General features: G+C 40.5%; 3 long non-coding RNA genes across 4 annotated transcripts; 1 reads left to right on the top strand and 2 right to left on the bottom strand.

Moving 5' to 3' along the window:
• Positions 1–53,591: 53,591 nt before the first annotated feature.
• Positions 53,592–55,340, bottom strand: LOC123001881 (uncharacterized). Its single transcript, XR_006411174.2, has 3 exons — positions 55,063–55,340; positions 54,871–54,966; positions 53,592–53,845 (listed from the first exon to the last, which is right to left on the bottom strand). It is a non-coding gene; the product is annotated as an uncharacterized LOC123001881 (long non-coding RNA).
• Positions 55,341–64,039: 8,699 nt separating this feature from the next.
• On the bottom strand, positions 64,040–104,048 carry LOC125283269 (uncharacterized). The gene is made up of 3 exons (XR_008959960.1): positions 103,967–104,048; positions 83,722–83,783; positions 64,040–69,041 (listed from the first exon to the last, which is right to left on the bottom strand). It is a non-coding gene; the product is annotated as an uncharacterized LOC125283269 (long non-coding RNA).
• On the top strand, positions 102,233–124,330 carry LOC123001880 (uncharacterized). Of its 2 annotated transcripts, XR_006411173.3 has the most exons (3): positions 102,233–102,422; positions 113,941–114,014; positions 122,874–124,330. It is a non-coding gene; the product is annotated as an uncharacterized LOC123001880 (long non-coding RNA). The 2 variants fall into 2 exon arrangements; XR_008959959.1 differs by lacking the exon at positions 122,874–124,330 and having other exon boundaries at positions 113,941–114,942.
• The last annotated feature ends 19,849 nt before the right edge of the window (positions 124,331–144,179 follow it).

The raw sequence follows: 144,179 nt of genomic DNA, 5'->3' as shown, positions 1-144,179 counted from the left end.
AAATGGATGTTGAATTTTGTTAAATGTTTTTTCCACATCTATTGAGATCATCATATTTTTATCCCTCATTTTGTTAATGTAGTATGTCACATTGGCTGATTTGTGGGTGCTGAATCATCTTTGCATCCTTGGAATAAATCTCACTTGATCCCTAGTTTGTTTTAATGCCAGTTCAGCACATGAGGGATAAAGTCACAGGTAAGCCTTGGGCCTCCCTAGGATGGACTGACTTCCAACTGTGCTTCATGAGACAGCACCATTTTATTACCTGTATGCCTGGCACTGAGCTGAAGGTTCATGTTCCTAATTCCCCAAAAGACTCTGAAAAAAAGACAGGCATAGTCATCTGCATTTTACAGAAGAAACTGAGTCTCAGAAAATGTCTTTAACTTTGGGGCTTTGGAAGAGTGGGATTCACATCAGCTCTAATACCCATGCTCATAGTATTAAAATCATTCATTTCTTCAATCTTGAGCACCAACTATGTGTTTTGTACTGTACTTAAATACCTTGATGCCTCAAAAGGAAATGGTGGATCCTCCCCAGTCAAAAAGCTTTCACAATATTCTTTAGTGTAGCAGTCTTCTAGGTGCTCATTCTTATTGGTACTTTACCATCATATTAAGAAAACTAACCATACAGTTGACTACAATACTATGTGATTGACCATTATGCAAGAAAGGATTGACTTAGCAGACTTGGGTTGCTCAAACTGTTCACATTCTAAGAAAGGCCTGCCTTTAAGACTGGCTCTTGGCCAACTCCTAGGAGATGAGCTCTGAGCTTTTGGAATTCTACCTGATAAGAGTGTTCATGTGTACCCAGAGCCTTGAGCCATTTGACCAGATCACGCTAACAAATGTAATTTACAGTGAATGTCTGTTTTTGCTCTAAGGACATAAAGTCAGAGTAGCTGAGGCCAATTACACAGACACTGCATGCCCACATAACTGACCCTCAAAAAAAACCCTGGACACCAAGCTCGGGTGAGTGTCGCTGGGTGGCAATCCTTCACATGTGTTGCCACACACCATTGCTGAGAGAATTAGGGGTATGCATGGAACTCCTCAGGGAGCAGACAACTGGAAGCTTGCGTTTGGTTTCTCTTGGACTTCGCCCTACTCACTTTTTCCCTTTGCTGATTTTAGTCAGTGTCCTTTAGATATAATAAACAATAACAGTGAGTGTAACGACTGAGTGAGTGAGTGTAACAACTTCTGAGTCCTGTGAGTTTTTCTAGTGAGTCAAGGAGCCTCAGAGTGGTCTTGGGCAACTCTGAAAAAATGATCCACTTCTCTACCCATCATCTTCTTTATTCCTTACTACAATTCAGAGGGCACCTGCATTGGCATATCCATTGCATTGATGAGGGAGCAGAAGGCTAGCTGAAGACAAAGCGTAAGTCTACACCCTGCAACCTCCCCCATCCCCCTACTCCTGGGTGGGATAGGTGATGTTCCTCCAGGAAGTTCCCAACTATCTTCATGTTAACACCCAGGAAGTTCCCAACTATCTTCATGTTAACGCCTTGCTAGAGGGAAAAACAACCTTAACTTGACAATGGCCAGGCCTCTTATCCTGTGAGTCTTCTTTAACATATGAAAATCCTTTTGAAACCTCCCTTTTTTCCTTACCTCCCCCAACCATATAGTATATAATCAGCCACCCCTCACAACCCCAGGGCAGCAGCTCTTTCTGCCCATGGGTCCGGTCCCTGTGCTTTAATAAACCACCATTTTGCACCAGAGACACCTCAAGAATTCCTTCTTGGTCATCGGCTCCAGACTCCACCCCACTGGACCTCACCAACGTTCCCAAACCCCATCAGCATAAATGAGGAATCCTAGGCTCCATGAGGACAAGTGCCTTTCTTGACACATGTTTTAGGGGGCCCAATGTCACTTGCATTCTAAACCAGTAGAGATTGAGAGGGGTTAAGCAGTCGAAAAAACTAAATATCACCATCACATGGATAAAGCAGACATTCAGGTGAACACCACAGTTGACTCCCTAATACCACACCCCAAAATTACAAATATACCCACCCAAACACAGAGAGCATCGGAAAACCAGAGGTTTCTCTCCTTGAAAACAAATCTTCCATCCCAAGCGTACGGTCTGTTGGGGAGAAGCCCAGTGAACTATTTTACAAGTAGGCAGATTTCAGAGAAGAAAGGTCATTTGCTCTTCCAAACACAACTGTTGGAACACACTCTACTTCCATGTGAAGAGTAAATAAGGAGGTGAAGCACCGCCTGGATATGCTTCTAATTAACGGGTGCCCTTTTGCCTGGAATCAGTGAGCCAGGAGAAAGAAAGTTTTTTGCATGTTGCAAGAAGTCGGTGATGCTCTCAGGACTAGAATTCCCAGTGGTCACAGAGCCCAGGACGCATCCCCAGACATCATTCTACATCGAGTTCAAGGCAAACATGGTGCTTTTTATTGTTGATTTACAACTCTCAAGGTCTCAATGGTGTAAGGTACTGCAGATATTTAAAATGCAAAAAGCCTTAAGTAACCTTCATTGAACTTAATTAACATCACCTATTTAAGGAAAACAATTCCCCTCCCTTTGGACCCAGGACTGTTTCCCAAAGCTGGTCCCTGATACCTGAGCTAAGCATAAACCTTTGTGCACAAATTGCTTCACATCATATCAGAATGCAGCCAGTTACTCAGACCTGGCTATGTCTCCACTTCTTAGGCCTATTTCATCTCTCCCTCCTTTTATGGACTTATGAAGTGGTTCTGAGACACAGGGGTTCTGTGTCTCACTTTCATTCTTTCAGTTGTTCATGTAATGAACATGTGTTAAGCATTAGCTATCTATTCAATGTTGCTCTATTTTCTGGGGATACAACAACAACTACATTTTTGCCTCAAAGGGTTTACTCCCAGTTTTAGGAAGTGGAGTGTGCTTACAAACAGTGCAGACATGCATCTCGAGAACAACGACAGGAGTATTTGCAGGATAAACTAGGGCACAGATGAGGGAGTGGTCCATCTCCCCGTCACTCCCCGTTACGTGCACTGCAAAAACACTGTTCTTCTGCCTTCCCATCACCTCCTCTTCCTCTCTCTCTGGCCTTTGTTTGCCCCTTTTGCTCCATTCCCCAACTACTCCCAACAATCACTTGTGATCTGGCTCCGGTCCGTAGTATCCAGATCCCTCACCAACAATATTTTGGATCAGATGCTCCCCGGACCGCTGGCCTGCTGCTCAGTCTGTCCCCAGTTCTAGTGCCGTTCAGATTTGCACTAGGCCTGCCTTGCAGCCTGCCTTAGCATCTTCTGCTGCAAGGCTCTTGCTGACAGAGCCCAAATTGTACCTCCAGAGACCTAGAGCCTGTGGGGCACTTTCTATGGCAAGCCTGTGCCCAAGAATTGCTTATCCATGCTGAAACACAATCCACTCACCTTCTGGTTGTGAGGCAAGATTTAAAGCCTTGATGGTGTCTCATTGATTTCTTAAGGTCTGCTCAGAGCTGGTGCTTGGCTTTTGCATATTTTAATTGTTACCGTTTTGTTCTTGCATCCCGAGGTGGTTTTACCAGGAGGAACACATGCTTAAAGAAGCTGAGTTAAATGCAGGCAAATCTCATTAATTCAGACTCCACTAATTCAGGCCAGACGAAAATATAACTCTGTGCTATCTAGAAGTAAAAAGATTTTCCAAATAAATTAGCAGTGGAAATAAGACTGCAGGGGAGAAGGTTCACCTGTTTAAAAGGCAGTGTTCCCAAACCCCTTCAAGGCATCCGGAAAGGCCATCAACATATAAACAATTTCCTTTGTGTTTGTTTCTTCATTAAAGCTAAAGACTGGTTCTTCAAAGAGTAACCTCCTATTTGGTGAACTTTTTTCTTTAATTTGTTAATCTGTAAATTTAAGGCTTATTTTTCTAAAATATCCACCAAATCCTCCCCCCTCCATAATGCTAAATGTATTACAGACATATTGTACCAACACATAAACATTTGTGTGTATGCATTAAAAATACAATGAAAGCATCTTAAAATGAAATAGCATATTTATGGTTAGTAGGATTAAAGGTGATTTTTATTTTCAACTTCATATTTGTAAGTATTTTCTGTAATGAACTCTTATTTTTATCATCAACATAAAAAAATGTAAATCAACATTTTCTAATATTTAACAGATCTCTTCCCCCAGGTAGCTTATATGGAATAGAATTGAATCATATCCAGCATTTTTTAATAAAAAGACTTGGTGGGGAGAGTGAGAAGCTGGCTTACGGTGAAGGCCAAAATTTATCTTCATGTCACCCTTGTTGGAAGTGACTTGGTCCTGAAATCAGTTTAGAATATGAAGTGAGCCTGATGTAGAAAAGATGTTAGGGTTCAAAGCTGATGGCCAAGAAAGAATTCTTGAGACATCTTTGGTGCAAAAAGGTGGTGTTATTAAAGCATGGGGACGGGACCCAAAGGCAGAAAGAGCTGCGCTGGGGTCATGAGGAGTGGTCCATTATATACTTTCAAGTTGGGAGGGGGTTAGGGGTAGCATAAGTCTCTAAGGGATTTTGGAAGCAAGGTTTCCTGGACCTTGAGGGGGCTGGCTATTGTTGGGAAAAGGTCACTTATTACTGTCTAATAAAACCTTAGTCATGAGACCCTTCAGATGTACATCGGTGGGTCATATGCTTGGGGGATGATTGCCAACATGTATCTTTGCGGGGGGAGGGGGGGTGGTTAGAGATAAAGGAAGTTTCCAAAGGAATTTTTATACATTGAAATAGATTTATAGGATCCTGGGGTTGGGCTAAGATTGCCTTTTGCCCTTAGCAAAGTAGTAACATGGAGGCAGCTGAGTTCCTAGAGGATGTCACTCTGCCTGTTTCAAGGACTTGTCAATGGGTTGTTAAGTAGTATGGAGATTTTTCTTGTGCCTTTGTTTCCCACATCACAAGACTGCTTCTTATTCTACATCAGAAATCATCTATTACTTAAAGAAAAAGAAAGAAGTCATCTATTATTCTGTGGGCAGAATTGTGGTGGGTGGAGAAGGTACGTGGTCAATGCTGCTTTTGTGTGCATTCTCCAGGAGCTCATAGGTGTCATGGTCAGAGTCAGTTCACACATAGCACAGTAGACCACGTGACTGCCCAGTGTCATACAAGCCATAAACTAACTACCTCCAGTAGCATTCCACCAACCGCTCCTGGCTACCAGTACAGTTACTGCAAGTACGCTGAGTATCTCATTTGCACCAGATAATTCTTCATGCATTTTCCAGGCAGAATTTACTTTTTTTGCTACAAATAATCACAGACAGATGCTTAGGGATATCCAAAATTGCACGGGTTCCCCCAGCTGATACACGATAGAGGGAATGCTCAAACCCAGCTAGACAATGTAAAGCCCCTGATATATATTTTTAGGCTCAGAGAAAGTGCACCGTACAGAAAGAGACATTGGATTAGTGGTTAGACATTTTGAATTTTGAGCCCGGCTTTTGCTACTAATGAAATGGATGACCTTGAGCTTTGTGCTTAACCTCTGTAAACCTCAGTTTTCTGTAAAATGATCAACATATACAGCTGAGGAGGAAAATAAATGAGAAAAAGTGTTTTATAATGCCTTAGAACCTCTTCTTTTTATTAATATAATTTCTAATTAATAGGATCTTCCTCTCACGATCCTCCCTGCTCTAAGCATGCAGGGTAGATGGTGCAGGTGAACTTTTATTTAATAGAGGCTTCAGTAGGCCTTTCAAGAAGTAGAGGTACCATCTTGAACAAGTCGTCCTACCTGAGTCCAGGCCCCAGAGAGGCAGGTGGTAGTCATCTTTTTCTCTTGCTCTTCCCCTAACTTTCTAAAGCCAAAATCTGAGCTCAGATATTTTAATATTGATGGAATATTGCTTTGATGAACAACCACTTAGGATGGCTGCACTAACTGTAATGGTCCCAAAGTTTCAGTGTCATAACATAAACACAATTTTATTTACCTCTCATATGATACTCCAGTGCGGATGGGATGGTTCTTCTTGGAGGCTCCCCTCTAGGTAGTAACTTGGAAATCCAGACTCCTTTCTTCCTGTAATTATCTAGCCTACCGATATGGCCTCTGGGGGTCGCTGTGGAAGAAGAAGAAAGGGAGGATCTGGCTGAAGATTTTAGAAGCCAGTCCTGGCTATGCTATGTATCCCTTTTGCCCATCCTGTTACTGCCCAGAACGAGCCACATGGCTTCAGCCCACTGCAAGTCGTACTATCTGCTCAGGGAGAGGAAATGGCGTCTGAGAATTACTGAGGCTTCTTTTCTGGAAGCAGAGCTGAGATGGAGCCTCTGTGCATCAGCACGCCCAGAGTCTGTTCTTACTGCAGGGCAATATCAGGATTGTTGGCCCATATACCCCCGGGAACCAACTTTATCAACTAGAGTACAGCGTTTACGTGCAGTTTCTTTGCCTTTTGTCTTACAGACACCATGCATTTCAAAGTTACTTTGATGCGCATTTCCCTCTCCACCAGGACCTACATCCAGGCTGCTTCACACATTTGTAACATAGTCAGATCCTCCTGTCACCGTGTCCATTCCAGCCTGGGATCCCCCAGGACAGTTTGCTCTTCGTGCTATCAAGTTCCATAGGTATGACTGATGCATAATGTCATGTATCCACCATTACAACATAATACAGAATAGACTCACCCTCCTAAAAATCCTCTGTGCTTTACCTATTCAGCCCTCCCTCTTTCATTCTCCCCCTAGAAACCGCTAGTATTTTGAAGACTCTCTAGTTTTGCCTTTTCCAGAATGGCATACAATTGAAATCATACAGTATGTAGCCTTTTGAGACTGGATTTTTCATTTAGCAGGGTGTGTTTAAGGGTAACCTATGTCTTTGATGGCTTCACAGCTTATTTCTTTTTAAAAAATATTTAATTCCAGTATAGTAGATGGTGTTCTATTAGTTTCAGGTGCACAATACAGTGACTCAGCAATTCTATACATTACTCAGTGCTCATCATATTAAGTATACTCTTGATCCCCCCCACCTATTTCACCCATCCTCCCACCCACCTCCCCATAGAACTTATTTCTTTTAAATGCTCCATTTTATTGACGTACCACAAGTTGTTTATGCATTCACCTATTGATTTGTTGCATTCGCCTACTGAAGGACATCTGAAAGGTTTTTGGTGATTAAATAATACTGATGCTGTACACATTCACATGCAGATTTTGTATGGACACATGTTTTCAAACCCGTTGAGAAAAATACCTAGCTGCGCACATGTTCAATCTCGTGGTAAGACTGTATTTGGTTTGTCGGAAACCACCGAACTGTCTTCTAAATGGCTTGTACCATTGGCATTCTTGGCAGCAACAAAAAAGAGTTCCAGCTGCTGCGTAGTCTTACCAGCATTTGGTATTGCCAGCTTTTTGTAGCAGCTGTTCTGAAAGGTGTGTAGTGGTTAGGGATCGTTTCATAGTTTCAACTCTTCTGGTGTCATAGTGAGAATAGCTAGCAGTGGTTCAGTAGATACTCATGGAACACACATCATTTGCTCTAGGCAGGGGTGTCGTGGATAGCTAGTAAGGTGATGATGTCAGGGAAGAGATCATTTTCCCCAAGATGACTGCATGAGCAATTACAATTAGGCCACAGAAAATCTTCATGCACTAGAAGTCTGGACGATCAGCTGGTGGAAAACTCCTCCCTGACTCCATTCTTAAGGCACCGCAACCAGGCCTTTTGCAGTGGTCTTACCTGAATTCACTTCCTGCATACTTGTTGGAATCATAGGTTTGCTGCTGGATAAGCTCCGTGATCTTTCACATGGCACAATTAGCTGCATAGAGATAAACAGATCTAAATCTTCACCTAGAAAACCATAATCATATAGGGATCCCAGGGAAACACACGCGACTTATTCTTGCAGGAACAGAGACATTGATCTCTAAGGAGAGGTTATAACAAATAATTAGAAAGGAATAAACAAACAATTACAATTTCATTATAGAAATCAAATCATCATGAGAAGTTAAGAAAAAAAAGAGAGAGAGAGACAGAGAAAAAAGAGAGTTATGACTTTGCTGAACACCAAACTGTTATGGAGACAGGTATAGAAAAATAATATAAAATAACATGAAAAAGAATAAAGACTAAAAATGATCAGAAAGAAAAATGTAGCTACATATTCTAGAAGAGAGCAAACATATGGATGATTAATGTTCCTGAAAAAGAGAACAAATTAGACCAAAAACACACCAATATTCTTATAATGTGACAGAAAAAAGAATGAATTAAAGAAACACCTGCATGTACAAAGTGAAAGGGTACAACTCATCTTGCGAAAGTTGATTAACCAACAAAGCCAGACGAGCAAAATCATATCAAATGTGAGACAGAGCCACGTCGGTTCTTAATTTTCAAAGATAAAGAATGACTCCTGAAGGCACTTAACACACACAGGATCCCCTACAGAGGGGGGAATGAGGAACACACTGGCTTCAGCTTCTGTCTAGGCAGCATTCAGTGCTAGCGGACAGTGAAGCAACGTGTACAAACAATGTCTACTCTGGTCTAAGGGAAGGGAAGTGTGACCCAAGACTTTTACACCCTGCCAAATTGGTGTTCAAGCATAAACGCACCCGAAAGCCATTTTTATACATGGTAGAATTCAGAGGAAATGTCACCCATGAGCCTTTCTTGAAAAAAGACATGGTCATAAAATCCAGTCAACCAAGAAATGAAGCAAAATAAAATGCATAGAAAGGAGGAACTATGGAAGCAAAGTTCTTACACACTAACTTTATTTTAATGTAGAACTAAGTTTAAAGAATTGTGAGAATTTTGGTTGCAGTACAAAATGTAACTGCTATAAACCATGAAAATACACACGAAAATGAAACTAACAAAAACTGAAGTAGAAACATGGGAGGTGTAAAGAAGTGTGTGGCTGTGTGTGCATACGTGTGAGCTAATTTTTCTTGTTTTTCACTGGGGTGGGTGGGTTCTAAAAATATTATTATACTTGTTAAATTGAGAAAAACATAGTTAGGCATATTATTACTGACTATAAATGTAACCAACTAGGGTGTTTTAAAAAAACATTTTCAAAGACTCTTCCAACCTTTCAGCGGAAATGAGAAACAGAAAATGAATCAAAGAAGCACGTCCAAAGCAAAACAGAAAATCTAATGGGCACAAAAGTAAGAAATTAACAAAATAAAATGATAGACCTGAAATAAAACCCACCCATGTTATTGAGTTGCAATGGGATAAACCCACAAATTATTAAAAAAGACCATCCTATTGATTCTTAAAAACAACATGGAGTTAGAAGTAGTTAGAACAAGTACCTTTGAAAGATTATAGTATCAAATAAAGACATATTATTCAAGTAAAAACATAAGTTGCAAGCATAAAATAAAGGGAAAACCAGGGGGGAAAAGGACTAAATTAGACAAAGAAAGGGGGTTTTCTAATGACACAACAATGGGGATCTCAAAATCAGGGCTTTTTATGTTCCTAACACCACAGCATCGATATTAAGGAGAAAAATGTAGAAAATGTTAAAATTACATAAAACAATATTGGTAGGGCTTTTTACCTGAACTCTCAGTTTCAGAAAGATGCTTCAAGTAGAAGAAGAAAAGAGATGAGATAAATACAATAACCAGAGAGGTAGATATTATTAATTCTATACCAGAGGAGAGCAAACACCCATTCTTTACAAGTGCCCATTGAACATTTGCATATCTCAGTCTTGTATTTGTTTGCTATTAAAATGTCAATAATTGATCAAACGTAGAAAAATCATCATAGCATTAAAAACTCAGAGAAATGACTTAAATTATTAAAAGTAAGATAATCTATAAGATAATTGGTCAGAAGTGTTAGTAAAATTCAGTAACATGAGTAATTAAATTGTTAATGTAAATCTAATGTAAGAAAATATCTATTTTGAAAGTAATAATGAAGATTAATTTCCTAGAAATCAACTTAACAAGATGTGTACAAGGCCTATATGAAAAAACAAAACTGTAAAACTTTACTCATAACCATAAAAGAATATAGTAAATAAAAAGACATCTCTTTTTTTTTTTTTTTTAAGATTTTATTTACTTACTTTAGAGAGAGACAGTGGGGGGAGGGACAGAGAGGGAGAATCTTCAAGCAGATTTCCCAACCTAGGGCTCAATCTCACCATCCATGAGATCATTACCTGAGCTGAAACCAAGAGTCCAACCCTTAACTGACTGAGCCACCCAGGTGCCCCTAGACATCCCTTATTCTTATATAAGAAGGTGTAAATGGTTTAAAAAGATCATGTTTTCTGATCACAATAAAATCATAATGGGTTTGTAAGGACAGGGACAAAATCAAAATCCTCATGATCCCACCCTCTTCTTTGAATGAACCCCCAGAACAAAGAGAAAAACATAGGTAAAAGTGCATTGAATATCTGGCAAATAGCAATAATGAAAGTGCATAGATAGGGCCTTACGTCATAAAGTTATAATTACACTCAGGGAACAATTCATAGCTGTATATACATTACCATATTTAAAAAGGATGAAAATAAATGATTAATTATTCAACTAAAATGTTACAAAATGAAAAATAAAAGGATGGCAAAAGGTGGGAATTAATAGGTAAAAATCAAAATTAATGATTCTGAAAACAGAAACACAGTAGAATTAATAAGTAAAAATAAAAGGTGGTTGTTTGGGGGAAAAAAAATAGACCATCCATTAACTATCTACTTTAAAAACAATGTATGTGTGTTTGTGTATGTTGAGTAAGCACGGGAGTGGCTGGAAAAAGACAATATTGATTCCCAAACCAAGTAATTAGGACAAAACAGAGAAACATATCCCAGCTCTGAATATTGATTTAAAAACCCTAAATTCTTAACAAATAGAGTCTGCCTTCACATGAATTAACACATTATAACCCAGTAGATTTTTTTTTCAACTAGGAAGGAAAGAACTATTCAACATTAAGTATGAATCAGTATTATTCAATATTTTACTAAATCAAGGGGAAAATCTCAGCATGTGATTATCTCAATAAACACTAAAACAGAAACATGATAAAATTTGTCTATACCTGACTTTTTTGGGTGCTTAATAAAATATGAAATATATGGATACTTCCTTAACCCTATGTCAAACAAAAGGTTGATATTTTGAAATAATAGAAGCTTTTCCATTATGACAAAGAATAAGGAAGAAACATACTGTGTTGACTATTATTTAATATTAATAGTTATTAGCCGTTGCATTGAGAGAAGAAAATGAGATACATAAAAAAGGAAATACAGAAAATTATTATCAACACATAAAATGACTATATATCATTAACAATCCAAGGCAATGATTTAAATTATCAGAAGTTAAGAAATTTACAAGGTAATTGGTTAGAATTGTTAATAAAATTTCAATAACACTTAGATATTATATTAATATAAATTTAATGTAAGAATATAGCTCATAAAAGTAATAAGGATTAATTACCCAGAACTAAATTTAAGATATATACAAGGCATATATGAAAAAAACAAGACAAAACTGTAAACCTCCACTGACAACCATAAAAGAAGACCATAGTAAATAAAGAGACATACTTTATTCTTGTATAAGAAGGTGTAAATGGTTTAAAAAATCAATTATATTAATCTAAGTATTGACGGCAACCCCAACAAATATATTAATATGATATTTCACCTTGGAACTTGAAATATATAACTCCAAAATCCATCTCAAAAATAAGCATGAGGAAATTATGAGACTCACTATGGACAGCAAGAGGACATGAGAGGGGCCTAGTGCCATCAGATATTAAAATGCATTACAAGGATATAGTAGTAAAAACTATGTTCTGTAGCAGGAAAAGGCTAACAAATTAATGGAACATAGTAAAAATTCTCTAAATAGGCCCAAATGTACATTGAACAAGAGGGTTATTATAGAGTTTCAAAAGTGAGGGAAAGATAGTTTACTGAATAGATTTTCTTGGACAACAGGCTAACCATTTGGAGTGAGCAGAGCAGTGAAAGCTAAATCCCCATGTTATTTTTCACACCAAAATAAATTCTAGATGAAACAAAGATTCAAGATGAAGTGGGAAACCTCAAACATAAAGAGAAAAATACCATTAAAAAAAGTCTTGAGTTGCGAAGGTCTTAACATATTTTACCTAAAACCACAAACTACCAAAATACAGACTACTTTTTTTTTTAAGATTTTATTTTTAAGTCATCTCTACAGCAAACATGGGGCTCAAACTTGCAACCCCAGGATCAAGATTCACATACTCTACTGAGTGAAACAGCCGGGCCCCCCTAAACTATTAGCTATACATACATAAATACTCTGTGTAACATTTAGAATCGTAATCAAAATAAAAATGTAGACATGAGAATCTGATAGGCAACATAGGGAAAGTAGCTAATTCCCTTAATATTTAAGTAACTGTCACCAGTCAGTAAGAAAAAAAAAAAAATGACTACTGCCCAAAGTGAAAGGGCATAAAAAAAGCAGTTCATAGTAAATTTCACTCATGCACAGACACACGCAAATACCAGTGAACATGTAGAGAAGATTGCTAAAATTTCTCATTATTAAAGCAAAGAAAATTAAAATAATAAGTAGACACCAGTTTTATTTATCATTTTTCCAAAGATCAAAAAGTGTTAGCCAGTGTAAAGGGAAACAGGCATTCTCATGTACTGCTGATGGAAATACACATGTATAGAGTCAATCTGTCCACCTCAGTCAAAATTAACTATGTACGGATTCTTTTATCTAGCAATTTAATCTCTACACTGTTGGTCACATACATGTAAGAATTTTTCTGAATGTCCATAAAGACCAATCAAATTAATTAAGGCACACCCATGCAATTCTTGATACCATTCAAAGGACTGAGATTTTCTTTTTTTACTGAAGTATAGTTGATACACAATGTTACATTAGTTTCAGATGTAGAGCATAACGACTGGACTAATCTATAGGTTATGCTATGTTCACCGTGAGTGTAGCTGCCACCTGTCACCACATAATGCTATTACAATACCATTGATGATATTCCCTACAGTGCACCTTTTATCCCCATAACTTATTCATTCCATAACTGGAAACCTGTATCTCCTACTCCCTTTTACCCATTTTGTCCATCCCTCCACTCCCCACTCCCTGGGCCACCATCAGTTTGTTCTCTGTACTTATGGGTATGTTTCTGCCTTTTGTTTTGTTTTTTAGAGTCTACAAAAAGATTGAGAATTTTCTTATGTGCAATTCTAGAAGGATCTTTAATCCACATTTAGAGAAAAACAACAAATTCAATGTACAAAACAGTGTACAGTACAATTTTATTATTTACATGATTTAAATTTGTACTGTATGCATGAATTTCTTTTATAATAAAAGTTTAAAAAGAGACAAAATGGCCATTTTTTCCCCTGTGAACAAGTGAGAGCTAGATAATATTATTTGTAACAAATGTTTTACAGCCTATGTGAATCAGTTTTCAAATACGTACAATGTATTTTACAGTTGACTACTGAACAATGTGGGGTTTGGGCACAACAGAAAATCCACATATAACTTTTGACTCCCCCAAAAGTTTACTAATAGACTACTGTTGACCAGAAGATTTACCAATAACATAAACAGTCAATTAACACTCATGTTATCTGTATTATATACTGCATTCTTACAATAGAATAAGCTTGAGGAAAGAAAATGTTAAGAAAATCACAAGGAAGAAAAAATACATTTACAGTACTGTACTGTATTTATTTTTAAAAATCCACATACAAGTGGACCCATGTGGTTTAAACCTATGTTGTTCAAGCAGTATTTTGACTCAAATAAACTGAGATGAATTATAAAATATTACCTAGTGGTTAAAAGATTAATCCATGGAGGCATGCAGGCATGAGTTGGGGTTCTCCCCCTACCACTAAAATACACACGATCTGTATTCATCCATTCAACTGTGTATTCAGAGCATAGTCACTCTAGGCAAGTTGCTTGCTTTCCATAAAACATGATTTCACAGTAAGATGAGGATAATAATAATAATGATGGTAATTGTGATAGTTATATTAATATCCACCTCATGAAACTATTATAATTATTAAATAAGCAAATGGCCATAAAGGTCTTAGCATAGTTCCTGATACAGGAATTACTTAAAATGTATTAGCTATAACCAATAGAGCAGGAAAAAAAGGCCACTCATCCTCTCACTTCAGGATTATCTATGAAGACATTACAGACACAGACAGAAACACACACATACACATACACACAGAGGGAGAGAAAGAGACCCATATAAAGATACAGACATAGCTATTTGTCTTCTGAACACATAGTGGGATTCATATTGTTTAGAATTTTGTTTTTACTCATTGGCAACATGTTGCTTTTATATCGACAAATACACTTAGATCCCCACTGCCCTGCCTTCCTTCAAGCTACCCTATTTTCCTGCCTGAATTTTTGCAACAATCCCCAGTCTATCTCCCTGCCTCCATTCTTTCCCACCTTCCTGTTGCTTAACTTCACAAACTCCTTAAGCATTCCACATGACTGCAGGGTCTGACTCCACCGCGTGGCACATGGGATCTAATCCTTGTCTGTGTGGAAGGCTTCATCTCCTACCACATTCCTCCACGAACTGCATGCTCTTGTCACACCTTCTCTAGCAAAGCAAAGCGCTCTAGCACATGCCTTTCCAGAGCACAGTGTGGTAGAACACACATGTGGAAAGCACATCAACTTTGGATCCAGACCAACCTACATTCTTTCTTCTTTTTTTTTTATTTGTCATTTTATTTTGTCTTATTTTTTCATCATGACAAGTGTACTCTTTACTCTCCATCCCTTATTCTCACTAATCCCCCACCCCCATCTCCCCTTTGGTAACCATCAGTTTTGTTCTCTATAGTTAAGGGTTTGTTTCTTGGTTTGTCTTTCTCTGTCCCCCCCGCCCCTTGCTCATTAGAGCACATCTTCTGTATCCATCCATGTACCAGTGGACCCTTGGGCAGCTTCCACAGTTTGGCTATTGTAAATAATGCTGCAGTAAACATCAGGGTGCATGTATCCCTTTGAATTACTGTTTTTGTATTTTGGGGGTAAATATTCAGTAGTGTGATTCCTGGACTGCAGGAATTTTTTCCTGCAATTTTTAACCAATCTACATTCTAATCTTGGTTCCAACATCTACTGTAGTGTGGCCATAGGAAATTCACCTGACCCTATTTGCTAACAAAATTTGCTTTGGATGAGACAAACTTTTCTTGTCTAAACATCAAAATAATTATTGGGTTTACAAGCCAGAACACAGCAATAATTAACAAAAAGTACAGTGTTCCCCACATAGTAATAATTGACTAAATGTTCATTCCCTTAGAACAGCTGCAATCTTTCTCACATCTGGACTTTTCTTTATATTTCCACTATAAGCACCTCTGTTCCCTCGTTAACTCTTACCTGGATTATGACAACAGCCTCTAACTGATCTCCAAATTTTCCTTTGGCCCCGCCCCTATCCTTTCTTTCAGATTCATCTGTCTAAGCACGTCTCTGACCATGTTGCTCTGCTGTTCAAAACTCTTCGGTGATCTCCATCACCTCCAGACTAAGCCCCTACCTCCTACCGATGCTCTTCCAGCCCTGCGGCATCGCATTTCCCTACCTTGGCCTGGGCTCCAGCATTCTCCGGGAAATAGGAGTTCCTTTTTTTATGGCATAGCAATGATATGCCAGCTACTGTGTCTGGCCCCTTCCCTCCATTTCTCCTCATCATTATGCTCATTTTAGGACACAGGATTCCAATAAGTTAAATAGTTTTCTCAAGGCCATTCATCAAGTGAAGAAACAAACAAATAATAAAACTCATACATATCTGTGTGGCTCTAAGAGACAGTCCATGACATTTTTTGGGACTAAACAACTGCATTGAAATACATGGCATAAATTGTTTTATTCTGCCAAATGAGATATGATATGTTCATTAATTTGTTAGGCTGGTTCCTGAGGTCCGCATGGGAGCAAGTTTAGAGACAAAGTATGCATGAACCAGATTGCCAGGGGCTTGGCATACACACCGTACAGTTTGGATTCACTCCTGTAGCACGGGTGAGATTAGCACTAAATAATCACAGCAGGGGAGCAAACACGCTGGAGAGATACCCACTGGGAAGCTGTTTCAGTACTGCCACCCAAAGGAGGTGGTGGCTAAGGCAGAGATGATGGAGAGGAGATGACGGTGTGAAAAGATACTTAGAAGGTTGTCTATTTAACAAGTTTAGCAATTGCCTCTTGAGCAAACTCCATGCAGCTGTGTGTAGTCATTATAGCCTCCAATGTAACTGTTACAACGAAAGTGAAATTTGTGGTTACTATTGCCCATAGGCCTCCAGTTTATTCTGTCACCATTAGTGGGGCTACGAGGCCTTCCAACAAGGAAAATGATCATTCTGCTTCGCCACATTATCACACCAGTTTAAAAGGTACCAAGGTACAGCACTCACGTGAGTACAAGAGAGTCAGGCTTCCCATTGTAAAGGGATCAATAGCTGGTCTACCAGCAGTGGCTACAAAGCACCTTTTAAAACTAATAATTGTGGAAGGGCTGAGTCTTCATAATAAAATCTTTAGAACCTGTATAAAATTCCTCTGTAAAGCCATTTTCCTGGGGAGACCTATAATTATCGAAAGGCAAGATGAGAGCACTGGCCCATTTCACATAAACATGGATGGTACAAGCCTTAGCCAGGAATGCTGAGAGTAGAGAAATAAAACCCAGATGAGAAAATGAACCTGGGTCAATTTTTCTTCCCCATGTATTTTATTGTATACAAATGATAAAGCATAAACAACCTCTGATTTCCCACGAGACTCTGATGATTTTTTTTTTTCTAAAAAGACTGCCTAACATTGAATCTCAAATCCTATCATTCATTCAAATATTCACCTCGGCAAATTCTGCTGCAGTTAACCCTATTTTCGTGTGACTGCTTCTTATTTTTCTTGAATTTTAAATTCAGGCATTTAGTTAGCATTCAGAATCTTCTTTTTTCTTTGATCTCCTAAAAACCAGCATGGCAGGGGTAATTATACCCCTCCAATCTCTCTGCTCAATATACTAGAGTATACTTTGTTGTTCAAAAAAGCAGAAAAAGAGAAAGAGAAGCTGGTTAGGAGAAAAAGGGAAGAGACTCTGGTTAAGTTCAAGTTCACCCCAGCACCCTTCTAAGTCCTGCTTTTAGCAACCCTTTTTCAAGTCTTCACTTCCACAGGATTTGGGCAAGCTTCATTAATTCATACCCCAGGGGCAGGAGAAGAAACAAGAGTCCAGAAAGCCAAAATGCTGTGTGGCCTGAGCAATGCATTTCATCATCTGGTTCTCAGCTTCCTTTTCCCTGTAAATGAAGGAGTTGGACCAGAACTAGGAGACCAAATAATTGTAATCTCTTGTTACAACCCTGTTCACTCAGTAGTGACTCCTTCCTGTGCTCCTGGATCCTGAGGTGGATTCCAGACTCAGGAGGAAAGAGAATCAAGGTTGATTAGTGATGTCTGCCAAGGGAAAAGGATGTGGTAATGACAACATGAGTGCCATTTTTTTTAACATCCTTGAGATATGATGCTTTTAGTTCTTGTGTGATTCCTATTCCCTATTAGAGAAGAGGAGACAGATTGTCTTGTGGGAAGGTAAACTTAATATTCCAGAACGAGATGACTGAGGGGGTTTAAAAATAGAAGATAATCAAGAGGCAAATCATTGAATATGAGACAGAGAACCAGAGAGATGAAAGTGGAGATAAACATTATGTGCAAGCAAGTGAATGGGCTGAACACTGAGATGAGATCTGTTGTCGACAGTCAGTTTCTCCCTGCTGTGATGCTTGAGGGACAGCTGAGTATAAAGGATCAGGGGGGCAAAGCCTCCTGATGTCATTAAAGAAAGAATTCTATAATTCTAGTACTCTAACAAATAGATATTTCATGGCATTCAGAAAATACTCAATAAAGGAATAGGACATCAAACCAGGGGCAATCCCCTCCACCACAACCCCTGGACAAATGGAAATATTTGAAGACTTTTTTAATTGACATGACTGGGGTGGGAGGCAGTGCTACTGGGATGTAAAGAGAGAGGCCAGGATGCAGGGAAACATCCTCCAGGGCACAGAATAACCCTGGATAACAAAGGCTTGTCAAGGTTGAGAAATCCTGTCTTAAAGGAATGAATGAAAAGAAATGATCGAAAGCCCTATCCCATGTGTGCTCTATTTTGCTAGAGACTCCAGTGTTCACCAACATATTTGATTTCCTCTTCTTTAATCTGCATCTACGCTGTGTTTCCTACCCTTCCTTTAAAGTCCGGTGTGGCCATATGACTAAGTTTGGTTCAGTAGGATGTGATGGAAGTTACATATGACACTTCTGGAACCGGCGCATTACTAAACCTCCCAATCTCTTATTCCTCTTGCATCAGCAGGATGGAGAGTTCTCCTATGACTTAACAGAGGGAAAAGACACAAAATGAAGGGAGTCCAGGACCTCGAATGACCATGCAGAGCAGAGCAGGCCCTCAACTTCTGACTCTCCACATTGGATCATACTGTGCAGGAAAAATAACTCTAACCCTTCATTTCATCAAGTCATTGAGAGGTGAAGACTTACATTATAGGAATTAGCCTACTTTGAGTAATACATCTAAAATTGGATCAATTGGACTGTGTGCTATTCCCAAGCATGAACAGCCAATCAGCATTTGTCAACCTGTGTCTCTGTCTCTCAACTGTCTTATATATGGATACACGTTTTATTAACTTCTCTTTCATGGCCTTTATTCAAGTCTAAGCTTCCCTATTCTAGGAACTCTGTTTTTCATCCCCTCTGTCCAGAGCTGTTGACAACCTACAATAGTAGCTACAATATCACAAAAGCAGAAGCAAAGGGATAAGTGTCTCCCTTTTGTATATCAGAATTTCTGAGATCCACGAAGCATCATGACCCCGTAACAGATTATAGGGTTCTTGAATTACTTTAAGTTCATAAGAAAGAAAACTCATGAAGCACTACGCTAGGCTCTGTAGGTCATAAAAATGTGTTACATATGATTGTCTTCAAAGAATTTATGTTCTGATAAAATAAGTGAAAAAATACATAGGAAGCTATGATAAATAATACATTGTAAGGATAAATAAATTCCTCTAAAAGTTCAAGAGAGAATATCACATGTGGTTTGAGACTTCAGAATATAATGGGGGCACCTGGGTGGCTCAATCAGTTAAGCATCTGCCTTCAGCTCAGGTGATGATCTCAGGGTCCTGGGATCGAGTCCTGCATTGGGCTCCCTGCTCAGCGGGGAGCCTGCTTCTCTCTCTCCCTCTGCTTCTCCCCCTGCTTGTGCTCTCTCTCTCTCTCTCAAATAAAGAGAATATGGGGTACCTGGGTGGCTCAGTCATTAAGCGTCTGCCTTCGGCTCAGGGCATTATCCCAAGGTCCTGGGATCAAGCCCCGCATTGGGCTCCTGAGCCTACTTCTTCCTCTCCCACTCCCCCTGCTTGTGTTCCCTCTCTCGCTGGCTGTCTCTCTCTGTCAAATAAATAAATAAAATCTTAAAATAAAAATAAATAAATAAATAAATAAATAAAATCTTAAAAAAAATAATGAAGCAATGTCATTTCAGGTGGGTTTCAGGAACAGATAGGTTTTGACGAATGAGCATGGGGTGAGGCATGAGGCCACTGAAATGCCAGTTATTCCAGGGGGCAACAAGAAGTCCAGTTGGCCAGAGTCTAGAGCACCACCATCCAATAGAAATCTAGAGCCACAAATGAGAGCCAGTAGCAACTTTTTTTCAAGTAGCCACATTAGAAAAATAAAAAAGAAAAAGGATAAATTAATTTAAACAATATATTTTAATTCAATATATCCAATACGCTATCTTTTCAATATGTAATAGATGAGAATATTAAGAAAATATTTCACATTTTTTTCTTTGGACATCTTCGAATTCTGGAGTGTCTCCTACATTTATAGCACATCTCAATTTGGATTACTCACATTTCAAAGTGCTCCCTAGCCTCACGTGTCTAGTGGTTATTGTACTGGGCAATGCAGGACTAGAAACCATGTCAGTAAAAGGCCTGGACTTTGTTCTTGAAATCACCCACCCTGCCTAGTGTACAATCATTTGCACAACAGTACTCAATGCAGTCGGTTGGGAAGAATTGTTTCAGTAAATGCTTCCATGGAAGACAGAGGTTTATGAAGTTTCAAAGACAGACTTTTCTGCTATGATGTAAAAGACTATGATATACTATGGAGGAAAGTCTTAATTCGTTACCCCTCCTAACCTTCCCTGAATGCCAGTCTCTGATATTCAACTTTGACATTTTGATGCCCATTTTTCTGTCTTCTTAGCTACAAGAAATACATTGCAGCGAAATCCCAGTACCCTGGGATAAGAGGTCTTAACATTCTCAGACTTGGGCAATGTCACCAACTCTAGGCCCTGAGTGATATGTGGGTCTTCTGGAGTAAATTCACTTGCCCGAAGGATTGTTTTGGGTAATTTCAGAACTTTTGGAAATTCTGGATTGATTTTTATTAAAACCAATGTCTGAATTTTACTTTTATAATTTTTGGTTTTGATTCTGCCACCATTTTTTTCTCTCCTTTTTGAACCCAGTGCTTGTCCAATCACCCTCATCTTATTGAATTTTCTGCAACTCCTTCTTTAGGGGCTCACTGCTTGCTTGATTTCAAAAACCTTCAGAAATATTCTCTGACTTAAGTTTCGGCTCCCTTCACCCATCCTCTCCAGTGTTGCTTGAGTGATATTTCCAAAAATACATTGGGGTGTGCTCTTTCTAAAAATATCATCAATACTTCTACAGAGGTCTCAAAGTAGTTGCCACGGGGCTGCTTTTGACTCTTAATGAGGTTTTGTTTTATTTAGCCATGAACTGTGTTTAATAATACTGATAAAAAAAAATACCTAACACTTTGAGGTGCCCTGTTGAGTTCACCTCAAAACCACAGCTCCCCAGAATCTCCTCCCTGTGCACTCAGCCCTCTTTATGTGAGTCTGAAACAGAGTCCAGGCTTCTCACATTCACTACTACTTGCAACAAACTGATCTCAGATTACTTTTCACAGACTTGTATTACGCCAGATTTCTTTGGTGTTATGCCTCCTATACTTAACTGTTCCTAAATTGGAAGGAGTAACAGCTGAAAAAGTTTCAGTGATTACTGTGTACCAGGTATTGGGCTTCAAATGCGAGATTTACTTAATTCTTAATAGGACCCAGTGGGGAATTAGGGCTGAGATCTTGATCATAGGGTCATAGAACTGGTACGTATCAGGATGGGATCCCAACTCTAAGCACTATCGAATTCTACAGCTGAAGCAGTTAAGCACTCAACTGATGGCCTTCCCAACACCCCAGTCTCCAGGTAGCAATACCTTTCTCATCCCAGCAGGCCCAGACTGAATGCCTGCTGCTTTATCTATGAAGCCTTCTCTGACATGTCCTGATAAATCATGCCTATTCTTTCAAGCCTACAGAGGGATTTAGCAAATACTTCACTAACACTGTCTTTTATATTGGTTGCTGTTTATAAATATTTTGCCTACTGGCTCTTGGTGAATCACTCTTTACTTGCATCTTGATTTCCTTTTTTTAAAAATGAAGATTCTAATAAAACTTACAGTGTTGTAGAAAGTAATGCTGATGGGATAATGCATGTGGAGTCCTTAGAATAGGGCCTAGAACGTGGGAAATGATCAATACTGGTTAGCAGGTGAGCTATTATTAACCTCACCATTATTGTCACTGAGTATAAAGGAATTTGCATTAGATATTTTTATACTATACTGCTATTTTTTTCTATTCCTCTTGGCCTTTGGTTCTGTAGGGCTTCTTACAACTATCAGCATTCTGCTTCTTTGACCTCGCATGGCTCTTTATGTTTTAGGATTCTTTTAGAATATCTCTGTATGCTTATTTTGAATATGCTAGTTTGTATTCTTTCTTTTCTCCTTTCTTTCTTTCTTTCTTTCTTTCTTTCTTTCTTTCTTTCTTTCTTTCTTTCTCCCTCTCTCTTTCTCCCTTCCTTCCTCCCTCCCTCCCTTCCTCTCTCTCTCTCTCTCTTTCTTTCTTTCTTTCTTTCTTTCTTTCTTTCTTTCTTTCTTCACTCCCTTTACTCTGCTTCTGTTCTAACAACTGAAATGAAATAAGGAATAAGAAAGGTTAGTTTCTCTTTATATGTAGTCTTACTTTCTAGTGGGTGAAAAAACAAAACACAAGGGTACAAGTAAATGCACTGAAGAAAATTAAACAGTGCATGGTAATAGAGAATACAAATTAATTGGGGGAGACGGTTCTTTTAATAAGGTAGAAGGCTTCTCCAAAGAGACCTACATGATAGGCCCTTGCCCTAGAGTCTATGAGGTAAATATCACATATTTTATCATGTTTAACAATAATTAATTCAGCAAGCATCTCTAACAGACCATGACTATTTCTTCTTTTTCTTCTCCCCCTCTCCCTCCCCCTCCACCCCACCTTCTCCCCCGTCTCCCCCTTTTCCTCCTTCTCCTCCTCCTTCTTCTCCTTCTATCCTCTCATTGTTATTTTGTTATTATATTACTATTAGCACACATAACAGAATTACAAGGTTCTTAATGTTATTTAATGTCTAATCTGTGTTCAATATGTCCCTGTTGTATCAAAAAATGTGTTTTATAAGTTTTTTCCCAAAATCAGAATCCAAACGAGATTTGCATATTGAATTAGGCTGACATGTCTCTTAAGTCTACTTTAACCTATAACAGTCTTCTCTCCCTCTTTATATAAATTAATTAAAATGTTTTTGTTTGAGGTATAATTTACACAAATCTGAAGCATACACTCAATAAATTTTGCGTAGCCATATAAGAAGCTCACAGATTATGAGCCAGATAATTTTGAACTGCATGACCCGTTCTAGTCAGTATTCCTTGCAAGGAACCACCACTCTATCTTTTGTAGTACAGAGTGGTTTTGGCTGCTTTTGAATTACTTATAAAAGGAAACTCTTCCATCTCTTATTAAAAAATTAACATTATTTTTTTTAAACTAGGGTTTTTGTCACACAGACCTTCCCATGTTCTGTAGTTGCCTGATTGTATATTCATGGTGTCATCATACATGTTCTTCTATCCTCTCTATTTCCTAAGATGCGAAAGCTATATCTAGAGAATTGGTTACACTCAGGTGCACAGATGGTGACTGGGAATTCCTGTTGCATCCCAGGGGACACATGGCCTAGTGGTCACTCTTTAGTGACATTAAGATTGATCGGTGCATTAGGGTGCCATTTTTTTGACTCATTCTCTATGAAATTCCCCCATTAACGTCTTACCTAATAGCTTTAACAGCCACAGATGTGTGGTGCCTTGATCTGCATTGTTTCATTGGAGTACAGGATAGTTTGGGGAGTGGTTAGACTTGATGTTAAATGGCACCAGAGAGTAAGAGTAAAGATTTCTAAGCTGAGTGAGTAGGTGAATGTTGGCCCCATTAATTGATTAGGGGATGACAGGGCTTTGAGGGGGGGAAAGATCAAGATTTTGATTTTGGAGTGTTACATTTAAAATATCTACTAGATATTCAAGTTTATTTTCTGAGTTTAATAGATGAGTCTCCAACTAGAAAGAATTTGTAACTGAGTATCTACATTTGGGAGTCTTTGGTGATCTTTCAAGCCTTCGGATAAAATACAATCTCCAAGGAAAGGATAGAAAATAGTGAAGAGACTCCAAATGGAGACCTGTAGGCAAATGCTCTATCATCTATGAAAGTTTTTAATATTCAAGATAAAACACACCTTAAAACACTACACTAATTCTGGGATCTTACAGCTGGAAAAACTGGTCTAAGATGGGAGAGAAAGAAAGAAAGAAAGAAAGAAAGAAAGAAAGAAAGAAAGAAAGAAAGAAAGAAAGAAAGAAGAAAGAAAGAAAGAAGGAAGGAAGGAAGGAAGGAAGGAAGGAAGGAAGGAAGGAAGGAAGAGGGAGGGAGGGAGGGAGGGAGGGAGGAAGGAAGGAAGGAAGAGGGAGAGAGGGAGGAAGGAAGGAAGGAAGGAAGGAAGGAAGGAAGGAAGGAAGGAAGGAAGAGGGAGGGAGGGAGGGAGGAAGGAAGGAAGGAAGGAAGAGGGAGAGAGGGAGGAAGGAAGGAAGGAAGGAAGGAAGGAAGGAAGGAAGGAAGGAGAAAAAAATGCAACATTTGGATGAGGTGGAGAGAGTTTGGAGTCAGAGCAATCCAGCTTGGCCAGTTAGTGCCTGCAGGACCCTGGGCAGCATGCAGTTGCTCTAGGCTCCAGTTTCCTAGTAGAATAACACTGCTCAAGCCTAGTAAAACAGCAAATGCTCATTCATTTGGCCAATTCCTAACTGTATTTTAGGATCCAGAGAGTTCCCCTATCTTGGGAGAAGCTTTCTATAACTCTCTTGAACCTCCTTGCTGCTGAATTGTGCTCCCTTGGTATCGTGGTGCACTCTTCATCATAATTTTGTATTGTGAACTATTTCTCCTCTAGACTGAAAGCACCTTCAGGGCTTGGCCAATGCCTAAGACATCCTTGAAAAAACAAGAACCTAGTGATTTGTCTGGCATGAGGGAGACACTCAGTAAATAATGAGGGAAGGAAGAAAGGAAGGAATGGCAAGTGGAAAAAGGATTGGAAAGAAGAAGGAAAGAGGAAGAAAAGGAAGGAAGGAACGAAGGGAAGGATGTGGGAATCTCTTACTAGATGAAGTTTCTTAAGGTGAGGGGAATTTTTGTATTCCTTTCTGTATCTCCAGCTCTTACCACAGAGTAATAATAATGAAAATAACTGTATAACTAAAACACCCTAAATTATCTTAGGGCCATTATTATGCCAATATTGTCTTTTATTATATACACTATTTACAGAAACTTTAAAAACTGGGTACTTTTTCTAAACAAATTTTTTCAGATGAGTAAAATGAGACCCAAAGAGGTGAAGTCGCATGCTCCTGGTCATTAATGAAAGGTGCCAGAACTAGAATTTCTTTCCTGTAAGTGTTGGGTCAAAACTGTAAAATGTTTGTCCAGCGAGTGAAAGAAGTTATAACTCAAGTGACTGGAACATGGTAACTGCTCCATAAATGTTAGCTAATGTCATCCTTAATTTTCTTTCTTTCTTTCTTTTTCTTCTTTCTTTCTTTCTTTCTTTCTTTCTTTCTTTCTTTCTTTCTTTCTTTCTTTTTAAGATTTTATTTATTTATTGGACAGACAGAGACACAGCAAGAGAGGGAACACCACCAGGGGGAGTGGGAGAGGGAGAAGCAGGCTTCCTGCTGAGCAGGGAGCCCGATGTGGGGCTCGATCCCAGGACCATGGGATCATGACCTGAGCCAAAGGCAGATGCTTACCGACTGAGCCACCCAGGCGCCCCTGATGTCATCCTTACTTTTTTATTCACTCCCTAGTAAGACCTCCCATATTACCAGCTTACATGGGTCTTGCAGTTGTCCATAGTTTTGTATTTGTCATATCTTACTCACTGAAGAATTCATTCATTTCTCTCTTGCTTTTAGACTCAATGGTAGGCACCTTGTGCACTGGGGCAGTTCCTAAAAACACTGTTATTTCTGTTACTGTCTCAACTCTAATGCAAGTAAACAGTAGGAGCTCCCTAAATGTCTCTGAACAGTTGGGTAGTGGTTAATCGAGAGGCAGCTTTGTGCAGAAGAGGGAACATGAGATTGACTCGTGGAGGTTCTAGTCTTGGTTCAATCACCAGCTGCACACTGGAAGGGGGCCACTTAAACTCTTCATGCTTTCACTTCCGATCTATAAAATCGGGATGATAGTCTCTGTCCCCATAACTCTCAGAGGTATAGTGAGGTTCAAATAGGATAATGCAAACCATAAATTGCAGCGCAGATACAAGGTTTTATTATGCCAGTTATATTATATCCCTCTCTGTCTACTTGCCGCACATTACCACCTTCTCATTTAGGTGAGCACTCAATATTCACCAAATGATTTTCCCTAAATCAATAATATAAACAAAGGAAACAAGATGATCTAGTAAAAGAGGCTCGGGAAATTGACTCTCAGGGTGTGTATACAGTATTGTCTTGGAAAGGTAGGCTGATATAATATGCCACTAACTCTCTAAGTCAGAGAAGAATTTACCAGAAAGCTTGCAAGTAAATGCATTTTCTACAATTCACTCTAGCGCAGCAATTCTCGGGAGATAACACCATTAATACTCCATTTCAAATTAAAAAACATATGCTTTTTCCTCTCTTAAAAAAAAAAAACAAGGGAACATGGCCCATTTTCCTTCCTTTACAAAAACAAAAGCTTTTAAAATGATAAAAATTGCCTCTGCTTGATAAAACAGCCATCTGCATCTGATTTAGTTAAGTGTTATTCTTGTATCTTTTTATATTATTATTATTGCTGGTTGGAGAAAAATGCATAAATACAAAGCGAGGTCTCTGCAAAGGTCACACAATTTCTACTTCAATTATCCTTAAAACTTTGCCTCACCTTCAAGTTGACCCTAAAATTGAATCTTAACCCTTAGTGGAAGAATTTGAAATAAAGCTTAAGGAAACATTTCTAATTATTTATGTATAATATCTTGTCTTCTCCCTCCCCCACTTTTATGATGTCGGTCGAGAAAAGATATTAAGAAACTTTAGAATGAAGAATAGCTATTGCATTTGGCATTTATATGACCCTCTATTATTGTAATCATTTTTATTAGTTATTTCTCATGTTGGTTCTGAGAGAAAGATTGGATAAGCTTAGTATTCAGAGTGGGTGAGTTCCCCATATGCTGTTAACTCCAGTATGATGGTCATAAACACCAAATGGCATGCCATATGAAACAGACACAGGGCGGGTTTCCCAAATATGCAATTAAGATAACTGGAGATGGCATCGTCTATACACATGCTACCGCCATTTCAGAATGAATCTCATGGAGATGGCTCCTTTGAGCTTAGGACAAAGGAAGCAGGAGAGAAGGCTTGTTGATAATGCTCTTAAATGGGCTGTGCTGATATTACCAGCTGAAGTCTGAAGATAATGCAGCTGGGAGAAAGGGGTCAGGTGCAGTTTTGGCTATACATATTTATGCTTGGATGGAATGGTGGAAATAGTGAATATTATGACACCAAAGAATTTGATCAGAAGACATGGATTTCAGTCCCCTGTCTACAACCAACAAACTTCATGTCTTCTTGGGTCTTGTCTTTTACATCTGTGATCCTCATTTTGGTCACCCAAAAAATGGGTACAAAAAATCTCTGGCCTCTCCGAATAATACTGGAGGAGAAAGTAGGGTTGCCAAAACGGGGCAAACCGGATGCAGAGTTAACAGAGAGCATTCTTTTTTTTTTTTTTAATAAAAATTTTTTATTATGTTATGTTAGTCACCATACAGTACATCCCAAGTTTTTGATGTAAAGTTCCATGATTCACTACTTGCGTATAACACCCAGGGCTCCATGCAATACGTGCCCTCCTTAATACCCATCACCGGCCTATCCCATTCCCCCACCCCCCACCCCTCTGAAGCCCTCAGTTTGTTGCCCAGAGTCCACAGTCTCTCATGGTTCAGAGAGCATTCTAAGCAGAAGGAGTAGTATGGGCAAAGACAGCGGGGCACAGTCCCAATGTGGAAGACGCAGAGGCTCAGTGCGGTAGAATCCGACAGGCCTGACAGACAGCAGTGAGATCTCAGTCAGACCAGATCACAGAGGGATGGGGGCACTGTACCAGGGGCTTTTCAACAAAGAGCTGAAAAGCCATGACTCGATTTCTTTTTATTATCGTTCTTTATTGGTTTGTTTGTTCATTTTGGGCAGCACAGAAGTGAAATGTTCAGCGGTTTAGGAAAAAAAAATTAATCCAATTAAGAAAAATGGATTGGAGAGGGGAAGAGAAAAAGCAGGGAGACCAGTTGGGAGACTTTTGAAAAATGTGATTCAAACCAGTGCAACTGGAAAAGGAAGGGAAGGCAGCAGAGAACTACAGGGGATGGGGTAGAATTTTGCATGCAGCTCTTGTCTGCATGACGGATATATACAGGCGGTGTGTGTTATCTGTTATAATTTCCTCTGCTGTGCTGTCCTTTGCAATTTGGAGATGACCCCTCTGATGGTGATTACTGTGTTGTGTGCAGCTGTGGCTGAAGAAAGTGACTTGAGAGAGCAGGATTTATCACATGAGTCAGAAGGCAGCCTTGTGGGGACGAGTCTGTAAGGCATATTCAGACTTTCATTTAATAAGCTCTCTTTCGTTTCAGAGCCCCCCACCCTCCTGTTGCTTCCTGTGTCCAGTATCCCTTTCCCCATGAATGACGGAATCCCAGAAGGTTAGAGCTCCAGTGGATGGGCTCCTAAATGGGGAATGACAGAGTTATTGGCAGACGTGGGACTAAAACAAAATGAGTTTTCAGTGGCAGAGGGCTGGGTTCAAATTGTGTTTCTATGTTATACTCACTGCATGAATGCAAGAGTTTCTGACCTTAGGCAAGAACAAAATATCTCTTGGCTTCAGTTTCCTCATTTGTAAAATTGATATACAAATGCATAAATTACATGTATTATTGTGAATTAAATAAGATAATGCAGATTAAGCATTCGGCAAAATGCCTGTTCACAGAATGGAAGCCAAGCTAACGGTAACTATTTCACGGGTATGGAGAACTCCGCTTGCTACCACACTTTGCATTTTTTTTTTCCCTCTCACTGCTCTGCCCCTCTCTCTGTGTCTCTGTCTCTATCTCTGTCTTTGTCTCAGTCTCTCTCACTTATAGTGACATCAGCTACCTTGGAACAGGTTGCCCACCTCGGAGAGCACCTCTCCAATTTGGACATTGAGGGGGCACCATACTACACAGTGGCATAGTTAGTATGAGCTAAAAATAGGGAGACAGGTGATGTGTAGCCACTGCAGACTCCACTTTCTGACTTTCAGAAGCAAAAACCATAGACTAGTTAGATTGTGCATGGGCATACCATGACAAAGACCTTGTGAGTGAAGCATTTATTTTAAAATAAAACATACAACTTCAAAGGTTTATTCCTCAAAGGAGAAAATCTGTGAAGAGAGGGATAGTTAATTATGGTTGACACTGTGGTTGATGCTCGAATATTCTAGTCGATTGGTCTGTCAGTAGTCCCCAACCTGGAAGCGACTTTCTCTCCGAGGGGACCTATAGCAATGTGTGGAGATATTTTTGTTAGTCACAACTGGGGAGGGATGCTACTGACATCCGGTGACCCAGGATGCTGCTTCTTCCATACAGAGCAGAGTGTTTTTAGGACAAGGAATTATCTGGTCTTAAAATGTCAATAGTGCCATAATTGAGACACTTCTGTCTTAGCCAATCAGGAGAATTTTCCCTATCTGCACTGATGGTTTTAGGAATCTAGCCACAAGCCAGTGAGTGTATCACACCCTGTTGGTGCCTATTATTCATCTTGGGGTCAACACAAATTGGCTAAAGGGAAGAACATATTTCAAGGTTAGGACTCTTGTTTCCCCACTCGATGTGAATAAGGCTGCTGCTGGCTACAAGCTCCGGAACTTCAGAAGAATGAGTCTGAGGATGAAGTGTACATTCCAAAGACGGCAGAGAAGAGAGATGGAAAAAAACTCAGCTTCTTGAAGACACTGAATCTATTCACCCTCAAATCTACCTCAGTTGTTGAATTTCATGCTGTTAAATAATAAATACCATTGTTGTATATGTCAGTTGACATCAGTTTTTCCTTTTTTTACCTGCCAATGTGACTATATATAAGCTAAAACTCTGAAAAAGTGATCTCACGCTTTTCCAGGAGTTTTACCTTCTTTTAGGGATTCTCTTGCTTGGAATTCAATAGTTTCCAGACAATCTATTTCTCCAATTTCCTACCATGGTCTACCCGTGATCACACAGTTCTCTTTCCTTCAGTTTTCATTAACAGAGCTTAGACCAGTTAGGATTAAACAACAACAACAACAAAAATTTGTATGCCAAACAAGAACGAAAAGAAAATAAACACAGGAGGAAAACAAGAGTAATATTTTCAAATGAAAGTTGTTATAAAGTCTCTGATCCCAAAGGCGCTCACAATTCAACTCAATTAAAAAGTATTCAGCATCTATTAAGAAACACTGACAACTCTGCTAGGGGCTAAGTTTCATGGAGCAGAAAAGGCAGAATTATTTTTTCATAAGGAGCTCAAGTCTCGTATCAGGGGACAGATGAGTAAGGAGTTAACGAGAGTATGGAGGGATGGGTCCAGTCATAGCAGAGGGAGTAAGCAAGAGAGGCAGCCCGGACGAAGCAGTGATCTAGCAGGTCACTTCCCGGGCCTCTCCCTCTATCTTCTGACCTAGTTTTAAGTGCACAATTCCATCATACATTCACCTCATAGAATTCTCTCCCAGCCACCTTGACCTTTCCATGATCAAGGACACAAGAGATAAATTTTCATCATGCCTCCCATCTGCAGCTCATTGTTTTGGCTGCTTTCTGGTTTGAGAAACATCGTAGACAGGGATGTCCCGAATGACTGTACATCTCAGGGAAGACGCCCAATGCCACACCCCCCTGGGTGAGGAAGGGTGAGCAGGGCGACCATGCTCTGCATTCATTACAATTCAGTGCAAAATGACAGATGATGCGCGGTGGAAGAAAATGTGATCGAGATAACGAAGAAGTTATCTTCTTCTTAAGAAAAAGTTAATGACACGAGAAATGAAAAAGAGGGTGGAGAAAAATGGAATCCAGCATTCGCATCTCAGATAACTCGGAGAGACTAACTGTGTCCTAGGAATGGGTGGGGAGCGAGGTGAGGAGGACCCGGTTCGAGAGAATAATGACAAATTTGTTCTGATCACATTGCCTTCAAAAATCTACTAGGATTGCAGCCTATTTTGGAAGTATTGTCACATTCCAGGACTAATTAAAGGAAGAACACAGGAGACCAGACGTAAGGAGGGAAACTTAAGAAAAAACAAGACTTTTCCAAACTCTATCAACCAGTGGTCAAAGATATGGTGAGTTAATATGTTTCTCCTGTTTCCCACCCCTACCATTTCTGTCAAGCATAAAAAATAGACCAATTTGTCACTGCGTCTGCATAATGTCAGGATAAGAGTGTACTGTTCCCTTCCCTTAGCAGAGGTCACTCGAAAGAGTGTCTCCAAGATTGTCGGAAGGAAAACAAATGAGCAAGCCCAGAAATTGGAGGCGAGGTGCTCTGCTGTGGCGGGGGAAATGCCGAGATGATGACTTTTGGAAAATTGCATCGAGTTTATCCAACACAGGACTGTTTTAATCACTGCACCGGGGGACCCGCTTCAAGGACGGATGGATAATGCATGTTTCAGAGAGGCTGATGGGGAGATAGTGCGGATCCTCAAACGTCTTGAACAGGCCATTAAGTGAGCAAACGTCCTTGCACATCTGCTTGGGGGTATGGGACTCAGTTTCAAAGGAAACTTCAAGGTTTCCCAATGGGCTCAAAGGAGCACTTGGGGAGGCAGACTCTAGCGGGACTCTGGAGAGAAAAAGGAGGCATGTTCTGCAAAGTCAAGTCCGGTCAGGCGTAGCATCCCCTCATCCCCCACTCCTATCCACTGGGAGTAACTGTTAGATGTGGATGACTGATACGCAGATGAACAGACACTCGGACACATGCTGACCTTGCTACATTCTCTTCTCCAAACTTCCTGAATCTTTCTTAAGAAACTGACTGAGGTGCCAAGAGTTTAAGGAGGCACAAGGGGATGGGGTGAATTTAATGGAATGGGGAGAGGCTTTGACATTAAATTATCCAGGTTCATATACCAGCTTCGCTAGGAATTACTTGTGCAACCTTGGGCACGTCACTTCATTGCTCCAAGTCTGGGTCTTCTCTTCCAAAGTAGGAATAAGTGCTCCTATCTGATGACACTTGCAAATCTATAATGTTACACAAATATCAGTTTCTGTGATTGTTATAGTGAAAGGGTCGCTCTTGTGACCAGAGAAATGTCATATCACCTCCCCGGGGTCTAAGTTTTCTTCTTTGTTAAATGAGGTAGCACTCTGATTAATTATATGCACAAGAGGAACGATATTTAAGGAGCTTTGACTATATGCCAAACTGTTGTGAACACTGTACGTCTATTAAGTCAGAAATCAGCTTACACTCTAGGTACCTGTGTCTCCATTTTGAAGTTGAGCAGAGAGAGAGGGAGCTTCTCATCCCAGGGCATAGCGCTGGCAGAGCTGAGATGGGATTTCAGACACTGTCACCCCAGGGCTTCTTCTCTCACTTGACTAGCACTCTGCCTGATGATCCGCGGCACCAGAATAACGCGGAGCCTGGAATCAGGTTCTTTGAGGGTCTATTTCTCGGTGCCAGGGATATTAGCTTACTCTCCAGAAAAGCCTTATAATTAGCTGTGGAGGGAAGCCCCCAATGTCACTGGCAGCTTCCCTTGGGATTTTTACCTGCAAAGCTAGAGGGGAAATTCCTTCAATTTGAGGTAAAGAAAACAGCATTTTTAGAGAAACTTCTGAGGAGGGAGCCATAGAGCCATAGATGGTATCAAAGGTAGAAGAGAGAAGGGAGCCCATCCAGATCTTTTCTCTCAATTTCAAGATAGTGAAACTGAGATGCAGAGAGGAGGAGAGGCTAACCCCAGCTCACACAGTGAGAAAGGAACAGAATGGGGACTGGAACCCTGCTGACTCTTACACAATATGCTGGGCACTGGACACAGAACTCTACATGGCATTGAGCCCCTGCTGTGATTTTTTATGTGTGTGGAATTAGAACACAATCATCAAAATATTAATATATTTTCATTTACAGACTGGAAAAGCTGACTTCCAGTAAGGTGGGACACCTCTATTGAAGCAAACACCTGGTTAATTGCCGAGTACAAGGTTGGGTACACAGCAGGTATTTAATCAATACTTCCTGAGTTAGACTGAACGCCTCGGACAGCAGACATATGACTCTTTCCTTCATTTCCTAAGTGTTTCCTCCACCTCAAATCCTTAGCCAAGTCCATGCTGTAGGGACACAGTTTGATGTCCCCATTACCTGTGAGTCAGCAGATGGATCATGTGCCATTTGATGAGCAACCTGGAATCAAAAAGACTGTATTGAGCTCCTCCTACACGGTCATTGAAAGGAAGCCTTAGCACAATTCCTGGCTCATAGCAACTCCCCATAAACATGAGATATTAGCATTGCTGCTCAGAGAGCTCCTAATGGTCTCTGGGGATAAATGATGATGAATGAAGAATGCCTCTTTTTCTCCAGGAAGCCCCCAAATAATAGGAAGATTGTCACATTAACAAATAATTATAACATATTACAATTATTAATGGTGAAAGCAGACAGACTTGTAAAAGACACGTGGATTCTAAAAGAGGGTAGTTAGTTAATTATTCAGTGCTGTTGAAGCAAGCTCAAAGCAGAGCTCAAAGCAGAGCTCCCAGAGAGGAAATGCTGAAGAGGGTTTTGGTAGGTGAGTAGAAGCAAGGAAAGTACTCCAGTAAGAGCAAACCTGAAAGAGAAAGCATGAGGCTTACACTATTTACAACTTCATGGAAACATCAGTTACTGAGCAGAAGTATGCAAATGTGTCTGTGAAGGAGAGGTGTTGAGCAGAGATGAGGCTCCACCCTAGGAAGGGGCTGATTCCCAGAGATTATTCATGCTGAATTTTGAAACTTAGGTTGTAGATTGAATGCAGCAGGGAGCCTTCATTTGGCATCATATGAGATCGTAACATGGTCAAATCTGCATTTTAGAAAGATGATGCTGCCAGCAGCATAGATATTAAAAAGGAAGGAAGAAGTTGCAGAGGAGAAGGAAGTATCGGGGGGCTCTCAAGAAAACACAGACATGACCCAGCAATCCCACTTGTGGGTATACATCCAAAGGAAATGAAAACAAAATATCAAAGAGATATCTAACTACCATGTCCATTGCATTATTCACAATAGACACAATATGGAAAAAACCTCCACAGACAAACAGATAAAGATGTGAGATATTTATATTTATACAATGGAATATTATTCAGTTATGAGAAAGAAGGAAATCCTGCCATTTGCAACAACATGGATGGACTTGGAAGGCATTATGCCAAGTGAAATAAGCCAGACAGAGAAAGAAAAATACTGTATGGTATCACTTACATATAGAATCTAGAAGGGGAAAAAGTCAAATTCACAGAAACAGTAGAAAGTAGCAGCAAGTTATTGCCAGGGGCTGGAAGTGGAGAAATAGACAGAGGTTGGTAAAAGGGCACAGATATAAGATGAATGAGGTCTGAATATCTAATGTATAACATGATGACTGTAGTTGATAACGTTGTATCGCATACTGAAATTTGCTGAGTAGAACTTAAATTTCCTTACACATAAGTAAATATGTGAGGTGATGGATCTGTTAATCAATAGATGGGGGGATCTTTTCACAATGCATATGTGTATCAAATCATCACAATGTACATTTAAGTATCTTACAATTTTGTCAATTACACCTTAATAAAGCTGAAAAAGAAGTATTGTCCTTAGAACAGATTCAGAAAAATATAAAATTTAGGTTTAGCAGTTTATCTTGTTCTTACTTAAATCTGGTGGATATTATCTTGAACATTTAAGCACTGAAATTAAACGATAATAAACAATAGGGAGAATCAAATTGTTTAAAAAAAAGAAAAGAAATATAGGCAAGAGATAACAGAGGCCCAAATAAATTGATAGAAGAGGGGAGAGAGAGACAAACTTAAGGAACACACTTGATAGGACCTGGTGAGAGACTGGAGAAGCTGAGGGGGCATGAGTGGGACACCCCCCACCCGCCCAGTGCGATGAAATGTGAATCCAGCAGCCTCTTCCCCTCTCTGTTGGGGTCACATTCCTTCCATCAGTGGTATTCCACTGCCCCTCCTTCTGGGGGGCTAACTCCCGTAAGAGCAGACTGCTCTCTTGCCAGAGCCAGCTATGAAAGGGGAACCTGGCAAAAATCTTTCTCCTCCACCTCTCAAACCCGTGGTGTTTATCACTTGAGCTATTTGTCTTTGCCGAGCGAACATGACCATCTGTTGCTATAACCCAACTATGAGAAAGAGATGCTTTTATTTTCCCCCATGTCACTTTGTACTGCTTGGGTGACACCTCAAGGAAGAAAAAAAGGCAGAACGCAACAACAAACGGCATCAGTGATGAAAAGGGAGAGTCTAAGCTTCCATTCCTCTCACATTTTTGCAACTAGCCACATAAAAGGACCCACAAAATGTGTGGTAATATCAGTGCAGATAGTCACCCAGCTGTCTGTACACGTTGTGTCCCTCACAAGTGAAATTTTTTAAAAAAATTCCTTTCCTTTTTTTTTTAATCTCCTCACCTGGCAACAGATGTAAAAGGAGGCTCCAAGGTCAATAACTTTTCCGACTCTCTCTTTAACACACGGTGCCTTAGCCCAGATTATTTAACCTGTCAACTAAACCTCTCTATAATACAGACTCAACCTACTTTTCCCTCAAAAATTTCCACTTTTCCTCCTCAGGTATTGAAACCGGACCAAATGCAATTACCTGTAATTCTCAGGACAAGGTATGCTCTTTTCTCTATCTATTTTCTTAGCGCAGAATATCCTTTTCCTGGGTCCCCTCTTGACTTTCAGCTCCAGCCTCGCTGACCTCGTTTCCATTCCATAAGGGGACCATGCTCCCTCTCTCTTTGGGACCTTTCCTCTACCTCACCTCCCCCCCAGCCCTTAACCCAGTTAATGCAGATGTCAGCACACATTTCACTTCATCGAGGAAGTGAGCCTTCCCCAAACATCCTTCACCATCCTCACCGGATTATGTCAACTCACACTGTACTTTTCTTATGACATAACAGGTACAGTGATTTGTAACCACACACACACACACACACACACACACACAGACGATTATTGGATTAACAGCTATCTCTTCCATAGGAGAGATAAGCTCCATAAGCTCCATAATGCTCACCGGTGCATCCAACAGTATAGTGCCTGGTACACAGTAGGATCTCAATGAGCACGTACTGAATAAACAAAGCATTAGAGGAATAAACGGATTAATAAATGAATGTGGAAATCTTCTTCCCTCCTCCAGGACCATCTCTAATAACATCTCCCCTATACAGCTTCATCTTGTGCTTCTTGTCACCCACAATCTTAAAACAAAAGTGCTGAAAGTGATTTCTCAGTCATTCGAATATTTAAAACATATTTGTTGTATCTCCCTTGTGAAATGTTTGGAGGATGGCTTCTGTTGCAATAGGGACACTATTTTTTGATTCTCTGATTAACGGCAGAATCTAAACGAAAAGCTTCCCTAAAAAAAACTGGGCTTCCCTTTAATTTTGGGGGGTTAGGCACAGATAAGTCTTCTGAAAGCTTTTCTGGCCTTACCCATTTAGTAGAGCCTTCTAAAGCAACTCTGAGATACGTTCAGACATTGCACACCTTTTTAAGTGCTTCATTTAAAGATAAGGAATCTGTGATCCCTAGAACTCATCGGCAACTTAATGGCAGAGTCTGGTCCAGAACCCAGGTCTCCTGATTTTTAGTCTTATCCTTTCTTTAATATCTGTTTATTGTCATATAAAAACAAATAGAAATGGCTGAGAGAAAAAAAAAGACAGCTTATGTATTTCCCTCAATTGGAACACATTCCTAAAATGGGACAGACATAGACATTATTTATCCTGGGCAGTGGATTCCAAGTTTAATAAAGCAAACCCTCTTGCCAAAAACTGGCAGCATGATTCTCTATAAAGTTGCAAAGAATCGCTAAATTGGCCACATCCATCACACATTGACATGTTCCTGGGATGACACAACACTAAGAACAAGAGGCCCTTAATTTAGATGTCATTAATAACCCAAACAGATCTTACGATGCAGAATATTAATGCAAAGCTTCTCACAATTTTGGAGCTCAAACTTGCTTTGGAATCAGTACATTACTTTACTATATGTGTGTGGAAGAGATGGTAATTGAAGCTGTCTTAGATTGAATCCGTTTTAGCAAGACAGCATGGTTTGTTGGGGAGACGTCTGCTCTGCCACAAATTTGCTGTGTAAACTTGGACAAGTCAACCCTCTTCTCTGTTTCACCATTCATAAAACAAACTCTTGGATTTCAGCTTAATGGATAGTTTCTCCATAAATAACCCAAGGTCTGTGCAGTTCACTTGAGCATACAGTTGGGTCCTATAATGTGAAAGGCACTGTACTCGGTGTTTTAGACACAGGTGAACAAAGCGTAATTCCTGACTTCAAAGCGTTCAGAGCTTAAAGAACAGGGCTGATATATAAATAGCCAACTTAAATGAGTGTAACAGAAAACAAGAGAAGCTTGAGTAAGTCATGGTAGGAAATAGAAAGAACTTAAAACTATGGATAGAGAGAAGTCATTTAAATGGCTGAAAGAATATGATGTGGAAATCTTTGCTAATAAACTCTAAAATATCTAGAAAATTATTTTCTAAATAAACATAAATTATCAATATCGATGGAGGCATATGTTGAAAGACTGAAATGCATAGTCATCATAGATGAAATGTGAAAATCATCCAAGTAATACAGAGACAGGGTGGAGGCAAGAGTGTTTAATGGAAAGATTTTTAAATCTTTAAGAAACACAGTTTCTATGTAACTTCTATACTTCCTAAGTACACAAAAAAGAAGGGATGCTTTTTCATTTATTTTACTAATTTGTAATAAAAAGCTATACTTATTCCAAAATATGAGAAATGTAGTATATAATTTTATCTACACTTAGCAACGGGAACTTGCATGAAGAAAATGCTATTAAATAAATCAGGAACAGGACTTCCAGTCATGGCCACATGATGAGGACAGGTGGTTTCTTAGAAGATAATAATGATAAAAACTGGGCAAAATTAATAAAAACAACCATTTAGAGACACTACAAATTAGTACAAAGCAGATCAGAACTGGAGAAGAGGTTATATTTAAAACTGTCACTGAACCAAAAAAGAATTGTGATGCCAGTTCTTATTTTCTTATCTAAAGGTGCTGCCCAACCCACAAAGAGCTCTAGTGGCAGAAAAGGGAAAGCCCTCTTGGCTTGAACACAACAGATTTCACAACCCCTATAACCAAATTTTCAACCAAAAATTACCAAACATGCAAAAAGTATGAGCAATATGTAAGAAAACAAACAAATCCATAGAACCCAGTCAATAGAAACTGACTCTGAGTGTGTCCAGCTGTTGGATTACAGCAGGCCAAAACATCCGAGAAACTAATAGAAATACATACAAAGATTTAAAAGAAAGTAAGTTTGAAGAATTAAAAGGAAATATGGTATTAATGGGTGAATAGAGAAATAGAAACTATGAAAAGGAATTTTTTAAAAAATCTTTATCTGAAAATTATAACAAATAAGATGAAAAAGTAAAGCACTGGATGGGCTTGGCAATAGATTTGAGAAGGCAGAAGAAAGAGTCAGTAAACTTGAAGAAAGATCAATAGACAGTTTCCAATCAAAATAATAGAGAAGAGAAACATGGAAGAAAAATATAAAAAGCGTCAGAGACCGATGGCCGATACTGAGCAGGTCAACAACTCGACTCCCAGAATGAGAAGACACAATGGGGCAGAAAAATATTTGAAGATATAATGGTCAAATTTTCCCCATATTGTTGAAGAAAGCACATTAATTTACAGATCCAAGAAGTTCAACAACCCCAAGAAGGATACAGATGGAAAAAACAAAACAAATTAAAGCATGTAAGGACATCACAGTAAAATTGTGGAAAACCAAAAAAAAAAAAAAAAAAAAAGAACTGAAGGCAGCAAAATACACATAACACGTTACAAGCAAAGACACAATGATGATTAACAGCTGAATTATCATCAGAAACAATGAAAGCCAGAAGATACTGGATTTAAATACTTAAAGTGTTGAAAGAAAAAAAAAAGAAAAGTGTTATAAAAATACTTTGATAAACAAAAACTGACAGAATGCATTGCTATCAGACACAATTTAAAGAAATGTTAAAGAAAATCTTTCAGGCTGAAAAGAAATTATATCAGATAGAGACGTGTTCATACAGGAAGGGATGAAGAACACTGGCAATGGTAAAATATGTATTTTTTTCTTGTTATGGCAGTTTAAGTCACCCAAGAATTAGACACCTAGATGGGTTTGGATGTGATAGATTATTTTAAGGAAATGTTTATGAAGAATTAATAAGGGGAGAACCTGAGTAGGCAGAGAGCCTTAAGACTACAGTGCAGGTCCAACATCTGTGAACAAAGAGAACAAAAGATGGATGGAAGTGTAATGTAATAATTATATTAACAAAAGATGGATTGAAAAAGCTCAGCCCACAGTACAGTTCTGAGAAAATCTCAGCCAGGCTGCCTGTCAGAGTAATTCCACCTTGAGCAGGAGTGCAGCAGCACTAATATTTCCTGCTTGCTCAGTCACTGGTTATGAGCAGCCTGGGGAGGCACGACCTCAGGGTTCATGGGAACAGCACCTGGAAGTGCCCGTTAACTATGATCCCCTCAGCATGTAGTCTTAAAGGAGATGAAATCAATGCATCTCCACAGTCATCATACTTGATTTCTTTAAAGATATATGGCTATTTGAAGCAAAAATCATATCACAAGCATTGTGGAATATAACATAACTGTGTAATATATAGATATCGATGTAGATATAGGTATAGAGAGCTACAGATAGGTATTATAGGTAATATAGGTATCTATCTATTTATAAGGCAACATATATGGTGAAATAGTACAAAGGATGGAAGGGGGTAATTAGAAATTTACTGTACCCAGAATTATCCATTTTTATTTTAGCCAGAAGAAATTCAGTATTAAATTTAAGTAGATTGGGATGATTTAAATAGGCATATTGTAATTCCTAGATCAAGGAAGAGTAATAATGAAAGGAAATGTAGTCAAAAATTCAGTTGTGGAATTCAAATGGTATACTAGAAAATATTTGCTTAATGAAAAAGGATGAACAATAAAACAACAAAAAAGAGATATTGGAAAACAAACTATAAAAATGTTAGACCTAAATCAAAATATTTTAATAATTATATTAAGTGTAAATGAATTAAATATTCCAATCACAAGCTAGATTGTCAAATTCAATACAAATGTGACATTCAACTATATGCAGCCAACAAGAGATACTCTTTGAGAAAAACACAAATAAGTGGAAATTAAATTTACAGAAATAGCATTATGCACACACTAAGTACAAGAAATCTATAATAGTTATATTAATATCAGACAAAGTAGACATTAAAACAAATATATGTCTAGAGAAAAGGAGAGATGTTTTATACTAATAAAGGGTGACTACAATAGGAAAATATAAAAATATATTATTTATACATGTTTAACACCAAGACGACAAAATGTACGAAGCAAAAACTGACAGAGTTGAAAGAAGAAATAGACAAAAATTATATTTGAGATTGCAATACTTATCTCTCATTAACCGATAGAACAAATGGAAAGAAATTCACCAAGAATACAGAGGAACATTACTATTAAACTAATTGAACATTACTAATCAATTGAACTTACTTGACGTTTCTAGAATATTAGACCCTCAAACAAGAGATTACACTCTCTTTCAAGCATACATGGAACATTCACCAACACAGATAATTGCTTAGTCCATAAGAAGTCTCAATAAATTTAAAATAAATATATTGAAAGCATGTTCTTTGATCATAATTATACTTGAGGTCAAAAACAGGAAAAAAAATCTGGAAGTTAAACATTTGGAAATTTAAATAACACAGTTCTACACAACCAATGGATGAAGGGGCAAATTACACAAAAAAATTGAAAATATTTGGAATTCAAATACGTATGAGAACACAACATATCAAAAGACATATAGCTATTTAAAGCAAAAGTTATACCACGGCATTTTTGAGTATAACATAGCTGTGCAACATCAAGAGACAGATGTAGATACAGGAATAGAGAGATACAGGAAGGTATTACAGGTGATATACTCCCTGTAGTAATAACATATTGAAAATAGGTGCTTATAGGGAAATTTATACCTTTAGGTGGTTTATTAAATCAGAGGAAAAGTCTAAAAAACATTATCTAATCTTCTTCTTTAGGAGGTTAAGAAAAGAAAAGTAAGCTTAAGGTAAGTAGAAATAAATAACACAGGGGTAATGAAGTGTTTAAAAAGTGAACACGTAATAAAGGAAGTCACTGCAACCAAAAGCTGTTTTGTTTTGTTTGTTTGTTTGTTTGTTTGTTTGGAAAGACTACAAAATTGACAACCTTCTAGCTTGACCAAGAAAAAAAGGAGAGAATGACCTAATTACCACTACCAGGAGCAAAAGAAGGGCATCAGTTTGACACTAAAAACATTGAAAAACGTAAGTAAAGAACATGAACGAGTTCAAACCAATAAATTTGATGATATAAATAAAATGGTCAAATGTCTTGAAAGGCAAATCACATACAAAAAGAATTCCTCTGGGGCTGCGAGGCAGCAGCTTGTAAGTCCAGTCACCCTCAAAGAACAAAATAGAAAAAGAAAAAATAAAAAGAAGAAAATTTAAGATAATTTTTAAAAAGACACAAGAGAACTACTGAGGGAAATGAGACTGAGATTCTTTAAAAAAAAAAAAGATTTTATTTATTTGAGAGAGAGAGAGCATGAGCAGAGGGGAGGGGTAGAGGGAGAGGGAGAAGCAGACTTTCCGCTGAGCAGGGAAGCAGGACCCTGGGATTATGACCTGAGCCAAAGGCAGACACTTAACCTGGCGGAGCCACCCAGGCGCCCTGGAGACTGAGATTCTAAGAGTCAGAGTGAAGAGAATCACAGAGAGGGTAGCTTACAGAGGGCACCCACCGCATTACACCCCAGGGCATTTGCCAATTATTGGAACATGGAGCTAGGTGGCCATTGCTGAGTGGTAAAGAATCCAGCAGAACTGTTGGCGAACTCATAAATCTGAGGAGAAAAAAAAATGCTTTTGTGACTGCCAAGGCAGCCAAGACCTAGGGAGCCAGAATTCTAATAGAAAGGACAGAATGAGTATAATTGTTGGTTTCTCCTTGAGACATTTGCTAAATTCTTAAACTGTAGCGGTGAGGCGAAGAGCAAGCGAGGCAGAAACCTTTTAAGTGTAGAAGAGTTTTCCAAGTCTCTCAGAGCTGAGCAGACAAAAATTGGAGATGAGAAACTACAAAAGGTTGTGGGGCACCAGTGGGGAGGGTTGGGGGGGTGGTGGGCACCTAATACACATCTAGAGATCTCAGGTGGGAACCCACGGGGGAGTTTGAGGTAACCAGAGGTAGTGGAAACTTTGTAAGGGCTGCAATTCTGCTTCACATCAGCCCCATTCTGGTCAGATTACGGTGATCTACCACCAGTCTATTTTCCACCCAAGGATGGTGTAAATAACATGGTGGCATTCAATTAAAAGTTGTCTGGCATGTTAAAAAGGTGGCAAAAAGAAAGCGTAAAACAGAAAGATACCCACTAGTGACTCAGTGTTCAGAGGTACCAGAAATACAATTAAAAAGAGCTACTTTTTGAGGAAGTCCCTTGGGTATATACTGGCGTGAAATTATAGTAAACTGGGTGTGTAAGACTTGTGTAGTGCTGAGAGAACTTACAGAAAACCTAAGTAAAGAGAGACATATACCAGTTTCATGGACAATAGGACTCAATATTCTTCCCCTAATCATCTATAACTTCACTGCAATCCCAAACAGACTCCCAGAAATCATTTTTAATAGAAATTGACAAGCTATCTCTAAAATGTATGTGGAAGTACAAAGGACCTAGAATAATTAAAGCGATTTTTGAAAGCAGTGAGAAAAGGTAAAAACTTTTACCCTATCTGATTTCAGGTAGTGTATGTAAAAGATTTACTGTAGAGCTCTTCAAACAATCCAGGCAGCGTGGTATTAGCAAAAGAATAGACTTACAGGTCAAGGAACAGGAGAACAGGTTTAGAAATAGAGCCCTGTTTTTATATACCTAATTGATTTTAGAGAAAGTTTTCAAGGTAATTCAATGGAGACAGAATTTTCAATAAATGATTCTTGAACAATTGTATATCTCTATAGAGAAGACTAAACCTTGACATAACTCAGAGCAGTCACAACCTTATGTGATCAAATGGATCATAAAAGCTAAAAATATCAAAGTTTTAGAAGAAACAAGAAAATTCTTTACGATCACAGCATGTACCATAATGGGAAAAAAGTGGATTAGTTAGACATCACCAGAATTAAAACCCTTCTTTTATTTTTCAGAAAAAAGGGTTGAAAAATAGCAAACACAGAGAAAATATTACGTATATGTAAATATATATCAAATATGACAAAGGATTAGTATAAGAATAAATTAAGGACCCCTCAACTCAATAAATAAGACAGATAACAAAGTTTAAAAATTAAAAAAAGGATTTGAACAGACATTTTATAATAGAGGATGTACAAAGAGCCAAAAGGGATGTGAAAAGACACTTGATAACATGAGTGTAAATGTAGGTATGTCTTTAAAATCCCAGATCAAGTGGTCTGTGGTCTGTAAGTCAGGATAGTGCTTATCTGTGGGGAGTAGCAACAGGTGGAAGAGAGCACGATGGGGCCCTGGACGTGCTGACACGTTTCTTGGTCTGGGTGTGGGTGAGCCATGTTGGCTCACTTACAGTGCATGTACATATGTATGTTATACCACAATACAAAGCCTACTGAAAAGGTTCAAAGGCTGGCTTTATACAGTTATTTTGAAGTTTATCTCCAAGAGTAAGTCATCTGAAATAGGCACAAAATACTTTGAAGATGAATAAAGAGAAAGTATTTCTATGAATTTGAGTTTGTAGGTTTGGCGCCAGAACAACTTAAATTTTTATCTCTATTCTACTAGATAATAAATTATATATATATATATAAATATATATGTTTCATATATATATAAATATATATGTTTCATATATATATATATATATGTTTCAGTTTCCTTAGCTGAAACATGTATATAATAATTATACTTATATCACAGAGTCATTTGAAAGAATAAACCAGATATATTTTGTAAAAGTACTAAGCATCGCATGCTGAAATATTAAATCTGAATCAGGATCAGTAAATAGTAGCTATCAATATAATAGTGTTAATAATCATAACAACAATAAAAATAACATTGATATGAACCAAAATAACTTAAAAATAGAACAGAGGTAGAGGAACAGGTTGATGGTTATTTTTAAATGTTCATAAACTGACCTGAGTGTGTGTGTGTATATATCTCAATATATCAATATATAACACCAGTAGCATTTCAAATCAATGGGGATTGGATGAATTGTATCATAAATCATTTTCAAATTCAACGGCAGACAGCAAAAAGAGATAAAATTTTTGTGAGACATACATGACAAGGATGATATATAAAACCAATGAAAAAATGAGACAAACATTACAGTTGAAAGTGAATCAGAAGACCCAATTAAGAAAATCACAAAAGAAACATATATACATGAGTTTAGTATGCAAAGAAAATATATTATACTTCACAGAGGGATTATATTAAAATAAGTCATACTTTTTGCTTATTCAATTGTTATTAAATATCATATATTTATATTACCTTTGTGAGGAAATGGACATATATTGCTTTTGGGAGTGCAAGTTAATAGGATGTTTTTGGAAGACAATTTGGAAACGTGTTTCAAAAGGTTTAAACTTGTACATCCTCACTGATCCAGAAATTAGTCCTGTTGAATTTATCAAACAGAAATAATCATGATCACACTCAAAGATTTGGCTAGGAAGAGAGAAATTGCCTTCTTTGTAATAAAAACTTTTAGACATGATTGTAGTTCAAACAATAGAAAATTATTTCATTCATCCAAGGAAATACTTTTCAACATTGACAATGGTATTAGGAAATAATTTTAAAGGCAGAAGATATTTTTACAATATACTCTTTTATTTCAAAAAGCCGATTATAAAACAATATGGATAGTATAATTATATTTTTGCAAAATAAACACTTATGTACATTTGGAGAAAAGACTAGAGGTAGAGTCCACCAAAATGTTAACAATAATTGCATCAGAGTGACAAAATTATGAATGATTTTAATTTTTTCATTCTGCTTATCTATATTTTCTTAAGATTTTTACAAGGTGCATCTATTACTTTCCAACAGAAAGGAAAGTAATAATAACAATATCAATGCAATCCACATAAAGGTAACAGTACCCATAAGGTACTCTAGTAGTAAAAAGGGGGTGACAGATCCGCTCTTTGCAGGACTGAAGAAGGTTATCTTTGAATTTTGCAGTTAAAAAAAAAAGACAATAGGTATACAAAAATTGTGGAGACTCTTCAAGCAGGCAAGAGAGACAGTATGGAGAAAGGACAAGGAGGTTTAAGCCTTTTTGCAGACAGTGCAAAGATTTAAAAGTCGAGAATTACTGTATCTCTACTTTTTAGTTGGTCTGGGTTAGAGGCAGAGTTGGAGACATAAGCAGAAGTCAGATCATGCTAGGTTGGTCCATCATGTCACGGTAAGGAGACTGAATCCTCTAACAGGTGGGAAGCCACTGAATTGGCAGAGCGCGTGATCAGATCTGGCTTTTAGAAACGTCCCTCTGGCAACATTGCTGGGAGGAATGGCATTGCTGGAGAGCAAATGGAGATCAGATCCTTAGGAAGTTGTTGCAATGGTCCATGCATTGCTGAGAGTCCGCAATAAGGCAATGACTGAGGCCGGCCAGAGAGAGGGGCTTTTACGAGAAATTCAGGGTGTAGCCGTAACGAGACTTGGTGACTATCAAGACGCAGCAATGAAAGTGACAAAAACATCAAGGAAGCCCTAATGTGTTGTTTTGAACATATGATATACAGATGAAGTCTTGTTTGCCTTGTTTTGCCTATGGGCTTTCTACTTACTAGACTAGACGTATCTGGAGCGCACGCCCCCCACACAGAGACAATTAATTAAAAACATCGATACATCTTTAAACTTCACCAAACCCAACCAAAACAAATGACGAAGAAGCTTAAAGTAAATAAAAGAGTGAGAAATGAGAACTGAGAAACACAAAATTAACAAGGAAAATAGAAAAGAGGTCAATCTTGCTTAGGTACCAAGTAAGATCTTTTGGCCAAGAGAAAAATATTAGGGACTCTAAGATTCAGACCATTGAGAAAGAGCAGTGTTTTCTTTTGTGCTGTAGATTCTGGTGAAGACTGGTGGTGTAGAACCACACTGTTCTCCTAAAAAAACAAACAAAAAAAAAAAATAAAAAGTACTACTTTTTCATCTTGGAGAATGCAACTTGATTTCTTCCATTCTTTGTTTCATTTGTATTTAAAGTTCTTTTCGTGATTGTTGCTGCTTGCTCAGAGCATAACTATGGCATTATATAAGCTTTCACAGTAATCGTGACTTCTTTTTGTGCTGGTGTGGAAGAAATAAGTGTGGGCAGGAAGGCACCTTGGGTGGAGCAGAATGTACCATTTTGCCAGTCATGAAAGCTTTTCTCGGTGCTAACAGCACCCACTCTTATCACAGCTCCTGATACCACAGACAGAAAGTAGTTCCTTTCATCTCTTTCTCCCTCATTTGATGAGGCAGGGGCTTTGTTAGGTAGGTAGAGGGAGAAATGGAGAGATGGAGGGAGGGAAGGAGGAAGGGAGAGATGAGTAGATAGGTGTATGAATTCATTTGTTCAATAAACGTTTGGCGAGTGCCCACCTTGTGCTGTAGAGAAACATGGTCCAGTCCCCAGTATGATGAAACACACACGTCCCAGTCTCCCACACCAGTCTTCCACACCAGTGCCTAACCCAGGCCACGATGATTCGCAGAAGCTCAAAAATAAGAAATCATCTAGACGTGATCTGGATTTGGGCCTTGATCCTTTGCCTCCTCTGGGACCCTGCACAAAGTGCTTTACCTCTGAGTCTTAAGTTGTACGTGCTGAGGGTGGACGAAGGGAGTGGGCCAGCTGCAGTGCAGATTTCTGCACAGAGTAAATGACTGTGGGAGGCAGCTTGTCCTGTGTCTCCGGTGTGACTGTCAGCATGGCCTGCAGAGCTGTCAAGTATGTGGATCAGATGACAGTGGGGAAGGGCTTGGAGGTGGAAGTGTTCCTTATTCCTGGGGGGAGCCAAATGCCTGGTGATTAAGAGCAAGACTGTGGAGTCATCGAACTCAAAATTCTGATGCTAAAAGTTCTTGCCCCACTCATCGTTCACCTACAGTCAAATGACTTCGTCTCTTTCTCCACCTATAAAGGGGAGATCACAAAAACTAGCATTTATTGAGTCTGTCCCTTATTCCAGGCACTCTGAGGTAAACACATTCCATCTTCAAACTGTCTCTGCAGAAGAGATAGTGCCCTGATCTCCACGTTCTACACAAGAACACTGAGACACAGGGCAGTCAGCAGGCAGGTGCGGGGACTGCGCTCCCACACGCCACATTGCACTGTTTCTCTCTGTAAGTCATAGGGTGCGGTAATAGAATGCTCAGGTATAAATATGAAAAAGTGCTATGGGAATTGTTTAGGCTAAGAAGCAGTAGAAGTGCGTTGCTGGCACAAGAAAAACATCATTATTATAATGATAACTACCATTCCCGAGTATATATAATAGAGTAGGCAGTAACTTGGGTGCTTTATATACTTCATTCCATTAAATCTTCACACAGCCCGCGCCAGGTAGTTATTACTATTCTTATTTTATGCGTGAAGAAAGTGAGAGGCTAAATAACTCGTCAAATGTCCCACTAGTTAGTAAGAGGCAGACCCAGCATTCAGACCTGCCTGCCGGAGAGCCCGGCACCTTCTACAGCACAGCTTCTGTCCACAGGTGGGGACCAGAGGCAGGAAATGAAAGGCATGTGAGGGACTGGCTCCTCGTCCATGGTTAACACAGTGCGGAAATGGTGGATAATAAAGCGGAAGCATAAGCTAGTTCGATGCAATCTGCAGACTAAGACTTGACCTTGCAGACAATGGTGAGCCATTGACAGGGAAGCAAGAGTATGACTAGAAATCGTCCCAGAGGTCTTGCAAACCTGTCTCTGTTGTTGCTGGCATTCTAACCATACCAACCCTCAGATGCGTTCCTTAAACCCTGGTAAAAAGAGTTCTCTGAATACATAGTCTGTAGTACTTCTATCTTCCTCTGAATTTTTACAGGATTTACCAACAATGCTTCCCAGGGACTTTCAAGCAGTATTTATGTTTTACCGCCTATTACATGTCTTTTCATCTAGGTTGTGATTTCCTAGAAAACTGGCATTGTGTCTAAGGTTTCTGTGAGCTAAGTGCCTGTCCTCATGATTGCACATAGTTGGGACTTTAGAAATGCTAACTATTGGTGATGTAATGGATGTGGCATCATTTGAAAAAGACTGCATCTCCAAAGAAGCAAGCTACAAGAGGCAGTTTGTTCTTAGTCAAGAGTCAAAGGATCTGAACACATCCCCAAGTGATCAACAGTGACCAACTGAGAGAAATTCCTCCCTACCTTGAGCCCCAATTTCCTCCTCCATCGAAAGGAGCCAACACGTCCTCTAAGGCCTATATGTAAAAAGGGAGGGCAAATACCAGGCACTCTGCTGAGCACGTTCTAGGGGTTGACTAATGGCTTGAAGGTGAAAGTATGATGTGGTTTTGGAATCAGAACATCTTATATTTAACTCCATGCTCTGTCTGGGTGCAGGTTACTTATTATAGGCCGAACTGTGTTCCCTCAAAATTCATATGTTGAACTTCTAACCCCCAGCACCTCAGGCTGTGACCGTATTTGGAGATACAGCCTTTAAAGAGGTAATAAATGTAAAAACGATTTCCCATGGGTAGGCCTTAATTCAATATGACTGGTGTCCTTATGGAGAGATTAGGACACAGATACACACGGAGAGAAGACAACGTGAAGACAGGGAGAAGACCAGTGTGCGCAAGCCAAGGACAGAGCTTCGGAAGAAACCAACCCTGCTAACACCTGCCTTCAACTTCCAGCTTCCAGAAACTCGAGAAAATAAATGTCGACTGTTTAAACCGCCCAGTCTGTGGAACTCTGCTATCACAGCCTTAGCTGATGGATATACTACTTAACTTCTTTGAGACTCAGTTTGCTGTTGTACAGAAAGGGATAACCACACCTATCTTCGGGGCACCGTTGTGAGGCTGAGACATGATTTATGCAAAGCAGGTATGGGTACTCTGTGAATGACGTCTGGAATTTGTAGTGGTGACAGGACAAATATTGTTGACTCTAGCCCACAGGGCTCTTGAGGGGATCAACTGGGATGATCATTTCGATGTGAAATATAAGCAACCTCTGGAATCAAAGTGGCTGAATGTGAACCTTGGCTTCCCCGCTGACCATGTACGTGATCTGGACTATTCTCAATCTCCCCAGGCCTTGCTTCCCAACCCGTCAAACAGAACACATAGCCTCCATCACTGAGTTGTTAAGAAGAATATGTAACATCACGGGATACTTTTTAGTATGTGCCAGGAACTGTCCTAAGCCCTGTATTAACTTACGTAATAGGCACAAATGTTTGGGGATTTGGAATTCTGTTATTTCCATTTTTATAAAGTAAGGAATCTGTGGCATAGAGTGAGAAAGTCTTCAAGTCACAGAGTTAGCAAAATGTGTAGCCAGGATTCAAACTTGGACAGAATAGCAGAAATGAAGAGAAAAGTAGGATGTTAGCTCATTAAATCTTATCTATCTGATTTTAGTGTTCCTTTCCATGCTTTGTTACTGGTTTCCTCTTCAACCCTGAGGAAGCATGTCTCACATTCTTACCAGGCCTAGAATCTTAATCAGACAGTGTTTGGAGACCTGTCCACTTCTGAGACAATATTCTGAGGGACTCTCCTTCCATTCCCAGGTCCCCTGGAGTAGGCATCAGTGCTCTCTCACTCCTGAGCACATGGCTCTCGCCCCTTTGGGAAGGGTGGGGCCGTGTGACTAGGTCATCCAATGCAGTATGGGCAAAAATTATATGTGTCACTCTATTAGGTTCAGAGCATTTAACTGCTAGTGTGAGACCCTTCTGAACTCATTTGCCTGTTGAAATGGTGACCAGCAGTGGTTGTGAGGCTGCCTTCTCTGCCACCCAGATTCTTGATTAACGGCAATGGCCACAACATCCTTCTGACTCACAATAGACATGCACCCTAAATGGGAAATAAATTCTTGTTATTTAAGCCACTGAGATTTCAGAGTTGTTTGTTACTACAACATAACGGTCCACCCTGACTGATGCATCCATCCCATTAGTTCATTTCAAGGTCCTGTCTTTTCCTCTTGGGAATCTTCCCTGCCTGATCATACTCTCAACCCCCCAGGTCTTCTTTCTCCTCCTCTGTTACTTCTTCTCTCTTTCTACCTTCAATTCTGTCTTTCTGTCCTATACGATTCCTTTCTGCAGTCTTCCTTATGTGGGGTTGTCTCCCTGGGGAAAGAGAAGTTTAACTGAATACAGGGACAGAATCACTGTCTGCCCTCCTTCTGTTTCAAATTAGGCTCAGAATGTGGAACCCATCCTAGGTTCTGCTCATGCAATGCAGCTACTAAAGCCTGATTTCTTGAAGATATAGGCGCAGTCTGGGTAACGGCAGCCAAACCAAGCACTTCAGATCTTATCTCCCCAGTGATAAGGTTGTGTCCAGCCATGACTGCATGGAGTATGTCCACTTAACAAGGACAAGAGAAGCTGATTTGTCCCTAAAGGGCCTTGAAATTCACTCCACTAACATGAAATGGGTCAATAAAAACAAGAAATGAAATTGAGGTCACGGACTTTCTCAGGAGAGATAGTAACACCCCTGTCCCCATGGCGCTGCTGCAGATTCATTGGCAAGGTGCTGATTAATAGCCAGAGGAAATGTCACTGCTGCCTGGCGCCCTGGGAACCATGGTCCCCTTTTCCCAGGAGGAAATAGGGAGCCGTGAGGAAATCTTGCCAGCCAGACTGCAGCCATAACAGGCAAGATTGTTTGCTTCAATTGCTAGTTCTATATTTGTAGCTGAAATCCCAGGGCTATGCTCACTCATTATGACTGGGGATTTGGCTAGGGTGTAAGTAATTTAGGGGCAGGGATTAGATCTTTTATATTTCAGTACATTGCATGGTTTATGCCATATAATAAATGCTTGTGATTTTTGATGAATTATTTAGTGGGTATATGGATGTCTTAGTCTATTTGGGCTGTTATAACAAAAACACTGGATGGCTTATAAATCACAAACATTTATTTCTTACAGTTCTGGAAGCTGGAAGATCCAAGATCAAGGCTATGACAGATTTGGTGTCTGGTGAGTACCTATTCCCAAGATGGGTGTCTTTTTGCTGTAACTTCACATGGCAGGAGGGGCAAGGGAGCTCTGTTGGGACTATTTCATAAGAGCACCAATCTTACTTGTGAGGGCTCTGTCCTCATGTCTTAGTCACCTCCCCAAAGCCCCCACCTCCTAATACTATCACCTTGGGAGTTCTGTTTTTAACATATGAATTTGGGCAGGGCACAAATGGATAAACATCATAAGTTGTTTATTGGCCACATCTTCTATTAAATATCTTTTCTATCACGTTTACAATGGTATCCCCTGCATCTGCCACAGTGTCCTGCTCAGAGTACCCCAATAAGTGTTTGTGCAATAAATGATTAGCCATCTTTTACACCAGGAGAGGAGAACATTGCTGGGATTGAGAAAAAGCCACTCATACGATTAATTAAACACTCGCCAAGTGTCAACTGTGTGACTGTCCTTGCTAGCAACAGGGTTGACGACACCACCGAGGCAAGACTCTGCTCTTCCCACTTTAGTGAAGAAGACTGGGCTTCCCACAAAGGATCTTATGGGCAGTAAGTAAAGAAAGTGTGGGGGCAAATTAAAAAGAGAAAAAATCTTCCCCAGGGACAGAAGGAGAGGAAGACATGGCCTCTGAGAGTGATGACCCTTGATGTGAGAGCTGGTTAATAAGATGACAAGAGTTCACCATGTGGACCCATCAGAGGAACAATGTTCCAGACAGAGTTTATATCCATTTTAACATCTGATCTTTCTGGTAACCCTAGACATATATACAGCACACGGACTGTGGGCCGTCCTGAAAATCTTCCGAAGCTACGTGAAAACGTAGGCTTCCTGAATCTTAACAAGATACACTCTTCAATATGATTTGTTCCATCTTTCAAAGCTCCATCCAGCCTCATCCCCTCTGGGAAGGCTTCAGATTAATCTAGCAAAGATTTCTACCCTGTGGGCTCAGAGTCTATCAGCTATCTCAAGCAAGCTGTGTGATCTCAGGGAAGTCACCTTCATTTTTTTCATCTGCTAAATCGGGGTTTCAAGAATACCCTTCCCCCGAAATTGTAGTATAATTAATGACATAGCACCTGGTAGTTCATCAAACTCTCAGTTCCTTGTTTTTTTGTTTTTCTCATCTATGAAATGTTATGATAATAAATGAGTCAACAACGGTCAAACACCTAGAACAGTGAGTGGCACACAGCAGGCATAGATGAGTATTAACTATTATAATTCCTACTACATATTATGTCCATTCCTTAATAGATGCTGCTTTGTATTAATTATAGTAAAAGTACATGACAGCCCCTTGTATTACTCTGAACCTTCTTCCCATACTGATCTTGATCAGTAAAGAACTGGTGGCCTGAGATCGGAGATCTTAATCTGAAATTTCTAACTCCTGGTCCTTGGTGTTTCAGTCATGGGCCCCAGCCAGCATGCTCCTTGGTTAAGAATCAGAGGCTGGTGAACCATCCAAGCTGCAGGCACTCTGCTCCTCTGAGCCTCCTGCCCTCCTCCTGGCTAGAGGACACCGTGGGTGTTATCTGCCTTTTTCCTAGCAATGCTGGCAACATAGGTTCTTATGCTGCTAAAAATATGCAGCTCAAGATTCAAGGTGAACCAGACAGATTGATTTTCAACTTGGACAAAGTTGAGAGGGAAGGAAAAATCGTATTTAGTGGCTTCTGCTTGGGGATGAGAGGGATGGGAGACTTAAGGTTTTATTTTAAATAATAAAACATATAATTTTTTAATCCATTGGGGTTTTAACTGGTTTGGTCAACAGTTATTAATGTAGATTCACTAGCAGTGCCTTCTTGATGCAAAAGGGTAGGAAACTTCTCAATTTGAGAGACAGTCCCTCTGGCATTAAGGGCTTACACATCTTTCAACTTGACCTTTATCTCTGGGTTCTTCCCTGGTGATGCCTGGTCCTTGATGGTTATAGCAATTTAAGATTCAAAAACATTTACAGCCCTCTCTTCTAGGGAATTCAGTGAATCATGACTTCTGAACTAATACTATATATAATATTTCTACAACAATAATGACAGGAAGGTAAGGTGTTTTGCTCTAATCTGTATGTTCTACAGCAGACATATAGCATATTTTTATAATTAGGAATGCAGACAGTTAAGAAATGAAAATATTGCAAGAAAACACTGCAATGCTTGGTATATTTAGTGAATACAAAAATAAATAAGTATGAAGCCATGTACCATAGAATAACCTTGATAACTTTCCAATGTTGAGAATCAGCATCTCTTGGATATTTTAGCCAGACAACAGCATAGATACTTTCCAATACCACACTCCACATAATCTTCACCAACAATCTGGTGACAAAGGAAGCAATAGCCTCATCTGACAGATGAAGATACTGAGGCTCAAAGGGACCCATCAGCTTGCCTGAGATCACGCAACTAGGAAACAAAGAAGAAAAGATCAGACCACGTCTCCAACACTAATGCCCTGTATCCTACAGCAAACTCTTTCAGTCCAGGGGAAACCAGAGTTTAAATTCAGAGCATGGTATACTGGGGTTTGTCCAGGTGGAGCCCCCAGTCTGCAGTATCAGTGTCATATGGGAAAATCCTCTGGCCCACCCACACATACTGAATCAATACCCTTGGGGGTAGAATCAAGCGACCTGGATTTTTTAAGCAAGTCCTCTGCATGATTCTAATGGCTACTGTGGTTTCAGTAACACTGGCGAAGAAATAGAGCTTCCGAAGGGCAAAGTAAATTGCCCACCATCCTAGAACAGAACTAGGCTTCGAAACAAGGTTTGTCTTCCTTTAAACGTATTATACTTAATGAGGTGGGTTTGTTTGTTTGTTTTATTTATTTTTTATTTTTTTTATTTTTTTTTTAAAGATTTTTTAAATTTATTTATTCGACAGAGATAGAGACAGCCAGTGAGAGAGGGAACACAAGCAGGGGGAGTGGGAGAGGAAGAGGCAGGCTCACAGCAGAGGAGCCTGACGTGGGGCGATCCCATAACGCCGGGATCACGCCCTGAGCGGAAGGCAGACGCTTAACCGCTGTGCCACCCAGGCGCCCCTGTTTGTTTTAAAGATTTTTTTTTTTAAATTTGAGAGAGTGAGAGAGCACACAAGAGAGAGAGCAAGCCAGGAAGAGCGGGGGGGGGGGGGGGAGGGCAGGGAGGAAAGGCAGAGGGAGAGGGAGAAGCAGACTCCCCACTGAACAGGGAGCCAGACACAGGGCTTGAGCCCGAGACCCTGAGATCGTGACCTGAGCCAAAGGCAGGCACTTAACTGACTGAGCCACCCAGGCGCCCCGTATGAAGTGTTTTCTAATGCAGAATAAATTGTTTAGTATCTGAGCTTTAGTTCTCTTAGCTGCCAATTAAAAACAGTGGTCAAAGAAGAAGATCCTAGAAATAGCGTCTCCTGTATTCACTAGCCACGTGGCACAGGCAACTTACACATTCCTTTGTGCTACAGTTCCTCATCTGATAAATGCCTACTCCGGCTGCAATGGAACCAGTGAGAAACCGCAGGGAACTGCCTCTGCACCGCGCCTGGCACAGAAAAGAGGCTCAGTAATTAGTGAGTCTGTTCATGCACATTAATAGCTTGTCTTCTTTCTCTCTCAATAAAATGGAGAATATCCTTACCCAGTGCCTGGAGCATAGTAGGTGCACAGAAAACGCTCAGTCTTTTGGGTTCCTTCTAATAGATGCTTCTCTTCTTCTCCTTGACAGGCTAAGTACCTCCCCAACTAGTGTTTCACTTTCTGGATTTTCTCCCTGCAGCCAACTCCCTTAATGTCAAGCAGTGAAAGTGGATCCGGAGGAAATAAATTCCAAAGCTATTGTAATGGAAAGAGTTAGCTTCAGTCAACTTTAGCATTTAACTCTTAATAAGAGAGTCTGCCCTATAAAGGAGTCGCCTTGCAGCCCTTTCTTCTAAGAACTCAGGTTATTAACTCTAACCCCCTGGAGATGTACCGCCCCCATACACACACACACACACACACACACACACACACACACACACCCCCTTTCAGGGCAGCCCCTGCATTTCCCTCCCGAAGCCCTACAGAGTCGTTGCATTCTACTCGGTAAAATAGATTTAATAAGATGCTTAATTAATTTTGAACCAACAACAACATTTTGCTGAATACTGTAATTGCATTTTCCATTTTGCTAGCAAATTGAATGCTGAGAAGCGTGTGAACTTGTCCTATCAGTGCACAGCCTGGACAAACGACAGACCCAACACCAGACGCTGTGGCTCCTTTTGCAATCATCTGTAATTCCCCAACTCTGAGCAACAGGTTTTGAGGACTCCCTGAGCCCAGCTGGAGAGGAAACATTTGGCATATATGTACAACTTCACTGGCAGTGTAGAAGGGGACGGACAGTAAGTAAGGCTAGGCAGGCAACATTTGGCATATATATACAACTTCACAGAAGGGGACGGACAGTAAGTAAGGCTAGGCAGGCAGGGATGGTATACAGAGATTCTACAGTTACTACTGCGTAATCTTGCAAGGAAATTGCACCACCACCTCTGGCTAGTCTTGATTTACTTATGTCTGAAATGAGGATAATGATAATGCCTATACTCTTGGTGGTAGAGAGGTTTAAAAGGTACCACTGTAGACAGCAGCTGACACCTAGTAGGTATTCAACATAACAGAGCCTTCCCGTTGGTCCAAGGAGACAGCCTAGACAAATGGACTTTGACATTTAAAAACAAACAGGAAAACAAAGAAAAGTGGGAGAACAATGCCCCCCAGACTTTGCTTAGGGAAAGACTCTAAATAATCAACGTGAAGTCATTCTGGTGCTTCGCCCATATCGCTCAGCTCACTGGCACACTTCCGCACTGTCTATACTCTTGTCCCCTACATGCAGGAGATGGCACCGATGACAGATTGCTGCTTTCATGAATCACGGGGCTGTTAATCCCCACCGTGTCTCCTTAAACCAAATCCCTGCATTTCGCACGATGCTGTGCTTTCTTTACAAATCTTTTAGTTGCCTAGTTACTGGGCTAATATTGATAATACCTGCTCCACTGGGTACCCAGCTCGACTGTGCAGCACGGAGGGTCCCCCCAGTGCCCTATGGGCATGCTTCTGCCCCAGACTGCTGGCTGGCTGTGGTTTGTCTTCCTCAAGTGTCTTCTGCCTAGGCTTCTGCTTCTCCAGTCCCCTTAACAATTCCGTGCGGCGGGGGGGGGGGGGGGGGGGGGTTGGGTTCAAAAGATAGGCTCCAGCTTTCTCCGCTTTTAATACTTCATACATGTCAAGACAGGGCCTATGATAAGCACCCAAACAGTACGGATGCCACAGATGTGTCCCAAATCGGGGATCAGGAAGTTTATAATCTTGGGGTCTCACGGATTCTTTAACTTTTAAAAGATTTTACTTTTTCATACTAAAAACAAACCTGCTTATTACTTAAAAATTAAAAAAACATTAAACCTAAGAAGAGAATAAAACATTATATATCTACATATATATGCAGGTAGACATCTTTCTATCTAGAGAGCTATAAATACACAGATATAGATATATAGATACAGATATAAAACATCACTGATGAATGTCATGACATGTTTTCTTCCAATGTTTTTTCTATTCGTAGTCACAGTTTTTTTTTTAATTTTGGTTTTTATAATACCTACTTGTCATTTTATAGTCTGATTTTCTTAAATTATCCTCTCCATAAACATGCTTTCCTGATAGGTTTTCTCCATAAACAGCATTTAAATGGCTGCATACTATTTCCCTGAATAGGAATATCAGCTTTCTTAACTATTCCTCTAATGTTGTCTTTGTAGTGTTTTTGATTTTAAATTTCTTCTTATCATAAGTAATTCTTTGATGGGCTACATTATATGGCCCATAAAGCTGCTATTCTGGCAGAAGGCAACACACCATAAATAAGAAACATAATAAGTAAATGAAATGGTACATTAGGGATAAAGGGGACAGAGAGCAACAGAGGGACAGTTGCTGCTTTAAATACAGCAGGCAGGGCAGGCCACACCAAGATGGAACCCTAGCAGGAGATAAGGCAGACACGCAGGTATCTGGGAGAAGATCCTTCCAGGAATAAAAATGGAGGGTGTGAAGGCTTTGAGGTGGAAGGAGGAGAAAGTGGAGACAAGGATAATTTAGTATAGCTGTGCAGGGTTGTTCAGACGGCCTGTGGCATTACAGACCCAGGTTGCTAGGATTCCATCTAGAGTGCCGCGTGTTTTCTAACCCGGAAGCATCCCATGATAGCGTGACCGGGACAGTCTTAACATGGGCCTCAGTCTGACTGAACCGTAGATGGGTTTCTTCCTGAACACGATGTCCCTTTTCCTAGAGCATTTACTTCAGAAAACTTCCAGTCTTAAATTTTCTCTGTCCCTTTGAGATGTAAATCTTCTCCTGGACTGTTACAAGTTTTACAACCCAGGAATGTCTTTCTCGAGGGCCTGGGAACCATCCCTTCAAAATATGCTCATCTAAGGAGATAGTGCCCCTATTTCTTAGTCTCTGGGAGGGTAGTTGCCTGATTTCAATGGGTGCCAATTAGCAAGCACAGATGGCTTACACTGACCTGTGCCCCCCCTCCCCAAATCATCCTCCAGCACTTTTCCACAAGCTCCCCCCATTGCTTAACCTCCACCCTTTGGTTTCATCAGTGTTTAGTGATTTGCCTAAATGTATCCTTTGGAACTCTGGTCCTCAGAATTTGTCTGCAGCGTTCACCTTGATAGTCATAGCATGCGCTAACTTCTTGAAGGCTACTTCTCCAGTTCCACAGCTGCATAGACCCAAATCCTAGGAGGCACTTCTCACTCGTCTCTTTCCCCACACTGCACCTTCCATCCATCAGCAAATCCTGCTGGCTCTACTTCCATAAGATCTTCCAAATCTAGTCGCCTCTCTCCGCTTTCATCTCCATTACTGAGAATGCCAACATTATCATCTCTCACTTGGAATATCGCAATGACTTCTTAACTAGTCCCCTACTGTTTACTTCTTACTGTTTGTTCTCTACAGAGCAGGCAGAGAGATCTTTCGAAAGTCAAATTGCACCCTACCTCTACTCATGAGCCTCCGGTGGTTTTCCATTACGCTTTCAATAAATTCCAAAGTCTTTCAGGGCTCCCAAGGCCCTGCCTACTTCTCCGACACAACACTATGCATTTAGGCTCTCCTTCACTCCATTCCAGCCATTTTGGCCAATAATGCACCCACTCTGAGGGCCTCAGGCCCTGCTGGTGGGACCGCGCAGACTCTCTGGATGGCTTGCACTCTCACTGTGCAGCTACCTGCTGACATATGCTCTTCTCAACCCGTCCGAGTGCTCCCTCTGAAAATGTAAACCTTGTCATTCTGTGTTGCTGCAGCTCGCTTTCCCAACACATACCAGGACTGGACATTATGCATTTCTTTTATTATTGCCTAATCCCTTCTCCCCACTTGAAAGTAAGGTCCATTTTGTTCACCGCTACGTTTTTGTAGCCTCACAAGTAAACAATAAGTGCTGAGAGAACGAAGGAATAAGTAAAAGGCTCTGAGGTGTTCCGTAGTTTAAAAATATTGCTCCACTTTCTGACCCACTATTCCTCAAATGTACTTATCCGGCAAATCCTTTTCCACGCACCACTTTTTAATATGGAACAAAATCAAAAGCACAGATCGCGGCAGATTAAAGACGGCTGAAAGATCTCTGATCTTGCTCTCATCAAGAGGTAAGATCTATGTTGCCTCTACTTGAATTTGGGGAGTCCCTGTGATTGCTTTGTACAACACAATGTGGCAGAGATGGTGCTGTACCAGTTTCTGGAAGCAGTCTGTAAGAAGCTGGCAGCATCTACCTCCTGCCCCTTGGTGCCCCTCCACACGTCTCAAAGCCCTGAGCTGCCATATTCAAAGTCTGATTATCCTGACAATGCCGTGCTGGAGAGCCGTGCACACACAGATGCTCCAGTCAACAGTCTCAGCAGAGAGCAGCCTTCCAGCCACACCCCCAAGGCACCAGACAAGTAAGAGAAGTGTCTTGCACTCCCCGGACCAGCCTATCTGCCAGGTAAATACTACCGAGGGACACCCACTGAGACAGAAAAGATCTGCTATGGAGCCCATCCTCATTTCCTCACCCACAAAATCATGAGACGTAATCAAATGATTAAAGTTAAAAAACAACAAACCATCTACATTTGGGTATTTTGTTATGTAGCAATGGGTTGCTGGCATACTGATGTAATCCCCCCCCCCCTGCCCCGCCTTTTCATCTTTTCAGATGAGAAAACCAGGGCCTAGGGAGGAGAACGTCACTTTGCCAGGGTCTCTTAGCTGGTTCATAGCAGAACTGGGACCAGAACCCGTATCTCTGATTCTGGTCCAGTGTTCCTGCCATAAGCAAAGAAGGGGTTTTCAGAATTATTCTGGATCCCTTTCTCCTTCTCTCACACGGGCTGTCCCCTTCAGTTTAAATCAACATCTCCTAAACACGCTCTAGGTGTCAAACCAGACCTAAGAACACGTACATACTCACTTCACTCAGTCCCTCCAGCCAGGGGAGTTCTTTAGGGACCAGACAGTGCGGACCGGCAAAGAGGGATGTCACCAAAGCTGTAAAATGAAAGGCAAGTCCAGCCAGAGTGTAAATTGACCAGAATATATTTCATTCTCCTGGCTGTGAGGCCTCACACTTTTGAATGAATATGTGCTTAACTATTTATAATTGACCTTTGCACAAAAGAACATGAAATTTTTATAGCCCAAAGCTTCATTTATTAACTTTACTGGAGTGTAAAATATTTCTGTTTGCCATAAATTTATACCAGGACAATATATATGCTAATTAGTAGTCATGTCGTCGTCTGCACGCTGTTGTGTTGGCTGGTCATTTCCAACAGGCAAAATAGCAGAATTCAATCGACAGATGACAATTGAATGGCTTGATACTTGCTGTTCAAACAGTGAAGTCTAGAGTGGTGAATTAATAGTGTTCATTATAATGAGTCCATTTCCTTTTCATTTCCTTTATAAATTAGTCCAGGTAACACGCTGAGTCCCTTCAAGAATGGCTCCCGGGAACCCGCTGAGATACACCTGCAAAACCCACAACTCAGCAGAATCCCTCCGGCTCTCATCCTGTGGTTTTCATGTTCCTTCTGGAGTTTCAAAAACCCACTGATGGAAGGAGCCTCAGAGATCATCTCTACTTGTTTCACAGAGAAAGAGACGGAGGCTGAGAGTGGTCAAGCATGTTGCCCAGGGTCCCACAGAAAGGCAGTGTTGGAGTCAGAAGTCAGGAGTGGGTCTCAGTGAAAAATAAGGCTGGGAAAGACCTGAGCAATCATCATTGTGCCCTACCCACTTGAGAAATGTGAAAATCGAGGATCGAGGAGGACAAGTTCAAATACTATATCCCTCGTGAAGCCTAAGTGAACCTGTGGCTTCATTCTATCCATCCATGTGTCTATCAATTTAATAGACATTTACTGAGTACCTACTATGTGCTAGGTGCTGGAGGTAAAATGGTTATACAAGTACACACAGCCCCCTCCCTCACAGAGTCTAAAGTATAGAGCAAGAAATATATATATGAATCAAATTGTTACACAAGCATATACTAGCAAAATGTGATGGGCACCACAAAAGCTATGAGGGTGGGATATGGTCTAGTCTAAGGGGCTAGATATCATGAGAGGTGAGATTTGAATAATGAACAGGGATTGATAGGTGAAGTGTGTTGAGGAGATGGGTAAAACATAATACTAGACAGAGGGAATAGCATGTGCAAAGGGTCTGAGGTAGGAAGAAGCTTGACCCATTACATTAATTAAAGGCCGCGATAAATGAGTGCACAGAATGAGGAAAGTGGTCCCAGTTTTGATCATATTGAACTTTATGGGTTTTAGTTCTTTATCCTGAGACATACAGAGAGCAAATCAATACTTAAAGGGACATGGAAATTACATGCAAAAATAGAACTTTGTTTCCACTGTATCACATATGATATTGAATTTCAAGGTTGCTCTCATGGTTGTGTCCTTAACTGTAACCATTACTTGAACCACGTCTATTTCTAGCTTATGTTTACAGCACCTAGTTCAGTTCTTGGTATGTAAGAGAAGCTTGGAATACTGCCTGCTGGATGAAAACACAATTTTCCCATCATCACCTACAAAATATTGGCAAAGAAGGGCCTACTGTTTTGTCTTTATACCACATGGATTATCCCTTCCCTTCTCCATCATGATATAAGTGTGAAGAAGCAAAATATCCCAAAGCCATTCCCTCTTCCTTTTTGCTGAAGACAAGCCATTTTATTTCTGAGAGCAAATTTCCAGCTAAACACTTTCCCAATTATACATAAGCCAAAGCCTGATGAAATTTTCTAGGACAGCTTTTGTCCCTCAATAAAAGGGAAAAGTGAAACTGGTATGTCTCCCCAGCTTTCTTCTTGCCTTGATTTCAAATGCAATGTCCTGAATTGCAGCAACCACCTTGCAATCACGAGGTAACAAAAGTAAGGAAATGGCAAAGACAACTATTAATATACAGACACCAGTCTCGATATTGTCAAGCTGTCAAAACAAGCCCTCACTCTGGATTCTTATTTGACCGGAAAAAATAAACTTCTATTAGTTTTAGCCACTCTGGGTGGGTTTTCTGTTATTTGCAGCCAATCACAGCTCTAGCTGTTACAAAGCTCTAAAATACTACCTATCGCAAATAGAAACTCAGTAACTATTCACACTCTTCCTAATTCAGTCCACTCCCTTTCCACCAAGATATTTTTCTTATGCGTTTCTTCACTGTTTGCTCTCTTCACGTTATTTATCATGTGTATTCAAATACTGGAGATAGAGATGAGATAGAGCTGGAGTCTGTGATATAAAGAGAGGGATAAACGGGGGGGCGGTGGAGAGGGAAGGGAATGGGTGGCTTAGTCGGTGGAGCTTCCAACTCTTGATCTCAGGGTCGTGAGTTCAAGCCCCACGCTGAGCAGAGCCTACTTAAAAAGAGAGAGAGAACTAGGAGGATGACGTTTACCCTAGGAAGCTTAAGATCCTGTTGGAAGGTAAGAGACTCATACAGGTAAAATAATAATGCCACACACCAAGTTGCTGAGAAGCAGGCACAAGGTCTATGCCCCAAAGCCCAACCCTGTCATTAACAATAGTGGAACTGGGAAAGTCACATCACCATCTGGGATCTCTATTTACATTTGCAAATGAAGAGGTTTAGATAATCTCGAGTTGAGTCCTTCTCAAAAGATAGCCCACTAACTACCAACACCTAAGTCACCGAGGAGGCTCGTAAATGGTAGATCCCTGGGCTCAGACTTCAGAGTCTCAAACTGAGGATGAAAGATTGGCATCTTAAGCATGCTCCCGTAGTTGTTCTAGCACTAAAGTTTGAGACCCATTGTCAAGTTCTATTCTTAATCTAGCCTTCTCTGATTTACTTGGGATGAAGTACAAACTCTCTGTTTTAGGTAGTACACTTAAGACAGAAAACTGATGTTTTAAACCATTGTTTTAATTCACTTAAGATGATTAAGAGGTAGGGCCCCAGTGCAGCTGTAGATCCCAGCTCCTCCTGAACCAGAACCAAAGTTTACTGACAATTGCTGAATTAAATTACAGGAACCTCCACGGTGTTTGCTGCTGGAGCTGTTCACGGTGTTGTCAAAACACCCTCTGTGCATATGTATCTGTGTGGTTGTATGTTTGAACACATGCATGCCTGTGTATAAATATACGCATGGCCACATATGGACGTGCACATGGGCGTGCACATGTGCTCAAGCATACACTAATGCTTGTGCCTAGGGATCAAGTATGTACCACTATATACAGCTACATGTGCCTTGGATACACATATTTTTACACATTTGTGCTTACACACTCAGCTTACACAGATGTATATAAATGTACCGATTTTTGCACCATTTGTTATTGATTCCAAATTGAGCTGTGAATAGAAATTAGTAAAACTCTTGACTCAACAGTCCCCGAGGTATAGGAAAATAGAAGAGACAATTGGACAATTCGCCAGGTTAGACTCAGGATATTAATTTCATTTAGTTTCTTGAAATATCGTCTTGTAAAGACTTTTCTGGGTTGTGTTTGCTTGTGTGTTTGTTTTTAATGATACAGAGGAGCTTCTGGTTCCAACACTGTGGATAACACACTGGATGGTCTTGGGCAAGTCATGTGATCTCCATGGGTCTCAGTTTCCCTTTCGTTTTTCTGCAGTTTTAGAGCTCCTTGTTCCAACCTGAATGACAACATTTATGGTTTGTGTGTGTTTTCTTAGAATATTAATGTCCCTTTGATAATAGGAGCTACATCTTATTCGGCTCTGTATTCCCAATGTCTATGAGAGATCCTAGCTTATTATGATGGTGATGGTGATGAAGGTGGTGATGATGACGGTGATGGTGACGCTGCTGCTGACAAACGGAGCTATTTATTGAACAGCACTTTTAAGCACTTCGCATGGACCACTTCATTTAATTTTTACCACAAACCTTGAAGCAAGTACAATCGACCCTTAAACAACATGAATTTGAATTGCACACATCCACGTATACATAATTTTAAAAACATTTAATTCCAGTATAATTAACATACAATGTTGTATTAGTTTCAGGTGTATAACACAGTGATTCAACAGTCCTATATGTTACGTAGCGCTCATCACAGTAAGTGTCCTCTTCGTCCCCCCACCTACCTCCCCTCTGGTGATCATCAGTTTGCTCTCTATTGTGAAGAGTCTGTTTTTGTTTGTTTGTTTGTCTGTCTCTTTTTTTCTTTGTTCATTTGTTTTGTTTCTTAAATTCCACATATGATGAAATCATAGGTATTTGTCTTTCCCTGACTGGCTTATTTCACTTAGTATTATGTCCTCTAGATCCATCCGCGGTGTTACAAATGGCAAGATTTCATGCTTTTTTAGGGCTGAGTAACATTCCATTGTGTACATACATCACATCATCTTTGACCATTTATTTTTTTTTTTTTTTTTTTTCAAGATTTTATTTATGTGACAGAGAGACAGCCAGCGAGAGAGGGAACACAGCAGGGGGAGTGGGAGAGGAAGAAGCAGGCTCCCAGCGGAGGAGCCCGATGTGGGACTCGATCCCGGAAGGCCGGGATCACGCCCTGAGCCGAAGGCAGACGCCCAACGACTGCGCTACCCAGGCGCCCCATCTTTGACCATTTATTGACAGACACTGGAGCTGCTTCCATAATTAGGCTATTGTAAATAATGTTGCAATAAATATGGAAGTTCAAATTTCTTTTCAAAGTACTGTTTTGTATCCTTTGGGTAAATACCCAGTAGTGGAATTACTGGATCATATGGTAGCTCTGTTTTTAATTTTTTGAGGATCTTCCATACTGTTTTCCGTAGTGGCTGCACCAGTCTGCATTGCCACCAACAGTGCAAGAGGGTTCCTTTTTCTCCACATCCTCATCAACACTTGTTTCTTGTGTTGTTGATTTTAGCTGTGCTGACAGGTGTGAGGTGATATCTCATTGTGGTTTGCATTTCCCTAATTTGCATTTGCATTTCCCTAATGACGGGTGATGCTGAGCATCTTCTCATGTGTCCGTTGGCCATCTGTATGTCTTCTTTGGAGAAATGGCTATTCATGTCTTCTGCCTGCTTTTCAATCAGATGATGATGACGATTATTATTATTATTATTGGTGTTGAGTTGTGTAAGTTCTTTATATTGTTTAGATACTAACCCTTTATTGGATATGTCATTTGCAAATATCTTCTCCCATTCAGTGGGTTGTCAATTTCTTGATTGTATGAATTTTTTCTTATAAATACTTTACAGTAATTTAAATGTATTTTCTCATCCTTATGATTTTCTTAGTAACTGTTTTCCTCTATTTTATTATAAGATTACAGTACTAACATACAAAATATGTGTTAATTGACTGTTTATGTTACTAGTAAGGCCTCTGATCACAATAAGCTATTAGTAGTTGAATTTGGGGGGAGTCAAAAGTTATACATGGATTTTCAACCACATGGAACACTGGCATCCCTAACCCCTGCATTGTTCAAGGGTCAGCTATACTACCATTCTCCCCATTTTAGGAAGACATGGCTCAGAGAAATCAACTAGCCTTCTCAGGAGTCAAAGGCTAGGAACTATTGTAACCTGAATTCAAATCCAAGTCTGCCTGACTCTGAGTGGTCATACGGACCACAGTGTAATACTGCTCAGTCAAGAGTTATCTGATGCATTATAAGAATGATATGTAGTGGAATGAAATGTTTCTTGGATTCCCAAAGAGCCTCATCTACACAGAATGGAACCTGGTTTATAATCACATATGAGAGGCACATTTTAAAGTAGGAAGGGATCACAAAGGTCGCCAGACCCAAATGGCCTTCTTATATATTAAGGAAGTTAGCCACAGGGAATTAAAGTGGCTTGTTCCAGGTGGTAAGATTATAGTTACAGTAGCAACGATTTCTGTGTTGCTCATTCCCAGTCCAAGTGCGTTTTCTACTATCCCAAAGGGCTTTGTATCCTTTCCTCTTCTTATACGAAAAGACAAGAAGACTTCAAGGTTACCTTATGGTATCTATAACAATGAAGAAAATCAATGGAAATTTCCTCCACACAAACACGAGTTGCAATTACCATTGTTATTATTATAATTATGCTGTTTGTGCCTCTTCTCCCTGCTAATTTCCAGAATCAGTGGACAGACACCAGGACAGGATAATTAAATACGCTGGAGTACCTGTCACGACACCACATGAATCCAGGAGACAGAGCTTCCATGGGCCAATCACCTCGTTCCCCCAAAGTGCTCCATCTCATAATTAAAAATTAAACCGTTTTCCAATGAAATAATTTTGTTCATTCTTCTTGCTCCTGCTCCAGTGCCTGTGGCACCAGCTAAATTTCGAATTAAATAATTCAGCTGCAATACATTTAAAATAGATCACGTTTAGTGCTACACTTCCAATTGGCTGCAAAACCAGGCCAATTGAACAAGATTCTCATGGATGTCACCTGCCAAGGGTGTGCAAGGCCTGGGATTCCATTAATGAGAGCTGACTACTTTTTCCTATTATCTTATTCTCAGGCTCCCACACAATGAAACTCCCCCCCCTCCCTTAACCATTCTGTCTCATTTTTCTCCCTTTGTTCTCATTTTTCTCTCCTTTGATCAAAAGCTTCCTTTAAAAAACAGATTCCTCCATTTTGCTTTCGTTTCTGGTCGTCTACTCTCTGCTTGCTTTCAACATCTGCTTACTTGCTAAGGCAATAGAGACAGATTACGCCTCTCTCCGTGCCCTGTGAGGGGAAGTAGAAGGCAGGATAGATTAAGGGACTGTGCTGAGTCAAATGCTGTCTCCTCCTGGGGCTGCCAGTTTTCATCTGGCTCAGGCTGCCAGAATCTCAGAACCATTATTTCATTTGACAGATAATACTGTAACAATAGCCTGCTCTGCTAATCGTCCTCACCTGGGGAGCCAGCATGGCAGCAAGAGGTGCTGTGGCAAAAAAGCCCCGATGGGGAGGAGGCATGGGTTTGATGTGGGTGATCTTGAAGGAGCCCCTTAATCACTCTGGACCTCAGTTTCCTCAACTGGACTCTTCTCTGTCTAGACATCATGGTTTTTATCTATTCTCAGGCTCACGAGTAAAAGGGAAATGTGAACCACAAGTGACTTTCAGAGAAGGTCACCCAGGATTACGAGTTAATGAGGACAGCCGAACAAGAGATATCACTTGCTAGGGAGGGGTAGGGGTGAGGCTCTCCTCTATAACTCAAATATCCATGGAGGGAAGGAAATCCTATTCCACCACAAAAAAAGGGCAAAGAGACTTACTGTTTCTCTCTGGCTTCACTTTCCCTCTTCCCCAGAGGATGAGTGTTCACTTACATGATTGCTGTTTGAGAGGGAAAAAAATAAACAACCCCCAAAACTGGCCTGGCTCATCTCAGCCCCTTCAGAGCTACCTCTCTCAGAGCCAGCCCTGTCCACAGGACCTACACACCTGCATTTTCCCAAGGGTTCGTTTATAGAGGCCGTCTCTGCCCAGATTGGGGTCAGGACATGGGGTGCGCTCAGTGACCCAGTGTTGTCCATGCTGGATGGATACATTTAACTCGGAGGTGAGGTAAAATAGAGCCCTTCACGATGCTGACCCGATTCACCTTCCACATAAGCTTTTGTCGGTGGCAAATCCGGATGTTTTATTTTCACTGGTGTGTTTCTTGAATCTCATTTCTTAATAAGCTCTGATTGTTGTAAAGGATAAGTGGTGTTGTCTATTAATGTTCTAAAACTCAAATTTTTTTCCTTCCCACAGGGGGCCCAGGAAAGATATAAAATGCCATTAGGTAGAAAAAGGGACAGCTTAGCTCCTTAAAGCTCTACAGAGCCACTTAGGACCAACAGAAGCTGTTACAGAGAATCATTTCCACCCTGAAATCGTAGCGGGAAACTCTGCTGAGGTAGTGAGCTCTTCATCACAAGGGGTATCTAAGCCGCGGTGCTCCCAACCACTAACCAGTAGTTTTAGCACACGGTGGACTGCTTTGATGTAGAAATGGAAGATAAGATTGTGAGGGTGTTTGGGAATATCCCCGGGTCCTGCTTCCCCTGTGCAAGTCTGTCATTTCCTTCTAAAGGGCTTCCGCAGTGGTGGATGCCAGGATAGCTTGGATAATTAATGACTGCATTTGTCATTTGCACAAATGTGTTTAGATAGAGAGAACACAAGTTTACAATATAGAGCTAAGGAACTAGTAAGTGCCTTTGCCTCCTGTCGATGCACTCAGTGGGGGTCCATGCACACACCTGCACACACACATGCACACTCCCATATATACACAAGGCACGCATGCACACACACAGATACAAACACAAGAATAAAAAGAAATAGAAATCTATAAAAAAGAAAAGTGTAATCTTGGTCCAGAGAGACTGCCAAGTTATGATGCTGACAACACTCAGGCCCCCCAGGCAGAGGCGTCGGAGAACATGGGAGATAAAAAATTGGGAACTCCATCGTGTGGTGCGTCTGCCAGAAATGTGGAGGCCATCATGGTTGGAGACTTGGGGAGGAGACCGTCCAACATCACACGTTATCACAAAGTAGCTAGTGTTTGTCAACCTGCTTTTAGAAACTCATGCTTGGTCCTGGGTGCTCCTCATTGGTAAGCTCCCAAATGGCTCTCCTTCTTGATCAGATTGGACTCTCATGGGACTGGATTTGGAAGGAGAGGGAGGCTGCCAGCCTCACAGAGATGGAAAGGTCTGGGGCTTGGGTTGGCCACTGAGAAGGGCCCCTTCATTCCTGATTTTACTGCATTCTTGGGAGTCATGATGGTCACCAGCATGTGAGCACTGAAGTCATCATCCACTTTCCGTGTTCTGGTGTGTGTGTGTGTGTGTGTGTGTGTGTGTGTGTGTGTGTGTGGTTTTTCTTTTTAAGTTAAATACTAATTAGCACTCGAGAAAGCATGGGACCCATACTCAGTGGTGAAGGGTCCTGATGGCAAATCAATTTACTCACAGATTTCACATCCGAGGTGTAGAAACTGGCATGTTTTTGTTCGCAGGCTTCTAGCTGGTTCTGGGAGGAAAAAAAGTGCAAAGTACTTTGGAGACAAGTACAAAAAAAAGTACCAAGAAAAGTAGAAAACAGAAATTATTTCCTGAATAAGACTCCTTAATTTCCTATTCACCCAACCCAAAGAATAATGGAGAAAAGTCCTAGATTTTGTGGCTGAAGACCTGAGTTTGAGAAAGGGCTTTATCACTTACTAGCTCTGTGCTTCTGGGTAACTGACTAACTGACTTAACCCCTGTACCTTAGTTTCCCTTAACCATTAACTGGGGTAAGTCATAGTAATAGCCCTTCCCTCACATGAGAGTGGTCACAGAACTAATATTCAAATACCGTAACATTTAATATGCTAGAGTTCTTGTTGTTTCACCATCTAGAGTTTTGTGAGATTTCTGTGGTTAAATGAATTGTATGGCATGAGTATATTAAAGGCCTGATAAGCCCTGCTGTAAGTAAACAAAAAGCACATACGAAGAAACAAAAACCTAGTTTCCAAATCTAACTTTACCCTCGAACTCGGTCTCCTGGAAGCATCATTTAATGTCCTATTTCACATGTTTTGAGGGATGGGAGGTTATGCAAAGAACTTCTGTTTCGCCAGACAATTGAGCATAGGATAGAAGTGGGATCGGCCTCCAAGTCAAGGAATGCACTGATGATCATAAAGTGCCACCCACCCTTCACTCCCAAATATTTAGCTTCACAGTTTTGCCAAAGCCCAGTCACAGTCTGTCTCAGTGAGCCATTAAAACATGATGGCAACAAACCCAGAAGTTAGAGTTCAATGGAGATTCGGACAAGCTCTTGTCCTTACGGGGGACCTCAATTTCCTCATCTATCCTATCGGGCAAATATCTCAAATCACTGTGAATTACACAGACCATCAGCATCAGAATTACTCGGGCTTAAAAGCATAGATTCCTGAGCCCCAGACCTAGACACAAGCAGAACATCTGCATTGTCAGCTGTTTCTACCGTGGGGAATTTTGTTCCTCACTACAGCTCAAAAACACTGGTCGAGAAAAGCCTCGGAGTCATACCAACCAAAGCCATCCTTGGCTTTCTTGATGTCCACATACTTGAAGTACCCAAAGAAAAAACAGAGATCAGGAGCCCTGAACGAAAAGCAGCCTCTCCCCACTGGGAAAACTATGTAAGACAAGGCTCCTCACCTGGGCAGTTCTCCAAAGCAAAGCAGAACCAGCCTGCTATCAAAGCTTTCCATGGCAATTCTAGAGAAGCTTCATGCATGCGTACACAGATCCCTCTCTGAATTGGCCCATCTGAAGCCAGGACAGTTGGAGTGAAACATAAAATATCACAGCATTGATTTAATGGCCTTTAAAAGTCCCTCCTGAGCGGCTGGGGAGCTCCTTGTCCGTATCCCTATGCACCACTGTGCTCGTAAACCTGTCACCATTAATCGCTGCCCAACATCCTGATAGCATTTGGGTCACACATCAAGGGGAGGGATGCAGTTTCTGAAGGGGTCTGGAGTGTGGCTGTGGCAGCCTTACTCCTCATCTACTTCTTCCCAAATCCTCAGTGTGGGTGTGGCACCTCGCTTCTACTAAACACCTCGCTGGATGTATGGGTGTCACCTCTTTTAATTTGGAATGACCACTCTCTGAGCTGTCTGGAGCCAGAATCTAAATTTATTCCAAGTGTTTCCTTCTTCTCCTGGGCCCTGGTATTAATTAACCTATTCACGTCTCTGTATTTCTTGCAATTTGTTTTTCACGGCTATCATTGTAGACCAGTGCTGTCCAATGGAGACATAATGTGAGCCACAAAGGTGATCATCCGCATATGAAATTTTACATTTTCTACTAGCCACACTCCAAAGGGTGGGAAAAAAGCAAAATTAACTTTAAAAATATTTAATAATATATTTTATTTAATCTACTATATTCAAAATATTATCATTTCAACATAGAATCAACATAAAAATTATTAATGCAATATTTTACAAATTTTTTTGGACCAGGTCATTGGAATTCAATGTGTATTTTCTACTTAACAGCATGTTTCGCCCTGAATTAGCCACATTTCAAGTACTTAACAACCATGTGTGGCTATCATACTGGACAGTGAAGTTCCAGACCAATCGAAGTGAGACTGTTTGGCTAATGATTCGCTTATCCACGCACTCACATGTTCTGAGCACTGACTACAGCAGATGTGGATCTGGGCACGAGGCTACAGAAGTAAGTCATATGACACCTCTGCTCTCCTGGGATTTATAATTAATTGGAGGTAATAGACAATAAGCAAGTAGAAGAATAAATGAACAAAATAACTTCAGACTGCCAAAAGGGGTATGAAGAAGAAGAGGGGGGAAAAACAAGGAGGCTGGCAGGAGAGAGAGTAACTCAGAGAGCGGAGAGGACTGGGTTAGATCAAGTTATAAAAGAAGAATCTTGGAACAAAAGTCTTAATGACAAGAATTCGTTTACTTACTTTTTATGATAACAACCAAACACTCACTGTCTTAGGACCCCAGGTGGTACAAAGTGCTATATGGAATATTTAACTGAGTTTCTGGTGTGTGCATAAGGATTAAACTGGACTGAATATTAGACTACAGACCTATACAAGAAGAAGCATATCCCCAGGGACTCGAAAAGTATCTTATACATGGTACCTGTTCAATCCTGTTCAATATATATTTAATGGCTGGACATGTGAATAAAGAACAGCAGCCCTCCATGAAGCTTGGTTTTGAGACTGAAAGGTGTAATGGAAGGCTAGAGATGTTAATTCTGTTTCTTGTTAGTGCATTTGCTTTTTGGGTGAGGTACAATTTGGTCTCTATACAAGAATGCACTCATCCCCATTCCTGCAGATGATGACAGTTGATCTACCCAGTGATTTGAAGAAAGCTCTTTTTGTGTTCATCTCTCCTAAGGCATGGCGACAGAGGATTAGGTTCAGAAAAATGTGCTCCTAAGCACTAAGATAATTTGTGGAAATGCCAGTCCTTTCTTACACAAGCAATTTGCCAAGAAATGCGGAAATGAAATAAAATTAAAAATGTAAGTTCGACCATTGTATTTCAAATCAGTAAGAGTTTTGGTGTGAGTTTTGCTGCTGTTGTTTTTAAGAATTATAGTATTTTATAAACTCTGAGGAGAACCTGCTTCAAGAGATCAATATTTTCACAACAATAAAAAGTGATTCAGGAGAAGAAGGGTCACCCAACAGAGTTTATTTTTATTGCAGTCAAATCTGGTTCATTAAAGAAAAAGATACTTTTAGGACTTTTATTTACTGTGTTTATTCATTTTTAGCACTTTTCTTTACCTTCCTCTTTCCTCTGTGACTCTGACCTAACCCAGTAGTGTTCTGTCAATAATAATAGCTAACACATATTAGCACTAACCAAATTCCAAGCATTTTGCTATCTACTTTAAATGAATAATCTCATTTGATACTCAGAAAGCTCTATTATTTTGGGAAAATTGTTACCTTTACTTTACAGATGTAGAAACCGGGGCTAGTAAATTTTAAACATTTGCCCAGGATCACAGGAGACTGGTCCTCAAATTTTTGGCCTCAGGATTCATGTATATATTCTTAATAATTACTGAGGACCCTGTATTAAGTTTCAGTTTCTGGCATAACACATTACCACAAACTTAGTGGCTTAAAATAACAACTTTGCCCAAAATCAGGGCACATTTGTGTAGTTCGTTCTCTGGGTCCTCTATTCTGTTCCGCTGATCTATGTATCTATCCTTGTGCTAATACCACAGTATCTTAATTGACGTAGCTTATTACAGTCAGTCTGAAGATCAGGTAGACTGATTCCTACCATTTTATTTTTTTTTTTCAAAATTTTATAATAATCTTGTCTGTATCTACAAAATTAACTTTGGGGGGATTTTTATAGAAATTGAGTTAAAACTATACACCAATTTATGAGAAATGGCATCTTTTTTATGTTGAGTCTTCCAATTCATGAGTGTGATTTTGTCTCTCCACTTTTTTAGATCTTCTCTGAGTCTTCTTTCTATATTGTGTAGCATTCAGCGAACAAGTCCTATACATGTTTTGTTATGCTTACGTCTCTTTTCTCAGTAATGGGAAATGGTATTATATTATTAATTTTGGAGTCTACATGTTCATTTTTAGTATAAATAAATACAATTTAGTTTTTTACGTTTATCTTATATTCTGTGACGACTTGTTGAACTCACTCATTAGCTCTAGGGTCTTCTTCCTCCTCCTCCTCTTCTTCTTTTCACATTCCTTAGGATTTTCGGTGTAGATAATCATGTCATCTTCAATAGAGAAATTTTTATTTATTCTTTTCTGAGTTGTATGCCTTTTTATTTTATTTTCTTGCTTTATTGCACTGGCTAGAATTTCCAGTACTGTGTTGAATAAGAGTGGTGACAGTACATATCTTTTCCACGTTACCAATCTTCAGGCAAAAAGATTCAGTCTTTTACTATTAGGTATAATGTTAGCTCTGGTTCGTTTCATTTTTTTAAATGAATACTACTTAACACGCTGAGGAAGTTCTCTGTTCCCATTTTATAAGAGTTTTTATCATGAATGTTGAATTTTGTGAATTTTTAAAATGTACTGATTGATATGGGGCCATGTAATTTTTTTCTTTAGCTTGTAAATAGTGGATTACAATTCTGAGACCAGCTCTTCTGTTTCAACCCTAACTGTTCCAACACTAACTGGTGTGCTACAATTTAATTCTGGCACTAACCCTCCAGATTAGCACAGACCCTCCCCCCCCCCCCCAAGAATCCACAAGACTGTCTTCACTTCCGGTACTAGCCACAAGTTCATGGCATCCCCAGGCTACTCACTTCTCTGGCTGACCAGCTACAAATTCCAGGGTTCCCACAGCAAGTTCAATAATTTGCTAGAATGATGCACAGAACTTAAGATAAATGCTATACTTATAATTACAGTGTCCTTATAATGGATACAACTCAGGAACAGGCAAATGAAGACACATAGGGTGAGGTCTGGAAGAGTCTGCAACACAGGGCTTCCATGCCCTCTCTCTCAGAGCACATCACCATTCCAGAACATTGATGTGTGCACCAACCAGGAAGCTCCCCTGAGCTCTGAGTCCAGAATTTTTATCACCCTAATATGGGATACTATTGTCAAAGCTAAGACACTATGCACAACCATTGCCAATTAACAACCATTAACTTTAACAACTCTTAATTATTAACAATAAGCATTGATTATATGTGTGTATGAATATATACATACACTCATACCATACGACATGTAATTGCCATTCATTAAATATTATTCAATTAGTGTTCACTTGCTTCTCACTTTCTTACCAGAATAAAAGAGTTGTGTCTTACTCATTTTATCACTATGATGGTAATGATAATAGCCACCATTTATTGATTCCCTCCCATGTGCCAGATTGATTACATATATTTAATCTTCATAAAACCCCCATGAAATAAATATTATAATCTTTAACTACCAAGGAGGGAAACAAGTCTCAGAGAGGTGAAGTTACATAGTCCAAAATCACACAGCCAGTAATTAAAACAATTTTCTCTGCTTTTAATGTCCTTGTTTTACCACCTCTTTTAAAATGCGTTCTACATGGCTCCTGCATCCACAGGTCTAGGATAAGTAGCTTGATTGCTCTCTGTTAAGCCGGATAAGCTAGCAGAACAGAGGTTGGTTTAGATTTTGAAAAGACCTTTGTAGATAGAGAATCCTCTTTTCTCCCTTAACCTGTTAAACCAGGGAAAGTGGGACATCTTTAGATGCCGAAGTGATCACTTATCTCGCCTGTTAATCAGCCTTCCATTTTTTATCTTGCCCCTCTGAGGGCCATCTTGTCCTCCTGAGCCTCATAAGCATTGATCCTTTCAGCTTAAGCCCTGAGAGATAGCTGCCATATCGATAAAATCCCTACTGTAATTTTTTTCCCCCTGAGTTATCAAAGAGTAGGCTATCAAGATGAGAGATACAATGAAGGCCAGAATCCACATGACTGGGTGCCTGATTAGAGGGTAAGGAAGATACTGAGGAAAATGGAAGCGCCTATGGTGACTGTGAGGTTTTGTCTATAAGAGACAGGAGCCCAAACCTGCAATTAATACTAACAATGATAATGATATAGATAAGTAGATAGATAGATAGATAGATAGATAGATAGATAACATTTATTAAGAGCTTACTATATGTCTGGACTTATTTTGGGAGCTTTAAAGTATTACCGAATTAAATTCTTACACTAACCTTTTCAGAAAATTATTACTGTCCTTATTTTACAGATATGTAAACTGTAAACTGAAGCTACTGGCATGGGTAGAGAATTAGAAGGCGAAACTGAGCAAGAGGCTGGTTCTGTGTTTGAATTCCAGGGAGTGGTGGTAGGATAGCCGGTTGGGAGTTTCCTAAGCCACTTGTGCCTGCTCAGTTTCATGCCCTGATGGAGGTGTTGAAGGGGAGGAAAACTTTTCCCTTCTTCCCTTCTAGGTTCTTTAGCTGGTCTAATAATTAAATTGACATAAATCAGATTAACAGGAGAAAAACAAATTTAATTTCATACATGCGGGAGCCCATAAAAATATGAGACTCAAAGAAATGACCAAAGCAGTCAGCTTTCATACCTTTTAGACAAGGAAGCCATGAATTTGTGAAGAATTGGCAAGACAAAGGAGTTTGGGCTTGGGGAAGTGAATTAGTGAAGAAGTAATAAGGTTTGTTTACTCAGCCTTCTAGGCCCTAAACTTCCTGAGTCTGCTGGGGAGGATGCCTTCTCCCTGCCTGGTACAGGAGGGCACCTTTCACAGGGGAGAGTTATTTCCTGCTTTCAGGGGGACAATGGAGATCAGAGTGTCCTTGCACAGGCTCTTTCGTATGGAACTTTCATTCAAAATAATGAATATACCAAAGTGGCATGCTCTGGAATGGTATATTTTGCTTCTCCTCAGTGTGAAGTGGTAAACCTGTGTCAGTTCTAACATTGGACTGAACATCAACCTCCTGATCTGAGAGGGTCCTTAACTGCAAAACAGGATTAATGATTAACCCATGGCTCTCCGAAGTGTCCCCACCAACTGAGGTAAAGCATGGGAAACACCTGGCCCATACTAGATTCCTGCCCACTGGCAGGAGTCCCTCCTGCCTTCTCTCTTCTCCCCCTCACCTCTCCTTCTGCATCAGTAGCTGTGAGAAGCAAATTAATAGTGATTATGAAAGTGTTGTACAAATGTGAGGTTACTTATTGACAAACATTTTTAAATTACAAAAATAAAAAAAGATATTTATTCAATTCTCAGAAAAAAGCAAAAAGGAACATTTAAATCACGTTCAATACTGTTATTCAAATATAACAGATCTTACCGAGGCCAGACCATAAGCTCCCTAAAGGCAAGGTCCAGGTCTGTATTTATTAAGCAATGCATTGCTAGGGTCTAGCATAAAACCTGGCATGCAACAGGTGCTCAATACAGATTTGTGGACTAAACTAATATAATTGTAGGTGTTTTATTACCCTTTCAAAATATTTCTTCAGTAGTTATCACGTTCCTAACCTGACATTTCTTGCTGTTTACCGTTTTAATCTTCCCCCCCTTCGCTTATGCATATCGGTGTTTCTGTCGGAGAGATAGGATGCATTATAATGAATAAAACCCATTCCCTACAATTCTGTCAACACAAAATTGACAATTTGTTTTCTCCAAAAAGCTTTCCCTCCTTCCCTTCTAGGTTCTCTACCTGGTCTAATAATTACATTGATATAGAACAGATCAACTGAAGACAAACAAAAGTTTGGTCCAGTCACGTGTATACCTCCTGTATATATGGAAGGGACCCAGGAAAATGGAGTCTCTGATGTGGCTGAAGCCACCACCTTACATACCATCTTCAGCTGAGGAAAAAAGAAGATGTTGGGGTTGGGAAGTCAGGGCCGGGAGGCCACCAGGAAAAGCACAGTAAACAAGGGTAAGGTGGTGATACAGATTTAAGTCCCTGCCTTCTCTACTGATAAGAGTTTCCACGGATTGTCATCTCCCATCTTCTGGTATAACGAGGGAGACACCCTTACAAGCAGAGATTTCCCTCAGTAATGTAAAAGTCTCCTACGGAAGGGGAACTCCGATTCCATTTTTACAACTTCAATTGAGTCTGCTGTTTCTTAAAATTAACCAGCTTAAAATCATTTCCATGCCAAAAAGGCATATCTTGGGATAGCAAAATTTGCCCCCCTTCATTTCATTCCTTGTCTTTTTTTTTAGATTGTAGATCTGGGGTGCCTGGGTCTCCATGGGTTAAGCCTCTAACTCTTGATTTCAGCTCAGGTCATAATCTCAGGGTCCTGAGTCTTCCTGTCCCTCTCCTTCCCCCTCTCCTTCTCCCTCTGCCCCTCCCCTGCTCATAGGCACCTGCTCTCACATTCTGTCTCTAAAATAAATAAAATCTTTAAAAAGAAATAAGTAAATAAGTAAGTACATAAAATTGTAAATACGATGTCACTACTGTCCTGCTAGTAATCTTTGTATACCTTTGCAGTTCTTCTTTCAGGAGAAATTCTCAGAAGTGAATTGCTGAATTAAAGGGCCTGTGCTTTCTTGTTCTGGTGAGACCAGGCAATTTATGGAAGTGTCGAATCACTGTATTGCACACCTGAAATTAATATAATACTCTATGGATAAGTATACTGGTTAAAATTTTAAAAATCAAAAATCAAAATAGAGAAACCAAAATAAATGAATAAAGGATCTGTGCTTTAACACCTGAATAGTCCTTCAGTCCACACCATGACTTCTAAAAGTCACTCCTGGTGACTCTCACACACTTAGGACTCAAGATTCCCAGTCCAGAGTAGTTTTCTTTTTTTTTTTTTTCAAGATTTTATTTATTTATTTGACAGAGATAGAAACAGCCAGCGAGAGAGGGAACACAAGCAGGGGGAGTGGGAGAGGAAGAAGCAGGCTCATAGCAGAGGAGCCTGATGTGGGGCTCGATCCCAGAACGCCGGGATCACGCCCTGAGCCGAAGGCAGACGCTTAACCGCTGTGCCACCCAGGCGCCCCCCAGAGTAGTTTTCTGAGCTTCCCTTTGCCGTCCCAAGTCCCCAAACCAAATTCTGGCCAGCAGGCTCCAGGCAAGTGAAATATTTTTAAACCCCTTAGAGGAACTGAGATGTTGCTGGCTGACATGTTCTTCCAGAGACAGGGCAAGAGGCTCTCTTAATTTTCTGGGGCCACAAGAAGAGAAAAAGGAGGGGGGAAGAAAAGAATACCTTTTGCTAAGGAAGGGCTGGTACACACACACACACACATACACACACACACACACACACACACACACACACACATATGGGTGATCTCTAAACAATCTTTTTCCATCTTGAGTAGTAGCAAAAGGTAGTGAAAGAGAGGGATGTGTGCATTCCCTGCGGGATTTGTGAAGGGACGAACAAAGTATCCCCAAACCCCAGCTGATGATGCAAAGGAGCCAGAGCCAGAATCATCCTGATTTTAAGAGGCGGTCCGCTTGCCTTCTTTAGGGGAAGGGCTGCTGCAACTCACTCTGAGTGGAGGATGGGCCACAGCCTGCGTGCCGTCCGGTCCACTTCAATGTCAAATCCTTGGGGGATTATTCTAAAGACAACAGGAGGCAGCATAATAATAGACCTGCCACTTCCCTGCTCCTTCTCCCCCTTTGGCAGCGCACAAGCCAGGATCTGGGGATCCGTCTCAACTCCTCCCTCAGCCTGTATTACCTCACTTTTCAAATGGCAGGCGGCAGTGGGAAGGTAGGAAAGTTCAGCTAGCTTTTCCCCCTTCTTGAGTCTTTGAAGGCCATCAGGTTGTGGAAGCAGCAGCACGCAGGATGTGAGGTGCGGTCACCTGCCCTGGGGCTCCCATACGTTGGGTTCTGGGCCTCTGGCAAATTGCCTTCCAGTAGCTAAACTTAAACCATCATACCTTCTCTGTGTATTCTGCCTACCCGTCCTCTGCTCCAAATCTCTTTCCCTCCTCACTTCCTCCCCCAAACAAAGCATATATTTTTAAAGTGCACTTTGCAACTTTATGGGTCATCCAATTCTTTTCCTCATTTCTGTGAGGGCCCCTGTGATTTCTCTTATTTCCTCGTTTAAATATTGTGCCTTGGCCATCAACCACAGGATAAAAACCCAACATTTTAATATGGAATAAACCCGTTTCCTGCTGTCTTTTTTGCTTTTTTAGCCTCACCGTCCCTGCTGTCCTCACCCCTTCATTCTGAACATCTTTCCATTCCTTAAGTGTATCATATTACTTATTCTTTCCAGGCATTTGTGCAACCCCCTTTGTTGGTAACGCCTTGTACTCCCCCTCCCCACAGCTTTTACTTGGTTCCCCTCACCCATTTGTCAGGCCTTATTATTGACCTTTCTTCTTCATTAAGTCCTGCACACAGCCAGATTCATTGTACATCCCCCAACTGAACCATAAGAATTCATGAGGGTAGAGACATGTCCATCTTTTGCAATGTTGCCTGTCTGGTACAGTTCCTAAGGCAGAGATTACTAATTGATTGCCAATATCTATTCTCCCCTATTTAATTAGAGACATCCTAAATTTTGCCAAAGCATGTGGCCACTGAACTGTAGACTACATATCATCGCTACCCTGGTAGCCTGTTATAGCCAAGGGATTCAATTCTAGCATCAGCATGTGAGGAGAAATAGTGTATACTACATAACAGAAAGGTTGTAGGGGCACCTGGGTGGCTCAGTTGTTAAGCATCTGCCTTAGGCTCAGGGCTCGATCCCAGGGTCCTGGGATCGAGCCCTGCATCAGGCTCCCTGCTCTACTGCGAGCTTGCTTCTTCCTCTCCCACTCCCCCTGCTCCTGTTCCCTCTCTCACTGCCTGTCTCTCTCTCTCTGTCAAATAAATAAATAAAATCTTAAAAAAAAAAAAAAGAAAGAAAGAAATGGTTGTAGACAACACGCCCCCTTCCCTCTTCCCCCCTCCCCAAGGTCTGGAAGGGGGACGGGGGACAGTTGTGTTAGACACGGAAGTGAAAGAAACATTTTGAGGCTAGCGGAGCTTACCCGTAAGTCTCGAACAGCTTGATTCTATAAGCACACACGGAAGAAAAATACAATTTCAGTTTGCTGAAGCCATTATATTTTGGGGTCTTTTGGTTGTAGTTTGGATCATGATATCAGTAGGCAGGTAGTCAATAAATATTTTTTAAATGAATGAATGGATGGGTGGATGGTCAGCTAAACTTTTCTATTTTTGCTCTGATGTCTCCTTTTTATCACAGTCACCATTTCTTTCTCGTCTTCAAGGGTCCTCCGTGATCAACAAAACATTTAAGTGTACAGGAATTTAAACAGAGATCACAGATAAATAGACAGACAGGTGTGAGAGACAGAGAGAGACAGAGCGAGAAGGACCAACCAGCAGCAGATCATTTAAAACTTAAAATAATAGGGAACTGTGTTAAGTGCTGGCTAGCTGTATGCTACACTGATTTAGGCACTCTCTGCACATGAATTCATTGAATACCCACAACCATTTTATGAATCAGTACTATTATTGTGCCCATTTTAGAGATGGGGACACTGTGGGCCATAAAGAGTAAATAGCTTGTCTGAAGGACACAAAGTTTTGATGCCCAGCTAGGAACCCAGATAGTCTGACTTCAGAGCCCACACTCTTGATTATTGTATCATAATAAAAGAATAAAGTCCCCAAAGCACAGAATGTCAGTGCTGAAGAAATGTTAGAAAACATCTAATCCGGTTTCTTCTTTTTACAAATGGGAAAAGTGAGACCCAGTGAGAGGAAATGATTTGTTCAAAGAGACACAAATAGAGTCAAGTTTCCTATTTGCAAGAACAACGAGGAGCGTCAGGAATGGCAATTTCCATCCACTGGTATGTGCAGAATACAAAGGAAAAATTGTTCTGATGGAGGAATGTGCCTGGCGTGTATGGGGAGCGAATGGCAGATTACACATGTGCTGGACCGGACATCTGGTCCCAATTCTTCATTCCCTGTTCCTCATCCACACACTTTGTCACGCCACTTTGCAGTACCCTCCTACCACGCTCATTGTCCTTACCCTGTCCATGGTGGGTCTGGGCACGTGATTTGCTTCCCACAATGGAATGCTAACAGACATCTGTGAGCACAGGTTAAAGTGTGCTGGCACAGCTCCACTTGTTCCCTTGCACACCTATGATTTTCCATAGTAAAAATACGTCTCAGTAGATGCTGATTCAAAGAGAGGGTGGAGACACACAGAACAGACCAAAACCAGAGCTGGATCCTAGGAACATTCCCATTAGATCTGCGGACCGCAGGAGAGCTCTCCCAGCCCACCCACAGTCTCCCGAGTGAGAACAGGGATGCTTGTTACTGTCAGGCACCGGGATTTCGGGCAGTTTGTTAGCAGATCAGTATTACGGCAATAGCTAACCAAGGCAGTACCATTCATCGCTGCCAAATGCGCCTGACCCTAGACTATTTCATAATCATTTCACATTTTCTTTGTATCCGTTTACTTGCTACAGCTTCCTGAGTTGGGACCTTTGAAGGGATGAGTAACATCCAATATGCTTTTTATGAACTTGCTGAAATTTGGACGGATGGGGAAAGCAGAGGTTGAGAGCCAGTTTGGAACAACTTCTCCTTTAGAAAGTATGTGAACTTTTCTAAAGGCCATAGGACAGATAGTTAATATCCTGTAGGATCCCCAAACATGGAACATATTAGTACAGCCTATAAAAGCAATAGCCTTGGAGAGTAAGATTTATTCCTTAAAATCATTCATGTAATAATGCTGTTTGAGTATACACTGATACTTATCACCATACGTACTTTGCTCACTGTGATATCATTATTTGTGTTTGAGGCTGTCTCCACTGGCAACTGAACTAGGCAAGAGCTTGGATTTATTTCTTCTAAATCCAGCTTAAAATTCTGGTGCTATCATATGCTGTTAGGATCAGAAATCTAGGAATGTAATACTTCTCTCATGTTAATCACCGCCACTTCCATGGGGTCCCAGGGAGTTCCCAGATAAACAAGTCACGGTAACAGGACAGGACTACATTATTAATAATTGTCCCCACACCTGATGCTGCAGTGCAGTACTCCAGGTAAAGGATGGGCTGGTGCACATGACTATGGTTTCAGGTCTAAATGGAGCCGTTTACTTCTACTGCTCACTGTCCCCATCAATGTAAATCCTGAAATTGTATGATTTCCTGTAGCTGCTTGAAGGGAATCAAATGGGGAATGGGTCATGGCATTGCCACATCTGAGAAGCAGCATGTGGTGCAGTTTATGGGATTCCACACAAGGAATAGGAGGAAAAGCATAAGTGAAGAGACTTGCCCATCCTTCACGGCCCTCTTACACTTTGTCTAAGTATAAGAACTATGGGATCCTGCATTTAAGGCATGGTAATCTTGTCTCCTAGGGAAATTTGGTCTCTGCTTCCACCAATCAGATCACTTTCTGCCTTGGTGAGTGCCCCAGACACAGCTGGCATGGGCGGAAGAATCTGAAGTACATTATGTATCATCACACCTCAGCCTCTATGTTAGGACCAAGCTGAGTATAGACGCTCAAGAGTGTTTGTTAAATAAATAAAGACTTGCGCTAGAAACGATGGCGGCCAGCAAAAGCCAAGTAATAATCCACAAACTAAAGAATTAGCAATCTATCAGGAAGGATCAGAAATCAGTTGATCAATAGCTATTCACTGTGGTTTACGTGCTAGACTTGCGGATACAAAGGCGAAAGAGTCAGAACATCTGTCCTAAATGAACTCAGGGTCTGGGAGATGACATGGTCAATTGTATTGATAACTCTGGGAAACGCCATGCTAGAGCTCAAAGAGTACTCTACGGGATCACAGACGTAGACCAGCCTCTGATCAGACAAGCAAGACCTTCCTAGGAGGCGAAATCCAAGCTGAGTTTAAAGAGTGAGCTAAGGTGAGAAAGGAAGACAGGCAGGCAGAGGGAACAGCAAGACAAAGCATGAAGGCCCACAAAATCTGACGTGTCTGGAGAAAGAAGGTGAAATGTCTGGAATATGGATTATGTATGTGCATGTCGGGGTGTTGGTCTGGGAAGGGACATGATAAATTTGGACAGTCAGAAAGTGACCACTGATGTTTAACTAAAGTTCAGTGGAAGTTCAGAATGAGTAGCAGATCTGCAAGGAGTTGCAGAGTCGGAAGGACGTTCTTCACAACGAGGCAGTAGTAAAAATAATTGCGACAACAATTAACAATAGCTACTGCTCTCGAACCTTGCCTCTGTGGTACATATGTTACATACACCATGTGGCTGTAGCTTCACCCACTCTCTTCGGAGTAGCTGCGGTGACTTTTCATTTTTTATAGGTGAAGCTATAAATGAGGCTCAGACAGGTTGAATGGTTTACCCAAATCACACGGTTCGTAAGGGACACAGCGGTGACTCCAGCCCATGTCTGTGTGCTCCCAAAACAGATGCTCTTAACTTCCAACTCATAGAATTGTGAAATGCACTTTAATGATAGGGGAAATGTGGTGAGGCAGAGATGGGGGTTATACATTTTATATAAAGACTGCACCATTGGCCACCCCCAGAGTTCTGAGGTGCCGGGCCCCATTAGGGAGCCCGAGAAGCCACAAAGATTATAAAATGGATCCGCAGGTGTCTGCACTTACCTCCCTAATGCATTCTCCCAGAAGAACCTGCTGTCATCTATTCCAGGAGACAGATATTCACCCTGAAGTTGTAAAGAGCAATTTATAAAAAAGTGCACCGAAAAAGTAAAACCTAGTGCTTGAAGCTAATGGTTGGACAAACTGGGGCAGAAAATAGCTTATTATTATTATTTAATTTCCCAAAAGAGTGCACAGTTTCATCCTATTTATCATAAAAGTCACTGATATAATAAAAGCATCTCATCACATCAGCAGTCATTTCTACAAATAGAGCGTTGACGCTTTAGATATTAACATGTGTTATAAATGTCATTGATATATTAAGACTTTTCAGACTGTCTATCTAAAAATAGAGGAAAAGCCAGAGGGAGGGAGGAGGCAGACACAGAACTGACTAATTCGATCAGAAAAAGGGGAACCTATTCTTGCACGATTAAATCTTCTGTTTGTGACCAATGCAAGTAAACACCCGAGTCTGATTTATGATTTGAATTCTATTCACCAGAGACGGTGATGCAGAGAACAGACTGGGGCAGGAAGACAGGGAGGAAGGAAGAGAGAAGGAGAAACAAAAGTATGTGGATTTAAGGGATTTTAATATCTAAAAAGACTCAACTAATGCTCTCAAACTGTCTTACTTTGCGTATCGGGAAACTAAGTCTTGGAGAGGCTACCCAATTCCATCTACCCCAGTGTTCCTTGGTGTTAGACAAGAAAAGCTTCAGAAATCTGGGCTCTAAATCAGATATTTAAGGAGAAAATTGGCATTTTTTTCTAAAGAAAAGTGGGAAGCTCTGTGGGTGGAGGAAGCAGGCATTGGCAAGACGTGGGCATAGGAGTCAGAAAGAAAGGAGAAGGGGAGCACGAGCAATGACTTGTACTATTCAACAGGAGTGTTACATATATTATCTGACTTCATATTCCTGACAGCCCTGGAAAGGTGGGCAATTAGACCCATTTTACTCGTGAAAGCCCAGGTTAGTTAAGTCATGTGCTCATGGATGAATAAGTAGATTGCCTTTACTTATCCATGTCTCCTGAGGTGCCAGGCTCATTCACAGCTTCACAGCCCAAGGACAGAGTTCCTACTGTACATTTTAACTTAAGCCTTCACCTTGGCATCTTAGTGCCACGGGTAGACAGTGCAATCACCTGGGCCAACCAACTCACTGCAGAGAAGAGCTCCCTCGAGGTCACAGGCACACTGGGCATGAGTTCTCCCTTCTCTGCCTGGCCTAAACCTTAGCATTGCTTCCTTTCCTTCTTTTCCTTGGGCAAAACTGTATGGCAAAGCCAATTCCTGGCCTACGTGAAACACACAGGGTTGCCCAGTTCAATGAAAAAATAATAGAAGCCAGTTATTGTACAATAAAGTTCTGTATTGATGAACTGTACGAATAACAAGAAGTCTAGTTTTTAAAGCCTTGAATTCAATTCATCATCACAGACGGTACAGAACAAGCCATGGGGGGCATGCCATATGGGGGTGGCAAAAGGCACATGGGAAGAGGGAAGAAAAGAGATTTTGTAGAATTCAAAAATAAATACTATGAAAATGATAGTTGTAGTTTGCTAATTCAAACTGGTGCTATTGATGTTGCTGTTTTATTTTTAGGGCTCTCTTAAGCTTCCCTGGAGCCTTTTAGCTATAGAGAAAGCAAAGGAGGCTGCTTCAGCTTCTCCTCCTCCCCCTGCCTCCTCCTCTGCCTGCTCCTCCCTCTTCTCCCCTACCTCATTCACTTTAACCTTCCCCCTCTTTTTCTTACTCATCTGGTCACTGAAATGGTAAATACCACCCCCCCCCACCTGCACCATGATAACGGCTTATAATAACCCCTAAGGAATTTTGCAACAGTTTTTGAAGCTTTCAAAATACAAATGATTTTACGGTAAAGACAATACTTGCTTAGGGGCGCCTGGGTAGCGCAGTGGTTAAGCGTCTGCCTTCGGCTCAGGGAGTGATCCCAGCGTTCTGGGATCGAGCCCCACGTCAGGCTCCTCCACTAAGAGCCTGCTTCTTCCTCTCCCACTCCCCCTGCTTGTGGTCCCTCTCTCGCTGGCTGTCTCTCTCTGTCAAATAAATAAATAAAATCTTAAAAAAAAAAAAAAAGACAATACTTGCTTAAAGTAAAAATAAGCTAAATAAACTGGAGATCTATAAAATAGAAAGTAAATGCTCTTCAGTGATCTCACCCCCAGGGATGCCACTGCTTACAGTGTGGTTAGGAAGCAGCGCCTGGTCGCTGGTGGCACCGCTCTGGCTTTCGTTTTCTCGGGTTTGGGTCCCAACTCTACCACTTCTGACCTGTGTGACTTTGGGCAAGTGACTCAACTTCTCTGGTTTCATTTTCTTCAAGTGAAAATTGGGACTGGATGTCACGACCTGTCTCTCAGGATGGTTTGTGAGGACTGAATGTAATGACGCGCATCAGTCCAAAGTCTGACCCACACAGACAACCCCCACATGCTAGCTACTCTAGCATACTCTCCCAGATACACACGTGTGTCTGAACAACTGGCTAATTCCATATATTGTAGATGGAACAACTGTTTCCCCTTAAAATATTATGTGGGCCTCTCTTGATGTCTGCAGACACGAACTCATTCTTTGGGAACATTTAGTCCAGTTAACGGGTGCACCTGCTCAGTTCTTCACTGATGGTGATTGTGAGTCTCCTCTCTTATTCGTTTTTCTTTTGCAAGCAAGGCTGCAGTAACCATCCTAACCCATTTGTTAACCTAATTTGAAATGCTCCTCAATTGTATCACTTAAATGGTCTGTTTGTTTGATGAAGGCTTGCTGGGTGGCATGACCCCCTTTGACAAGAGGAGGAGAAGATTTTCAATGGTCATTTTGCTTGGACTTTCTTTTTCTGACTGCCTCCCATGGCTGTTCATTCAGCAAAGGTTTATCTGCACCCTCTGTGCGTTCAAAGATAACCCAGCACAGCGTGTGTGTGGAGACCCCACTATGTGATGGAACCATGATGTAGATACTACAGAGACAAGGAGGCACTGAGTGTGGCAAAAACAAATCTGAAGTTGTCTCCCAGTTTTGGTAGAAAACCTTTGGAATTGACATTATTACTGCTCTACAAATGCCTCTTGCGTTTTGGCTACTCTCAAGACTTTTTTGAAAAAGAAAATTTGGCCCTAGCATCCCCTGGGGCCTGAGGATGACCTGGGTCTTAGGAGAGGCTGACTGGGTTTATCTATTTTTTGTCTGCGTCCTAACTCCGTGGCACCCTATCACAACCACAGCCAAAGGGTGCTATGAGAAACCTCTGATTTTCTACTTCTCAGCACTCAACTCCCTTGTGCTTAGGGAGATATTTCCTTGCCACTTTTCTGCTCCAAAATATCATAGGCAAAAACCACTGAGACTCGGTGTGCAGCAGGACTGGGAGGAAAACCAGAGAAAACAGTAAATGGGGAGAGGAAAGAAAGAGCTGACATTTTCTCCTAGACTGAATAATGTATTTGAATGTTTCATTTTGCTATAGATTGAAAGGGGCTTAAGGGTGAAAGAGGTGAGGAGGGGGGAAGGAATGAGAAAGATAGAGGGATGTGTGAGCCCCAAGAGATGGGCATTGCAATCTAGGAAGTTATTTCTCAGCTGGGCTTAGTTCTAAAGTTCACTACTGAATTATGTGTTAGATGTTGAGAGACTGTCCCTGGTGTACTCAGAACACCTGTAATAGAATGTGCTGGATGTGGGATGATCCCTCCACCTCAGGACTTATCACAACCCCTTCAAACCCCTCTCTGAGCTTTGTCTCTTTTTTTCACTTCTTAATTCCCCCTCTCTTTTTTTCTCATAGTTATTTATAAGTTACAGAATAGAGGCTAAGTAAATGTTTGCTTACAACCATCTGAACGTTCCCTTCTTGCAACAGAAATGATATCAAAAACAACAGGACTAGAGTAACTCCACACTAAAAATGCTTTGGATACTATATGAACTCTGAGGAATAAAATATGGTTCACTTTATCCCAAATGATTGTCCTTAAAAGGTGAGTGAATTAAGTCTATGGATACCTAGACTGATTCCTCATACATTAGGAAAATATGTACGCTGAAAATATATGATATATACGATGACAATGTTCTTTTGAAAAAAAAATGTTCCAAGATGGATGCAAATTAGTTAAGACTTCTGTAACCTTCTGTAAAAGGTTATAGTATTTAAAGAAAAATATGAACTTACCAATTAAACTTTAATGACACTCCAGGTGAGTGCAAGAATAAACACAAAGTAGATGAAAATTTGTATTAATATTTGGCACAACTGCTCAGAAAGGTGAAAGGGGAAAATGCAATGACAACTGAGTTGTCATAAAGACTTCCTATCAGCGTCTCATAAAATTTAGCACATAGAAGACACATACTTCAAATATGAGGTAAAGGATGGAGGGAAAAAAGAAAGGGGGAGAGAAGAGAAGACATGAAAGAAAGAAAGGAAAGAATGATGGATAAAAGAGAAAGGAAGACAAGGCAGAACTTGTGGATGAAGGTAAATGATTGGCGTTATTTTGTGATATCACAGCGGATGAGAAAGCAGTTCAAAGGAGCAAACATTCATTGTGAGTGGGTGGGGGGCGCGGGATCCTATGGGGAGTCTGCAGGGAAGTTACTTGATAACTTAGAAGATCCCAGCCATAATCAACAGCAGGGAGTGAGGGGAGCGTTGGAGTGCCTGGTTTAACTAACAGGCTTCACTAGCAGACTAGACTAGTTTCTTTTTCAGATTTTCCACTTACTAAATATATGGCCTTGGACCAATTATTGAACTGTGCCTCAGTTCTCTCAGATGTAAAGTAGATTATAATACCTAGGGCCATAGGAAGAATGGAATGCTAAATACATACTAAGAGTTTAGGATAGAGTCTGGGCAGATTAAGATCCCCTTATTGCCATTATTATTAGTATTTGTATCAGTATTAATAACTACTATCACCCTTTTGAAAAACAATGGCTCAGTACGTAAAAGAAACCTACATGTATATATCCCCTTTGCCCCAGCAATCTCCCTCCTGGAAATGGATCTCTATAAAATAATTCAACAAAAGGATAGAGCTAAGTGCTCATCACTGTAGCATTAGCTGTAATTGCCAAAAAAAGGGAACAACTTAAATGTCCATCAATAGGGGAATAATTTATAGTAAATTATGATGTATCAACATAATAGGGTATTATGCAACCATTACAATGATAATTATGACAATGTAGCATCATGAACAAATGCTTACAATTTAATGTGAAGCAAAAAAATATAAAATGATATATACAGTACAATTGTAGCTGTGTAAAAATATGCATGCATATTGGCAAGTACTAGCATCTTATATGCAAACACTGAAATAATTACGTACGGGTGTACACTTAAAGATTTGTTTTTCCTTTTTATAAATTGTTTTTTAATATTGCTTTGAAACCATCTATTCAATAATAAACACATGCAGCAGGAGATGACTGAAGAGAGAAGCAGACTTGCTATAACTCACATCAGTGAGTTAGTGGTAAAAACAGATTTGCTTAGAGACATGCATACAAGGGCTTTGGGACATTTATGTGGGGAATATTTATGAATAATCAGCAAAGAGCTAACACTTATATAATTTTTACTATGTGCCAGGTACTCCAGACTGTGTGCTTAATGCATTTTATACATTGAATTTTTTATAATAACAGTATTTTATAGATGAGAAAAGTAAGGCCCAGTGTGGTTAAGCAACTGGCCAGAAGTCAGATAGCTACTAAATAGTGGACTGGGACTTGAATCTAGGCAGTCTTATCCCCAAATCCATGTTGTTAATCATCAAATACGCTGCATTCAGCCAGGGGCTTTCTGGGTGCGCGAACAACGCACTCACACCACACAGAGCCCCCACTCAGAAAGATCCCATGTGTGGCAATTAATGCTCCGTTGTTGTGGTCTTAAAATTCTTAATAATTTTACCTTTGAATTTGTGTTTTGTAAGTGAAGTCAGATGGGACAAGGGAGCATGTTCTGAGGGCTTGGAGCCACTGCTTCCATGTGGTTCCACTTCCTTAAGAGCATGTGTTCTTAGATGCTGCTTCCTACCCATGGTGTCTTGGGCCTTGCCCAGACCTCTACCTCTCCACCCCCACCTCATGGCCACTGCTACCCTGCATCCAGGGTGGTGGCCAGATCACATCAACAGAGCAAAGATCATGTTTTACCATCACCTCCTGTCCTCAGTGGGGGCCTGCATGAAGTCACAGGGCAGACTGGGACCAGGCATGCTCCCCATGGAACTGTGGGAGGGGGCAAGGCAGTGGGTGTCTTGCCACGGGTTGGCATCACCATGATGCATTCAGTGGGCAACAAGGCAGCGACCTCTTGCTTACCCGTGATCCAGGTACTTAACAATGTCAACGAGAGATTGGTAATCTCTTAGAGTGTTGTCCCTCTGCCATGGCTTGGGGCAATGGACCTGTGGGAAGTGGAGATTGACCTTCTCACCCTTGACCAATACCCAATTATCTATTTTGCAATGGTCCCTGCAAATCATGCAACTGATCTTATGCTTTGCTATGGTTTTATTAAAAAAAAGAAAACATAAACATAAACACAAATGCATTTAAAAGGGAGACTCTTGGCCTTGGCCCACCACACAAATCAGAGGGCACAGCAGGGGGAGAATCACAGAAATGATGTTTCTGCCAGTGGCCTGAGATCATATGTTCTGTACAACTTTATTCAGATAATATGACTTAATCCAGGGGTAGAACTTACATCATCTTGGCCGTCTCCAAAACCAGAAGTCATAAAGGCTTTTGGCAGATGCTGTGTCATCAAGAAAGGAGAGGCTAGTCCATGGTTATGCACATGCTTGTCACTGTTCCCCTTGGACTGGAATCCAGGTATTCCATAATTATGTCACCTGTGTGCTCTTTCACTAGTCACTTTAGTCACTCGGAAAAGGGAGAACATCATGTTTCCCAGGTTGTTCTGAGAAATAAATCAGGTAATGTCCATAAAGTGGTTATTAGTATAGTGCCTGGCAAGAGTAAGCATTCAGCAAATTTCACTTATTATCCAGAGCTGAGGCTTATATAGCAGCCTAGGTATTGAAGTGAGAACTTTATGCTTCAGATACCATACGGGAGAGGGGACGATTAAGGATGACATTCTGCTGAGAAAGTTTAAGAACCAGATAGTTTAATCTTGCAGGAGTTAAGCAGACCTGAACGGCAGGTACTTACAGGTAGAACCTATATATATAGATATAGATATATATAGGGAATATATGTGTATTATATATGTATGCATATATACATACATATATACACACATGTATATATACATATATACATACATATACACACATATGTGTATGTGTATATGTATGTATATATAAATGTATACGCATGTATGTATATATGTAGGTATATGTGTATGTATATATGTATGTATACACACACATATATATTATGTATATATAATACATATATATGCCAAATATATATACACACATATATATTCCCCCCCTCAGAAACATGCTTTGAATGGGCTCATGCACTGTTACAAGGCTTGGTTGAGTTCCCAAAGTTATGTGAAACACCACATGGTAGAGATAACGTTGGTTTGACAAATCAGAGCAAGTGCTGTCAGCCTACCCTTCGTACGTGAAAAAAAAAAATGTTTCCATGCGGGCTTTCAAATTCTTAGACTCTTATTTTTACTTTCTAAAAGACTTTATTCATTTATTTTAGAGAAAGAGAGAGAGAGCAGGGGTGAGGGGGAGGAGCAGAGGGAGAGGGACAAGCAGACTCTTGAGTTCAGCACGGAGCCTGACACGGGACTCCACCCCACGACCCTGAGATCATGACCTGAGCTGAAATCAAGAGTTGGACGTTTAACTGACAGAGCCAGGCGCCCCTCAAATTCTTAGACTTTTAAATGGATTATTAGATACACAGAAACTCACAGCTGGAGGGGGGCTTTTTTTAAAGCTCTCTTTTAACAGATAAGTTAGTGATAATGTTAGTTAGACTGTGAGGGAAGAAACTAATACTGCTGACAACTTAATGTGATAAAATCATTGCATACAGTTTAAAAATCAACTTTACGGAGGCATAATTTACAATAATAAGACAAATGCTCGTATTTCAAGTATTCGAATCAATGAGTTTTAACAAATATATACCTTTAACCACTATCTCAATCAAAATATAGAATATTTCCAATACCCCCAAAAGTTTCATTGGTGTTCCTCTCCAGTCAATTTCTCACCCTCTGCTCCTGGCAACAGCTACTCTGATTTCTATTACAATAGATTATTTTATCTATTCTAAAACTTTAGGTTAGTGGAATCACACAGAATACACTCTTGTGTCAGGCTTCATTCGTTCAGCATATTGTTTTTGAGACTCAGTGACTATATCTGTCAGAGTTCTCCAGAGAAATGGTGTATCTAGAGACAGATAGTATTGCATAGTATAATATAGTATAGTATATAGTATCTATATAAAGAGACTGTGAATAAGGTATCGGCTCACAGAATCATGTAGGCTGGAAGTCCCAAGAACTGCTATCTATAAACTGGAGATCCAGGAAAGCTAGTGATGTAGTTCAAAGGCCTGAGGGCCAGAGAGCTAATGGTATAAATTCCAGCCTGGGTCTGAATGCCTGAGAACCGGAAGCCTCGAGAGCCAGAGGTTGATGTCCGGGCTCAAGTAGTCAGGCAGACAGCAAATTCAACAGACCTCTGCCTTTTTGTTGTATTCAGATCCTCAGTGGATTGCATGAAGCTCATTCACATCCATTAAGAGCAATCAGCTTTCCTCAGTCTACCTATTCAAATGCTAATCTCATCCAGAAACCTCCTCACAGACACACCCAATGTAATGTTCAACCAGCTATCTGGGCATTCTGTCCCATAGTCAAGCTGACACATAAAATTAACCATCACACTGATGTGCTGCATATATTAGTTTTATTCCTATTGCTGATCAGTATTACACACTATGGATACAGCCTATTTGTTGATCCCGTCACCTGTTGTTGGACATTATTCCAGCTTTTGGAATAAACTGGAATAAATAAACTTTGTTTTTAAATAAAGCTGCATAAATATTCCTGTATAAGTCTTTTTTTGTGAACAGGTATTTTCTTTTGGGGAAGAAGGGGGTAAAAAAAAATTATTATTATTATTATTATTATTATTATCATTTCTCTCGGGGGAATTTTGGGTCATGGGGTATGTTTTTTTAACTTTGTAAGCTACCAAAGTATTTTTCAAATACTTGTGCCATTTTGCACTCCCACCAGTAATGTCTGTTAGTTAATCTTAAAAATAAAAACTGACAGTTACTTTACCAGCAAAAGATGGGCTTATTTGGTAATAAAAAGGAAACCGCAATCAGAACACTGAAGGTACGGCGAAACCATAGGCAAGCCCAGGGAACAAACAAACGAGATGCACACCTTTTAAAGGAGAAAAGGGTAAGGCTAGAGGGCTGTTCCCGAACTAAAAGTCCTTTGGAGTAAACTGGAAGTTGAAAGTGTGGTGGTTTTTCATTGGCTGAGCTGTTGGGTGGGTGTGTGTGTGTGGGGGGGTGTTGAGGACAGCCTCTGGCAAGTACGAATAAGGTCAAGTCCATTTCTTCCTGTTGGGTCTGCTATTGACTACAGGTGTTAAGAGTGTGGGAGCGCCCCCTGCTGAAGTCTCCCGACTTGGTTTTTTGCGAGGTTACTAATTTTCATGTTTGAGAAATATTTGTTAAATTAATAATTTAAGTAATTATTTTATTAATAATGAATAAAGGAATCACAGGTTTTTAGATTTCCATGAAACAATTCCACAACAAATTTCTCTATGAGAAATTGTTTCTTTTTTCTTACTAGAGTAACAAGAGGGGTCATTGTACATATTAAACTGATCACCAAACTGCTTTCAGAAATATGAAGTCCTCAGATTTACGATTGTTGTAAAAATAAATTTCAGCACAATGCTATACACGTACAGTTTAAAATACCATAAATCTGATGAAAAAGATTCAAAGTGAGCAATATAGGTAGTATGTTATTAAGCAAGAGAAGCTATTTATATTCCAACCACAAACAACAGATTTTTTATAAATATTGCTTCCTTTTCCTGTCATATGATAGTAGGATTGTATCCTATATTATAGAAAAGTGTACAACCTTGCCATGGGGGCTTGCTATATTCCTTTGGGCTGCTATAACAACAATCACAGACCAGACAGCTTATAAACCACAGAAACTGGTCAGGTGAGGGTCCTCCAGGTCACAGACTTCTTGGATCTTCACCTGGCAGAAGGTGCAAGGGAGCTCGGTGGGATCGCTTTTATAATAAGAGCACTAGCCTCATTCAGGAGGGCTCTACCCTTATGACCTCATCACCTCCTAAAGCCCCACCTACTTAATACCATCGCCTTTGGGGGTTAAATTTTCAACACACAAATTCGGGGAGGGAACACCAACATCCAGGCCATGGCAACCCCACACTGTGGTTGTGTTCACATTGTCCACGAAAAGCAAAAAAACTGGGAATGACTACAGAACCTCAACCAGTGCTGACTAAAATTCCAAAATCTGTCTCCATAGTATCCTGGCACAGACCCAAGGAGGCAGTAAGCCCTCAGAAAATGAACTGTATTTATCTCTACACCTTCCATATCCAAGAGCGCTGCAAGGATTCCTTCGGGGCCCTATGGGGACATGGCAAATAGAACTACACTGATCTTTCTGTCCTGCAGGTCATCTGGAGCTCGGATCATAGCAATATGCTATACTCATGTTTGTAGGACACTTTGCAGGCCCTAAATGGTTTGTGGTTTCTGCTCTGATTTGACTGAAGGACTCTTCTTCCAAGTCTGTAAAGCAGGAACTCTTCTTGCCCCCACTTGCAGACGAAGAGAAGTTTATGGGCTTCCATGAGCTTGCCCAAGACCACACTGATGACATCGCTGCTGTGACTTTGGTTCTGTCCCACCTCTCAATGCCAGTGCGCCACCAATGACCATCGCTACTGATGGGTTTCATGTGCTCCAAAACACTTCTGTTTTTACTCAATGGTAGAGGTGTTTCATGATGGGAATCCCAATGTCACTCCTTTTCATGGTTCTCTTTGCCTTTGTGGAGGTAGCCTGAAGTCTGTGGTGGAGGTGTGAATTGAACTTTCAACTTCTGATGACAAAATTCCCCGGGCCATGCACAGGGCTGTGTTTATACATAATCATCTCATCAGGGGGTTATGAGGCCTAATTAATTACTGTTTGTAAAGCAGCCTGAGATATGAAGATGAAAGGTTTTATCAGAGTGCACAGTACTGGTGACAGTATAAGCACAGTGTGTGCAGAACTAACAGAAATGACTTATAGCCCGTGCGGCAGAGAGAGTCAGTGGGAGGGCTTCATTAGCACAACACCTGCACACACCGAGATTCCCGGGAGGCACAGGCTCCAGTCCTAGCAGACAAACCTCACTGTTTTCATCCTCTGGCTGTAGCTGACTGAATGGACTCCAACCATCAACGGCTTTAGCTGCAGCTTGCATTTGGCCTTGGAGGCAGACTGCATATGTCCTTCATTTTGAGGGACTGTGTTTATAGCAGACGGATCAATGGGGTGACAGTTCCCTGGGCATCTTCATGTGGAAGACCACATTGGATCTGCTTTTACATTTTAAGAGGATTTTTTATTCTTCTGGAAAGAATATTTAAAATGTTGTTTGGAACAGTGGTTGGGTCCACAAGCTTGAGAGGTCAGATCTGGGCTCCAATTCCTTCTATTTGCTAGTTGGATAAACTTGGCCTGGTTACTTACTTAACATCTTGAGCCCTTGTTTTCCTCATCTGAAAAACGCTTTGTTGCCAGTAGGAGATTTAAATGAGCAGTTACTAAGTCTTGTGCTTTGGGACCACTCCACAAATGAGAGCTTTAAGGATTCAGAACAAAGACAGTACACAGAGCTTGCCCCAGAGAGGGAAATGAGGAGCCCTAGAGAGGGAAACAGTGGAGGCAGCAAGTCTAAAAATTGGTGAGTGTAATTCTCAATTCACGCCTCACTTCCTATGCTATGAAAACACAGGATGCCCCAACACAGTAAGATCTCACAGGGAGCTTGAATTATTTTATTACATTGTCTATCTATCTATGTATCTATCTATGTACCTACCTACCTACCTACCTACCTAAGAACCGCCTTTGGACTCAGAGATATTGGGGCTCCAAACTCACCCTATTCCCTCACTGTATCATCTTGGGCTATGTCAGAGCTTCAGTCTCCTGTAAGAATTGGGATCTTACATTGTTATGGACTGAATGCTTGTCCTCCCTGCCCCCCTCCACCAAACACATATGTCTCCCAGTGTGATGGTACTAGGAGGTGGGACGTCAGGAGGAACTAAGTTTAGATGATTCCATGAGAGTCATGCCTCATGATGGGATTAGTATCCTTATAAGAAGAGAAAGAGACTGAGACTTGATCTCCCTCCCCCATGTGAGGACATAGCGAGGAAGGAGCCATCTGCAAGCCATGAAGAGGGACCTTTCCAAAACAGGGCCATGCTGGCATCATGATCTCAGACCTCCAGCCTCCCAAACTATGCAATATGAATTCCTGTTACTTAAGCCACCTAGTATATGGTATTTTGTTAGAGCAGCCTAAGTTGACTAAGATACATCTAGATCTACATCTCTACATATATCTCTGTATCTCTACATATCTACACACATTACAGATACATAACAGCTACATAATGGTATCATTTTAATGCTCAAATAAGGCCAAACACCTAACCTAATGCTGACACTGAGCCACCTGTTAAAAACTAGTTCTTCCCTCCTCTTTTGTTTTACTATAGAAGTCAGCAGTGGAGCTTTAGTTCCTTGTTGACAGTTAGCTCCTTCTTGGTTCCTGGACAACAGAACTGGATGCCTGATGACTGTTCTAGAAGCAAAGGTGTTTAGAGCTAAGGAGGGAAGCCTCCAGATGAAAAATGTATTTGTATGTGCAGTTCCATTATTACTATTATTTACCTGCACTCAGAGCAACTGCTGGGGAGACAAAAGCCCCAGCAGGACAGCAGAGTGTGATTTATGACATCTTCCCTTCTGCAGGAGCTGGAGTGCGCTCTCATTTGCCAAACATTACCTGTATTCCTTGGAACAAAATTGCAAGAGACTGCAGCTTCCTCTATCGGGCAAGCTGAAATAGCAGGAGGGGTTAATGTATTTCACGATGATTTATAAAATATGCTTAGCGACTTATGAATATGGATATGATTTCTGCAAACAAAAGGTCATACGGCTCTCAATTGGGGGACACAATATTTAAGAATGCAATGCCATGAGGGCCTAAGGTGAGGAAAGAAGTTCAAGAAGAAAGGCATTCAAAGGGTCCAAGAGGAGGCACACATTGGCAAAAATAGATAAAGATCAAGAAGAAGGCAGGAAATAGAGGCTGCCCTGATGTCAGAGAGAGACTGGCCAAGGGAAGTGCAAGATGTAAACCAAGAGGGGTCAGAGGAGGTGAGAAAGGTAAAATGGGAGCTCAAAGCATTTAGGGAAGAGAAGAAAGGAGAAACAGGTCAAGGCCACCTTGAAGTATTAATGTCTTCAGAGAGAATGGGGGAAAAAAATCCTTAATAATGGAAAAAAGTTGTGAAAGTCTTTCCTGTGGCATTTAAAGTAATAAATATGTATAACTCTCAGGGGCTGTATGGCATGTGGTATATGGAAACATGGCTATTTTTCTGGTATTCAATTAAAGAATACTCAGTAGAATATAGTCAGGCATCCTATAAGACTGATCTCATGACCAAGGTTAAAGAATTTCTCAAGTGCTTGGAAGTTTGATTTGTGTTATAAGACTTGATACTTGGACTGATCTTAAGGTATTACAGAATTTTCCACGTGGTTTGATTGGCTCATTCAGACACTAAAATAACATATGGGGTATGAAAAAAAAAAAAAGGAGATGATATTTCATGAGGATCTACTTTGGCCAGGACTTTCACACACACATCTAATTCATATTTCCCAAAGAATGTTGTGTCTTTGTCCCATTTGATTCTCCACCCAAAGAAGAGGGCATGATTCAGTAGCACATACTATGTTATTTATAACTTATTTGCATCCATTGTGATAATAGGACTTCAAATCACTCCTTTCCTATTCTTAACCCATGTAAGTAATATGGGAAGTATTTTATCTGAAGCTCCAGGGTCACATCACATCCATCTGACCATAATCAACATTGGTTAGTTCAGAGATGGATAAAGGACCCGAGTCTGCACCCACAGAATAAAAATGCTGAAGAATAATCAGAACTCAGCAACAAACAGTGATCCAGTTTTGATGATCACACTGGATCTTCTGAATATACCCCTTCCTGGAGACTTCTTAGTTAAAAGAGCAAATGCTTTCTCTTTGTCTCTCTTTTTGAGTTGGTCTCCATCACTTGTAATCAAGGGCTCTAGTGAGCACAGATTCTATGACCAGTATTTTTGGAAGACGCTGAATCCTACATATCATTTCTGGAGATTTATAATGCATATTGACATATAAAATTCTTACAAGGTTCTACCTTAAATATATTTGCTTAATTTTGTTTAATCCAGCAATCTGCAAATACATTCGGGCATGCCAGTTTTTTTTCCCCCTAAAATATCTATTTAAATGCTCTGTGGATAACATTTTACAGAATATTCTTAAGGATTAGCTGATCCAAATAAATTTTCATAAGCGTCTAATGGGTTAAATATTTAGGTTAAAAATTAAAGTTAAATTATTCTTCTTTTCATATAAGTAAACCAAGTAAACCAAGACTTACTTAACCTAGGTCTCAGAGTAAATGGCAAAGTTGGCAGATGGGATAGGAATGCAGGTCTACTAACTCTAAAGACCTTTGTGCAGATCCTTGAGACTGAAGGGAGCCCAAGACAAAAGTAAGAAATCAGAGCCCACACCTTATTTATTTATAGTTCCTAGAAATTCATCAAAGAGCATTTGCCAAGGTGTCTGTGGAACCACTACCAAATACTCAACTCCTACGGAAGCTAAACTCTGTGCACTCATGGAAGTCCCCTTTCATTTAGTATTTAGTATTCATCAGATACATTCTGATAAACTCTGGCGAAGCCTTCCAGAAGCTTCAGCTCTAACTTTTTCAACATCGCTCAGCAACCAAGTAAAGAAGTTGGGATTTAAATCCAGATGTCTGAAACGAATACACATACTTTTAACAACTCTGGTCTATTTCCTCTTTGCAAGTAAGATAAGAAATATATGGGTCTAATTTTTGTCCAATGAAGCATATGAGAGGTACTCATGGAAGATGGTCAGAATGTGCTGAGGAAGATTTCAGAGAAGGAAGTGCTCAGTTTAGGCTGAAAATGATCAATAATAAATTCACAGGGAGGTGGCCATTGAGTTGTATCTTAAGAAAGAGGTGGAATTTTGACAGATTGAGAGGATCGGGGAGGAACATTTCAGAGCCTCTGAGATCTGTATGTATTGCTTTATTTCTCTTGGGCAACGAACACACTGACATCAGTTTTAGAATCTATTAGGTCCTCAGTTAATTGGTAAGTACTTTTTCCTAAAAGAATGGCTGGTATAAACCAATGTTTAGATCTGCTCTTAACGAGGCTTCTCAGTCAACCAACCTTGACCCAAGGTCTTCTACAATTCTAGAGGAGAGAAGCTGTACAGATATGTAAAGATAATTTTTAAAAACCCATTTTGAATGTTCCCTATGAGAAAAAGGGATGTGTCCTGGAACGGGGGGTCTTCTGAAAGACAGGATTCTCCCAACTTGTCTAGTTAATGATTCCCATCTCTGAGTTTTTTTTTTTTTAGCTTAGCAAACAATATCTAATGAATATAAGAGAATTGGGATTTTCATAGGATGCAGGCATAGGTGTTCACAGTAAGAGTAATATTTATGAATCAGCTATACTGTACAGCTGATACCCATTTATTATCTCAATAAATCTCATGACACATGACACTAACATCCCCCATTCTCCCAATAGGTAAATTAATCTTCTGGGATTAATTCAAGGGACTTGTTTTGAATTTTTCTGCTTTATTTCCTTCCAAATCCCTCTTCTTCCCCATATGCTGCTGCAGCTGATTGGCATAGAGACTTCCAGCCACCCAGTGAGTCACGAAGTTTCCAACCAGAGTTTATGCTGAGTAATGTGAAACAAATCTTCCCTATTATTTCAAATGACACTGGGGGTAGACAGGAAGGAGGAATTAATGAAAAATCAGGTTGACAGGATTTTTAAAAAATAGAATTGTACTAAATAGAGGTGCATCCTATGGCCATTTAAAGAGCATATAGAAACAAAGTCAATTACTTGAATTGGGTTGACAAATTGCAATCTTAGCCAGGCCCATGAAAGACCTGCTTTAATAATGACCTAAAATAATTTGTAATTATCTTGTAGATTCAGCGAGGGTGTACCTTCCTTGAGTGTTAGTTTCTGTAGTCAGTGCTTACGGCAAAAATTGTGTATGGTCTAAATTGCCCTTGAAAATCCCTCAAGTAATAACAATTACAACCATAAGTAGATAGTACTTAATACGTGCCAAATACTTTGTACATAAGTACAGCCCACCCTCAGAACAATCCTATGAGGAAGCCCAATTATCATCCCCATTTTATAGTACAGAAAACTGTCACAGAGAGATTGAACCATTTGTCAGTGTCCTATTGTTTAAGTGGTAGTTCTGGGAGTTACAACTAACTGATCAACCCAGCTCCAGAAACTGTGTCCTTAACCACTATACCCTACTGCCTGTTATGCATAAAATACCAGTACCCTTCTTCATTTCGGCAGCTGACTTGATTTAGGGGTCATGGTGTATAATCACTTCTCTTAGCACCAGAAGCATGCTCGTGACAAGACGCTCACACTGTGATGGCGCAGCAGTGGACTGACACTCCCTCCCCAGCGTGAGGGCAGCCTATGCATCCCAAGCATGCGCACATCACACATCGGGTGGACTGCTGAGAAAGTTTCCCAAATTAAATTAATATTTAGATTTCTCTCTTTGCCTCTCTCTGTCTTGCTTTCTCACAAGGTTGACATTTGAGTAAATGTAATGCATTTAGTTTTACACCTGTTTTTGCCGCGAGGACTCATCACCCTCTTCATGTCGCCGTCACCGCAAGTCCCTCCAAGTTGATTGTGTTTAGGATGCAACTCCGCTCTGGGTTGTGAATGATTCTCCTCTTGCTGGACACTAAGTTGATTCCAGAATTCTTCTAAAGCATTGCATTTTCCCCTCAGTGTAAAGACTCTGGCTTTATCTGTGAATATGCTTAGTTTCCCCACAGACACACTTGAGATCCTGACCCACTCCCTCCAAAGTGCAAAGTAGTAAAGTATGAATTAGCGAGTTAACTTTACTCATATGTCCTGAATCAATTCTTCAAGCACCTGCAGCACACACTGCACTGAGCTGGGTGCAGCTGGTGACAAAATGGTTCCATACCACAGTCCTCGCCCTTAAGGACAGGCAGGATTTATAAACATGGACCCATCCCTGGATCACAAAGTACATGCATTTTACCAGACTGAATTTGACAATAATAATGCGGATAATTTGGCAGCAAAGGAGGGCAACGCCAACTAAACCTTGCAGGAAATACTCTTCTGAGGGGAGTAAGAAATGGAGCAAAGTAGAAATCAACTTTTTTCCCCTGCGTGTCCGCAGTGCTAGTGATCAGAGCAGGGACGGTGATACATTTTACCGAGCATCTGCACGCTCCAGACTCTCCGCCAGCTGCCTTATGTGCGTAATCCCTGCCAGTCACAATGACACTGCAGCTCGGGTGTTATAACCCGATTTTGTAGATGACTATGCCGACCTTCACAAAGTCCCGCTGCTGGGATGCAAACCCAAGCAACGCCTCCTCCCTCTGACTCCTCTGGCCTCTGCTGACTCAGTGGACATCGTGCTGGTTCAAAACACGATGCTTTATTTGCACTGCCCTTACCAGACGCATTATCGCCTTTGTCTCTTCTATCTTTTAAATAGGCAGGAAAGGTAACATCAGTTCCATTTTGTAGATGGGAAAGGAGACAATGAGAGGAATACACGAATGCCCGAATTCACGTTCATTCCTTCAAAGCTATTTTGTGCCCAGCACTGTGTGAGCAGCTAGGACCACGTGGTCAGCAAACATCTGATTCCCGTACTCTCAGAGCTTAGAATTTCGGGATTCATTAATTGTGTTGCCGGCAGAACTGCAAGTATAACGGTAAGCCAGGGTCCCGCCATACAGGAAAAGCTGAGGTGCCATGGGCATGTACAGTACAAGGACGACCCCATTCTGAGACACTGAGGAAGGTGCTCCTGGTGGGAGGACCTGGGAACTGGTACCCACAGAGGAGTCCAAAGTTAATGAGTCGGAAGTGGGCCAAAGTAGGCAGGGTAGGAGGGGCTTGCCTGAGACCTTCCACCAACAGACCACAGAAGCAGAAAGATCAGGTTACCCGGACAGAGCGGCAGGATTGTTGGCGCTCTGAGGACAAAGGGGGAGTATTGCAGAAGCAAAACAGAGACAGCCAGATCATGTGGAGGCCTAGGAGCTATGTGAGGAAGGCCTTTGTCTGTTCCTGTAGAGAAGCGAGGGACTGAGGAGTTCTAGGCAGAGGAGTGACTTTTGCATTTTAAGAAGATCCCTGTGGTAAGAAGAAGAGCTGGGGTGGACACAGGGAGGCTAGCAAGGAGGCTCTTTCAGGGGTGGGGAGGGGTTGGAGGAGAGGAGAAGGGAGGAGGTAAAGGGTGAGAGGAGGGGGCGGAGGGAGGAGTGAGGGGAAGGATGGGGGGGGGGGGGCGTAGTGGCCTGAACTAGGATGGAAGAGAAGTCGGAGGATTTTAGAGATTTTCGACATAAAAGAAACATAATTTGGAGACTGATTGACTTGGGGGTTGAAGAGACACTCAAGAAATGGCAGAGTCAGTCACCTGGGGTCCAAGTCTGGGGCTGCACACAATGTGACGAGGCCTACTGCCAGGGACTTGTTCTTAATTTAGATCTTAACTATATCTGGGCAATGAGCAGGGAGCATCGAGACTAGGGATACAGAAACTGGTTAAGAAATGAGGCCACTTCCCACGTTCCTCTGTGGTATTTGGGATGCTGGACTTGTGGGAATCTGTGGGGGAGTCATGTGTACGTGTGTGTGTGTGTGTGTTGTGTGTGTGTGTGTGTGTGTGTGTGTGTGTAGGGGAAAGAGAGAGGGAGAGCAAAAGAGAGTTAACTTTTCTCTCCTGCCCCAGTTTCTATGAGCTGCTCTGTCTTTTGTGCTCTTTGCCAAGAGGAAAGAAAACAGATTGTTCTTGCTCAGAGCATTCAGCTGACTCAACTGGTGCCAAACCAAAAAAAGCCCTAAGAACATAATAATAATTGCTCATGTGTACACAGCACTTTACAGTTTACAAAGGACTCTGCATTACACTCATAAAACTGTAAACCCTGCGAGGCAAGCAACCTACTACTAATTTTCCTTCAATTTGAAAGACACAGAAATGTTCTGAGAGGTGAAATGACTGGCTTAAGCCTTACAGCATACTTGCATCATGCAGATCTGACTTTGCCCCGAGTTCGAGTTCATCTGCCACTGGCTAGATCAGGCTGAGTTCAGACTGAAGGGGCTGCCTTCAATGACAGGGAGGACGCTGCAGAGTCCCTCCCCATTTCCAAAGCCCTTTCACACTGGGCATCTCTCTCTATCAAAACAGGACTCAAGTTATCAACCTCCTATCAGATGAGAGGACAGAATTTACAAGTGCCCAAGGTCAAGCCCAAGGGCAAACAGCCAGCAAGTGGTAGAGCTGGGAATTGAACTCAGGTCTTCCACTGCCCTTTGTCTCCTCCCAGGACTACTGTTAAGCTAAGGGGTGCGGGACCTCAGGTCCAGAGAGAGAGAGATTTAAAGAATTCAAATACGATGTGTGTTGAGCATGCTCTCACATACAAATCTCCAGTTCAGGTTATAGCTTTCAACTGAAGGAGGCCAGGTCGGCAGCAGTGAGGAGGGGCTGGGTGAAGAGCAGCTGTCGTTGCGATCTCCTAATTGGAAATAATTGGGATTCTGTCTCAAACCACAGAGCCCTGATTTAGCCAACTCAGCCTCAACCAGGAAGCATCTGTTGCCATCTCCAATGGCAACAGTTCAATCCCCACTCCAGCACACCATTCTTCCCTGCCAACTGGCAGGCACTTACCACTCCGAGCCTGCAGGCTTCTTGATCCAGCCCCGAGGCCCCGGGAAGAATCAAGTTAGGTCAACTTCTCAAGTTAAGATAAGGGGAAGAGGTGGGAAGGGCACAGAATGATACTAAATACTTTGGGTAGAGGGAACTAGAGTTTCTGAGGATGTGCCAGGCACTGTGCTAAGAGATCCATACTTGTAAATTTATCTCATAACCCAATGAAGCAGGGTATAATGTCATCAGAGGAAAAAATAGAGAGATTATACAGCCCGTCCAAGGTCACACAGCTAGTGAGTGGTGGAGGTGGGATTGGATCTCCTGTCTCTCGGTGCTAAGACTATGCCCTTCTCCTATTTCCACTCTTCTTCATATTTTATCATCTCTGTTGTTTTAAGAATCTCTTTTGGATGTATTCCTGGTGTTATTTCCATCTCTCTCTCAAGGCTAAGATCAAGAGCCACCTCCTCTTTAAAGCCCTCCCTTTCCCCTCAGGTGAAAATGTGGGCAGAGAGTAGAGTTCCCCCAAAACTAAGGAAGCCAGGAGGAGACTGGAAAAGAAACCCACGGTTGCTGAGCAGCAAATGTTGGCTGTTTTTATATCACCTTGCTTGTGGGATGATGGAAACCTACTTCTGTTTATTATGTTAATGAATCCTCTGTGATTCTCCATTGCTTATGCATAATTAAGATGGCCTTTAAAAAAATACCTCCTCCTAGAGTTTGGGAAAACTGAAGTGTTTGTTTGGATTGGTAATAACTAATAACAGAAAATACGGCAACTGCTTCCAAAAGAGCTTCAAGGGATGAGCTGCCTGATGATGCCTGATGCTCAAGGAGGATATTGAAAGAAAATCTGAAGTGTGGGGTGGGGGTGGGGTCAGGGTAAGGGAGGACATTTTTCTATTCTCTTTCAGTCACCTGTTATGAGGTGTTCCCAGTGCCATGTTTCAAGGAGAATGTTGACAACAGGATCAGGCCCAAACAAGAGTTCCTGGATGGCAAAAGAGCTTGAATGGTACAATATAGGGCTTGTTAAAATGAATGGACTCCTTTGGGCTTCATCTTCCTCATTTTAAAAATGACCTGAGGGGCAGCTGGGTGGCTGAGCTGGTTGGGTCTCTGATTCTTGGTTTCAGCTCACATCGTGATCTCATGGGTTATGGGATAGAGGCCCATGTCAGGCTCTGTGCAGAGAGGGGAGTCTGCTTGAAGATTCTCTTCCTCTGCCCCTCCTCCCACTCACACTCATGCTCTCTCTTTCTCTCTAAAATAAATAAATGAATCTTTAAAAAATGAATAGATTCAATGCAATTAGTGTTTCTCAGTTTCACCTCTTTGCTATTTGTCTGTCTGATGAGCACAGCCTAGAGTACTGGATCATGGATCAGTTTGAGGATCTAGGCATCAAATATGTATTAATCACCTGCCATGTGCCCAGTGCAACTGCAGATGTTTGGACAACATTGATAAATATGGGCCTTGGCTTCATGGAGCTTACATTCTAGTCGTGTAGGATGAGATAAGCAAGTGAACCCATATACAGAGAAAATAATTTCAGAACGTGATATGGTTATAGCCCAAACAAGGCAGGATAATGAGGGTCATGTGATAAACAATGCTTGAGAAAGTTAATAATTTGGTGTGAAGAAGGTGCTATTTAAGGTAAGATCTGAATGACCAGGAGGAACCAGACAGGCACAGATCTGTGGCAGGACATTCCACGTGGAGGCAGCAGCTGGAGTAAACTGCCTGAAGCAGCAACCAGTCTGGTGTGTTTTTGGAATAGAAAGAAGGTGGGGGTAGCTGTGGTTCAGTGAGTTGAGGGGGAGAGTGGTCAGAGATGAGGACCAGGATCAGATCACATAGGGCCTGGTAATGAGAACTGGTTTTATTCCAGGTGCCATGGGAGGAAGCCTTTGGAAGGTTTCTGTAAAGGAGTGACATTATCATCATGTAATGAGTAATATGGACCCTACCGTAATACAATGTACATCATCACAAAATTGATGACTGTTTTGGAGAATCCCCGCTTTCCCTAGATCCCATCCACATTCCTCTTCAATTCCCCAGAATTCTAAGGCTCCTTCTAGCTTACATGGCATAAGCAGATTTGAATGAATTAGGACTGCTTAGCTGAATGGCAATATTTAACAACAAACTTTGAAAATGCTGAAAAAGAGAGTTTGAATTTATCAAATGGGATGTGGCAGTTTGAACTACAGGACCAGATTCTCATCCCTCCTGCTTCCCCCACCGGCCCCAGTAGCATCATTGTGTTGAGAGTTTACTGCTGGGTAGGAAGACAAATGTCCTAATAAGGACCAATGTTATTAGTGACAGGGAGGGCAGGCATAGCTCCTTCTAATCAAGTCTTAACATTCTTACCATCTCTTCCATGGAAACTTTCCAAATACTTATAATACTATTTATTTGCAAATATGTTTTATTTCTTCAATTTTAATGTAAGCTTCTGAAGTGCTAAATCCCTGCCTGATTTATATTTAGATGGAAGTCTTGCCTTTCCCACTGGCCTGAAAATATCTCAAAGGTGGAGACTATGTTTTATTTTTTCTATCCAACACAGTGTCTCTTTTCTGTGCTGAATTGTGTCCCCCCCCAACATTCATGTTCAAGTCCTCACCCCAAGTACCTCAGAATATAATTGTATTTAAAGACAGGGCTTTTAATGAGGTAATTAAGGTAAAACGAGGTCATATGGATGGCCCTAATAGAATACAACGAATGTATTTACAAGAGGAGACTGGGACACAGACGTGAGTGTGCCTGGAGGAGAGATCACTGAGGCCCCAGGGAGAAGGTGGCCGCCTGCAACCCAAGGAGAGAGCCTCAGCAGAAACCAATAGTGCTGACACCTTGATTTTGGAGTTCCAGACTTCATAACTGTGAGAAACTGTGAGAAAGTGTCTGTTGTTTCAGCCAGCCAGTCTGTGAGAATTTTGTGACGGCAGCCCTGGCAGACTCTAGCGCCTGCCACAGTCTGGATGAGTTTGCTCCCTCCCTCACTGCATTGTGAGAACATCCAAGGCAGCAGCTGTTCACCTTTGTGTCCAAGGTTCCTAGCACAAGGCTTCGCACCAGGTGAATGAATCTAAACATTAATAAACATGGCAGACCCAGAGGGTTTAAGTGATTTCCCGAGTTCACACTGTACCAGCACAAGAGCTGACCCTTCCTGATTTGGAGAAATCACAGAGATGGTCATGAGAGTCAGAGGCAAGGTAACAAGACTGAGGGTTCAGGAAGCAATGAGAATAGCCATCAAGGGAAGCAAGAGTCCCTTCAAGGGGACAAGTGGTTAGGGAACAACACCCAGGCTCACACATGCTGAAATGTGTATGCTTGCAGGTGACAGCTCCTTGGGATGGCATACGGGGCCTGTTCTGCCTCTCTTTCCACACCAGGCTGGCCACTCTCCACCCACTGCCTGGCTTTCTTCCAAGGCAGGAAGAGTTGTTCATCAGATTGGTCAAGTCTGAGTCACTCATGGAGCCACGATTAATAGTAGACAGGTTTACTGTGCCTTAGAAAGCTGGGACTAGATACTAGTATCTTTCTTGCATGCCCTTGACCTCTTCGAGAGGCAGAAAGCACAAGCTACCCCAGAGTCCCCACTGGGAATTCCCCGAGGCAGGCTTGAGTGTGGCAGCTCAAGTGAGATTGGAGGAGCAGGAGGATGTCTCCTTAAGCTTTGAAGCTACACATCAACTCTATCCCAGCTTTTGGCCAGAGAGCATTGCCCTATGTCATTAGAGACTGGCACACATACTCACAACGAGTGGGGACTTTGATTCTTACATGAGCACTGTCCCTGTTTATCTTCAAAACATAGCGAGTGAGCAGGGGCAAGTTCCAGGCCCCAGTCTCTATAAACCTTCTCTTTAATTACCCTATCACCTTGCAGCCCCAAACCCTCCCACTGTTACCCAAACTCCGGGATTTTTGCACAGAGACAGTTGGGCTGCACGTCTGTGGGTGGTTTAAGATCCTGTGAATTACGCAGATCCTGGCTCTCATATCATCAATTATTCTGGTCCTTCATGTGGGCCTGCGTGGGCTGCATCTTGTGATTTCTGGTTCTCGCCCTGCAGGGACTCTTATCAGCCTGACCTTTTGAGTCACTTCGTCACTGAATTGCTTTTCTTAATTTGCAATGCCCCCCTTCTGTCTTTTTCTTCCTGACACCCATTTTGACTAGCACACTGGTTCCTAACTTGCATAGATACATTCTCGGTTCCCTCTCTCCCTCTCAAGTGTGAAGTTTATCACCTGAAAAAACAAATCAAGTGTGACTTTTCCCCCTTTAGTTTCCTAATCATTTTAAAGCACTGATTATCTCCCGAAATAATGGGAACAGTACAATGTTCTAAAAGGGTAATGAAAAAAGAAAAACTTTCCTTGCTTTGAGCATTGAATTCACTTTTACTTTTAAAATAAAAAACCATATATATATATATATATGTATATACACACACACACATATATATCTTATATAAAGAATAGTGTTCATAATAGAAAAATTAGTTACTAGAGGTAAAACAAAAGAAAATAAAATGTATAAATGTATTTCTGGGTATAGATGCAATTTTATTCCACAGTCTACTGGCAGAAATAACCCCCTGAGGTCAGCTGCTCTGAAGCATTCTGTTCCCATTCTAATAAAGATCCAGTGGCATTTATGCAGGGATGTGCTGCCAGGTAATTCTGCTGCTGCTGCTTCATTTCTATAGTTCCCTGAGCCAGAATAATGTCAACTTCTCTAAAAGCTGGAATCTGGGGAAAGCAAGGTTGCTATTCTCCCAAAATCATGGAGAAGAGAGCCCCTGAAACCATAGGGTCCTATGCAGTCCCTATGAAACGCACTGGGTCTCCTTCCTATATATATCTGGGGGAATCACTCTGCCCAGCCGGTAGGGTGGCATGGGCTCTGGCCCGTGCTTTACTTTCCTCACCAAGGAAAGTCTTTGCCAAATCATGGGATTAAATATCTGTGTCTATATTTAATTATACTTGTCATTCTTTCTTTACCTGTTTATCTGTTGAAATTTGTAAATATCAAATAGTAACAAAATGCATTAAGATAGTATTTATCTCCCAAGACTCCCTAAGTGTATCATACAGTGGAATCTAGATTTTGTTGATAAGGTCACTTCCTTGGTTAAAGCACTGTGCACTCCAGTAGCATTTTAATTTATAAATGTTGGGGGCTTTTCTAGATATCTTAAAATTATTGATTTCTAATATAATTCCATTTGATTAGAGGCTATATTCTGTAAGATATCTATTTTTTTCAAGTTTTTTGAGAACTATTTAATAGTCCAGCATATGGTCTATCTTGGTGAACATTCTATATATATTAGAAAAGTTGGTACATTCTATAGTTTCTGGGTATAATGTGGTATAATTGTCACATATGTCAATGTGGTTGATAGTGTTATTCATCGCTATATACTTACTGACTTCTTGTTATCTATCCCTTATTGAAGAACAGTGTTAAAATCTTCAATTATGATTGAGGATTTATCTCTTTTTCTTTAATTCTAACAGTTTGCTTCATGTATTTTAAGATCTTCAGCGATGATTGTGGATTTGTATCTTTTTCCCCTTAATTCTGTCAGTTTTGCTTTATGTATTTTGAAGCTCTGTTATTAGGCATGTATACCTTTACGATTACTATGTCATCCTAATGAATTGACTATATCAATTGTTGCTCTTTATCTCTGCCTTTTCTCTTTGCTTTCAAATGGAAGCTACCTTAGTAATAATTGTTTCAGGTAAGGATCACCAGTGGATACTAAAGCCAATAGGAAAAAGCTTGATGAGAAACAGGATATTTGCATGGTCTCAAAGAATCTTCTAATAAGATATTAATGACAAACGCAAAAATAGTATCAGTAGAGGAGAAAATCAGAGAGCACCTTGACTGAATGATCAAAGTTAATCACCAGAAATAGAACAAACAGACATCTTCTTTCTAATTTTTTGCAGAGAAAGGGGCACAATATCACTTCCAAAGTACTTCTGCCAAAAATGCAGAACCTGAGCCTGATCATGAGTGAACAGAAGACTGGCCCAATTTGAGGTACATTCTACCAAAGAAGACCTGTGATTTTCTAAAATCTCAAGGTCATGAAGGGCAGAGGCCGAGGAGTCATTCTATGTCAAAGGAAAGTAAAGGGACATAACAATTAGGTTCAACGTTTAATCCTGAATTAAATTCTGAACTAGAAGAAAAATTACACTTGCTTACAAAAAAAAGACCTTAGTGAGATGACTGAGAACAATGAAATAGGATCTATAAATTAGATATTAATATGGTAGCAATGTTAAATTTCCTGATTTTTATCATCATATTCCTGCTTATGTAAGAGAATGTCATGGTTTGGGGGGAAAACACACAATGAAATATTTAAGTGTAAATGAGAATTATGTATGCAGCATATTCCCAAGTGGTGCAGGGAAAAAACGATCTGCAGGCTTGGGGGTGTGTGCACAGATCTTCATGAAGGGAAAGAAAGGGAGGGGGGGGAGCAAGAAGAAAGAGAGATGCAGAGAGAGTGATATTGTGAAAAGTGGAGCTTAACATGTGGAGAATCTGGGTGCAAAGTATATAGAGATTTTCAAAACTACTTCTCAATTTTTCTATACATTCGCAATAATTTTAAAAATGAAAGTGCTCCTTGTCTTGAACACTATCTTTTCTGATATTAATGTAGTCACTTCAACTTTCTTCATCTTAATGTTTTTGCATGGTATTTTTATTGCATCTTTTAACTTCTAAACTACCTGTGACTTCCTATTTGAAGTACTCTGCAAAGCATCGCATCTTGCTTTTTTATTTAGTTTGACAATCCCAGCCTTTTAATTGTAATGTTGAGTTCATTCAGGTTTAATATTATTATTCATATAGTTGGATTTAGGTCTACTATTTTCTTATCACTTTTCTATTTGTCCTTTACTGACTTCATCTGGGTTAATCAAATATTTTCTAGCATTTAATTCCTCTATTGGCTTTTCAGCTATACCTCTTCATTTTTTTTTTTTTTTAATGATTGCCTTAGGGATTCCAATATGCATCCTTAAGTTATTACACTCTACTTAGAGTTAATGTCACTGTTTCCAGTAAAGTGAAAGATCCTTGCAACAGTAGAGTTCTATTTACTATCCTCTTTTTTTTCTTATGGTGTCATCTGTCTTCTATGTGTGTAGTATATATATGGTATTATAATTTTTGCTTTAAATAATCATATGTATCTAAATATATTAAGAAAAAATTTTTAAAGATTTTATTTATTTGAGAGAGAATGAGAGAGAGAGAGAGCACGAGTGGGGGGAGGAGAGGGAGAGGGAGAAGCAGACTCCTCACTGAGCAGGGAGCCTGATGCAGGACTAGATCCCAGGACCCTGGGATCATGACCTGAGCCGAAGGCAGACGCTGAACCGACTGAGACACTCAGGTGCCCCTAAGAAAATTTTAAAAATTGTCTTTTTGGTTTACCCTTATGCTTAACACTATCTCTTTCCGTAGATCTGTCAATTTCCTTTAGCATGATGAACTTCTTTCAGCATTTCTTGGATTTCCAGTCTTCAGGAGACAAATTATCTCAATTTTTTTAAAAAAAATCTAAAGATGTCTTAATTTTGCCTTCATCTTTCATGGATATTTTCACTCATATGGACTTTTAGGTTGACCATTCCTCACTGCCATCCCCAGGGCTTTAAAAATGTCATTTGATTGTCTTTGGTTCTCCACTGATTGTGGTGAGAAGTCACCTATCATTTACATCCTTGTTTTATTATATCTGATGTATCATTTTCTTTGGATTCATTCAATGTTTTAATTTTTGATTGTTTGATTATAATGTTCCTAGATGTCATTGTCTTTGCTTTTATCCTTTTGGGGACTTTTTTCTCTTTTTCCTTTTGGATGTGCTTGGATTTGTAAGTTTATATCTTCCACCAAATTTGGGGAAAATTTCACCATTATTTCTTCAATTATTTTTCTGTCCCATCATCTCTTCTCAATACTCAAATTATATAGATGTTACAGTGCTTGATATTGTCCTGCAAGTCACTAAGGTTTGCTTTTTCTTTTTTTCTTTCAGTCTTTGTATTTTCTCTGTATTTCATTTTGGTTAATTTCTAATATTATGTCTTCAAATTTGCTCACCTCTTTTGCGGCTGTTTCCAATCTGCTATTCCACTAAAGTAGTGAATTTTTCCTTTTAGATATTAAAATTTTGTTTGTTTGTTTGTTTCTGAAATCTCCATTTGGTTCTTCTTTATAATATCTACTTGGTTGCTGGAGATTCACTTATTATGACCATACATTCCTTTAAATCCTTGAATTTTTATGACAGTTGCTTTAAATTCTTTTTTTCCCCCTAATTTCAATAACTGGGTTATATCAGTCCAGTTTCCAGGTTTGGGCCCACATTTTCCAGATTCTCCACATAAATAGTAATATTTTCATTATTATTATGTACCGAACAATGTGCATACAACACTATTGAGACTCTATTTTGATATCCTCCTTTTGAGGATATTAAGTTGTATTTTTTTCTTTTCCAGAAAGGCAGTTGATCTGTTATAGAAAAATTCCATTAACAGAATCCCTGTGAATTTACCACTCAGCATTTTTTTTGAGAACCTCTTGCAATGGTTAGCTCACTACCTCCTTGAAGAAGTCTAACTCTGACCATCAAAATCTCTGACAGGTCTATTAAAAATGTCAGTTCCTTTGTGTTTACCCATAATGTGCTATCTTTGTAATTTCACTCAAAAGCCACAGAGGTAAGTCTGTTGCCTTTCCAAATGACAGCCAAAAATTTTGGGGACAGATGTTCAGATTCTCAAAGGTCTCAGTGTTTTAAGTACTTCATAGTAGGCAGTTATTAGAATCATCTCTTTCCTCTGGATTGTTTGAGATAATATAAATAGGGCTTGAGAGGAAACTCTGGAGCTGAGGTTTTTGGGTTCAAATCTTAGCTCTACTTCATTATCTTGGACAAATTACTTAACCTCTCTGTGCCCTAGTTTCCACACCTATAGAATAAGGATAATAATATGAGTTATCTACCTATTAGACTGTTGTAAAGATCAAATCAATTGGTATATGTAAAAATAATTAACAGTGCCTGGCATACAGTAAGTGATGATCTGCTTTTATTATAGAATCAAAATTTCCTTTGGAACCTTTCTGGTATATCAACATAAGTAGATTACCTATGATCTACCTCAATAGAAGCATTTTTTAAATTGCTGTTGAGAATGATTATCCATGTTTTAAGATGAAATCTGGGGCAGTAATTAGTATGGGAGAAAGGTGTGGGGCAGGGGGCAGATGGGCTACGACCAGAAAGTCTCACTATAACCTGTGAAAATGCAAAAATCAAAGCAAAGTTTGGCCTTCAGTGGGTCCCAAACCTGGCTGCATCAGAACATTTGAGGAGTGTTTAAAAATTTTCCATTCTGAGTCCCATTTCAGACCTACTAAATTAGAATCCTTGTGGGTCCTGGGAATTTTCATTTCTTTGATAAGCTCCCTAACCCCCACCCCAACCCTGAGTCAATTCTCAAACATCTTGGTGGCATAAGTTCATGAAGCACTGTTTAGGACACTAGGCAGATTACTTTTAAGGACGATATTGCCATGAGCATTAAATGTCGCTAAGTAAGGTAGTGATCAGCAGCTCCCTTGTTTTACTGATGGGTAAATAAAGAATGAAAAGGAGAAGTGGCTTGACTTTATTCACCCCGAACAAACAAAAAGGTCAGACTGTATGTCTACTGACTTCACAGCTGGTGCTTTCTCCGACATACTCATGTAATGATTGCTTCAGTCAATTTAGAGACTGGGTGGGCCCCTATCATCTGCTAAAGAGGCCTCTGACAAATGATCCACCTTGATTTTGTCCTTTATGAGAGTCACTATCATCTCAGTTTATCTCTCTTTAAAATTGGTACAGTGTCGACATTAAAGAAGTGGGATGCTGTGAAGTTTAATTAATGTTGGAAGTCCTCAGATGCCTCCAGATGAAAGGTACGACATTGATACACAGTATTACTATTATTACAATTTACCAGGCTCTGGTCACCTGCTGGGCTGTGTGTTATATTGCATTTGAAAGAACAAGAATGAAAAGCAAGCACATCAGTTGCTGCTTGGAAATCCAACCTGACCTTAGACTTGCTCGTTCCTTATACCTGAGCATCAAACCCATCTCAGATTCCAGGGGAGATTCAGAGATTCTACAGCAACTAGAGAAAGCTTGACGAGAAGCAATGGGATAAAGAGGAATGCACTCTGACTTCAGAGGTGAAGGATGATGAGCTTAGATGCTGGGACTCTGGCTTACTAACTACAGGAAACTTTTCACCAACTCTTGGTGTATTGGAGATAATGCCTAATTTTGATACAGTTGTTTAGAGGAGTAAATGAGATAATGTATGCTAACCACTTTACATAGTCCATGAAACTGAGTAAAAGCTGCCGAATGATGGATTCCAGAGAAAAACTGATGCAAATATCCAGGAGAAAGAAGAATGACAAGGGAGAAGAACAGCACGCTAGACCATATCCATTCTGTAAAGATTGTACAGTCAAACTGAAACAAGCAAGAACATAATGTTTAGCTAATACTATTTCAAGAGGAAATACAGGCAAGTGGATGTACATGAACTCATTCTGTTCTTAAAGCAACACTCTGACAAGAGACTTCCATTGTCTTCATTTTACAGATGTGTAATTGAAGCTCACAGACTTGAGGTCACACAAGTCATCAAGGGTAGAGATGTGCTGTGACCAGTGTTCTCTTTGTCCCATGACACTGTGCTGCCTTTCACATTCCACGTGCTGGACAGAAAGTGTGTGATTAATAGTCACATGTTTTGTTTTTAATCCCAACATATGGTTTTGTTTGACAAAGTTACTTTTGAGAATCTTAAGCAATACAACTGTCATTTTAACATCTCACTGTTACTTTTATTCTTTTCTTTTACTGTCACAGCTCTGTAAGGGAAATGGAGAGTGGGCATCATTATTTCCATTTTATTGACATGGAAACTGAGGCCCAGAGAACATTAAGACCAAGAAAGCAACCAATGAATATAATTTATATAAAGATCAAATGCTTCTTAGAGAGTTACATACATTCTGCTTTCTTGTTTTATTCCTAATCATATCATAATCTTAAGGCAGCATTCCCTAAAAGTTGTATACTGGGCAGGGCAGAGATATGAAAACAAGCTCTTCTTCATGCCACAAGGGTAGATGCAGTTAACCCTTCACCTAAACTGAAAGAAGTTCTGGCAGATAAATACTTTCTCTCAAAACAGTAACGAGAGCTCCCAGGTGGGATATTTTGTACTTGAGATACTCAACCCTCGGTTCCTCTGGTCCCGTTCTGTCTCTGAACAGCAGTATCATAATATCTGCTGGGGTGAATAACAGCCTCCCTCATTGTGCCTTCAGAAGCAGGAATGGCCAAGGAGTCCTGAGAGGACTGAATCCTACAGAGTAGGCGCAGCTGATCCCGAGACACAGTCAGTTTCACAGAGGTCTAGGATTTTATTCTGCTTTCCTCCATCTTGATTAATTTCATAGCTAATGACTCTACAGACTTGGTGATGTATGATATGCTCTGTCAGGACAAAAAAAAAAATGAACTTTTACTAATAGAACATCTTCATGCAGTGAAAGGTTTTGCAAACGAATGTAACTCACACAGAATTATGTTGGCAGGGGAGTCCCAAGAAAAAATCTTCTGAAGACCCAGGAGCAAAAAAAGGGAGACCCAGTGTAGAAGACAGGGAGGGAGACTTTTTTTAAAGGCACAGAAAGAAGAGAATGACATAGGTCTATTTAGAGAGATAAAGCTGGACACACAGAGAAATAGACTCAGCTTGAAACAGAGACTCAAGGACAAAAGACAGAGATATAGACAAAGTCAGACATATGCAAGGACACGTCTGGCTAATTCAGTGAGTGGACTCAGAGGTATTCAATAATATTTTGCAAACATTTTGAGTGCTTATCTCAAATAATGATATCTACTAGACATCTGCTTACTGAACAAATGTATATATCGAACACCTTCTCTGTGTGAGATACAGTGCCAGAACCTGGAGATGCAATAAGCAAAACACATGCAAAACCTACTCACTAAAGTCTAGTTAGAAAGATATTCATTAGGGGCGCCTGGGTGGCACAGCGGTTAAGTGCCTGCCTTCAGCTCAGGGCGTGATCCTGGCGTTATGGGATCGAGCCCCACATCAGGCTCTTCAGCTATGAGCCTGCTTCTTCCTCTCCCACTCCCCCTGCTTGTGTTCCCTCTCTCGCTGGCTGTCTCTATCTCTGTCAAATAAATAAATAAAATCTTTCAAAAAAAAAAAAAGAAAAAAAAAGAAAGATATTCATTAAACAAAGAAGAATAGAGGTAAATAACCAACTTCAATATTGCAGTTACAGTGATGGATAAATCCATGGGTACAGAAAGGCATGTTAACAGCTAAATGACATCAAGGTGTGATTATAAATAGCAAAGAATAACAGAAGCATAATAATCTTATTTTTCTCTTCATACAATTTTAAGGTCTAGAGAAGTGAAGGGGTTTGACCAAGCTCACAAAGCAAAACGTACCCAGAACTGATAATTATTGCGTAAGTGGGACTTAAATCATACATTTTTATTTAGAAGTTAACTAATAACGGGATAGTTCTGACATGCAAAGCAGTATAATTGGGCACAATGGCCATCCAGGTGCCCATCACTGACTACCATAGTCTGTAAGTCTAAATCGCACCACCTTGAAAGAAAAACAGAGAGACTGAGGGCCTTCCATGCTGCCAGCTACCTTAGTTGCATTACCCTTTGATTTTCTTGACACTCTCAAGATGCAAATGTCACACCCCTCTTACAGATGAAATCGCTGAGATTCAAGAGGTCAGCTGACTTTCTCAAGAGTGAAAAGCTTATAGCTGGTGTAGTCAAAAATTTCTACCCAGGTCTATTTAATCCCATGATCTTTCTGATAGGCTGCACGATCAAGGACAAAAGGCAGGGAAAGGATTGAGATTTTTCACCACTCTGACATTTGGACACAGGACACCAGAATACTTCTACTTTCTCCTCTAACCCTCCCCTTCTCCTTTTTTTGGCTAGGTGATGAGGAGATTTATTTTTGTTCCTTTCAGATTATTCACATGTTCACTCCCACTTCATCTCAGGTCTAAGAAACCTTGGCAGGAAAAGTAGCACACCTGTTCCTCCTTTTCCACGTCTTCCCTTCCCGTTCACATCAGCATCGGAAGCTGCTGTACTTGGTTAACTCATCGCCGTGATCTCTGAGGGCAATATGCTGCTAACTCCCAGCTGTTGCTATGGTGACCATGATGTCATAAAATGACACTACCTGTTTGGACGAGGGTGATGATGAATTTTTTTTTAATCTATTAACTTCACAAAAATATAGAACGCTAGATGTGAAAGTAGAAAGGAAACCGATGCAGAAACCCAAACGTTAGAGCATATTTTTCTTCTTAGTAATCAAGTTGGACTCGACAACCTCCATATGGTTTTTTCCTGCTCTAAGATTTTATAATGACGGGAAAAGATGAATAATTACTTCTCTCAGAAAGAGGCAGCATTACTGGCCTAAGGTTGAGAGGACTGTGATTTAAATAGGACTCTGAGCTGAAGGGCAGGGTGGTCTTCCAAAAAAACTGTTAAGCTCTAGGCTCACTTCTGTTGAGCATTTGTGAGTCCTTTCTCCTAGCCTCAGTCCCACCATCTGTTAAATAGGAATGAAAGCATGAAGCTTTCTGCAAAGAGTGAATGAGAAAATATATTCAAAGTACTTGGCATGCAGTGGTTCTACTTAAATATTATTTTCTTAGCTTTAAATACTTGCAAGGATATGTCATTTCACAGCATGAATTCAGGCAAGTCATTCTATTTCTTTTAGACACAACAATTTTGTTATTATTTATAAAAATTAAGAGAATTGAAGAAAAAATAAAGACAAAGGAGATACAGAAGCAGATGAAAAAAAAAAAAAAGATGTATATGGTCTTACTAAAGCTCATTTAGTTCTAGACTCCAGAATCTAGAAGAAATGTTTCCATGAAAAGACTAGATGTGCAATGTGTGTACTGTTCCTTTTAACCACACAATCAAATCCAATCACTGTCAAATATGACAACCAATAAATGAAGCAAAATACTTAAGACTTCCTAGAGAGCGCTGGTGAGTGTCATTATGCCCATGGAGGTGGCCTGGGACTTCAAACTATCATAGGTGGTTGGACCAGAGATATTAGACTTGGAGGGAGGGACATTACAGAGAGAGGTAGGGGAGTAGTTCCCAACCACATGCTGGTGTTTTACATCCTAACAGAAGACTTGCTTGATTTGGCCCTGGAAATCAGGAGAAGGGCCACTGAAAGTTAAAGAGTATGAACTTTAGGTAGAACTTTTGTAGGATCAGACTTCTCAGCAAGCAAGTGTGAAGCCTTCAGACAGGCTGAGTTCTGCATTCCTGGAAATTCCATCAAGGTTAAGGAACTTGTTGAGGTGCTGGCATGCATAGAGGGTTTAATGCATTAGATAAAGGTGTGCACTGGCAGGAAGAGAGACTCAGAAACAGTGAGCTAGACACTTCCATGTTCAGTAATCAGTTCTCTGATCCTAGGGGACATTTTATGGATAGATAGCTTATATTTGCTCCAGAGAGCAAAGCTTAAAATTTATGCACACACCAAAATGCCTGCAATGGAAATTTCTGTATAAATGTGAAATTTTCTTTTTCCCTCCAGCTTCGATTCAATTGCTAAGGTTTTACAATCTCAGGGCATCTTCAACAAATGGGATCTCTGGTTAACTATGAGAGACAGTTGTTTATGAATGATATAGGGGATAGTCAGGTCACAGCTGGACAGTGCAAAAATGAAAAAATAGTTTATCCTTGACTGAAAGTAGTTCCACATGAATTCATTAACTGGCTATGATCATGTAAGACTTTGCCTGTTGATACCCCAAAGTAGCATGGTGATATTATCAGCTAAAAGGGGGGATATAAAAAAAATGAAACCATTCCCAAAAGAATTATCCTAAGTACCTTATGATAGTACAATGGGCTTTAGAAAAGGGGGTCAGGATAGGGAATAATATTGGGCAAATATGGTTGAATGGGAATTTCACGCCTCATCAGTCACAGACTTGCTCATCTGTGAAATGCTCTAATGTGTTTTTAAAATTCTATGGGTAGTCATTACAAAAATAAGTACACCATAAGCTGATCATCTGGAACCACAGGTCACGAAGATGATGATGAACAAACAAAAGACAAACATTGCAGGGCATTAGGAGTTCTACTGCAACCATTAAATTTTGAGGGTGATCCAAGAATTTCAGCCTAGGGCTCCATGAGGTGCATATGTCATTTCTAAGGCTCTGAACTGCAGCCAGCCTGGACCCACCCAGTGTTGTACCAGGTATATGATCCTGGGCAAACTATCCCTTCTCTGGGCCTCAACTTTCCCTTTTGTAAATGGTTAGGCCCATCAATATCTAGTAGAGAGCACAGAACAGAGTTACAGGATATTAGTGTTAGTCCTAGAACCCTCTACTCCATGATCACTCTTGTGGTTCTCTTACCTCTTTGAATCTTCTGAGATTTATGATTCCTGCTTCCTTCCATCTGCTTTCACTGAAGCTTGTAAGGTCCTATGGCCAGATTGTTGATCTGGTTATTTCTGGTCATTCTTCATTATTCAAAAAATAGATGCCAAGCATTAAGCTAGGTTGGAAAACTTTTTCTGAAAAAGGCCAGATAGTAATGTATTAGGTTTTGAAGGTCAAAGGGTCTCTGTTATCAACCACTGTATTCAACTCTGCCGTTAGTGCAAAAACAGCAATGGACAGTACATAAACCAATGGGAATAGCTGTGTTCCAATAAAACTTTATTTTCAAAGCAGGGGGAGGGCCAGATTTGGGCCACGGGTCATAGTCTGAAGACATCTGAGCTAGATGCTGGACATCATAAGGTGAATAAAGTCTGGTATTTTATATCAGAGTTCAAAACTCTATAACCCGTTCTTTTTCTGTATTAGGCCAATGAGATTGTACTCTTTTCCTTTTATACAGAAGTATGCTTTTTAAAATTGAGATATAATCAACAAAGAACATTACATTAGTTTCAGGTGTATGGCATAATGATTTGATATTTGCATATCCTGCAGAATGATCATCCCAGTAAGTCCAATTTCATGCTGCAGCAACAGGGTTCACAAGACCTTATGGCCCACAAAGCCTAGAATGTTTACTATCCTATCCCTTGTAGAAAGTTTGCAGAACCCTAATTCAGAATAACAAAATGGTTATTATTGAGTAATAATTAAGAACAGGATTTAGGAGTGAGACAGATACCATTTAAAATCCCGTAAAAATGCTATTAATAATAACAAAAATAACCAAGGGTCAACTACGTGATACACATTTTACTAATAATTTGAAAAAATGTATTTAATGTGCTAATCACAGCAATTATATAGCATAGTAATTATTGTTGCACTCAATTTACAAACTCAGAGGTAGTTTACCTAAGCCACACACCTATTAGAAGATAAGAATTCAAACCCAGCTCTATGTATCTCTAAAGCTCAGGCTTAATTTACCTAGACCATGAAGGATGAATAGGGAATTTGCCAAGTTGGGGGGAAGAGCATTTGAGAAGCAGCCTCTGCAAATGCACAGAGGCATGAAAATATATTCAAGGAGCAGAGAGGAGGCATCTAGAAGCAGAAGGAGGCTGGACTGGGCAGGGCAATGGGGCAGCTTATGAAGGGTGGGGTGCCAGAGGGAATTTGTCCTTGCAGTTTCTTTAACCAGGGATGGTTGGTGTGGATAAGCTACTTAGCCATGGTGGAGAGTATGAAACCCCTGGGATGCGGGGTTTTCTCACTTATTAAATTTTCATTGTACTATGACACCCTCCAAGAGATCAGTGGTGACTAGTTATGTCATAGGCAGTCCTTGCTTATTGTTCAGATTCTTTATTGAAGTGGACAGTGCTCATCCTACTTGAGATGCTGCTTTTACGACATTGCTCACCTCTGATATTTATTCAAAGAAATTAAACAGCCAAAATATTAGTCAGTAGGGCTTACTATGGAATCCAAGGCCTGGCTTATTTCAGAGGTGCTAGGAGATGTTAAGTTATTTTAAAGTAAGCAGAGGAACACAGTAGGACACTCTGGTTAAGGACAATGCCAAGTGCTTAGAAATGGTTTCCCTTTGAGCTTCTGTTCACGATCCAGAGCTATCAAAGAGAGACATGAGCTGATGAAGAATCTTACATACCATCCAGAAAAGGAGATTGGGTCCCAGAAGGGAATGGTCTTCCCTGGGTCACAGAACTGGCTGAAAGTGGGTTTTGTGCCAGGAAAGCCGTGTGACCTAGGTTCTGGATGGGTCTGACTGATCTAATAATCTGAATATGGGTGATGAGCCATTTGACTGCACAGATAAAAACTGTTCTAAGACTTTGGCACAACAAAGAGAAGACGTGGCCTGTTCTGAAACTCATGCGTAGTAAAAGGACTGATGACCTCCATAGAGGAAATTTATTTATTTATTTATTTATTTATTTATTTATTTATTTATTTATTTTTAAAGATTTTTTTATTTATTTATGTGACAGAGAGACAGCCAGCGAGAGAGGGAACACAAGCAGGGAGGGTGGGAGAGGAAGAAGCAGGCTCCTAGCCGAGGAGCCTGATGTGGGACTCGGTCCCGGAACGCCGGGAACACGCCCTGAGCCGAAGGCAGACGCTTAACGACTGCGCTACCCAGGCGCCCCTCCATAGAGGAAATTTAGTACTTAGAGCTGCAAGGAAGGGGACATCTCAATTCAAACTATGGGCATACTTTCTTTGAATTAGAAATTACATGGATTCTAAAAGCACAAAATTATTTTGAAGTCTGTTTTATGGTAAAATATCATATACGCTTTGCATTAAATTCAACGATTTGTCCCTTTTTGTTTTTATATCATCTTTGGAATGCTCAGTACCCTGAAAAATTGGTCCTTGGCACACCCCTGCAGGTATAGCTACACTAACCTGAGAAGCAGCACCTGATATCATGTAATAATTAAAATCATAATATTTCAGAGTTTAAATAGGTTTTGGAATCACCCTTCCTGATTGCTATTCGGTGCAGAATATTTGAATACAGGGTAATTTAAGGCCATTTGATGTGCCTTCTAATTCTGAGAATCTTTGAGCTCAGGCTTCAGTTAATCTTTACACCAACATGTTTCCAATGGGATGCTGTTTTCACCTCCATTAGAGTAACTAGCATGGTATGCCTTTCAGACATTTTATAGTATTACATACACACACACACACACACACACACACACACACACACACAAACATATATATACGAGAGATAAAACTTTAGATTATAGGCATTGGAGTCAAGGTGACCTGGTTTCAAATTCTAGTTTTTCACAGCAGGTTGGTTCTGTGAGCTTAGGTATGTTTCCTAACCCCGCTTAGCCTCAATTTCCTTATTGTAGAACAGGAATAAAAAGACCTTCCTATAGGAGTTGGTGTGAGCATAGAAGAGGTAGGGATATAAATCTCTTACCACAACGAGTGGAATATACCACATGCGCAGAAAATGGTAGCTAGGGTGTGCATGTGTGTGTGTACACGTGTGTGCATGTGGCTCTCATGGTGACTGGCACAAAACACCAAGCTTAATAACAATGGGTGGACTTGAATAGAGTTGAGTCATACGCTGGCAATAGAGGGGTTTTATGGATTCCAAGGCTAAGATGCAAACCGAAAGAACATTCCACTGATAGCACTTGTTCCTTTACTTCTTGGCTCCAGGAAGCTCCTGAGACACAAGAAATTCTGAAGCCCAGTTCTGTAAAGCTGAGAGTCTGCATTTCTTCTTCTGCACTCAGACATGCACTGCATCCCCAGATACAACACATGGCCAGGTTTTGCACACAAACCGCTCTGTAGAAAGGCACTGGGCATAGAGGGGAGAAAGAACATCTCCACCAGCGTTACTCTCCTTGAATTGAAGAATAGATTCCTGTTACTTCTCTTCATTGACAAGGAGTCGACTGGACTCTTGGGATGACATCTAAACCCAGACTTACTAGTAGGCAGCACTGATGCTGTTCCAAGTTTCTTCATGAAAGTGTTGGCTTCCCAGCTCCACAAGAAGGCTGCAGATTAAGGAGATGGAACTAATTATTTATTTTTCCCTGGGAGAAGGATGATGCCTGGGAGGTGCTGAATTTCAGAAGTCCTTTATCCGCTCACGGCAATGGGAACTTCAACAAAATCATTGGGATCGCATGCAGTTCAACTCCCTAGAAATACACTGTCTCTGGGCAGCTCACAGCATATATGAACTCATCAAAGTACAGGAAAAAAATCTTTTCTCCCCATAAACTTGGTGAAATATATTAATAGGAGCTGCATTCCATATGCAGAATGTACATATAAAATACAACTCTATTTATAAAATCTTTTTCCTGCTTCTTTTCCCAAGATGTTCTACTTCTCAAACTGAGCAGATGGGGTCTCTTGTTTTCCCCCTTTTGGCAGCTCTGGAGCCCTGGGGAATTGCAAGGTTATCTTTATAAATGTGGGATCCTTGTTACATGAGTGTTCATTACTTGAATTTAGATAGTTATGGTTGTGCAAAAAAATCTTCACTACCTAAAAATAGTTAAAACACTAGTTGTTACAAAATTAATTTCTATCAAGGTATTCACCCTGTTTCTTCCCATTGTGTCAAAAGAGTTTTTGCTGTTTAGACCATCACTGATTTTATAAAACATTTTGAGCACCCACACCACAGTGAGAATACAATGCGAAAGGAAACAGCCATTCTGAAAAAGCTGCACGGTATCATGAAGTTGATGAAAGTGATGTGGGGCTTCTCTGGAATCCAATTCCGAGCCATTGGCAGAGGAGGATTAGGCTGAGTTAGACCAATTAACAATTGAAAAAGAGAAAATCAACAAGGAAGATGATTAGAAGCTTCAAAAGAGAAATATTTGAATATCAAAGGATTAGGAGAAGCCTAAAGGGGAAATGATGAATCTCTCAAATATTTTTACAAAAATTACCTTCCTCCTAATCATGATATGAAAGCGAAATGCAGAGTGAAGGATTTCATTTCATTTGATCCTACAATTTTGTCAGAAAAATTACTGTTAAAAAATCAAGACCTGGCTCATTTTCTGATCATTTTAAGAATTAGCATGTGGTTAAAATTATCAAATAAATTCTGACTATATAAGCTAAAATAAACTTATATTCATGCATTTTAGTTTCATTTGCCAAACCTAACTTCTTGCGTGCTTTTCTCTGGAATTGTGTTTCTATTTGAGGTAGATGCACTTTTCAGTGGATCTGATTTCACAGAAGGATATCGTGTGGTAGTTAAAGCAATTAGGATTGTGTGAAGAATCTGGAGCCAGGATGCCTGGGTTTCAAATCCAAGTTCTGGTACTTATTGTATAACACAGGAAGGTGATTTGATTTCCTTGTACTAAGGGTTCTTATCTAGAAAACAGAATTAATAGCAGTCCTGTTTCAGCAGAGGATTGGGAGCAAGGTAGTGGATATTGTATCAAGAGGCATCTGGCCTGTCCTTTGTGATGAAGTGTCTTCCCTGGGGTTGGGGGGTGGTCTGTGCTTTCTTTCTTTCCTTTTTTTTTTTTTTTAAGGTTTATTTATTTGTTGGAGAGAGAGAGAGAAGAGCGCACGTGTGCGTGTGCATGTGCAGTGGGGAGGGGCAGAGGGAGAGAGACAGGGAGAGAAAATCTCAAGGAGACTCCATGCTGAGCAGGGAACCAGATGCAGGGCTGGATCTCAGGACCAAGAGTCAGTTGGGGTAACCAATTGTGCCACCCAGGAGCCGGGTTCTGTGCTTTCTAAGTGGGCATAGCTAATTTCATTCCTTTTCACATTCCCTTCTGGAAAAAAACCACCTCTTCCTCTTCTAGGTACCTCGTTCTTTCTCTGCACAACCTTCAACTATTTCCAGAAGCCATTCCTGACCATTCCTCATGCTATACAAGGTTGGGTGGTTCTTCCTGATTCCTATAAAACAGTGAATATCGGGACGCCTGGGAGGCTCAGTTGGTTAAGCATCTGCTTCAGCTCAGGTCATGATTCCAGGATCTAGTCCTGCATCAGGCTCCCTGCTCAATGGGGAGTCTGCTTCTCCCTCTCCCTCTGCTGGAGCTCCCATCTGCCAGACAATACACTAAATAACACTTTTCATGCATTATATCATAGCATCCTTGCATAAGCTGGTGGGAGAGAAATCGTTGTCCTCATTTGAAGACTGAGGCCACTGAAGCTAAGAGAGATGGGAAAAAATCCTGAAAGACTCCTTGGTAGTAAATTGCAGGAATTCAAACCCTGGTCTTCCTGGCTTCAGAACCCATGCTCCTAAGCACTACCTTCCCCAGCCTTCTGAATTGTGTCCACATGGATTCCACGTGCCCACTGCATGGCAATGTCATGTGGAATGTGCATCTCTTCCTCAGGATCACAGGCCATTCACTCCCCACCTTTGCGTGTGTGGTGGGTGGGGCTGGGTGCAGGCTGAGTTGTTTTCTAAGTCCTTTTAAAGACCTATAAACATGCAAGAGGGTGGAGGTAGGAGAGGCAGAATGGTAGCCAGTGAGAGTATGGGCTTTGACCTGACAGCTTTGAAACCTGGGTCTGGACCTTACTGACTCTGTAGTCCTGGGCAAGTTACTTAACTCCCTGATGCCTCAGTTTCCCTGTTGTAAAATGTGAAATAGTTACTACCTCAAAAGATTAATGAGTTAATAAAAAAATAATGAGCTAATAAATGTGAAAAACGTAGAATGATGTCTTGTACATATTAAATATTACATGTGTTAAATATCATTACCCTATACACTTTTGAAAGCAATTCAACTGACATTTTCTCCACAAATTTTTCCAAAATCCCCCCTTTGGGTCCTTGTTCTCTGGTGTCTCATTAGGAAATTAAAAAAAAATTAAAAACCACCACCACCACCACTGAAGACAAAAAATATTAGCTTCCTGATATCAAATATATTTATTAATTAAACAGATCACTCATTTTCATGTATGGTTCAGACCTACATGACATAAATCTCATTTTTCGTAGGCTTTTCACTTATGTGCAAAATCAATGTTATTTTGACATCTTCTCCCTTCTCTTGGCTGCTAGGGAACTCAGTCATATTTTGAATCAGTTTTATTAATTGATAAGAGCATAGGATCTGCATAGTTCGCATACTTTAAGTTTTCTCTAGTCCTGAATTTTCATAAACTTTTTAGATTCTCTGATCTTATTTTTAATTAATTCATTTTTTCTATTTTATTGTTAATCTTTGGTAAGTCCCCTCACATCCTCTATGAAATAAAACAGTATAAATGTGTTACTAAAGACTATATTCATCTTTGAAATTCCCTAATTTCTAGCACTGCTTTACATACATAAATTTAGATTGAGACACTGTTAAAGAAAACCAGAGCTGGACAGTAATTAATTAAAGCAGTAAAAAGATATCTTAATCAGGAAATATTGTAAGAGAGGGAAAAAAACCCTCAGTTCAGAACTGCGCTCAATCCCAAACACAAGGAAAAGAGAGAATTTATATACAACTAAGAAATAGAGTGCGGGTGGGGAAACGGTGGGTGGGAAAAGACTAGGAAGGTAGGATAATTCTTGCTAAATTGCTCTAAGAGGGTTCTTTGCTGAAGGCAGGCCAGGGTAATGAGGTGTCACTGGGGATGTTCAAGGATGAGGAGAGGGATCAGATATTAAGGGTGGGGATTTGGGTAAATCATCAGGATTTGACAAGACTCTTGCTAAAACTGGCCTCTTGGAGGACACGCCCAAGGATGGAACGTAGTTGATAAAGAGTTTAGAGAAGCCTGATTTGAGTTTGGCTGAGAGCATGTGAATGTGCCAATATTGAACTATGTCTCACCTACATAAAGAGTAAGTTTCTTATGGTTCAACCTAACACTGTCTCAACAAGTGTTTGTTTTAAACAACCTCAATTTTTTATTTCTTTGAAAATTAAAATGCCATTTCTTGAATGTCTGCCCCCCCTCCCCCGCCCGCCCCCAGCTTGTCAGTTGAGGCTGTGTATTCAATAAATATACTTGTCCGCCTCGGCTCTAATGTGACATGTAGCTGATACCTCAGAGTGTTGTTACTTCCAAGTTCACTTCATATTTAATTTATTACAGAATTCTCCATAACTGATTTTATTGATGAACTGTACAGTGTAAAATTATTATTTGTTAAAGATTTCACAGTACTTTTTAAAAAAAAACAACTCTATAGCTACAAAAAAAAAATCCATTCCTTCATAAAAGCATTTGAGAGAAAAAAATCCAAGATAAAGAAGTTCACAGGATTAAAGATCTATTCTGCTTGCTGTCTTCATCCTGTTCCACATAAACTCAGTGGCCTTATTTTTCAAATAGGCTTTTATTTAGGAAACAGATAAGAGGGATTCAGTTCCTTTCCACAAATATTGAGAATCCACTACCGGTTAGGCTGAGGATAAAATGTTCAAAACGAAGCATATTTCCTACCACTAAAGAGCAGTCCATGGACTGGAGCCGCGGAAACGTAAGAATTTTCAGGGTGACGTGATATGCTCTCTGTTTCTACTTTCTAACTGAAGTCTGTGCTTCTCTTTACCAACTAAACATCTTCCACAATCCATCACCATTAGTTGTAATTTAAACAAATACATTAAATGCAGGAACTAAATGCCAAACTAATGGTGATTTTATTAAAATGTATTTTTACAGTAACCCGGTCTAACAAAATTTAAATGAAAAAATGAAAAAGTAAAATAGATTGGCCAAGGACTCTGAGAAAGTCCCTGAATAGCAAGCCCCTGTCCACCTTCCCGTACCCTTTCCCAGTTAGTGTGAGAAAAGCAGAGGCGACTACAGAGGCCCTTTTGAAAGCCAGAAAAATATACGAAATGTCACATCAAAAATAACAAAGAAAAAGTAAACTCCAGAGCAACTGGAGTTGAATACATTTATTCTATCTAAATCATGCCACCAAAAATGTGTGGCCTTTGTTTTCACAAATTTGTGGACAGAGCCATGGGATTCTAGATTTGTGTAAGATCCTAGAGACCACCTTGTACTGACCTTTGAGTTTACAGATGAAAAACACTAAGGTTCAAAGGGCCGCCTAACCTTATCCAAGGTTAGGACCCAGTCCTCTGACTTAAAGTGCTCTTTCTATCATCCCAGCACATTTCCTGAAACTCTCCATCATTCCCCTCATTGTGACTTTATCATCTGTATTCTACTTTCACATAAAACTTTGTGTGTGTGTATGTGTTTTTTTTTTTAATTTCTCTTTCTATATCACACTTTTGTGGCCATTTGCTTGTCACTGAGAAATATGTGTCAAAAGTCATTACCCCGTGTGATTTTTTTTTAAAGAAATAAGAATGTAGGGCTTGGGTGCTTTTATCTGTCTTCACATTCAATTTCTTCTATTCTCTTCATTTCCCTGCTTCCATACTCCTAAAAATGGGAGGGAGTTGATGCAGTATGACAAAGACGGAGAAATATCTCATGCTTCTTTCAGTCAAAGGGCATCACAGACTAAATGGAGCTTTAAGCGGAAGGCAACGTACTGAACCGAATAGCGGGGATTACATCTGTAAGAATTTGGGCTTTCACTGAACCACTGCGATGGGTGGCGATGACCTGGGTGTAGAGTACCTCCTAGGAAAGTCGGCTAGCCTATGAGCTTTCAGAACATTCATGTGGGCTGGTCCAAAAATAATTCGAGAGGACAATACCTTGAGTCTGTTTCCAAAAAGGGAAATGTCACAAGTCACGAGAAGAGGAAGATAAGAAAGCCAAAGAGGAAGAAGGTTCTTTCTCACACATGTCCGCATTCATCATGCTCTTCATGGCCATTACCTTATGCAGGTGTTGCAACCAACTCATCAAGCGTATGTTTTTATGCCTATAGCATGACTGAGATAGTTGACCAGAGAGAGGTAACTGCCGGGAATCTACCTCCCTGGCAGTGGAGATATGCAGAACAAATCGTTTTGCGATGCTCAGTAAATATTTATTGGGCCCTGTGGTCAAGGCCCTGGAGGAACAACAGCAGACACAAGAAACAGTGTCCACTCTTGCGGAACTTACTTGTCTGACTTCAACACTCAAGCAGCCCAAGAAGAGTGACTGAGCTTTTGACAATCCGAAAAATAAATAGCGTTTTTGAAGGTGTGATCAACTTGAAGGCTAGCAAAGGAACTATTTAGAGCTAGGTACATTTCACGGTGCTTTAAATCTTCATCTAAATTGTGTATCATTAAATATAATTAGTCATTCTAGTAAACATAACATCTTAATGTCTTAAAAAAGAATTCTATTGTCATGGGAGGAAGAAAAAAAGCACAGCTCAGTAGAAAGACTCTCTAGTGCAGATAACCACAGTTTAGGAAAGTAAAATTATTGGGACCGAAGCAAACACAGGCACCCCCATCCATGTGCAGGCAGCTTAATACAGTCTTTGGATGTAGGGTGATAAAAATAGCATCTGAAGGGCTAATCTTTCAAACCTAAACTTATAATTATGCAAACATCTCCTCAGGACATTAGTTCACTTAAAAAAAAAAAGACATTTTAAATATGCCCTTTGACTTCTTCTGCAATGGCTTAAGGTGGCTTAGCAGTTAAAACAAGTAGGAGAAATAATATTTAAGGTTATCTGAAAAGGCATTTTTTAAAAAGTAGATAGAATTGGCACTTTCAGGCACTTGAGTTGAGAAGATTATAGTACAGGGACAATTAGTTTATTTTCTGGCAGCTGGGCTATAAAGAGAAACATTTTGAATTACACAATAATAGAAAACATACAAATTCATCTGTAGAGAAAATTCTTTCTGGACCTTAACCCAAGAAGAAATTTAGCATGTCCACCAGTATTTAAAGAAAAAACAAAACAAAACACCAATAACATCATTCCATGCACTTTATCTACAACCAGAGCTTTACAAAAGATACAGAAGTGCTGTTCTCCTGGTTGATTCACAGACTGGCCTTCCATAAAGGCAGAGGGTGTGACATTAAATCATAACTCAGGGCAGGCAATTTTGTGCGAGGCTGATATAATGGTGTCCAAGCATTCGGTTGGCCTAACGTAATGCTTGACTAGAACTTGAAGCCTTCAGATGAATGGCTAGTTAGTATGCCCACTAAGCTTCTTTTCTCACATGGAGGTGTTTTAAGCAAGCTTTGGAGAAAACTGTATCTCTTTCTTTTTTTTCTCTACTACATTAGCTTTACTGAGATATACTTAATATACAAAAAGTTGTGCATGTATACATTCTGATGAGTTTGGACATAAGCATAAATCCCTTATACCACTGTTGCAATCAAGGTAATAAACATGTCCATTGACTCCAAAAGTTTCTTTGGCCCCCTGGTTTTTGTGGGTGCACGTGTGGTAAGAATACTTAACCTGAGGTCTATACTTGGAAGTTTTTAAGTACACAACGCCATATTGCTAACTGTAGGCATGATGTTGTACAGAAGATCTCTAGAACTTATTCTTCCTGTATAAACTGTACCTTTATACTCACTGGACAATTCTCCATCTTCCCCAGCCCTGTGCCCTGGCAGCCGCCATTCTACTCTCTGCTTCTATGAGCTTGATTCTTAGATGCCTCATATAAGTGGAATCATGAAGTATTTGTCTTCTGTGACTGACTTATTTCACTTAACATTAGGGTGTGCTCGTTTTCCTTCTTTCTGTGATGTTTATAAAAGAGGACATCATGTCAATGTTTTCACTCACACATTCCAAGCATGGTTTTAAGACAAAAGCCAGGGGATGGTGATAAAATTCAAATCACAGTTTACAACTCTGAAGGTGTTCATTTGCTCACAGGGAAGATAAGTCATTGACCATTAGTTAGTCACGTTAAATTGAGAAAGATTGTTTATCAAGAGGGCTGCAATTATTCCCCTCCTTATGGCCACACTATTTGCAATGTAACCTTGTAGCCCCAGCCATCAAGAGATAGAGGTCATCCCCCTACTGCTTGAAACAGAGCTTGCTTTGAGACTTGCTCTGACAAATATGGTATGATTGAAGTGACAGTGTGTTGGTTCTGAGCTTAGAACTTCATCTGGGTCTCTTGAAATCCCACTGACACCCTGTGAAAACAAGCCAGGTCTAACCTGCTGAATGATGACAGACACCAGTCTTAGGCATCCCCTAAGGCGACCAGCCAACACACAGGCAACCTGCAGAAAGAGAGCTCCCTAGGTGATCTGCAGCTTACTTCAGGTAGATGCATGAGGGGGCCTGGCCAATATCAGAACTGCTCAGCTGAATCCAGCTTAATTTATTGACCCACAGAATTGTGAGCTAAATAAATACTGTTTTAAGCCATTAGCTTTTGGATGTTTTTTTGTTTTGTTTTGTTTTGTTTTGTTTTTACCACTTGCTAACATATATATTAAGAAATTACCAATAATAGTACTTTATATTTGCACTTTATTGTTGAAAAGGTATTTTGCACATACCATCACAGTTGCCTCCTATCCTGAGTCTTTTTATTACATAAAGAAACATACCTACATTTTCCTTATAAGGCTGTGAGGACTAACGGAGGCATGTGGACTGGAATACAGTAGGTGCTCAACGGATGTTTCATCCCTTATTCTCCATGGCCCAGTTTCTCAACTTTTGTTGTTGTTGTTGTTGTTGTTATTGCCACCCCCAACTGGAGAGTTTTTAGACATTTTTTTTTCTAATTGTTACCCGCCCCCCATAAAACTTTAAAGCTACAAACACATTATATACCTATTTCTGTACAGTATATAAATCTGTGCTTTATGCATAAAGAGTAAGACTTGCCCCGTAATAACCAATTTTAACCTCCCTGGGGGAGTACATCATTCTCATTGGGAATACATGCTCTGTTGGTATCGTGATAGGCATTCTTGTTTCATGCTGACCCTGGAATCATGAAGTGATTGGTACTAGGGTGCAGAGCTTAAGAACTTCAGGCCTGAAAGGTTAACCTGGGGCATCTGACTCCAAGCCAAGCGCTCTTGGTATTCTATCAAAGAAGAGAGCCTGGGTTCAAACGTGCATTTCATTTACGGCTGGATAAATTGAATCATCTATCTTTACAACTCTGGGGTGAAAACCAACTAATTAAACGGCTTGTAGTTGTTATAGTGAAGGAGGGAAAAGCTCTATAAATGCTTAATAATCACGTTGACAGAACTGGAAGATGCTATTTGCTTCTCTGTGTAGAGAGAGTGTTTTCAGATGAAGAGAATTCATTCTCTAGAGCCATCCATCCAGCCTCTCACTAAATTCACCCGCACTACATTTCTTTAAGGATTTATAAGACAGAAAAGAAAACAGCAGTGAGGCAGATGAAAACATTTCCTGGATACAGGCATAAAACTCTAAGGACTAAAAGTGAGGAGGGGAGCCACAGAGAGGGAAAGGCTGGAGAAGATTAAATGTGTATGTGTCACTAATCACTATATTCAACCTTTAGAAATGCTCTTTGTGAAGAAAGGCATTTGCAGAGAGAGAGTGTATAAAGAAATGTGAAACCGACCTGAGCCACAAAGTTCACAGGACGAAATGTGACGGTTATTAAGCTCCCACTGGCTTGCAGCCAAATGTAGAGTGTGCCCCTGTCCACTCAATTTAACCTGACCTTGGTTAAAGAAGCAATTCTGCTTATGCATATGAGGAAGGGGGCTTGCAAGGAACTGATACATGAAAGCATCCAGAGTCTTCACAACGTTTAGTTTACTTATCAAGGACTTCCGAGACTGAGCAATTACCAACACATTCTAAACCAGGCTCCTCCTAGAGGCTCCTGGTTCTCTGAATTCCTCTAATTTTTCAGCCGGATAGAGTAATAAATGAGGAGAGTGATTTTTCTGTTCTCAGATATTTCCTGCAAGAAGAAACCATGGATGTTGTAAATATTTAACAGAAGAAAGAAAGAAAAAAAGAAAAGAAAAGAAAAGAAAAGAAAAGGATGTAGGGAGAAGCCTCAGTAGCCTAGATCTAAAGCCCAATTATTATTTTACAGATGGGGAAACTGAGGCTTCAAGGCAGGAAGTGATTTCTTTCAAATTCACAGATGGAGCTAAAAGGAGAACACATTTACCCAGTGCTCATTGTAACAGGTGAGCTCTTAACCTCCTATGAAACAGTGATCTGCTGTCATTTTAAGTATTGATTTCATTCTTCTATAGTCCCTTTAGGGACACAAACTCATAAAAACTCTTCTGGAATTACCTTTGGCTCTTTCACATTCAGGTTGATTTGCAAGATTTCTCACCCTAGAGAGTCCATTTCAGCCCCTCCCTCTTCCATCACGAGCACCTACTCAAGCCCAGATTCAGGAGAGGCATCACCCATCTGTTATCTGTTCCCAATGGGTCAGAAAAGCAGGCCATCCTATAGCCTGCTGACCACCCCTTCTTCCACACCCTTAGAATGAAACCCTTTTTCAAGTAGCACTCTGACATCAGCTGCTCTTCCAAATGTCTTCCTTCCACAGGAGTTCTCACTGTTGCCAAGTGCATATATTGGTCCCACTGGCTCTTCGATTTGTGTCTGATTTGTGGATTCGGGAGGAGCCCACAGCCTCTCTCTTTTCTGCCTTTCCATCCTACTGCTCCATTCTACTCACCCTTGATGTCCTTCTTGGCTCTCAAAAACTCAGCTTGGTAGTTTTGTGGGGCTGACTTTCTCATAGCCTGTATGAGGCTTCCTTGCTTAGTGCGGTCTACAGTTCCAACACTATTCCCTGCCCTACCTCACCTTATAAGCACTGACCTCTTTTGGTTGATTTAAGGACTCATGCTCTCATTCTCTTTCCTGTCTCTGGGGTCTTATCATGCCTGGATTCTCTTGATTTACTTCTGAACTCACTAGCCTGGATGGAGCCTGAAGAATTTAGATGAAACACTGCCTTCGTGGTTTATCATGACACAGGTGTTTTAGATGGTCCCTAACCCCTATCCTTGTCCACTGAGCCAGAACCCATTCTAGTTCTGGTGCTGCCACTCACTTTCTATGAAATATAAGGAAAATCTTTTCCCTTGTTGGTCCTAAGTGTACTCACTTATGAACTGAGGAGGATGGCTTCAATATTCATTCATTCATTCATTCATTCATTCATTCATCTATTCATTGACCCAGCACACATATCCTGAGTTACTATTCTGTGCTAGAAAGCTTATTGGTGTCAGTTTAAGGGTTCTCCAGGGTGCCTTCACATACAGGTCACATGAGGTCACCTCTCTACTTATTCCTGCAGAAGCCAGAATGACTCATTCTAGACAGGAAGCAGATGGTCATAGCCAGGGCCTGTGGGGCACAGAAGCACCCCTTATGGACTCAGTTGGAGGTATGTGTGCAGAAGGGGAGCCTGGGTGGGGGAGGAAGAAAGGAAGCAGCAATGGATCTATCTCTTCCCAAGTCCTTCCTGCAGCTGAGGGAGGCTGCATCCTGAGGTTGAAAATAGAGTAGGACAGAATTAGCAGCACCTGCTTCAATCTGCAGTCTCACAACCTGAGCTCCCAGAATGAGATGTGCCTGCAGGCGAAAGCGCTTGCCACGGGGAACAGCAGAGGAGCGACGCTGGCCCTGAACATTGTTTTAATTACCAGGTGCCTGTACTCCCCGGGTCTCTTCTTTCCCTCCCCATCACAGATGGGGTGTCAGAGTTGACATTGGGCAGAAGATGGGGGCAGAGCTGGGCTTTGGCCTCAACTTGCTGTGGGATCCAGACAGGACTTCTATCCCTCACAGGCCTCAGTTGCCTCGTCTATAAAATCAGACAGCAGGTCTTGTAATTTCACTTAAGTTCTAACATGCTGGACCCGGTGGTTCCCGTCCTTGCATTTCTACCTGCTCCTCCTCACCCCACCCCACAGCCCACAGTCTTTACTTCTTCCGTCCCTCCTCAGTGTCCATGATCCCCCTCTACTGTTCTTCCTCTACTAAGGACTATAGGAAAGGGGTGATTTGTGTCCAGAGCACCCAGGTTGGCCACAGGGACAGTAAGAGCAATGGCGGGGCTCACATCTCAAGCTGAGTCTCTTTCTCTCTATTGTGGGAATTTCAGGGGTAGAAGAAACTTGGCTTTTCTGGAGGGGGCCAAGCCAGGGGATCCAAGGTTGGTGCCCAAGTGGGCCAGTTTTGTCAATCAGTAGGCTTTTTACAGCTTCCTGGACACTCCTTGGTGTCACTGATCCCCCCACCCTTTGCTGCCCTCTTCTGCTAATTTCTTCCATATCAGATACTCCAGACCTTCAGCCCACAGGCAGCGTTCTCACGTTTTGTCCTTGTCACCCAGGCTCACTCTGCTGGCTACTTCACTGCCACCTTTCCTCATCCAGGAAACTTCCATTTCTTTTCTTTTCTTTTCTTTTTGTTTTTAAAGATTTTATTTATTTATTTGAGAGAGAGAGCAAGCAAGTACACAGAGGGAAAAGGAGAGAGAGAGAGGGAGAAGCAGACTCCCCACCGAGCAGGGAGCCCAATGTGGGGCTCGATCCCAGGACCCTGAGATCATGACCTGAGCCGAAGGCAGATGCTTAACCGAACGAGCCACCCAGGCGACCCAGGAAACTTCCATTTTCTAAGGATTACCTTCTTTCTTCACCAGGGGTCCTTCCCCTGTACTCTTCCCTCCCCGGCATGCGACCCCATTCTCTCATCTATGGTGGGTAGTCCCTTCTCTGTCTCCTTCTTCTCTTCATTCTCTATTTACCCTACATCCTGTCTTACATTCTCCTTCCATATCTCACTCTACCATCATCCATCCCTGTGCTCCGCTCCTTGCTACAGCAACTTAGTGCCCCGGAAAGACCACGGTCTTGGATGTAAGATGGACATAGGTGGGTTTACATTCTGTGGACTTGAGGAAATTGCCTAAACCTCAAATACATGATTTACTCATCTTCAAAATGGGTCAGTAAAAAAGTATGGGCAAACTTCTGTGTTGACATGAGATGACATCTGTGAAGAATCTATGTCTTAAGAGACAACAATAAATGCAGTGCCTAAAAAATAAAATGGGCGGCTATAATAATCACAATCCTCTTCATCGGTGGCATCAACAACAGCAACAACCAAATGCTAGTCTTTCTCCTACTTTCCTCTTTTCATTTTCCCAGTCTCTCTCTCAGTTCTCAGTTCCTCCTGGATGAAGTTGTGTCCCTATTATATGCTCTCACTACCCCCCAAATAGCCTCTCTTCTATTTCCTATCACACTGGCTTATCGTTGCCTGTTTGACCTTCCTTCTGTCCTCTCCACTTGGATGGGGGGCCCCATCTTGATCATCCCTATGTGTCTGGGGCCTGGGACAGTGCTGTACGATTATCAGGTACCAGGGCCAGGACTAGAGTGAGGCCAGTGAGGTACCTACACCATGATGTGTGGGGAGCCTCTACAAGAGATACCCAGTAAAAAATCACTGAATAGTTTGTGTGTTCCTTCCCCCATATTTTCCCAATCCCATCAGCCTGTCCATTGCTCTTTTCTCTCCCTCTCTTCCATTCACTCCTGTCTTCACCCACGATTTTCACTCCCTGGCATGTTCCTTTAATAGCATCAGCCTTCTCTCCCCTTCTCCCCTCCTCCTCCAGTATCCCCTGTGCTTCTTCTCCCAAATCCTCCCCAACCCTTGCTCTGTCTACTTGTTTGAATCTGGCAAACTTTCTTCCCTCTGCCTCTTTCTTTATTGATTTGTATGGGGTTATTTTGTCCATGGAGGGAAAGGATTTCTTTGATACTCCAAAGGATCAGCCTGGGCACAAAAGCCACGGACAGCTTTTGTTTGATGTGGACAATTTTATTCCCATTCAGTTCCCTGGGTTTTCAAACAGCTGCAGATCTGTGAACTCAAAACATCTGAGCCAGTTCATCCTCCCTCTCCTGAAAGTGCACAGGCATTTTTTTTTTTTTTTGAGTCTTTAACAACCTGTCCTGTACCTCACTGAACAGAGGTCACATCATTAGTAGGGCCCTGAGTTCATCCTGAAAAGTTAAAACAGTTAAATTAAGACCAGATCCAGGTACAGCTCTTTAAACAAAAGTGAAAGATACAAGCAAAAACCCAAATGACTTCCTTCTTCCTGTCACATGTTCATCGTGTCCTCCACACTTTCGAAGGTCAAAACTTTTCTGAACACTTAACATCTATCATCTGAGCTACAATCACCATTAGCGGTACAATCCTTCTCTAATTAGGATATCTGCCCAAATAAAACTGCCTTGAATAATTTTAAATTTAAAAAATTTATCAAATAGGGCACAGGTGGCCTTATAGATTTAAAATATGGATACACAAGTTTATATGAACAATTTGTAGACTAACTGAGTAGATATGTGCTATGGGGTTTGGTGTCTCCTCAGCCCAAGTGTCTGTGGCTCTCCTAAAGTTTACCATCTGTTAGCTAGCATGCCTGACTTATAAAGTATGACACTGGTCTCAACATTTGCTTAATCACTCTTAGAGAAGGGCTTAAATTCAGGATGAAAATGTAGATTCATGGAAAACCCCACACTTTGGAGATACCACCTCTACCTTGGGTAGCAGAGGGCAGTGCTGAGCTGGGTGAGTCCAAGCAAAAGAGGGAAGTGGGATCATCTTGGGTACAAAAATGTCCAATATTTGATGGAAGGGTACGGCACTGCTGCACCTTCTCTGGAGAGACATTTTGCAACATTTGACACAATTTAAAAATTCATGTATGATTGACCTTGCATTCCCAACCCTGAGAATATATTCCATAAATATACTGGCACATGTGAGAAGAGATGTATGTATATGCAACATGAACACTGAAACATTGCTGGGAGAAAAAAATGATCAGAAATAACCTAGATGTCAATCAGCAGAAGTAATTATATTACACACGTGCCTTGAAATATCTTGCAGCTGCCAAAAAGAATGAGCTTTTATGTACCAATATGGTAAATCTTTCTGATATAAGACCAAGGGGGATGGGCTGGATGGGTGATGGGCTTTAAGAAGGGCACGTGATGTAATGAGCAATGGGTGTTATATGCAACTGATGAATCACTGAACTCTACCTCTGAAACTAATAATACACTCTATATTAATTTACTGAATTAAAATAAAATAAAATTAAAAAAAATACCAAGTGTTAATATCATGGAGAGGATGGTACCTTTGTGATGCTTTTTGACGTGTCAGCTTGGTTAGCCTGAACTATAGCCCTCAGGATGCCCTACTCATATATTTTAGGGACAGCTAAAGGGATATGCTCTCAGGAGAGCTGGAGGGCAGAAAGGAAGCTGTGGTCATTTTGTAACACATCCAAATCTCTCCCAGTTACTCAATCAAACATTAATACTGATGCGGCGGTGGAGGGAGTTCACAGGTGCGATTAAAGTCCCTCATCAGTTGACTTTGGGCTAATCAAGAGGGAGATTATCCAGGGTAGGCCTGATTTAATCAGTTTGAAGGTCTTCAGAAAGAGTCCTAGCATCCCCTGAGGCAGATACACCCAAGAACTGCTGGGGCAGATGTTAATTGTTCTTCTCCTTGAATCTTCCTTCCTGACCACTCCCTATGCACTAGGATTTTTAGCTCATGGTTGTGGGGTTCAGTTTGCTTCTCATTTTTCCTCCCTGACTGCCTGTCCTACAAACTTGGGACTTGCTTAGCCAGCCTCAACAACTGTATTAGCCAATTTCATGTAATAATTCGTACACATACATATATGTATATGTGTGTGTGTGTGTGTGTGTGTGTTTTGTGTGTGTGTGTGTGCGTTTATCGTACAGGTTCTCCTTTTCTGCTTAAACCCTGACTGATCTGCCTTTAGTGTAAAAAACATAATATAATAGAATTAATCTAATGTTGGAAACCCAGAAATCACTGACAGTGGTGTCTCTGTGGAGAGGATCTGTGGGATTAGAAGACAAGAACAATGGTGGAAAGAGATGCATTCCTACCTTTTGCATTTAATCATTATGTTTTAAATTATTCAAAGGTCATACTTAATTTTTTATTGTGGTAAAAAAGAGCATAAAATTTGCCACCTCAAATTATTTTTAAATGTACAGTTCAGTAGGGTCATATTTACACTGTTGTTAAACACATCTCCAGAACTTTTTCATCTTGCAAACTGAACTTCTATACCTTTTAAACAAAAGTTGTCCTTTTTCTTCTAGCCCCAGCCCTGGTAACCACCTTTTATTTCCTCTTTCTATGCATTAGACAACTTTAGATGTCACATATAAGTAGAATCGGACCATATAAGTAGAATTGTGGCCATGGTTAATTTTAACACAAATTTTATATTGTATTCAATAATTAAAAAAATTTTATTTGAGAGAGAGTTGAGTGGGGGAAAGGACAGATGGGAATGGAGAGGAAGGGAGAAAAAATCCCCAGCAGACTCTGCACTGAGTACAGAGCCTGATGCGGGGCTCAATCTCATGATGCTGAGATCATCACCTGAGCTGAAACCAAGAGTTGGATGCTTAACCAACTGAGCCACTCAGGTGTTCCTCAATTGTATTTAATAATTTCAACACAATGTTTGAAAATACTGCCAAGGCTCAATACCTATCCCTAATACCTTTCCTCTCTAGGGGAAAACTATCATAAGTACTGGCTGACTGATTACTTGATTCAGTGTTTTCTGTCACTTAACACAGACCTTATTTTATACTTAACTTCCATTTATTCAACAAATATTCACTGACTGTCAAAAAGCGTGAGCTATCAGGTTGGATACCTGGGAACATGAATATAAACAGGTGAAATAATAAATTTTTTTTTATCACATTGGCTGTCTTTGGAGCCACTGAGATAATGGATATAACATGGCCACCATAGTTGTAACACTGTTATTAATAACAATGAAATTCAACGAGGAGCCCAAGGAGGGCAATCCCTGTCCCTGCTGCAAATCTGCTGATTGAATCTGAAGAAGGCAATCACCACTGCTCTGGATACTTGCAGAGATGGACATTAGGGGTATATGTTCTGTGAGCTGCACTACTGATGTCATTTGCTCTAGTAGAAAACAATTCATTGAGACATATTTTACTAAAAGGGAAAAAGAAGGGGGCAATAGTGCAGGATGCACCAGAGCCTAGTTCTTTAGGCAACCGAAGAACACAGAGAATTTCCCTTTATTCATTCTCCTTATATATGGATAGGCTAATATTACCACTATCAAAGTGATAATATTGTGAATGATAATTTAAACCATGCATTCAGAACTCACTCTGTGCCATACAATGTTCTAAGTCTTTTATATGGATGGATCAGCTACACTTTAACAAAACCCCTATGAAGTAGGTGAATGTCATTATTGCCACTTTTCCAGTTAAGGAACTAGGGTTTATAAAAGTTATAAAATGTGCTTATGGTTAGCAGAGCCTGGGTCCTTTGTCATATGTGCATTGCCCTACTTAGTACTCATGTTGTGGTGGGCAAGGGAGTATGGAGATGAAGAGTATCCAGCTTCTGCCCTTGAAGGTAAGTGGAAGGCAGCAGACATAAATTATGAGTTGTAATTCAATAATGAGTTGTAATGTAATGAGTATAATTCAAAGCAAGATGGTACAAGGGTCCCAAGAGGCACCCAAGGAAAGGAAAACAGAAGAGAGAAGTTCAGGCTCTTGCTGACCTGTATGTCAAAAGTCACACATGCTTACAATAAAGCTGGCTGGCATCATTCAGAACAGATGGGCTGTTGGTGAGTGATTTTAGAGTCAGTTTGTAAATTGCACTGCATGCATGCCCACATTTGCACAAGCAAGCACATTGTTTTGGAACCTCCATACCATTCCATTTCTACACTAGGATCATGGTGCTTTCACAGTTCTTGGCTCATACTGCATGGTTGTTCAATAAATATTAATAAATAGTTTATTATAGATAGTATGGGTTTTAGATTCCAGAAAACTTGGGTTCAAATACTAATCCTTGGATAAGTTACTAATCTTCTCTGGTACTTAGAGTCCTTATTTATAAAAAAAAAAAAAGGAAACTGTAGTGGGATACAAACTTTATGGGGTTGTTCTGATGATGAAATGAGAAACTCAAACAAAATGATTAGCATCATGTCTGCCACACATAAGTGCCTAGTGAATAGATGCGATGATTGGGTTCTTAAAATAATGACCCAAAAGCATTCTGAAGGATTAAGCCAATAGGTTCCCCAAAAAGACTACTTTGGGAAACATCACTCCATTGTATGGATGAATCCAGGTATATATGTTAAATACTGAACCATGTTTCTTTAAAATTTTATGCTGTAAAGTGAAAAATATATGGGTTATCTAAATTTGGCATAAAAGCAAAGAAAGAATGTCTGGTTTGTGTAATTCCCCTGTACCTTCAGTGCGAGAGTGGTCTAGCAAATGAAACAGAATGTTGGTAAACTCTGAACCACGTAACAAATCTGACCTAATTCAAGCTTTCTCTATACCCAGGGGGTAGCACAGCCTGGATTTCATCTTGTCAGACCCCAGAATTTCGGCACTGACATGGAAATTTCTATCTTTCTCTGGCCATACCACACTTTTCGACTGTGGGCATTGTATTCCTCCGACCTGCTTTATCACTGATACGGAAAGGGGCACAGAAAGGGGCTGTGAGGTTGTCAGTGGATGGTTTCTGAATGGGGGATGAAGATCATACGTCCACATACAAATCAACTTGGTCTTCCCAGCATTTTCCTCTCTGCCTTCCCCTCCCAAATGCAAGCTGGAGTCTGGAAGCTGCTCAAACATTATGGCTGTTATAGAACCAAGCTATAATTTTCAGGCTAATGGAAGACATATTGGCAAAAGTTGACATTAAGTGGAACTAATTGCACCGTAACTGCTAAATAACTAAGAAATAACTACCCTATAATTTACGGTTCAGTGTGGACTATTCAGTAACTTTGGAGCTCTTCGTATAGCAAGGAGCTCAGTGATGCATGAGCTGCCAAACTTTCCACCATTCAGGGGACTCTAGAAGCTGAAGATCATGCACTGCACAGATATGCAAGGCTGCAGTTTATAAAGGCAAACTTCCTTACTCTGTGGATAATGGCTTCACTCTGATGCTTAGTGGATGAGAACTGTGCCTTGTAGAGTCTTTGCTGCAGGTCCATTGCAGGCTGAAATCCCAAGCCTAGTGCATATTTAAGGAGTATGTCTTTTATGTTATACTTCTACTAATGGATGGACATTCCGCCATAGACAAAATAAGCTAAAAGAGAAAGTAAGGGCAAGTGACAAGGCATAAAGAATATGCATCTCAAAAACAAAAGTCCAGGACCAGATGGCTTCACAGGTGAATCCTACTGAACATTTAAAGAAAGGCTAATACCTATTTTTCTCAAACTATTCCAGAAAAAAAAAAAAAAAGAAGAGGAAGGAAAACTTTTAAATTCATTTTATGAGGTCGTATCACCCAAAACCAAAACCAGATAAAGACACCACATACACACACACAAAGAACTACAGGCCAACATTCCCGATGAACACAGATGCAAAAATCCTCAACAAAATATTAGCAAACCAAATCCAACAGTACATTAAAAAATCATACACCACAATCAAGAGGGATTTATTCCTGGGATATGAGGGTGGATCAATATTCAAAAAACAATCAACATGATACATTATATCAATAAGAGAAAGGATAAGAACCATATGATCATTTCAATAGATGCAGAAAAAGCATTTGCCAAAGTACATCATTCATGATAAAAATCCTCTGCAAAGTAGAGCTAGAGGGAACATTCCTCAATATAATAAAGACCTTATATGAAAAATCCACAGTCAACATCATATTTAATGATGAAAAACTGAGAGCTTTTACCATAAGGTCAAGAACAAGACAGGAACTCCTACTACTTTTACTCAGTATAGTATTAGAAGTCCTTGCCACAGCAATTAGACAAGAGAGAGTAATAAAAGGCATTCATATTAGTAAGGAAGAAGTAAAACTTTCATTTTTTATAGATGATGTGATACTCTATGCAGAAAACCCTAAAGGCACCACCAAAAAAACTAGAGCTGATAAATGAAATTCAGTAAAGTCACAGGATACAAAATCAATGCACAGAAATCTGCTGCATTCCTACACAGTAATAATGAAGTAGCAGAAGTAGCAGAAAGTGAAATTAAGAAAACAATCCCATTTACAACTGCACCAAAAGCAATAAAATATCTAGGAATAAACTTAACCAAAGAGGTGAAAGACCTGTACTCTGAAAACTATAAAACAGTGATAAAAGAAATCCAAGATGACACAAGGAAATGGAAAGACATTCCATGCTCATGGGTTGGAAGAACAAATATTGTTAAAATGTCTGTCCTAACCAAAGCAATCTACAGATTTAATCTAAATCCCTATCAAAATGCCAACAGCATTTTTCACAGAACTAGAAAAACAATCCTAAAATTTGTATGGAACAACAAAAGACCTTGAATAGCCAAAGCAATCTTGAAAAAGAAAAACAAAACTGGTGGTATCATAATTCCAGATTTCCAAGTTATATTACAAAGCGGAAATAATTAAAACAGTCTGGTACTAGCATAAAAATAGACACAGATCAACAGAATAGAATAGAAAACCCAGAAATAAACTCATAATTATATGGTCAATTAATTGTTGACAAAGGGGTAATGAATATCCAATGGGAAAAAGACAGTCTCTTCAACACATGGTGTTGGGAAAACTGGACAGCTACATGTAAAAGAATGAAACTGGACAACTTTCCTTCATCATACATAAAAATAATCAAAACGGATTAAATACCTGTGAGACCTGAAATCATAAAAATTCTAGAAGGGGGCACAGGCAGTAATCTCTCTGACATCAGCTGCATCAACATCTTTCTAAGTATGTCTCCTGAGGAAAGAGAAACAAAAGCAAAAATAAACTATTGGGATTACATCAAAATAAAAGAGTTTCTGCATAGTGAAGGAAACCATCAACAAAACTTTTAGCGACCTACTGAATGGGAGAAGATATTTGTAAAGAGCATATCCGATATAGTGTTAGTATCCAAAATATATAAAGAACTGATACAACTGAACAACCAAAAAACAAAT

Source organism: Ursus arctos, unplaced genomic scaffold (genome assembly GCF_023065955.2).
Source record: "Ursus arctos isolate Adak ecotype North America unplaced genomic scaffold, UrsArc2.0 scaffold_18, whole genome shotgun sequence".
In the NCBI taxonomy this organism is placed as follows: Eukaryota; Metazoa; Chordata; class Mammalia; order Carnivora; family Ursidae; genus Ursus; species Ursus arctos.
This window is presented reverse-complemented; position numbering and strand designations above follow the sequence as displayed.